This window comes from Homo sapiens, chromosome 18 (assembly GCF_000001405.40).
Source record: "Homo sapiens chromosome 18, GRCh38.p14 Primary Assembly".
NCBI classification, from domain to species: Eukaryota; Metazoa; Chordata; class Mammalia; order Primates; family Hominidae; genus Homo; species Homo sapiens.
The window spans coordinates 66,483,110-66,627,288 of record NC_000018.10 but is presented as its reverse complement, the minus strand read 5'-3'; the positions used below and the strand labels follow the sequence as shown (position 1 = coordinate 66,627,288).

Below are 144,179 nucleotides of genomic sequence, written 5' to 3'. Positions count from 1 at the left end.
AGACCCTAGTATTGAGCATAATACAAAACAGGTAGACTTTCAACCCTTCCCCAACCCAAACTTCCCCCTCTAGAAGTCCACAGTGTCTGTTGTTCCCATGTTTGTTTTCAAGTGTTTAGCTCCCACTTACATGTGAGAACACACAGTATTTGGTTTTCTGTTCCTACATTAATTTTCTTAGAATTATGTCCTCTAGTTTCATTGACATTGTTGCAAAGTACATTTTATTCTTTTTATGACTGTGTAATATTCCACAGTGTATGTGTACATTTTCTTTATCAAATCCGCCACTTACAGGCACCTAGGCTGATTCCCCGCCTCTGCTATTGTGAATAAAGTGGTGATGAATATACACAAGTGCATGTGTCTTCTTGGAAAACTGATCTAAATTTCTTTGGGTATATACCCAGTAACATGATTGCTGTTAATTCCTTTGTGAAATCTCCAAACAGCTTTCCACAGTGGCTGAACTAATTTACTTTCCTATCAACCATGTGTAAACATTCCCTTTTCTCTGCAGCCTCACTAACATCATCAGGCTGCAAATTTCTCAAACTTGTATGCTCTGCTTCCTCTTCAATACTTTGACACTTAGAAATTTCTTCTGCCAGATACCCTAAATTATCACTCTCAAGTTGAAAGTTCCACAGACCTCTAGGGCAGGGGCAAAATGCTGCCAGTCTCTTACATTGCGAGAGTGACCTTTACTCCAGTTCCTAATAAGTTCCTTATATCCTTCTGAGACCACCTCAGCCTGTACTTCATTCTCCAAATCACTATCAGCATTTTGGTCAAAGCCATTCAACAAATTTCTAGGAAATTCCAAACTTTCCCACATCTTCCTGTTTTTTGAGCCCTCCGAACTGTTCCAACCTCTGCCTGTTATGCAATTCCAGAGTTACATTCACATTTTCAGGTATCCTTAGAGCAGCACCCTACTCTACTGGTACCAATTTATTGTATTAATCCATTCTCATGTTGCTTTATGAACATATCCAAGACTGGGTAATTTATAAAGGAAAGAGGTTTAATTGATTCCCAGTACCACAGGGCTGGGGAGGCCTCAGGAAACTTACAATCATGGCAGAACAGGAAGCAAACATGTCCTTCTTTATATAATGGCAGGAATGAGTAGTGCCCAGCTAAAGGGGGGAAAACCCATTATAAAACCATCAGATCTTAGGAGAACTCACTCACTATCATGAGAACAGCAGCATGGGGGTAACTGCCACCATGATTCAATTACCTCCTGCTGAGTCCCTCCCATGACACACGGGGATTATGGGAACTGAAATTCAAGATGAGATTTGGTTGTGCACACAGCCAAACTGTATCACTAATAGATTCTGGATATTAGACCTTTGTCAAATGCATAGTTTGTAAATATTTTATCCAATAGTATTTTTGATATCTTTTACATTTGATACTATTTACAATAGTATACCATTTTTGATATCTTTTACATTCCTCAATGGCAACTATACCCTCTTTTATATATAATATGTCCTCTACATGTGCTTTTGTTTGTTTGTTTGTTTGTTTGTTTGAGACGGATTCTCACTCTGTCTCCAGGCTAGAGTGCAGTGGCGTGATCTCAGCTCACTACAACCTGATTCCCTGGTTCAAATGATTATCCTGCCTCAACCTCCCAAGTAGCTGGGACTACAGGCGCGTGCCACCAGGCCCAGCTAACTTTTTGTATTTTTAGTAGAGATGGTGTTTCACTGTGTTAACCAGGATGGTCTCTATCTCCTGACCTGATGATCCACCCACCTCGGCCTCCCAAAGTGCTGGGATTACAGGAGTGAGCCACCGTGCCCAGCCTACATGTGCTTTTTATAATAACAAATCTGTATGGGACCATTTCACAGCATGATTACATTAGCTACTACATTTGCTTTTTGCAGAAACCTTAACAAATAAACAAGGATTATTATTCTATTTTAGGAAATCTGAATACCAAGTTTCAGAAAGTTTAAATAATTTACCTGGAATAAAAGCTACCAAGTGAGAAGGCAAGTACTATATTCATATTTACGCTTTCTGCTGCATTCTGTTTTTTGAAGTAAGCCTAAAATAATATTGGGTTATGAATGTGTTTGTACTTTACGTAACATTTCGTGAGCTACGTCTATACAATCTTATTTTTTCACTTATAATTGTACATTGTTTTGATTTATATCACCTTGATCCCTTACTTATTGTGGCTGTTTACCTAATTGCCATATATATTGCCTATGTCCTTGACAGAGAATTACAGTTTTGTTCAGGTATCTAATAGTCTTATGGTTCCTGAAGGCTAGAATTCTCTGTGGAACCATCGTGAATATTTTCTAATCTTTTCCAGCTGTGCTGATCATTGTCTTTTTCTAGCTCTAGTTGTGTAAAGGACCCTAAAATGTAAGTTGTCCATGAAGATGCAAGCAGTGTCTATTTTATAGTTTCCATTCTCAAAAAGATAATAAGGATGAGTCATATTCTTTTCGTTAACTTGTTTTGTGAGAAAAGGATAACTGAAACTCTCACAGAGATTCTGTGATGTTGATGGGACTAAGTAAAATACTGAGGATGGCAGAGCAGAAAATGGAAAGGATGGAGGGCTAAATCACACCAGTGTACTGAAGAGCCCTAACTTTAGATATCTTGACACATGCGATAATAAACTTTGTTCTAGTGTAAGTCTTCTCTGGGGTGGTTATCTATTGCCTATTGCCAAAAAATCCCTAACTGATATATTTGTGAACACAATACAAGAATATAACACATTGGATGTTGTTCAAAATAAGATTGTGTAACTATGGCCTAATTTATGCTTGTTTTTCTTTTTACAATCCCTAAAAATATTAAGTAATTATTTGTTGACCAAAGTGCATTGAAAATTATTTTTAGGTAACATATGTATGCTTTTAAATTTAGATTTTATATTTGAAAAAAGACTTGAATTATTATTTTACCTTAACCAAATTGGTTGTCAATCTTCACTCTATTGTGAGTTTTTTTTGCAGTGTTTTACAGAGTCTATTTCTGTCGACATGTCTGCTATAGTCTGAGATTATCACATACCACATAGGATGGTTTTCTTACAAAGAAGAAAAACATACTACAAGTACATTAGAATTTTTAAAAAATCTAAGAAAATAACAATTAAATTTTTGTCTTGGACACCTTTTATTTATTGGTAAATAATATTTCATATGTAATTTATAGTTCCTTCCTCTTTAGAGAAAGAGGAAAAGGCTAAGAACCGCTTTTCAGAGGGCAGGAAAAAATAGCAGAACTCTTGTTAATCTTGCAGGGTTGGGTGAGGACCTCACTAGAAGACTTGAAGGGCTCAAAACATTGTCCATTTCTTAGGCCTTTTTCCAAATTCAGAAGCTTTTCAGGATGAGAAGCTTCAAAGCTAAAGCATGTTTTTTCATAGTTTTGCTGCTATAATGAATCAAACATTAGCATCCAGAAATGAACAATGGGAAGTGCCTAAGTGGACAATTCAGCAGCTCAATCTTTAATGATTAGTCATTACTCTAACTACCTAGCAGTAAAAAAAAAAAAAAAAAAAAAAAGCATGAAACCTAAAGATAATAGCATCCCAATTACCTACATTTTCTTAATATAAATGTACAGTTTATAGCCAATAGTTACTTATAATGTTAAAAAATGTATAGGATTGAAAAATACAGACAAAACAAACAGATCTATAGGAGCTAGATATTGGTGTTAGAAGACAAATGGAATGTACGGTCCATAAACAGTGCACTCAACTGATTTACAACAAAAGTAACTTCGCAGTTTTTGGAAGAATTGTGGCATTTTCAATGAAAGTTGCTAGGTCAATTAGCTATTTATATGAGAGAAAAATTAATGTTACCTTCTTACACATAGTACATAATTGTCAAAAACAAATTCCAGAAGGATTCAAATTTAAAAAAAAATAAAGATAGCTTCTAGCAATCATGTATATGTATACACACATGTATACTTGTACACGTGCACATTCCCATTTGTTAACTCTTGGTAGGATGAGATTCTGAATGAGGTACAGGAAGCAATAACCATATAAATAAGTAAATAAACAAATAATACATATACATTGGACTAACTACATTAAATTTTTTAACGTCCTTAGAAGCCATCACAAAAGATTTTAAAAGCAAGGCAAAAAGGCTGTGAGAAGATTCTTGCAATACATTTATTCAACAATAGTGATAATATCTAGAATACTTAGAGAACTCCAAAACAAAAATAAAACGGAAAAAATCAATAAAAAATGTGCGGAATCTTTATTAAGCAAATTTGTATGATATACCAATTCATACAATGAACAATTCATACAATAAGCATATGAAAGGTTGCTCATTTACATTAGCTAGGTCAAAAAATCTAAATCACAATGACAATAAGATACTAGTATCCATACACAAAAAGACTAAAATAAAATTATAGAGGATGCTACATTTTGGTGAGAATGTAGAACAATTTAAACTATGAAACACTGAAATTTGGAATATATTTTTAGGACTGCTTCTAAAATTGTTTGGCAGTTTTTACCAAGTTAAAAATACACCTACCTTGTAAAAAATCCACTTCTACATATATACCAAGAAAACGGAATGATTATATCCATGAAAAGTGTATATTGGAATCCAAGCAGAGAGTTCTGAAGCTCTTGTCATAGTTACTGATTTATTTTTTACATAGATGTGGGAAGGTTGAAACATAGGTTCACTTTTGAAACAAGGTAGGCTTTGTTGGTAAGAAATTAAATTAAGGCTGGCAGCTCCGTGAAAGCAAGAAGATCAACAAGAGATTAGCTAGTTGATTGGTAATAAGCAGATAAAGTCACAGCTAAGAAAATTCCTCTTAGGGTTAAGAAAACCTCAAAGCCTGGCCATCCCAGATAATCCTGCACAGTGACTGGAATTTAGTGGAGTACGACTATAGAACAATTCATTTCCAAGAGCTTAGTGGAAAGCAATAGCACAGTCAGCAGACAATTAGCAGAGCTTAAGAGCTGGGTGTATTATCAAAAGAGGCAGACAGGTTAATAGAGGGAAGTTACGCTTATTTTTTTTTTGTCTTTTTTTTTTTTTGTTTTTTGTTTTTTTCCTTTTTCTGGAGAACGGGGTCTCGCTATATTGCCCAGGCAGGTCTCGAACTCCTGGGCTCAAGCTATCCTCCCGCCTCTTAGCCTCCCTGAGAGCTGGGATTACAGGCGTGAGCCACCGCGCCCGGCCCAGACAGGTTAATAGAGAGTTCAAGGAAATACACAGCCAGGAGGAGTTGTGCTATGAGTGACATCAGACTCTTCCTGTTGTAGGGAAATAACTTTCACTAAATAGTCCAACCTAGTAACTAAGTAAACAAGAAAAAGAGAGAGAGAGAGAGAGAGCGTGGAAGATTGGTGTGAAGAGTTGCTACCAAATATTATCTAGATGGTCCAGTTTTTAACACAAAATCAAGGAACATGCATAAAAATAAGGAAGTGTGAAAAGTACCTGGGAAGGGAAGACAGGCAAAACAGGTGACAGAAACTGACAGTGAGAGGGACTGCATGGTAGAATTAGCAGACACACAAAGATTTCAAGACAGCCATTAAAAATATATTCAAAGAAGTAATGACAATGAATCTTAAAAAGTAAAGGAAGGTACAATGACAATGTCTCACCAAATAGTGAATATCATTAAAGAGAGAGCAATTGTTTGTTTAAAAAAGAACCAAATGGAAACTCTGGACTTAAGATCTACAAAAATTGAATAAAGTATTTATTAGCGTTCCTCAAGAGTAGATGTGGGCTGTAAGAAATAAGAATCCATAAACTTAAAAAGAGAAGAATCAAGATTATGCAATCTCAAAAACAGAGAGAAAAAATAAATAAAAAGAAATGGACAGAGCCTCAGAGAAATGTGGTGCTCCCACAACGCAAAACAACGTATGTAAATGGGAGTATCAAAGGAAGAGGAGACAATAATTTGGCTGAAAAATACTTGAAGCAATAAAGACTGAAAAATCCCCAATTGGAAAAAATAAATAACATGGATATATACCAACAAGAAACTCTTAAGAATTCCACTAGCAAAGAAATTCACCCATGGCACACTATAGTAAAAACACTGAAAGTTAATAAAGCCAAAATCTTGAAAGCACAAAACAGCCATGACTCACCAATGACAAAGGAACCCCGATAAGAATAGCATGTGCTTTCTTACCAAAAATAATAGAGATAAGAGGTAGTGAGATATTCAAAGTATGGACAGAAAAAATAAAATTAAAAAGCAGCCAAGCAAGAATATTATATCCAGTAATACTATTAAAAAAAATCATGAAATACTGACCTCCAATAATTGAGACAAAATTGAAAAAAATTAACAGATAATTGACAAAAGTTCAGAGAATCTGTTACATTGTATAAGGAAGTCTAAAGAAACTTTTTAGTCTGAAAACAAGTGATCGCATACAATAATTTGAATCCACATGAAAACAATAATTATGAGTAAAATTAATCGTATTATTATTAAAATATTACTAATATATGTCACATCACCTTCAATTTCTTCTAGTGGTTCATCAGGCTTTCAGGGTACAAAATCTATATAAAAAATCAACTGTATATGTATATACTAACAAGAAACAATTAAAAAGTAAAATTAAGACATCGTTTTCCATAGAATGCCATAAAAATAAAAATTATTTATATTTTAACACATAAAATTTATACTCTAAAAGCTATACATATATGTTAAAAATTAAAGCAGGCCTAAATAAATCTAAAGATATTTTATGTTCATGATTTGGAAGACATACCATTTTTAAGACGACAATACTCGGCACATTGATTTATAGAAACGGTAAAATCCCTATTAAAATATCAGATGGCTTCTTTGCCTAAATTGAGAAAATGATTTTAAATTCAAAAGAAAATTTAATAGGCCCAAACAATCTTAAAAAATGAAGAATAAATTTGGAGGCATTACATTTCTGGAATTCAAACTTTACAAAAATGGAGACAGAGTAGTACTGACATAATGACATATTGAAATCAATGGGATAGAATAGAGGATCCATTAAAAAATCCCTCAAATTTACATTCAATTAATTTTCTAAAAGGCAACAAAAACAATTCAATGGGGTAAGAATAGGTTTTTCAACAAATGATGCTGAACAAATGGATTAACTTTTGCTAAAGAATGAAGTTGGGTCTCAATCTCAAAAGTTCCACAAAACTTAATTCAAATGGATCTTATATCTAAACATATGAACTAAAAGCATAAAACTGTAAAATATTATATTATAGTAAATGTTTGCCACCTGGAGTTAGACAAATCCTTTTTAAGAATGATAATAAAAGCACAAAAGCAAAAAAAAAAAAAAGAAACATTGGATAATATCATCAAAATTAATGTTTTACCTGCAAATGACATTATGAAGAAAGTGGAAATTAAAACCTAGGGTAAAATATTTTCAAGTGATATATCTCATTGGGGACTTAAATCTAAAATATATGAAGAATTCTTGATAAGAAAAAGAAAATTTATCTAATTAAATACAGCAATTAAGTATCTGAATAGACATGTATCTAGAAGGCAAACAAATTGCCAATAAGAATATGAAAAGATGCTCAACATCATTAGTTCTTAGAGTAAAGCAAGTTGAAATGACAATGAGATGCCACCACATGTCCACTAGGATGGCTATAATAAAAAGATGAATAATAATGTTTTGCAAAGGTTATGGAGAAATTGAAACACTCAAGCGCTGCTGTCAAGAATAAAAAATGATACAACCATTAAATTTTGAAAATCTTCTGGCAAGTCCTTAAAAGTTTAAAACACAGATTTTTCATATGACCCATCAGCTGTACTCCTAGGTATAGCGTATGGCTAGTCAGCTATACCAACATCCTTTGTTGAACAGGAAGTGCTTTTCCCTTTGCTCATTTTTGTCAACTTTGTGTTAGATCAGATGGCTGTAGTGTGTGACTTTATTTCTGGGTTCTCCATTCTGCTCCATTGGTCTATTTGTCTGTTTTTGTACCAGTGCCATGTTTTGATTATGTAGCCTTATAGTACAGTGTGAAGTCAGGTGATACGATGACTCTGGCTTTTTTTTTTTTTTTTTTTATTACTTAGGCTATTCAGGTTCTTTTGGGATTCATATTAAACTTACAATAGTGTTTTTTTCTAATTCTCTAAAAAAATTGAAAGTTTAATAGGAATAGCATTTAATCAATAGATTGTTTCGGGAAGTATAGCCACTTTAATGATATTGATTCTTCAAATCAGTGAGCACTAAATGGTTTTATTTTCATTTTGTTTACATCATCTCTAATTTATTTTGGCAGTGTTTTATAATTGCCCTTGTACAGATCTTTTACCTCCTTGGTTAGATGTATTCCTAGGTATTTAATTATTTTGTGGCTACTGTAAATGGGATTGCATTTATAATTTGGCTCTCAGCTTGAATGTTATTGGTGTGTAAAAATACTACTGATTTTTATACATTGATTTTGTATCCTTAAACTTTATTTAAGTCATTATCAGTTCCAGGAGCCTTTTGGTAGAATCTTTAGGGCTTTCTAGGTATAGAATTTTACTGTTAGAGAAGACAGATAGTTTTACTTCTTCTTTGCCTATTAGTATAACTTTTAATTCTTTCTCTGGCCTGATTGCTCCTGCAAGGACTTCCAGTACTATGTAGAATAGGAGCAGTGAGAATGGGTATTGTTGTCTTGTTCAAGTTCTCAAGGGCAATGCTTCCAGCTTTGTCCACTCAGTATGATGTTTGATATGGGTTGTTCATAGATGGCTTACATTATTTTGTGTTAAATGTATTTTCATTTGATGCCTGGTGTGTTGAGGGTTTTAATCATGCTGGATTTTATCAAAGACTGGAGGGAAGCTGGATTTCATCAAAGACATTTTCCACATCTATTGAGATAATCGTGTGTTTTTTGTTTTTAATTGTTTATGTGCTGAATCACATGTAGTGATTTGCATGTGTTGACCTGTCCTTGCATCCCAGGAATGAAGCCTACTCGATCCTGCGGAATTAACTTTTTTGATGTGCTATCAAATTTGCTTTACTGGTATTTTGTTGAGAATTTTTGTCTCTAGATTCATCAGAGATACTAACCTGCAGTTTTATTTTTTGGTGGGGGGTTTTTGCTGAGTTTTAGTATTATGGTCATGCTGATTTTATAGAATTAGGGAGGGGTCAATACTCCTCAGTTTTTTGAAGTAGTTTCAGTAGAATTGATACCCACTCTTCTTTGTACATCTGGTAGATTGTGTATCTTGTACATTGGCTGTGAATTCGCCTGGTCTGGGTCTTTTCTTGGTTAGTGGTTTACTGCTTCCATTTCATAATTTGATATTTGTCTAGTCAGTTTTATTTTTCTTCCTGATTTAATATTGGAAGGCTATGTATTTCCAAAATTTGTCCACTTCCTCTTGATTTTCTAGCTTGTGTGCATAGAGGTGTAAATAATCATATCTGTGGACCTTTTGTATTTCTGTGTGATCAGTTGTGATGCCACCTCTGTCATTTCTGATCTTGCATATTTGGATCTTTTTTCTTTTTCTTCATTAATCTAGCTAACGGTCTGTTGATCTTGCTTATTCCTTCTAAAAAACCACCTTTTGGTTGCATTGGTTTTTTGTATGGATTTTTGTGTCTCAATTTAATTCTGTTCCACTCCAATTTTATTTATTTATTTGTTCTACTATCTTTGATTTTTTTTTCATTTTGTAAATTATTTTTTCTTTATTTTTGTCAGGCTGGGTTAGTTTTAAAAACTGGTCTTCAAGCTCTGAAATTCTTTGTTTTGCTTGGTCCAGTCTATTTAGAGATATCTCATATTTTAAAATTCCATAAGTTAATTTTTCACCTCCAGAAGCTCTGACTGATTTTTTATGATGCTTTTCTCTTCCTTTATTTCCTGGATTTCTTTAGAAGTTTCTTTGTATTCATCTTCAACATTGTCTTAGATCTCATAGAGCTTCCTTGCAATTCACACTTTGAATTCTTTATCTGTCACTTCAGAGTTTCCATTTGGTTTATAAACCATTTCTGGTGAGCTAGTGTGATCCTTTGGTGGTGTCACTACATTCAAATTTTTCATGGTTGCAGAATTCTTTCACTGCTTTTCTTCCTTCTGAAGATACTAGCATTTCTAATTTTTGTAATTATTTTCTGTGTGGGTAGGATTTTTTCGTTTCCTTTTCTTTCTATATAATATTATTTGGTGCTTTTTTTTTTTTTTTTTCCTTTTTCTCTTTCTCTAGTGGGTGTGACTGAAGATAATGTTGGGTAGGGTCTTTTGGCTTTGCTTTTGCCCTATGCACTTCTGTTGGGAGGTTTTATATAGGGCTGTGCGGTTCCACCTGAAAGCCAGTAGGTGGCACTTATATGTAAGAGCCGGCTGCTGCCAATGTGGCAGGGTATATACTTGATCCTTGTTTACAAGGTGAAGGTCTCTGTTGCCTCTGTCAGTGGGGTGATCAGTGCAGTGCACAGTGGTCTGAGTTCCCTGCTCAGCTCCCAGGTTGTGGGGCACAAGGTGGGCAGGACTGGACTGGACAGGCCCACCTACAGGTGCCCTGAGGTCATGCACTAGCATCAGCACTGAGAGAGAATCCAGTGGGTGACCACCAAGCACCCAAGGTGTGCCTAGATGTGGAGCTGGGAAAACTCCTTGGCCCCAAGTCCACTGCACCGGCAGGTGGGGGACAGCCTAAACTCCTAATCTAGGAGATTGGGTGTTCTCGGTGTCTGGAGATACGCCTGGGCATGAAGCACAAAGGGCTCCACTGCACCACAGTCTCTGTAGAGCATGGGCGGGGCAGCTCATGCTGGTAATCCAGAGGAAAGGGTGTTCTGGCTGCCTCGAGATGTACTTGGGCGTGGATTGGAAAGGGTATGGCTGTACCGTTATCTCTGTGCAGTAAGTGTTGGGCAGCTCAGGCTACCAATCTGGGCAAACAGGTGCTCTGAACACATGGAGATCTGCCTGGGTGCGGAGTGAAGAGGGCCTCACTTCACCACAATGTCTGAGATCTGCCTAGGTGTCAAGCAGAGAAGGCCCCTCTGCACCACAATCTCTGCACAGGGTGGGGTGGCCCAGGCTGTTGGTTGAGGCGAGTGGGTGCTCCAAATGCCTGGAGATCTGCCTAGGTGTGGAGTGGAGCGGGTGCCCTTGCTCCAGGATCTTTTTATCAGCTGGACAATGTCATGGGGCTGTTTACCTGCATCCTACTCCTGGGAATCTGGGTTGTCCTTCACGGTACCAGTGGATTCCCATTCATTAATACTTCTCAAATTAAAGCTAAATAATTCATCTTTATAAACTATTTTGCTATTTCCAAGTGGCTGAGGCATGCTAAAAGCCTCTAGTCTACCACTTTGGGGTAAAAAAGGTAATTTATTTTAATTACATTAGTGAGTTAATAAGTTGGCTCCAATACTGGAATTGCTATAGTGCTATAATGCATTAGGAAATTTTCTTCTCTTTTAAATGGTAATTTTCTAGGGTCAAGAAAAATAATTATAATAATGCTAAAAACATAATGAAAATATAAATAATGTTGAGTATTGTATTTGATTGGTAGTTAAATGTTTTTTATCAAATGACAATTAGATAATGCATTTTGGTCAAATTAATTTTAGGGGATTTAAATTATATGTAACTAATAATTAAGACAATATATTCATTTAAGTTTTAAGGCCATTTGGTAGGTAATTTATACATGGTTGTGTGTGATATCTATATATGTCACATTTGCTCTTCTCCCTTAAGTATTATTTCAATTTAAAAACAGCCACAAGAATCAGTTTTTAAATTTTCATTCATTGAGAAGATGCTTACATTTTGTACTCAAAATAACTGCTGACATGTTTTTAAACAGGATGTTTCAATAAGCAGTAAACAAGCCAGCTGGCTCTGACAACCTTCTGTAAAGCTTTGGTATGATACTGCTGAAAAGATAAGTGTTTTGGATATAGAGAAACAGAGTGTTCAGATTTAGGGCCCTGGGAAAAGTTATTTAACTTCACTGAATTTCACTTTCCACATTTATAAAATAAGAAGAAGAAATGAATACCTTCCTGGGTATTGGTAGTTGTTTAAATGAGATAGAATATGCAAAACTTTATAAAATATTGTCTATTACTTAGGTTTTAACACATTCAACTCATAATTTAATAGAGAGAAAAGTGAGTGACACAATTTGAGGCCAAAGTCAAACTCTTAATTCCATCAGCTATGGCTAAGCATAGGTTTTACACATCCCAATCATGGCTGCTGAGAGCTAATATCTGTTGATGAAAAGAATAGTGATCAGGTCCTCCCAAAAAATTATTCATGGCAAGACAGAAAAATAGGAAAATATAAAGGAAGTCTAACTTCTCTTTACGTGGTAACCCTTCTACATCTTCTTACATCTAAGGAATTTGAGTTCAATGTATTTCTATTAATGCATTTTGCTAGCTTCATAAGACCATTGACATTTATAAAATAGCTTGCTAGAAAACGTATGTTTTCTACATGAACCAATTTCAAGACAGTTCTTTATTTCTCTCTCATAATTTTTTCTTTATATAAAATGAGAAAATCACATTTTATTATATGAAAATTAATTTTTTTGAGGTATGATCTACTCCAAAACACTATTACGTTGTTAGGATTTATCCAGATACAAGGATAATATGAAAATGGTTTTAAGTGAAACCAATCTTTATAATGCCTGTGTGGGTCAGCTCAACACTGGGAGTTGTTACCCTTGAATTTTTTTTTTTTTTTTTTGAGACGCAGTCTTACTCTGTTGCCTAGGCTGGAGTGCAGTAGCGTGATCTTGGCTCACTGCAACCTCCACCTCCTGGGTTCAAGCAATTCTCTGCCTCTGCCTCCCAGATAGCTGGGATTACAGGTGCCCGCCACCACGCCCAGCTAATTTTTGTATTTTTAGTAGAGACGGAGTTTCACCATCTTGGCCAGGCTTGTCTTGAACTCCTGACCTCAGGTGATCCACTCGCCTTGGCCTCCCAAAGTGCTGGGATTGCAGGTGTGAGCCACCACGACTGGCCAAATTTTCACTTTAATATTGTCTGCAAAATATATAGATTTATAGTTTTTGGTTATCAATTTTAATACCCTCTCTTACAGATATGCAAATAACTTTATCCTATTTTGTATTTGTAAGATAGAAATATATGCATTCAAAAAAACAGATTTGTACTGTATGGCAGCTCTAAGCTAGCTTTCTGATGACTAGCAAGTCATATAGCACCAAACTACCTTAGAAAGCCCAGCTGAATGTAGCAATGCCCAAGATAGATTTAAGGACTATGAATTCCTGCCTTTCTTTATGTCCATGAGGTAATAAAATATTAAGGGAAACTTAAATAATTTCTCATATATAGTAGACAAGACAATGAAAGGAAAAGTACAGTGATTGAAGGGCTTATTTACTTGCCTTCTTATTATTAGTAAAACATCAGTAAATTTTAATATGCTAAATTATTTTTAAAATTCTTCATTTATCACAGAGAATAAACTAATTGGAAGTAAGTGGCATTATAGTTTTAAAAATGTATTTTAAAATTGATTTGTTTTGCTTCCTTTTAATTTTTGTTGTTTGCTCTGGGTTACCCAGATCCTGGAACAAGTCCAAAGTTTGTACTCTTAGGGCCAGTTCACTTAAAGAAGTCCTTCTAAAACATTAAACACCAGGCCAGGCACAGTGGCTTATGCCTGTAATCCAAGCACTCTGTGAGGCCGAGGCAGGTGGATCACCTGAAGTCGGGAGTTCAAGACCAGCCTGACCAACATGGAGAAACTCCATCGCTACTAAAAATACAAAACTAGCTCGGTGTGGTGGCGCATGCCTGTAACCCCAGCTACTTGGGAGGTTGAGGCAGGAGAATCGCTTGAACCTGTGAGGCGAAGGTTGTGGTGAGCAGAGATGGTGCCATTGCACTCGAGCCTGGGCAGCAAGAGTGAAACACACACAGACACACACAGACACACACAGACACACACACACAAACCACCAGTAATATTTTATCATTAAAAATAATCACCACATAAGCCACTGAAAGTTGGAGTTATTTTATCAAATACCATTATGTAGTTGTTATTAAGGTAGCCCTCCATGACTGTGCCTATAGAATGACCTCAGTCTTTTTATTTGCATTTTAGGCTGCCACACTATGGACAAAACATAAATGCATATATTACATTTCCTTATTGATAGGTATTTTAATTGTGACTAGATCATCTATATTAATAAAATGCTGTAATAAATGTGTTTTTACATATGGGTTTATAATAGATTTTATTTCTACAGGAAAGTTTAGTGAAATTTTTACTGTCAAATTGTCTTCCACAACTTTTTTATCACCAGTATGATGGAAGTGTATATCTACTCCCTTGGCAACAAAAAATATTGTCAATCTTTGTAATTTTTAGAAGACACTTGAAATAAAATTACTAGTTATTGTTTTTAATTCAGATTACTATAATTTGTATTGAAGGTGTATTAATATGTTTATTGGAGATCATTGTTCAATTTTGCTACTATTTTCTTCTGATTTTCTTATTTGGGTGTAATTATAGATGACAGATGTAATTTCGGCTGGTCTGTGTATTATGTTTTTTTTTTTTTTCAGACATGGCTTTTAAATTAATGGTTTCTATTTATTTTGCCATTTTAAATTTCTATATAGTAAAAAATGTAACATTGCTTGTCTTATTTTTATTATTTTCCTTTAAGTTCTGGGATACATGTACAGGACATTGCAGGTTTGTTTCATAAGTATACATGTTCCGTGGTGGTTTGCTGCACCCATCAACTTGTCATCCAGGTTTTAAGCCCCGCATGCAGGGATAGCATTAGGACAAATAAAAAACATTGCTTATCTTTACAGTACCTGTCATCTGTGCCAGTCCTAGATATCATATCTCATATCCAGTATTTTAAAAATGCGGACTCATATTTTCTTCACACTTTTATTTATTTTCATTTAATGTTATCTGCCTGAATTTTCTCTGCTATTATATAAAGCAGAAATTTAAATGCATTTTTCTCCATATAGAGTTCTACCATAATTTTTTCAAACATCATTTATTAAATGACCAAACTATGGTATAATAAGAAATTTGATCTTCCCTCCAGTTTTCTGACACAGAGTTTCTTAAGCACTTGTAATTCCCTGACTAATAAAGACGAAAACTTCTTTTGTTATACTATTTGGTCTCAGTCCTGACTTCCTTACAAAAGATCTTCTAGGATGCATGAAGGAGGGCTGAAGATTGAGTCCAATTACCAATGGTCAGTGATTTTATCAATCAAGCTTACATAGTGGAAACTTCATAAAACCCCTGTAAATGATGGGGTTCAGAGAGCTTCCAGGTGATTGCATCCATGTGCTGGGATGGGGGTACCCTAAAACTCCAAGGGAACAGAAATTTCTGTGCTCAAGACCCTTCCATAGTTCATTATATGTACCTGTTCCTCTGGCTGTTCATCTGTATTCATTAATAAACCAGTAATAGTAAATAAAGTGTTTCCCTGAGTTGTTTGAGCCATGATAGCAAATTATTGAACATGAAGAGTGGGTTGTGGTAATCTGTGATTTGCAGCTAAGCTGGTCATATGTATGTGACGCCCAGGACTGGTGATTTACAGTTTTAAGTGGGGACAGTCGTGTGGGACTGAGCCCTTTACTTGTGAGTCTGAAGCTAACTCCATGTAGACAGTGTCAGAATTAAATGGAATTTTTGGACCCTCATTTGGTATCCTCAGTTGGAAAAAAATTAGTTGTTGCTGTGAAAAAATCTGGTGTAAGAAATTGTGTGTATAGAAAATGTTTCTTCCTATTACTAACCATTCCCTAGTTATTTGAAACACCAATTTTGTCATGTCTCATATCTCATACATGCATAAATCTGTTTCCGGCCTCCTTATTCTTTGTGTTGCTCCCTCTTCTCTATTGTTATTGCATTAATGCAGTGATATTTGACAGTTTAGTTACTCCTCTTATCTCTTTTCAATTAATAATAACAGATTTTTCTTATGTGTCTTGCTTTAGATAACAAAAACAAATGATGAAATGCTTGGGAACTTCAGCTACCTCAATGAAGTTGGTTACAAATACATAATCTCAAATTTGCTTATCAAGCTCTAGATCCCAAAGTTATCACCAAACTAAATTTAGGTATACAACCTGGACATGATAAATGTCCCTAGGATGGGGCTAATAGGGTAGAGTGGTTCGTTCAAATTAAATTTCTCAACACTGAGTTTTAGCAGAGTTCAATCTGCCTTTAAGACAATTTCATGGTGCTATAAAATTTGCCGAAATGGTACAGATGTGAACTATCTTTTGTATTAGTAAAATGGTGAAATGTAACAAAAGGAGAAACCAAGTAATATGTAAAAATATATTGAACTTTTCTCTGGGGGGAAGCGTATATTAGCTATTTTTATTAGGTATGAGTATTATATTAACCAATTTATTCATTCATTTTTGTCAAAAATTGTATAACTATGGCATACAGCATGTTTTGATATATGTAAGCATTGTGAGATGACTAAGTCAAGCTAATCAACATGCTTACTTCACATACCTATTATTTTTTTGTGGTGAGAATGTAAAAATTGTAATAATATATACAATATATTATTTTTAACTATAGTCACCATAACATGTAATATATATCTTGGGGATAGTCCACCTTTGTAACTGAATTTAAAAAAAAAAATTGACCAACATCTCCCAAATTGCCCCACCTCAAACCTCTGATAGCCATCATTCTATGCTGCCTCTGAGTTTGATGTTTTTAGATTCCATATTTTTAGATTCCTCATTATATCCTGTGATATAATGATATTTTAGGGTATTTTTTATTCTGTGCATGGCATATTTCACTTAACATAGTATACCCCAGGCTCATTCATGTTGTTGCAAACATGTTGTCCATGTTGACAGGATTTTGTTTGTTTTAAATATTATCCCATTATGTATATATAGCACATGTTCTTTATCCTTTCATCCATTGATGGACACTTAGGTTTTTTTCTATATCTTAATTACTGTGAATAATTTTGCAATGAGCATGGGAGTGAAGCTGTCTCCTCCACATACTGATTTGTTGTTTATTTGGCTATTTACACAGTACTAGGTTTGCTGAATATATGGTATTTCTATTTTTAGTTATTTGAGGAACTTCCATAATGCAATCTATAATGACTGAATTAATTTACATTCACACCAAAAGTGTGCAAAGTTCCCTTTCTCCACATCCTCACCAACACTTGTTATCTTTTGTATTTTTTCATGGTCAATCTAAACTAACCCAATCTAAGTCTGAGGTAATATTTCACTGAGCTTTTAACTTGCATCTTCCAGATGATTGGTAATATTGAGCATTTTTTTTTTCATATGTCTGTTGACCAACACCATGTTCATAGATGAGAAGAGTTAATATTGTTAAAATATTCATATTACCCAAAGTAATTTACAGATTCAATGCATTCTGTATTAGAATTTCAAATATGTTTTTCAGATAAATTGAAAGAACCCCCAAATTTGGAAGGAACCAAAAAAGACCCCGAATAATTAAATCAATCTTGAGAAAAAAGAGAAAAACTGGAGGCATCATCCTACCTGATCTCAAAGTCTACTATAAAGCTACAGTAATCAAAACAGCATGGTATTAGCATAAACACAGACTCATAGACTGATGGAGCATAATAGAGAGCCCGGAAATTAGTCCACACATTTACAGTTAATTGAATTTCAACAAAGATTTCAAAAACACATAATGGGTAAGATAGTCTTTTCAATGAATGATGATGAGAAAACTAAATATCCACATGCAGAAAAATTAAGACACTATACAAAATCAACTCAAAATTAATTAGAGACTTAAACGTAGACCTGAAACTCTAAAACTAGAAGAAAAGCTCAATAAGATTGGTGAGATATATATATGTATATATACACATATATATGTGGGAGCATGGTGTGTAATATATGCATATATATATATATATATATATACATGCACATATACATACAGTTTTACAATAATGTGGAGTAAAAATAGTTTAAAACACTATGCTTATTTAATATATTAATATTGCATTATTCTCTACTTTTGATTTAAATCTATTATTTTAATTTAAATATATTATTTTAATATATTATTTAAATCTATTGTTTTGATTTAAATTACTATTTTATTGGAAATATGATTTTCATCTTTCTACCAACTACTACTGTCTTTATTATTACCATTAAGCATAGTAACAATAGCAGTTATTATTTAGTAGTAATAAAAATACAGGAGTTGTTATCTGTCAAGAACAATGCAAAGTAACTCCCTTACATTATTACAATAACCCTGTGATTTCTCGTCTCAATAAAAATTTAATTAAATAAAAATTTACTTTATGTAATACATTGGGCTAGGGATTATAATGATAGAAACACAAGACGCTGGTCAACCATGTGTAGTCAAATAAGTGGTTGGTCAGAGTCTTGTCTTTGTATCATTATGACTTGTAGAACAATACATTGCATAAACATAATAGGTGATGATAGACTATAGATAGATACATAGATAGATTAGAGAGATGATAGATGACAGATAACTTCACATCTTTTATAATATTACAATTCTAAATGATGCCAGAGAGAATGTTTATAATGCTGATGTGCATGATCTATAAATTTAAGAAGTAACCAAAATTTTATAAAAACATGGAAACTCTTCCAGAAATTAAATGTTCATATTAATATTGTCCTGGTGAAAGAAAAAGTAAAAGTTAATCTACCGTTTCAAAGAGGTTGGTGCCTAGGTGAGATGTTTCTAATAAATTCTGGTAATATAAACAGAAAACAAGGCTGACATACCTCTACACGTTTATGTCTGAATTTAAGTATTTTGGGTTGTTTGTTTGCATATTGACAATTACTAAATTATTCTTGTAATGAGCCTTTTTTGTTATTTATACATTTATTCATTGTTAATTACTATAATGGATTTCTTCCGTCATGGAGATTATGTTGCGGCTTGGCAAATATACATACATATATATATTTCTTAAATATACTGCTCCAGAGAAAAGTCTTCTTACAAAAGAAAATAAAAACAAAACAACTTTGGGAGGCCGAGGCGGGCAGATCACGAGGTCAGGAGATCGAGACCATCCTGGCTAACACGGTGAAACCCCGCCTCTACTAAAAATACAAAAAATTAGCCGGGCATGGTGGCAGGTGCCTGTACTCCCAGCTATTAGGGAGGCTGAGGCAGGAGAATGGCTTGAACCCAAGAGGCGGAGCTTGCAGTGAGCCGAGATCGCCCCACTGCACTCCAGCCAGGGTGACCGAGCAAGACTCCGTCTCAAAAAACAAACAAACAAATAAATAAATGAATTAATTAATTAATTAAATATAAAAAGAAAAAGAAAAAAGAATGAATACAAAAATAAGAAAATAAGGACATATATATGACAATAAAATTTTTTATTATATTAGACAAGTGGCTACTGTAACTAGAATTTAAAAGATAAATCTTCAAACCATACAAATTGTTGCCATATTCAAGACAATATTTCTTTACTCTGAGCAAAATTTGTGTAATTTTGATACAAAGTATTTTAGCATGGTTAGAAGTATATAGATTAGTGAATATTTTGTTTATTGTTTGTTCTATCATTGTGCATTTTTTTATTTCCCCATATTTATCATTGTGATATATATTCAATGTTAAAAACAGAATGGAAAACACAGCAAATTGGACTGTTGGAAAAGAATGCCATTTAATGGCAATCCATGGAGAAAATTATTATTTTTATTTTCAGCATTTTAAAAGCTATTTTACATGAATATCTGAAGTGAACACTGGACGTCTAGTTGGTTATCAACTAGATTCAACCACTCCACTCTAATTTGGGGAAATGAATCTGTTTTTCTATCAACTAACTCTTTCTCTCAGGTTCAGGAATGACAATTACTTTAAGCTTTTCTTGTTGCCATTCTTTGTTCATGCATGGACAAGTGATCATTTTGATGAATAAGACGAAAGTGACAGTGTTTTTGAGGGCCTTGAGGAAAAGTTGGAGAACCAAACAGAGCCCAAGAACCTAGATAACTGATTGCAGTAGGAAGCCACTGGATCAACTAACCCTTAACCCTACTTTATTTCTCTATGTATACATTGAATTTCTTCATTATTCTATTCATTTTTGGATTTGATTTTGTTTGATTTTGCTATCTGCTTGCTAGTCAATAGATTTCTCATTGATATAGTGATAGCATACAGTAAATATCTGTTTTAAATGTTCTTGTATTAACATATTATAAGCTTTTCCCAAAACAACTTAAATATATTTTTAAGAACTAAAATGCTTCCAGACCATGTGAGAAGGATGTGGTCCTTAGATTATGCTATCCTGACAACACCTGATTGGACAAGGCCTAAATTTCTAATTGAAGGCACATGTATAGCCTATGATATAAAGTAGGTAGACTTAAACTTTCTGGTTAAATGTCTATTTTCAAGGGACAGATCAGAGCTTGCATAATGTTTGACTTTCCATTTCTGCCTGTTCAGTTAAATTCAAACTTCATTAGCCAGTCTTGTCTGCGGTTAGTCATTAGATATATATTTCTTAATTATCTGGTTTAAAAAATTGGTGGCTCTGAATTATAATACTTGAATTCAAATTTTTATTTAGAGTAACTCAATACAATCCTGGCTTCTGCAACTTCAAGCTCTGTTCCTTAGCCTGCTGGCAGGTGATAACTGTGAAATTCCCCCAGACTGCATGTGAAAATAGACCAGAATGTCACTGTGCAGCTATAAAACATCACTTGTGTTTCGGGAATTGTCCATCCTGCCACATGTTTACTGCTGTGGGGACCTCAGATAACTCTGAGTATGATAACTCTGACTTACATATGGATAGTAGTGTATTTAATTTTGAGCTTCTGTTCTTACACAGTCATGTTCCATTTACTATGTATTACCCCCCCATATATGAAAAATTAGTCAGATATATTTCTCTTGTTATAAAGAAAATGACGTAGAAGTAATCATTAAGCTGGGCCGGGTACGGTGGCTCAAGCCTGTAATCCCAGCACTTTGGGAGGCCAAGGCGGGCGGATCACGAGTCAGGAGATCGAGACCATCCTGGCTAACATGGTGAAACCCCGTCTCTACTAAAAATACAAAAAAATTAGCAGGGCGTGGTGGCGGGCGCCTGTAGTCCCAGCTACTCGGGAGGCTGAGGCAGGAGAATGGCGTGAACCCGGGAGGTGGAGCTTGCAGTGAGCCGAGATTGCGCCACTGCACTCCAGCCTGGGCGACAGAGAGAGATTCCATCTCAAAAAAAAAAAAAAAAAAAAAGAAGTAATCACTAAGCTTATCTGATGACCAGTCCCCTAAGTACTTCCAAGTCTTCATTCTTGGTTGTGGCATAGCGGATGAATCTTGCTGGATCCTTGGCTATCGGCTGTTCATCTTATATCCTCTTCCAGAAAGGGCATGCATTTCTTAAGCAATTTACAGCAACTAGTTCCTGTACGTGTTTGATAATAGATTATCTATTTAATAAAATCAGTTTGCTGTTAATGATATTCTACATAAAACATGTAGTTTCACACTGTACCTTCTTTAGAAAATTTAATCCTGTCTCACTGTGGTTTCTATAGTTGCCATTGCTCTTTATTGGTACTGTAATAATCAGGGCAGCAAATTGTGACCCACCTTTGCTCCCTTAGGCTCTAAAATAAGCCTTTGGGACATCATGTTTACAGGTACACTGAGGCTCTAAACTGTGGTTTCAATCCTAAGTGCAACTGGATATTTTATAAACATCAAGATATAAATTGGCATCTCATAAAATGTTAGATTCTTACAGAAATCCTAGACTAGGTCATAGACAGAACAGTGAATTATGTAAATAAATATTTTAAACAGGTATCTCCACCTTTTTTGATACTGTAAAAAATATGAAGGGGGAAATGTATAAGAATACTTCAGAGGTTCTTTGTAAAATTTATTTTTTCCCTATTTACTAACATCTTGAAACACTTAGAAGTGTTTTTTTCTAGCTGAATGCTTTTTTCTACCTGAAAAAATAAAATATTTCCACATTATACTGTTCCTGCTATCCACAGATCTATTCTCCCAGGTTCATCTCTTCAAGATTTGTTCATAAATTATTGATTCCTCCTAATATTCACAACCTCATAGGATGTGCATTTGTGCGTGTGTGTGCATATGTATGTGTGTGCACATGTATGTGTATGCATGTGTGCACATGTGCATGTGTGTATATGTGTGTGCTTGAGTGTCCTACTTTACTGCCCATATAGCTTTTGCCATTTCTTTCCTCAAAAGCTAAGAGGATAGTGACCAAAATATCTATCAGAATTAACAGGATGCTTGAATAATCCTGCCCCACATAGACTTTCTTATTATATAGGTATAATTTAAGAAACTTTTAATATTTTAATGTTTCTCTAGTTTGGTTCAAAAATGGTTTTTAAGTAAATAACAGCTTGAGTAAACAGCATAGAAAATACATATGTATTTTATGTTAAATAATAATAGCTTATATCAAAATCTAATTATAACCATGAATAAAATAAAAGATTTTACATAATAATAAACCAAGGAAAAGAAAAGGACTTATTAAAGTTTAGACATTTCTCTCTCATTATGTCTTTACTTGATTTCTGAGGAGAAATGACCGAATTAAGAAACAGCCATGAGGCATAGACACACAGTGGAAAATCATTTCTCTTTTCAGTAAGTTTTGGGTCTGCTTTAAATTGATCATTTGTTTCATCAGCTAATCCCCAAACAGAGGGCACGTCCGCTCTACTTGCAAAATTCTTGTATGTAAGTTGAATTCTCCCTTTATCAACTCAGGCCAATAAGTACTTTATTTTGTTTTTGCTTGTTGTTAGGGGAAAAAAAAAAAAAACAAAGATAATCAGCTCATACTACTTGCGTAGCTGTCTGCATTTTAATTCCAGACTATGAACGAGCGTCAGAGTGCCCTTATGATATTTTGCACAAAAGGCTCAGTGTTTATGACTCTACTCAGAGAACCCAAAATAGCATTGAGTAAGCAGTGACATACTGACAGTGTTGTGGTACTAAAAGCACAAGCGTCTGTAACTCTGGGCAATGGGGCACATCGAGAGTTTGCTGAGAAGACTGTGAAGCAAAAAGAAGAAAGTTTTTCCTACTCTTCCTTATGTGTCCAACACGAAGTTTGCTGTTCAGTTTTCACAGAACTTCTAGAAGTTGAAGTTACAAAGGTAAGACTGTGATAATCAGGCATATTATAAACTACATGCATCATCTTTAATGAGTCAATAGGTCAAAAAGTACATGACAAAATGTTGCTAGGAAAATATTCTAAAAATATTAAGGAAAATATTTACATAGGAAATAAGGAAAATATTCTAAAAATTTTAAAACCATGATGTGTACTTGTACTGAACTTTCTCAAAACACGTATTTGTGAGAACAGTTCTCCATCTCTGTAATACAGATTGTTGGTGTTGGGGGGAAGTTACACCTATGTTAGGATATTTAAAACTTCTCAAGTTTCTTAGAATAAATGAATCAACCTTTCTTTGCATGTCTTTCTTTGCACTTTTTTCTTTGTTCAGGGTTTTATTTTTTATTTATCATGTATTTACCATGTATATCAGGTAATATGAACAATAGAGTTGTCATCATTAAGTATATGAGAAAAAATATATACAGAATAAATATGAAAAATTTTAAGTATATTATAATTCCAAAAAAATTAAAATATTAGCATTGCTATGAATAAAAACACATATATGCCTAAAATTGTACAGGCATATTAATTTACCTATATGTATTATAACATTTATACATAACACAAAAGGTAATTTCTCAAATATGAAAGTATAAATTAAGAAAAGTATAAATTAGGAAAATGCATACTGTAAAAGACATTTTATATTGTTTCAATTCTAATTTGGTACATGCAATTTTAATTGAATAACTAATTATAATAAAATATTTCAAAATAAGTTTACCAAAGGGATTTAATAAATCTATTAAATATAAAAACATAAAATATTTAGCAACAAAAAATACCTAAATAGAGTGGCAAAGGTTTTCTTTAGATTATGTCAATTTATATTTTAGCTCTATTAATTCATTTGTTGAATTAATATATCTGTAAGAAAGACATTATTTAGATAAAATATTTGAAAATTTAGTAATATATATTTATGTTTTAGATGTAGTTACAATATTAAGTAAAATTATATGCATTAATATATTCTTTTTTCAAATTCTTAATATTGTAATTATCAGCAGTATGCCTACTTACTATAATTTTTGATTTCAAAGAATTTAAATTTCAATGTAATGTGAACATTTATATTGACCAAATAAAATAACTAACAATTTATTTTTAAAAGGAATAAGCATTTCATTATTGTCTGCAATTATTCAAAATTTTTAAACAATCAATTTATGTCATTTAGAAACCACCAGATCTCCTTTCCTTTACATATGTTTTCCACTTTACCAAGCCTTTATAACAGTGAACGAAATGCTCATATCATTATATAAATATCTGATTTTTACAGTCTTACACATTAGTAAATTCTTTACTTAGGCTCCAGTGAAATATTTATAATTTTAGGCACACACAGACACATCTGCATATATCGAAAAGCATATGTCTTCTACTTATATTTTTTGTTTTGTTTTGTTTTTCACTTAGGAATGTTTGTAAGGTACATTTCCTCAAGAAACATAAAAAAATTTTTGATTAAATTATCATAAATTGAAGATGCTTTAAAATGATGTGCACAGATGCCTCCTATGCATTATTAAGAAACCAGATCCATCTTTCAGGAATTTCTCCTAATACAGCTACATATAATCTGATACATATCATCTATAACTAAATATCAACTGATCATTTTTGCCACTCATGATCTTAGCATGTACTCTTAAATATATGTTATGTTTAAAACATTACATAGCAGTATTCAGCATGTTAGTGAGTAGTAATGCATTAGGAATAAATGTGTTAAACTGTTTAAAAGGAGATATTGATCTTTCTATATACCTTCTTTACATGAGAATTTATTGCTCCTAACCAAGTGTTTGAGAACCATGCTGGTGAATAAGAAAAATTTGTTGTCACGACGATTTCCTTTAACATCGATGATCTTCTATCACCTGTATCTTTGCTTTGGTGAAACAGATTGAAGTTGAAACACAACTAAGTATGGAACGTAATAATAATCCCACAGGAATCCTTTCTATCAATGGTGAAGACAGCCCCTGATTGACAAAATGAGTGTCTTTGCAAAAGTGACTAGAAAGATGTTTGCCACTTTAAAATCAAATCAAAACAAAACAAGATAAACTGTACCCTTACAGCGTTTTTTTTTACCCACTCTCACCACCTTTCAATTGAGAGAACACAGCTAAATGCTCTAAAGCCTGTCAAAATGTGTAACAGATCAATTTCCTTTTCAAATGATGCCTGCCCTCTTGAATATGCTGATATGATTCGTTAAGAGAATGCTTGTCTGAATTTAAAACATACTCTAGAATACATACCTTTGTCAAAATGTGTCACATTAATTACTCAATAATTATATTCAGAATCATCCAAGTATGTCTTAAGATTAAAGCAAAACATCATTTTTAAAAATCCTGCCTTGGCACAACACGTGAAATTTGAAATGTTATTTTAGGACAGTGGTTTCTCAACATACCAGAGCAGTAGATCCAGTTTAGCTGTTTTTTAATTCTAAGAAGTTTCATGATAAATGAAATTTGCAAATTTGCAAGATACTGTATTAAAGTGGGGATAATTTTGGCACATCAGTCATGTCTTAAAATAACCTAGGCAGTTTTATCTGTGTGCAAAATTTAGAAATGTCATTCCTGTGGAAATGAGCAAATCATAAATACATCACAGAAAAGAAGTCGCTATTTTTTTGACTTTAAGTTGTTTTATAGTTAAATTGTGTCAGAGAGTTTGCCATCTATTTTATTCCTAAAAAGGCCTGGTGGAGAATATATGACTTTCCTTGATGTAGAGATAATACTACTAAACATAAAGATAAACATAAAATGTAACTAGAATAATAATAAAGGCAAAGAGAAAAGGTATAGATGCATCTCTGAATTTTCAAGAGAGTAGTGTCATTTGTCACTAAGCAAATACTTCTTGACAGTGCTTGAAATTGCTCTTGAACTGGTAAAGCAAAATGTAACTCTTCCCCCATAGTATTTGATGAGAAATAAATGGGCTATAATGTCACTCGTCAGGTGGATATAATTCCCCTTCTTCTAAATAACACTTTTCTTTGGGAGACTATGTAAGACATTGGTTTATTTTTGATTATTTTCTCTCTTTTATCGAATGCTTATAGAATAACCCAACCCTGTAGGCATATGAGGATTTGACTCCAAATTTATTGGTTAATAATAAATAAGCGTATTGATGTTTTCACACACATATGTGTACCTGGCTACACATTTCTCTATTAACAGATAATTTTGAATGCATGTGTATACTCCTTTGATAATTTCAAGACCATGTGAATTATTTATAAAACTTTCATGTCATTTTATACAATATGGATTTAATAAAACCACTTACATGAAATTTAATTTAAAGTATTTTTAAAGATACAAAGCGATGTTGTCATTTTGTGTACGTGTGTGTGTATTGCATTTTTAAACCAGTGTTTAAAACATACAATTCTTAACTCACAAATATGATTTTTATGAGATTATAATCATGTCATTGAGATTTTTTTGTGCATAAAAAAGGAAAAAGCAATAGACTTTTAAGAGAGTGAGTTAAATATTAAAAATCTCAGCAAGACATTACTTAACTGACCCTTAAATATTATGAAACAAAACATTAGAACTTTAGGGTTGCCAGATTTTTAAAAAATAAAGTAAGGAATTATTTTATATAAAACATCATCCCTTTCAACAGCATATTCTAGCTGTCTGTATACTTATTGACAATTTGGTGCAGGTTCAGAGTCCACATAATTTAAAATTTTAGGAATAAAGTCACATTTATTTATTCAATAATCCCAGTCACGCATTTAGATTATACTAAATGCTGTTACATTTAAGTACTAAAAGAAAGTATGTTTATTCTATCTGGCACAAATTTCAAAGGATTTACATACTTAAGATATCCTATCTATCTTTATTTTTAAATCCAGCTTGTAACATGAATTAACTATATTCACGACTGTTTCATAAACGTTCATGACTGTTTTCCTTCCTTAAGTTGATACATATTTTTAACCCATTACATACAACCCTTGGACGTATACTTTACTGTCTTCTGTGTTTAAAAAACTCAAAACACTTCTGTTTTGTTTTATACCATACACATTTTTGTTTATAATTAAGGTGATATTCTTGAATTTCTCATTTTGGGAATTAAAAAGTAGAAATTTATTTATCCTATATTCATGCCATTAATGTTAAAACAATTTATTAATCTGTTTATAGGATGTTTTCAATATTTATTTTTTATTGAAAATTGACAATTTATAATTGAATAAATTTATGAGACATAAACTGATGTTAGAATTCATGAAAACAATGTGGAATGATTAAATCAGGCTAGTTAATATATCCATCACCTCAAATATTTAACATTTTTTGTGGTGAGAACATTTAAACTTTGCTCTCTTAGGAATTTTGAAATGTAGAATACTCTACTATTAACTGTATTCGCCACACTGTCTAATAGAACCCCTTCTGAAACGTGAAACATACTCCTCCTGTCTGAGATTTGACCTTCATTTCCTCATCTGCCCCACCCCACCAGCCTCTGTAAATACCAGTCTACTTTATGCCTCTATGAGTTCCATTGTTTTAGATTCCACATAAAGATGACAAAATGTGATATTTCTCTTTCCGTGCTGGCTGAATATTACTTAGTCATTCTTCATACACAGCTCATAGCAGACAATTAAAAAAAATCCCCAAAATATGCAATAATAGCATTAAACATTGTGCTAACCTAGTCCATCTGGCACCACGTTTTATGTTGACAATACCTTTTCATGATTAAATACTCTGAATAAACTCAACAAAATAAAGTTTTACAAATATGAATTTAAGTTAATATGCAGAAAATATAAAAAATAAATATAAAACAAGTGATACAATTTTTTACATTATATCCTTTATGAAAGAGGCTAAACATTCAATTTTATATTATACAATTTGAAACTAAAATAATTCTTATCTTGAGATTGAATTCCAAAATATTTTGTATCAAAATAATAATATATTCTTATTTACCTTTTATAGCATGTCTTTGAAGTGTACTTTCCATTTTAGTATTCTATATTTTATTATAGCTTCAATTAAATTTTTACTTTCTAACTCTGAGTTTCAGGGGGTACATGTGCTAGCTTGTTACATGTGTAAATTGCATGTTGCTGCGGTTTAGTGTACAAATTATATCATCACCCAGGTAGTGATAATACTACCTGACAGATAGTTTTTTGATTCTCGCCCTCTCCTCACCCCACCCTGAAGTAGGTTAGGCCCCAGTGTCTATTACTGTGCTGTCCATGTGTACTCAATGTTAAGTTTTCCACTTATAAGTGAGAACATGCAGTATTTGATTTTCTGTTCTTGCATTAGTTTGCTTGAGATAATGGCCTCCAGTTCCATCCTATTGGGGCAAAGGACATGATCTCATTTTTATGGCTGTATAGTATTCCATTGTGTAAATGTGTCAGATTTCCTTATTATGTCCATTGTTGATGAGCATCCAGGTTGATTCCATGTCTTTCCTATTGTGAAAAGTGCTGTGATGAACATATTTGTGCATATATCTTTATGGTAGAACTATATATTCCTTCAAATATATAGTTAATAATCCACTACTAGGATTGCTGAGTTGAATGGTAGTGATATAATCCACTACTAGGGTTGCCGAGTTGAGTGGTAGTTCTAAGATCTTTGAGATATCTCCAAACTGCTTTTCATAGTGGCTGAACTAATTTACATTCACATCAGCAGTGTGTAAGAATTCCCTTTTCTATGCAAATTTGCCAGCATCTGTTATATTCTGACATAGTAATAGCCATTCTGACTGGCGTGAGATGGTATATCATTGTGACCTTGATTTGCATTTCTCTAATGATTAGTGATATTTGGAATATTTTTTTTTATACTGTAAGTTCTAGGGTACATGTGCACCACGTGCAGATTTGTTACATATGTATACATGTGCCATGTTGGTGTGCTGCACCCATTAACTCGTCATTTACATTAGGTATATCTCCTAATGCTATCCTTCCCCCTTCCTCCCACCCCATGACAGGCCCAGGTGTGTGATGTTCCCCTTCTTGTGTCCAGGTGTTCTCATTTTTTAATAGGCTTGTTGGCTGTGTGCATGTCTTCTTTTGAGAAGCCTCTGTTCATATCTTTTGCCCATGTTTAAATGGGGTTGTTTGTTTTTTGCTTGCTGATTTGTTTAAGTACCTTATAGATTCTGGATTTGTCGGATGAATAGTTTGCAAATATTTTCTCTGATTCTGTGTGTTGTCTGTTTGCTCCGTTGATACTTTCTTTTGCTGTGCAGAAGCTCTTTAGTTTGATTAGGTCCCACATGTCAATTTTAATTTTTGTTCCAATCACTTTTGGAGTCTGTTATGGAATCTTTGCCAGGGCCTATGTCCAGAATAGTATTTCCTAGGTTTTCTCCTAGGGTGTTTATAGTTGTAGGATTTACATTTAAGTATTTAATCTGTACTGATTTTTTTATATGGTGGAAGGAAGGGGTCCAGTTTAAATCTTCTGAATATGCCTAGCCAGTTATCCCAGCACCACTTATTTAAAAGGAGTCCTTTCCCCATTGCTTATTATGGATGGCTTCATCGAAGATCAGATGGTTGTGGATATGCAGCCTCTAGGTTCTCTAACCAGTTCTGTTGGTCTATGAGTCTGTTTTTGTACCAGTACCATACTGTTTTAATTACTGTAGCCTTGTAGTACACTTTTAAGTCAGGTAGTGTGGTTCTTCCAGCTTTTTTTTTTTTTTTTTAACTTAAGATTGCTTTGGCTCTTTGGGCTCTTTTGTGGTTTCCTGTGAACATTAGTATGATTTTTTTTTTTTTTTTTTTTTGAGATGGAGTCTCGCTCTGTCGCCCAGGCTGGAGTGCAGTGGCGGGATCTCGGCTCACTGCAAGCTCCGCCTCCCGGGTTAACGCCATTCTCCTGCCTCAGCCTCCCAAGTAGCTGGGACTACAGGCGCCCGCCACTACGCCCGGCTAATTTTTTGTATTTTTAGTAGAGACGGGGTTTCACCGTTTTAGCCGGGATGGTCTCGATCTCCTGACCTCGTGATCCGCCCGCCTCGGCCTCCCAAAGTGCTGGGACTACAGGCGTGAGCCACCGCGCCCGGCCTAGTATGATTTTTTTTAATTTTGTGATGAATGTCTTTGGTAGTTTGATAAAAATAGCATTGAAACTGTAAATTCCTTGAGGATTATGGTCATTTTAACAATATTGATTAATCCTATCCATGAGCATGGAATGTTTTTTCATTTATTTGTGTCCTCTTTGATTTTCAGTAACTTTTGTAACTCTCATTATAGAGAAATTACACCTCCCTGACTAGCTGTGTTCCTAGGTATTTTATTCTATTTGTGGCTATTTGAGTGGGATTGTGGTCTTGATTTGGCTCTCAGCATGGACGTTCTCAGTATATAGAAATGTTACTGATTTTTGTACCTTGATATTGTATCCCAAAACTTTGTTGAAATTTTAATGAGATCTAGGAACCTCTGGGCAGACTTTTCTAGGTATAGAATCATATTATCTGTGAAGAGAGATATTTTGACATTATCTCTTCCTATATGTTTGCCTTTTAATTCTGTATCTTGACTTATTTCTCTGGTTAGGACTTCCACAGCTATATTAAATAGGAGTGGTGAGAGTCAGCATCCTTGTCTTGTTCCAGTTCTCAAGGGAAATGTTTCCAGCGCTTGCCCATTCAGTATCATGTTTGCTGTGAATTTGTCATAGATGGCTCTTATTATATTTCAGGTATGTCCCTTTTATGCCTTTTTTTCAGGGTTTTTAATATGAAGAGATATTAAATGTTATCAGAAGCTTTTCTGTGTGTATGGACATGATCATGTGATTTTTGTTTCTAGTTCTGCTTATGTTATGAATCACATTTATTTATTTACATATGTTAAACTAATCTTGCATCCCAGGAAACAAGGTAATCTTATCATGATGGATTGAATTTGATATGTTGCTGTATTTGGTTTGTTAGTATTTTGTTGAGGACTTTTGAATCTATGTTCACCAGGATATTGGCCTGAAGTTTTCTTCTGCTATTGAGTCTCTGACAGATTTTGGTATTAGAATGATGCCGGCCTTATAGAACGAGTTAGAAAGGAGTCCATCCTCCTCAAATTTTTGAAATAGTTTCAGTAAAATTGATACCCCGTCTTCTTTATAGTATCTGGTATAATTTGGCTGTGAATTCGTCTAGTCCAAGGCTTTTCCTTTTGGGTAGGTTTTTTATTACTGATTCAATTTTGGAACTCACTATTAATCTCTTTCAGTTTCTTCCTGATTCAGTCTTGGGTGGTTGTATGTTTCCAGGAATTTATCAATGTCTTCTAGGTTTTCTACTATGTGTGCATAGAGTCTCTCAGGTTTTTTTTTTTTTTTTTTTTTTCTGTGGGGCCGGTGGTAATGTCCCCTTGGACATTTCCAGTTGTGTTTATTTGGATCCTTTTTTTTTTCTTTATTAGTCTTCTAGTACTATACTAATCTTATTTATTCTTTCAAAGAACAACTTTGGTTTTGTTGATGTTATGTGTGTTTTTCATGTCTCCATTTCTTTCAGCTCAGCTAGCTATTTTTTATGTTAACTCTGGGTTGGTTTGCTCTTGTTTTTGTATTTCCTCTAGGTGTGATGTTACGTTATTAAGTAAAGATCTTTCTAACTTTTTGATATGGACATTTAAGACTAATAAACTTTCCTCTTAACACTGCTTTAGCAGTGTTCCAGAGATTCTGGTATGTTGTGTCTATATTTTCATTAGTTTCAAAGAACTTCTTCCTTTCTGCCTTAATTTCATTGTTGACCTGAAGGTCGTTCAGGAGCAATTTGTTTAATTTCCATGTAACTGTATGGTTTGAGTGATTTTCTTTTTTTTTTAATTTAATTTTATTTATTATTATTATACTTTAAGTTTTAGGGTACATGTGCACAATATGCAGGTTAGTTACATATGTATACATGTGCCATGCTGGTGCGCTGCACCCACTAACTCGTTATCTAGCATTAGGTATATCTCCCAATGCTATCCCTCCCCCCTCCCCCCACCCCACAACAGTCCCCAGAGTGTGATGTTCCCCTTCCTGTGTCCATGTGTTCTCATTGTTCAATTCCCACCTATGAGTGAGAATATGCAGTGTTTGGTTTTTTGTTCTTGCGATAGTTTACTGAGAATGATGATTTCCAATTTCATCCATGTCCCTACAAAGGACATGAACTCATAATTTTTTATGGCTGCATAGTATTCCATGGTGTATATGTGCCACATTTTCTTAATCCAGTGTATCATTGTTGGACATTTGGGTTATTTATTTTTATTGTTATTGCACTGTGTTCCAAGACTGTGATTCGTATGACTTTGGGCTTTTTGAACATGTTGAGAATTGCTTTATGGCCAAGTGTGTGGTTGATTTTAGAGCATGTGCCATACGTACATAAGAAGAATGTATATTCTACCGTTGTTTGATGGACTGCTCTGTAGTTGTCTGTTAGTTCCATTTGGTAAAGTGTCAAGTTTAGGTTCTGAATATCTTTATTAGTTTTCTAACTCATTAGTGTGTCTGATACTGTCATTGGGGTGTTAAAGTCTCCCAATTATGATTGTGTGGTTATCTAAGTTTCTTCGTAGGTCTTCAATACCTTGGTTTCTAAATCTTGGTTCTCCAGTGTTGGGTGCATATATATTTAGTATAATTAAGTCTTCTTGTTGAATTGAACCCTTTATCATTATGTAATGCCGATTTTTGTCGTTTTTGATAGTTGTCTGTTTTGTCTGAAAGAAGAATAGTAGCTCCTGCTCTTTCTTGTTTTCTGTTTGCTTCATAGATCTTTCTCCATTCCTCTACTTTGAGCCTGTGGGTGTCATTGTACATGAAACAGATATTTTTAATTCAGCACACAGTTGGGTCTTTAAAAAGTGGGGCATTTAGCCCATTTTCATTCAGCACATTATCTATCTTCTAAAAAATCCTCATTAACTCCAAACCTCTCATTGCTATCATCCCAACTCTCTGTTTTCCCTCTCTCAGCAACTTCTTTGAAAGACTACTTTGAATTGTGGAACTTCATTCTTAACCTCCAGTTACCCTTCAATTCATTATTTCTGTTTCCTGAGATTCACTCCTAAAACTTCTCTTCAGCTATACAGCAAATTATTAATTTTTCTTAATTGAAGGCCGATATAAAAGATCAGAATTGGAAACTTATGGTGTACATTAGTGGAAGAAATAACCAGAATTATTCTTTATGTTGTGGTCTCTTTCAGTGACAAATTAGAAAATATATATATTTTTGTGTTCATCTGTTAACACTAGTTTATTTTTTAATACAATGTGATGTAGAACTCTACTTTCTTGATACCCTGAGGTTTTTTCGACTACTAAGTTTTTCTACTATGCAAGTCTCCAAATATCTTTGCCATAATCCTATCCAACATCTTTAAACACTTAAGAGAACTTATATGTCAAAAAGTACATGGCTTATCTCAGCAATTAGGTTTTAAGTTTAGACACAATAAATAATACATTGATAAATTTTTTTGTATAAGAACATTTTAGATATCAATTTATTTCTTTAAGATAGAGTCACAGATGTGAGATTGAAAATAAAATGACTTTCAGTATTTAACACTCCAGAAACATTATTGGTTACTTTCAAAAATACAATTCCTATTTATTTTGCTGTTATTATAAACAATTTATAACAAGAATTTATGAACTAAGGCCAATAAGTATATGGAAAAATTTTCAACATCACTAATCATCAGGGAAATGCAAATCAAAATCACAATGAGATATTATTTCACCCCAGTTAGAATGTCCATTATCAAAAAGTCTAAAAAAAAATACTGTTGTGAATGTGGAGAAAATGGAACTCCTTCATTGTTGCTGAGAAGGTAAAATAGTACAGCCATTATGTAAAACAGTATGAAGGTTTCTCCAAAAACTAAAAATAGAACTAGATAGAAGTAATATATGATTCAGCAATCTCACTACTGGGTATTTATTGAAATGAAAGAACATCAGTATATTGAAAATATATCTGCATTCCAATGTGTATTGCAATATATGTATTGCAATTCACAATAGCCAATATATGGAAGAAAACTAAGTGTCCATCAAGAAATAAAAGAATAAATAAAATGTGGTGTATATACACAATGAAATACTATTCAGCCATAGAAAAGAATGAAATTCTATCATTCACAGCAACATGGATGAACCTGGACTGCATTACTTTAAGTGAAATAGGTCAGGCACAGAAAGATAAACACTGCAAGTTCTAACTGTTATTTGAAAGCTAGAATAAAATTAAGCTAACAGAAATAGAGTGAAGAATTATGATTATTAGAGAAAGGAAAGAATGGAAGAAGAGGAAATGGGGAAAGATTGTTTAATAGATATAAAGTTATGGCTAGAGAGGAGGAACAAATTCGTCTTTTCTATAGCACTGTACAGTGAATATGGTTAACAATAATTTAATTTATACTTTTTAAAAAGCTAGGAGAGGATTCAGAATGTTCCTAACACATACACACAAAGATAAATGTTTGAGGTGATTGTTGTCCTAATTACCCTGATTTTATCATCACACATTGAATACATGTATCAAAATATCACTCTGTATCCCATAAATATGTACAATTATTTGTTCATATTTGAATATGTACAAAATAAAGATTTTAAAATTATTATGAATTAAGAACTTGGAGGTAATAGGAGGTAAATGAATTTACTTGAGGGATTTAAGACATAGAATTAATCATAGTTCATCTCTAGTCAGGCTTCATGCTCAAATGTATGTATATGGGAGGTTAGCTGAAGGAAACATTAGAGAAGAACCTTTTATTCAAGTGTGAGCTTTCAACAGGATGCTGATTTCATTAAGGGAAAGAAGGAACATAACGATTAGGTGGAAGAGTGAATAGAAAGTAAGAATTTCAGTATGCACTTTGAAATGCCTCGTGGAAAGTAGTTCTGTAGGTCTGGAGATTAGAAAAGAGATAAATATGGATTGCTTAGACTGTTTTGTGATGCAGTAGGCAGATACTCACTGAAGCCACATAATCTGAAGATATTATGTCCAGAATGTGCAAAAAATGTCTTCAAAATAGAACCCCAAGATTTAATTTTCCTCAAATACCAATATGACTTTTCAGGAATGTTTTTTCCATTAAAGTAAATAGGAAAGTAGGTAAATAGAATTCCACTTGTAAGTTGCTAGATTATCAATGATTTTCAAAATCTATATTCGGACGTGACAGTGACAATATAAGGTAAGAATTTTAACCTTCTGCTAAATTAAAATTCTATCTAAACTCTCTTAGTTTTTATAAGTATTTATGATAGATTTGTACTGTTGTCTACTGCCAACTCTGAAAATTTTACATAATAGAAACTGTGCACACTAATCTTCGGTGTATACACCTAAAATCATTTGTAAATGATCATAGCAAATATTTCCCGTTTTCAATCGTTCTGACTTGGAAGGAGCCCTCTCCTGCATGGCTTAAATAGCATTTATATTGAGAGCTGCTCCTTTGATGATTCTTGTAGCAATGGGTGATTACCAGTGATTATCTTATGCACTCCAGGAACTGATTAATAAGCATTTATTTAAAGAAGTCAGACATTATAAGTATTTAAATAAATCTCATGTTTATATGACATGAGGACCTTTATTAAACACTTGATATATTCTAACTACAGTTTCTGTTATTTTTAATGGGATTTATCCAGAAGATCTAGAGGTTACATTTATTAAATCGTCTTGCAGCTGAAGATACTCAATCTGAGATTGTTTAAGAATCTTGACTAGTGTCATGAAACTATGGTATCATGGAGGTACAAATCATTACATTTTATGCAGATTCTACTTACGGGTCAACATTGACTTAATGTTACAAAATGAGAACTTAAAAAGTAATACATAAAAAAAATCACTGCTGATTATCCTCTTGAGGAAGAAAGGGAAAATGATAGACCCCAAACAGGCTTAGGTGGAAGATACAGACCCGCAAAATCCAACATGATTATGCCATGCTCCTTCATCTTACAAGGAAGTCTGCAAGGAAGTGTTTATATAACACAGCAGGCTCACCATGCTTTTAAATGAACTATGGAAAAATATGAGAAATTTCATTTATATTTATGCTTTACTTCATTCTTTTGCATTTCAATTTTGAGTTCATTTTAGGAAATACTTTACATAGTGATAACATTTGTGTTTGTGAATCATTAGTATATAAATACATATACAAATATTGGGGTTCACCAGCAGTATTTCTTTCTGATAGGAGAATAAATTATGAAAAGTTTGAAAAACACTGTTCTATAAATAAGTGTTAACCAACTTCTACATGCATTTTCTTTTTTTTTTTTTAAAGATATACGTATTCCAGAAAATGGCTTCTGCAAAGACATTGGTTAAAGGTACCAGCTCTAAAGAAAGCAAAATTCTTTGTCTTAATTCCAATCCCACCAATTGCTTTATGGCTAAGACAAGTTACTTAACTTCAATATGCTCAGTATCTGCATTTATAAAATAGCAACATAATAGAACATATACTATAGAATTATTGTAAGACAAGTCAATTAAGGAATGCCATTATCTTTGCATAGTAATCATCACAGAGTAAACACTCAGTATGGTTGACAAGATGATGATGGTGATGATATTTCCTGAAAATATTTACCGTAAAGTCATCTTTGAGGCTTGTTAAAAAAAATACCCAGCTCATGAATCAGTAGCTGTGGAGTGGGATTATCTGTTTTGTCAAGCTTTTGAAATGATTCTGTGTTTCTGTAGAAACAATTTCCCTGAAATTGAGGGATCAAACTAACCCTTATTTGTCTACATATTTATTTAAAGATTGAGGTATTCTCCACATTCACAATAAAATTTTAAACTAAATATAATGAGGTCTAACAAAATAATAATAGTTTTGTCATATTTGTTCATTTGTTAAAGTCATAATTACTGCTATTGTCAAATAAAGTGCTTTTGCAGGCCTGGATCAAATGATTTTTATATTTCACTCAGTTCATGTGAATCAGATTTATGTGGTTCTGTGATATAATTATATTAATTTTTAGATTTTGTACTGATTCTACACAACACAAACATATATATACATAAAGAAAGGCAAATTAACAAAGTGCATGACTTTAGTTTTCTTTTTCCATTCACGAAGGATTGTGTTTTATAAAATCATGTTTATATTATATCTTTTCCATAACAAAATAGTACTTTCTATACCATTTGGCAGTGGTGCTTACTAAGTATTATTTTTGATAGTAGAGTAAATTTATAGATATTACAGTTATAGAGAGATGTGCTGAAAGGACAACTGATAATTGGAGAAAGGAACATTTGGATGATATGTTTGTCTAGGTATTATGTAGCTACTATCACAACATCAGCAAAAACTGTCAAATTGAATACAATGGTTTATTTACTATACTAAGCAGTGGCTAAAAAGAGTTTCAACAAGTGCAAAGTGAAACTATATCTTCTTAATGAAAGCATAAGAACAAAGAAATAAATACTGTTAGAAATTCTTGGGAAAATGAAATACACTGTTGGTTCGAAGAAAAATATGTAATCCTTCATGTTGCCTTTACAGATATATATATATATGTGTGTATATATATATATGTATATATATTCAAATATGTATATTCATTCAATTTGTCAAATATAATTTACGTGATAAACATGGTTAACTAACATAATGTTTGATCATTATTCTGAACAATGTTTTAGGAAAAAATAGTCTTTGCATAATTTTATGACTATGGAATTTCCCACTCTACATGTATGGTAATTGGTGGTTTTGTTAAACCATCATGATTTATTTGAAGGTTCATGAAATTTTCAGTCTACCTTATTCATCAACCTTTAAAGATTTTTATTTTTACTTTTTAAATTTTTTCTTGTGTTGTTATTATTGTTGGAAGTAGGAAGCATTATTTGTTTATTCTCTGCTTTCTAAAAAGCTGTTAATTCATTAATCATCAAAAGAAGCCTGGGATGTATGATTCCCTAATCAGTAGTTTAGTGGTGTATCTGCATATATTCCACTTCAGTCTTCAAACTGTAACTTTAAGTGAAACACTGTGTAATAAAACCAATTTTATCAGAGGCTAATTGAGATAAAGGAGAGTTTAGTCCCTATGACATATTTCTGGTAACAAAAACTTCACTAAACTTATAAATAAGGACCAAAACATTTCTAATATTAAACACTGAAATAAATCTGAGCTGTATCTATATATATATAGATATAGATATAGATATATATGATTAGTAAAAATGAGTAAGATCATTATTTACCCAATTTTGGGCGAATCAGTGAGTGACTGGCAGTTGTGGTGATGGGTTAAATCAAGAAATGAATGTTGGCAAAACAAAGATTGTCAGGATCACCTCTGGCCACTATGAAGTTCAAACACAAGAATTAACAAATAACAGCTGGCTCGCTGAACTCTTTCCTACCCAGCATAGTTTATTGTCCTGCATTTGTATGATGATCATGTACTTTACAAATCTTCATTTTACAATAATTTGTATTCGTTTATTTTCCAACCTGGTTATTCCAGTTCAGGGCCATGGGTGACAGGAGCCTATCCCAGAAACCCAGGGAGATTGGTGGGAACCAACCCTAGACAGGGTGCCATCCCATTGCAGGATCACCCTCACATGGTCACACTCACTCAGACTGGGGCCTTGTAGATGAACAACCAGCGTGATGTGCACAGCTTTGGGAAGTGGGAAGTGACTGGAGGATCCAGATAATCCCATGCAGACATGGGGGGAATGTGCAGACTCAACACAGATAGTGGCTCTGGCAGTGAATCAACTTTTTTCTCATCAATATTACACTGAAATGAAATTCAACAAAATGACATTTTTTGAGGAGTTGTTGTACAAGCTCACCTTGATCTTTCTTCTCTTTTGAAATGAATATAATATTTACTGTACCATTGAATTATGAGACAAATTACTAAGAGAACAGATGAGTACCATTATGGCATTAGAGACACAGTTGATTTTGTTAGTCGGGGAGCTAGGCTATTACAGTAACCAATTAACCTTCCATTTCTCAGCAACCTCCTACCACAAACATCAGGTGGAAGTTAGTGGGGGAAGTGTATCCAAGTTTCACAGTCACTCAGTGACGCAGGCTTGGTAGAGGCTCCACCATCCTTCAACTACTGATTGCCAAACTAGGAAGCAATAAAGACGAGACAATTATTCATAGGCCTTTCAGTGTTTCAGTTCGAAAATGGTGTACATCACTTTTACTCATATCTTGTTAGTAAAACCAGTCATGTAACCTTGTGCAATTGCAAGAGACATATTGGTAAACAATTATATGTCTACCACAGTAACCAAAACATTTTAGTTCTTCTTTTTTTTATTTGTTTTATATACCAGTCATAGCCATTTCATCCGATTAGTCATTCAGAATTTAGGGACAGTTTATGAGGTCTTAAAAATCTGAACCTAAGCTTTTCTTAGAGTGATGGAGTGGAAGGAAGAATATCATGATAGCAATCGCAGTTCCTTCTGAGTCTGGAGTAACCAGCACCAGTTAGCATTGTCACTTGTGATTTTTGAAGGTATCTTAACCTCTGCGTTTCCCAACTCTCATTTGACACTCCTAACACAGGCAATTTCTTTTGACATCCAGTTGGTCATTAAGTTTTGTCAATTCTGCCTCCATGTTATTATTGATTCTCTTACTTATATTGTCCTTTGCTGAAGAGCAGGATTAGTCAGAGTGCTGGGATGAAATATCACCTTCAAGAAGGCAATAGAAGGTCATGGATCTAGGGTGTTTGATGGAGAAACAGAACAATTATTTCAATGTCCTGGTAATGCAGGTGCTTCTAAGCACTGATTAGAAGATCCAAATAATTTCTTTTAAGACTAAAATCATATTGTAACTAACTAATAAAATTAAAATGTTAATATAAGATAAAAATAGATTAAATAAAAGGATAGGCATGGAAGTGGGAATAAAGACAATAGGTAATACGCATTCCAAAAGATATTCCAGCCACAACAATTCAAGAAGGGGATTTATTTTTTCTTAACATTGTTCTAATATTAATTTTCTTGCTTCTGTGTTTAACTACACAGACAAGATTTAAATAAATTCACAAAAATACAGAGTACCTTTTTGAAATGAGCATTGAGACAATGTTAGTATCATTTTTTAAAATAGACTTCACCACATAGTGTAAAATCTGCCACTAACTCTCCATGTTAACTCCTCTATATGGTACTACAGAGGTGCTTTTGGAATGAAAGGGGACTGTTTATAGACACTTTGTGGCTTCCTTCTTTTTTTTTTCCTTTTTATAAAGAATCTCTCAAATTAGAAGAAAGATAGGTAATATTCTCTAACTACTTCCCCATTTTAATATTACCACTCCAGTCCCCCAGAGCCATGTGTTCCTATTTGTTTCACACGAAGGCTTTATAGTATTTGCTTGCTTCATGTGTTCACTTCCCAAGAGGAGAGGTAAGATGTGTTTTTTAAATTGATGAAGAGAAACTCTTATTCTTATTTTTTAGTAGCATTTTCAAAACCTTTAAGTTTTTCTGTTTTTCTTTGTTTTGGGAAAGGTTTGGAACTCTCTGATCACCACAAATTCTAAGTCTATGATATATCATTTTGGCCACGCCTACTCAATATTTTTCTAAAAATGGAGACATTATATTAATTGCCATCTGTTTTTCTCTATGAGAAGCTGGGCTTAGTTGAGCTCAATATTTCAGCTTTCCATGAGCTTTCCGGAATACATTATATTTTTACAAGTTTTCACAGATGGAATAATTAGCTTTATGTAACCAAGAAGAGGTCATAGAAAAGACAATTTCTAATTAGATTCAGTTTCAAACTGCATAAGTGCATAGATTATAATATTTTTCATCCCTTAAGTCGTAATTAGTCTTCTTTGAAAATATAATTGTTCTGAGTCACACTGGGCTCATTTTCAGCTTATATATGTCCATGCAATATCATGTATTGCTTCAAGCATGATAATATGTATCTGTCATAGTCACTTAACCATGCTTAGAAAAAAAATAATGACATTCAAATAATTTGAAAATACATGTGGAACATATACATCAGGGAAAATATATACTAAAGTATTTTTGCAATAGTCATTTACAAAGCTTTTTATGTGTGTATATTTTTAGCAGAAATGAAAATAGCTGAATATTTCGACCTTGAGAAATGCAGAAATCACTAGATGCTTATTATTCACCTGTCAATAGCTATTTTCATGTAGCTCACTAAAAACATTTAACTCTTAATACGTGCCGGACAGTATTTTGGATGCAGCAACTCATTTCATCAAGAACACAGACCTTGAGAGGCATAATAATTATCCTCAATTTTCACATGAGACAACTGAGACAACCAGAGGTCGAGCTATTCGTCCAAGGTGATGGAACTAGCAAGTGTTGGTGTTGAGTTAGTTATTCAGCCATCCTTGCTCCACATGTGCTACTCTTATCTCCAGCAAACTGTCTTTAGAACATTCCATCTCAAACTATTTGGGAAAATAACCCGAAAGTCAGTAGAGAGTGACTCTCTTGGTCTTTACTATGGTGCAAAATAACATTTATTTATATAAAATCAATTTATATTATATATATCCAGGACTTCTTCCCTGCATTTGTCTACAACTTTTTTCCTTCAATTAAAGAAATTATATTGTATGTGTTCCGTTTCTTTATTTCACTTGACAATTATGGCACCAAATTATGTGGCTGCTGAGTAACAACATGTTGACATAAATTTTTTAATGTTTGTATTCAACGGTTGGTCGTTTGTTCAACTGTGAGACCAATTTTATGTACCTCCTCCCAGTGAATGGATTTTGGCTATTGAGAGTGTTTACAGTGCTTTTTAATTGTACATGAAAACTAAAAATAAAGACAGGTTTATGTGAGTTTATCTTCTGAAATAATCAAAGGAATAGTAGAATACCTGTTTAGATATTAGAAGTAAAACAGTGTTTTATTTTTCTGTAGTATATCTTGTCATAAGAACATTAAGAGAAAAAACACATTTTAGAAAAACATGAAAATATTGTACAGGTTTGACTGCAAACACACAGGAAAGTAATAAGAAATAGCCTGTGTTCATGTGATGGTTAAGTTAAAATCAGACTGCATAATATTTCATGGTATATGTGTACCACATTTCTTATCCAGTCTGTCACTAAAGAGCAGTGAGGTTGGTTCCATGTCTTTGCTATTGTGAATAGTGCTGCAATGAGCATTCGTGTACCTTTATGGTATGTATATTCATGTGTGCATGAGTGAAAATGCATGTGTCATTATGATAGAATTATTTGTATTCATTTGTGTATATACCCAGTAGTGGGACTGCTGGGTTGAATGGTAGTCCTGTTTTCAGCTCTTTGAGAAATTGCCTTACTGCTTTCCACAATGATGACATAAATGAACTAATGTAAATACTAATTTATACTCTCACCGACAGTGTAAGTGTATCTTTTTCCCTTCAACCTTACCAGCATCTGTTATTTTTGAGTTTTTCATAATAGCCATTCAGAGTGGTGTAAGATGGTATCTCGTACTTTTGATTTTCATTCCTCTAATAAGTGAGACTGAGCTTTTTGTCATGTGCTTGTTGGCCAAGTGTATGTCTTCTTTAGAAAAGTGTCTGTTCATGTATTTGCCTACTTTTTAATGAGGTTGTTTTGTCTTGTAAATTTTTGTTAAGTTCTTGATAGATGCTGGATATCAGACCTTTGTCAGATGCATAGATTGCAAATATTTTCTCTCATTCTGTAGTTTTCCTGTTTAGTCTGTTAATAGTTTATTTTGCTGTGCAGGGATTCTTAAGAGCAGTTAGATTCCACTTGTCAATTTTTCCTTTTGTTGTGATCGCTTTTGGTGTCTTTGTCATAAAATCTTTGCCTGTTGCTATGCCCAGAATGGTATTGCCTAGATTGTCTTCCAGGGTTTTTATAGTTTTGGGTTTCATGTTTAAGTCTTTAATCCATTTTGAATTGATTTTTGTATGTGGTGTAAGGAAAGGGTCCAGTTTCAATCTTTTGTATATGGCTAGCCAGTTACCCAACACCATTTATGGAATAGAGAGTCTTCTCCCCATTGCTTGTTTTTGTCAAAGATTAGATGATTGTAGGTGTGCAGTCTTACTTCTAGGCTCTGTATTCTGTTTCCTTGGTCTACGTGATTTGTGAGAACATAGATGTAGCTGGAGGCCATTATCCTTAGCAAACTCACTCAGGAACAGGCAACCAAATATCACATGTCTTCACTTATAAGTGGGAGCTAAATGGTGAAAACTCATTAACATAAATAAGGGAACTACAGACACTGGGCCCTACCTGAGGGCAGAGGGTGGGAGGTGGGATAAGAACAGAACAAAACAACTATTGGGTACTAGGCGTAGTACCTGAGTAATGAAATAATCTGTACAACAAACTCCTGTGACATGAGTTTTCCTATATAACAAACGTGCAAATGTACCTCCAAACACAAAATAAAAGTTAAAAAAAGAAAATCATGTTTTTATTCCTATTTTTCTCACACGAACCCTATAAATTTCAGATGCCCTTCATTTCATTCTATTCCTGTCACTATGTTTTTTAAACAAAGAATATAATTATCAATGCTTATATGTCTGATGTTTATTTTTGTATAACACTGAGAGCACCAAAGGCTCATAAAAAAGTACAATAATTTTAAAAAATCAGACTGCAAAGATGGTAAAGACATAATTAAGATCTATACTGATAAAGGTGTTTTAGGCAAATCTTCAATACAGGAGCATACAAAAATTTACCCTTGACAAATAAGGGCAAATCATGGTCTGATAGTTTGTGGAGGGGAATAAAAAGTGAAATACTGTATCTAAGAATATGAAATTTCACCAGCATTTATTTAACCAATTGGAATCTATCTCTTTTCATTTTAGAACTTTTGCACACTCAGTCTTAATGTTGTCAGTGCTTACCACTTCACATATGCTGCTCATTAATCCACAGTCCTCTACCACTGCTCCTGAATAAAGTTCATGATATCCAGCCCAAAAATGAAATGGCACTTGTTGCTGTATATCTTAGGATTTCACATCAATAGTGAATGTGGAAGGCTGTGTAATGTCAAAGAGGGCATCAGAGGCTCCAGTATAGCTATTCTGACTCACACTGCTGTAGCTGTCCCAGAGGGCTTTTTTTTTTTTTTTTTTTTTTTGGTGACAGTAAGTATGCAAATTATATGCTTAATGAGAGTTCATAAATAAAACAGAAAATGATCTTTCACATTTTAGTGCTGTGCAATGAATGTTTAGAGAAAGAGTTGACACATGGGTTATTAAAATTTTTGGCCCCAAAATATTGCTTCCTTTTCACTTATGTATGCAAACTGTATCCACTCACATTTCTTTATATTTCATACTAGTGGTTCTGAGAAAGCCATTTCAAAGTCTTTTTATGCATGGTGTCATTCTGTGAAGCTGCCAAGTTTCCCTTGATTTTTTAAGAGATCACAAACAGGATTAAGTTTCTAAATTTATCCCATCCACATTTCCCAGCTTCAACTTATGTCTTCCCCCACACAGCCATCAAATCCATCATTCTGACTTATTTTTTTTACTTGACCTCAAGAATCTTTAGAACAAGGGGAAAAATTATATACTAAGAAGAGATAATAGAAAACATATATTTTGTCATTTGAAGAATGGTCCAAACGTTAAAATGTAATTTATAGATCTTTATTCAATGTAAACAAAGTGAACCATTAGATATAGATGTCACAGTGTTAGATATTTATGCATTTTTTTCTTCCATTCAATAAAGTACAGTGTATAGAATACACTTGATGTCTTTAAGATCAGTAGTTATGAATACATTTGTTTACAGGACAGGTCACTTAAAATTACTGAATATAAGTCCTAGCATATGGGATGTAATTAACACATTAAATAAAATATTGTATTAGGGTTCTTTAGAGGTGCAATGCTAATATGATATATGCATATATGAAAGGGAGTTTATTAGGAGAATTAACTCACACGGATACAAGGTGAAGTCCCAGATAGGCCCTCTGCAAGCTGAGGAGGTAGGAAGCCAGTAGTCGCTCAATCCGAGTCCCAAAGTCTCAAAAGCGGGGAGGCCAACAGTGCAGCCTTCAGTGGCCAAAAGCCTGAGAGGCCCCCAGCAAACCACTTTGAGTCCAAAGGCCGAAGAACCTAAAGTCTGATATCCAAGGACAGGAAGCATCCAGCACAGGAGGAAGATGAAAGCCAGAAGACTCAGCAAGCCAGTTTCTCCCACCTTCTTCCACCTGCTTTGTTCTAGCCATGCTGGCAGCTGTGACTGGATGGTGCCCAACCACAACCAGGGTGACTCTTCTCCCAGTTCACTGACTCTAATGTTAATCTCCTCTGGCAAAACCCTCACAGACACACCAAGAAAAAATACTTAACCAGCTATCTAGGGATTCTTCAATCCAATCAAGTTGACACCTAATATTAATCATCACAAACATACTCGCAATTTTACTTGGCCATAATATGTTGTTTCTTCTTATAATAATGCTATTTAAATATGATTATAATTAGTTTAGTATCTAATATTGTGCTAATATAAGTGCACTTTTATTTTGAAATATATTTACAACTTTGAAAATAAATATGGATTAACATTCCCAGGTATTAGCAATAAGAGAAAATATAAAAACACACTAACATAAGACATAGTATTAGCATTTCTTCATACTGAAATGTTAGGTAGATTTTTTAGCATATTCATCTGATTGGAAAATATAAACAAGATTGGAAATGCAGGGCAAAATGCCACTGCTGGTTTATCCAGGGCCCATTTCAGGCGAGAGCATTTTTTCTTATTTGCCTGGTTTCAGCCCAGAGTGTTTCTCAGTCTAGCAATGCTGACAGCTGCCACCAGTCTTCAATCAGAAGTGGAGCATTATGTGAAATGTTTTTCACTTCTGCTGAAATGTATGACCATTATAGAAAGTTTGGAATATAGAGGAGTATAAACAAAGCCACAGTATTTCATTATTGAGATATACCTACTGCTACCATTCATTTTTCTTGAATGTTTTATCTAAGAGTGTTCAAATTAAAGGGCTTTTTCCTTAGAATTATAAATGATGATTTTTAACTTTAAATTGAATTGAGAAATATTTCAATCATATATTTAATAGGGAAAAATAGCACTTGGTAGAAAAATGACCCAGATGTCATGAGTGTTGTTGTTTGTCATATTTACTTTAAACTGTTTTCGAGGAAGGAGAATCTTGCAGAAACTTCTAAGTTTCAACTTTTAGACAAATTTCACTTATTTCAATCATTGTAATTACCATGACAAATTTTGTCAGTTTTCTCTGCCTAGACTTACTAACTTAACTAATTGCTTTATGCCAAGAGTATTATGGGACATTGCCTTGTAATTGTGAAACACTTATATAATTATTATCATATGGTATCCTAATTTAAACATTCTTTTTTCAATTAATCCAATTTATACTTGCTTCCCAGTGGAAAAATTTGAATATTTCTCTAGGTATAAAATAGTAAAATACAACTGCTACTTTATATACACATTGTAAAATTTATTGCTTTTGGCCAAATTATTCTCCAAAATAGTGTCCAAATTTTCCATTTTATGAGTGTTGTATAGTTCTGCTTTCTATACATTGTCATCAATAGCTGGTATTACAGTAATTACTTGTATTTGTTTAACATATTGATTTAAAAGTACGAATTGCTGTATATTTTTGTTGTTGATTTAATACGTATATTTTAAGCATAAGTGAATAATAAAAGAACAACTATCCAAATACTCGTGACCCGAACTCAACAATTATTATCAATTTACCACAATGGTTTTGCCTATCTTCCATTTTTTTGAGATATTTTAAAGAAAATATACTTTTTCTCAAGACACCCTGTCATTTCTAATACCAATATGCTTCAAGTATACACGACTAAAAATAGGGCGTGTTTTTATATAACAAGAAAGAAACATTCAATGACCAAAAAAACTGGCAATACTTTCTCATTATCATCTATTGCTCATCTCTACATTAGTATGTATTATACCTTATACAGACTAAATTTTTTATAAATCCATAAAAATGCAAATATAAAAACAGTTTTGTAAAGTCATGACCCAAACAATGCCCACATTTTACACTAGTTCTAGTATATCTTAAATCTTTCTTAATCTAGAGCAATATCTTTCCTATACTCCTGCTTTTTTTGACATGTCAAATAAACTAGATCAATTTTGTGGTAGATCAATGCTTTTTTAAAATTTATTGTATATTCAGACCTTGTGGTGAGTGTGATAAAATGCAGACTCAAAGTCGGTATCTGTGAAGAAGCTCAAGATTTCGCATCTGTAGTAAGATGCTGCTATTCCACAGATTACACTGTGGGTAGCAAATCTGTAGAAAGACACAATTTGGGTTTGTTTGATTGTTTCCTTTTACTTTGTTTACTTTGTTTCCTGTTTAATTTGTTCTTTTATTACAGGTTAATTTCCCATAACTTGAAAATTAGCTTTCAACTTTTTTTGGTAAAATACTTTATAGGCAATGTTCTTTATAAAGGTCATATCATAACACATCAGAAACATCTATTATCTGTTGTTCCACGGTTAGTTGTCTAATTTGTTTTTCTAGGTTTTGACAAGTCAAGATTTTTAACAACATTAATGAAGTATAATTGGCACAATAATCTGCATATACTCAAGTTGAATTGAATTTTTGACATATTTCTACTTCTAAGACTTTCATCACAATACAGATAATGAGCACAATCATCACTGCCCTCAAAAGTCTCCTCATGTCCCTTCATCATCCTTCCCTCCTGATCTTCCTCCCACCCCCATTTTCCCACAGTTCTTAGTCTGATTTCAGTCACTATGATTGTTTTAAATTTTCTAAAATTAGATGCAAAAGGAAACACACAACCTGAATTTGTTGGCAGGCTTGTTTTACTCATTATTATTTTGGATATTACTGTATCAGTAGTTCATTTCTTTTCACTACTGAGTATCATTACATTGCATAGACATATTACACTTTCTTAGTACATTGACTTGTTGATAGACATTTGACTTTTCCCAGTTTCTTTCTGTTACAAATAAACCTGCTCTGATATTCATGTAAGCATCTTCATATGGAAATATAATTTTATTTTGTCTTAGGTAGATATCTAGATAGATATCCTTGATATCTAGCTAATATCTAGAATGGCTGGATCATATGGTAGGTATATGTTTAACTTTTTAACAAATTGCAGAACTGTTTTCTAAATAGTCATGCGATTTTACATTCACACTAGCAGTGTATGAGAGGTACAGTTGCTCTATGTTCTCTTCAGTACTTGATAAGGTCAGTCTTTTAATTATATTCGTTCTAGTAAGAGTTTACTGGTATCTCATTGTAGTTTTAATTTGCATTTACCCGTTGAAACTGAAGGTGTTGATTATCATTTTTTAACTTATTTTACATGTCAACTCTTTGTGATATGTCTCTTTAAATATTTTGCGTATTTAAAAAAATTGTGATGAATCTCTGTTTCCAAGTTTTGAAAGTCCTTGTACACTCTGAATACAAGATATATAATTAACAAATATTCGCTCAGTCTGTGACTTGTTTCCTCATGTAATTATCATCTGAGGTAGACCACATAATGGCTCGCAGAGATATCAAGGTCTTCACACCTAAAACCAAAGACTGTGATCTCTGTAGATAAACATGAGATTCAGTTAATGGTCTTTAGGTAGGAAGATTATCCTGTATTATCCAAGTGGACTTTAAAGGAAATTATAAGTGTCGTTATAAAGGGAGAAGAGGTAAATTTAACACAACAAAGAGAAGCCAATGTGAAGATAGAGTAGAGAGAAATTTGAAGATGCTCTGCTGCTGGCCTAGAGGTGGAATATGAACCAAGGCATGCAAGGAATAGAATACACTTTGAGAAGCTGGAAAATGTAAGGAAATAGACTCTCCTCTAGAGACTTGGGTGGAAGCATGACCTTTCTGGCACCCTGGTTTCAGTCCAGTGAAATTCATTTTAAACATCTCACCTATAGAACTGTAAGACAATAAATGTGTATCATTTTAAGACACTGAGTTGTGGGAATTCTTTACAGTAGCAATGGGATCTGATACAGAGATTATCTCCATTTTGATATGGTCCAATTTAACAGTTTTTAACAAGTGCACTTTGATATTGTTGTAAGAAATCTTTGCCAAAGAAATTACAAGTATTTCATCTAAATTTGTATTCACTTTTTGTGACCTCATGCACGGTAAAGTATGGATGAAAGTATCTTTTTCTCAAGTGAATACTCAGGTGTTTTAGCACAAAGACTGTTATTTCTCCATTGATTCACCTTTTGAACTTTTTCAAAAATCAATTGATCACATAAATGTAGGTGTATTTGTACACTTTGTGGTTTGTTCTACTAAATTATTTGTTGATCCAATACTTTACCATAATGATTACTGTAGCATTATGTGTTAAAGTCAGATGGCATAGTCTTCCAAATTTCCTCTTCTTTTAAAATGTTCTTTGAGTTATTCTAAGCCCCATGCTTTTGCATATATAATTATAGAATGAGCATGTAAGTTTTATAAAAATACCTGTTTGGAATTTTATTTTGTATTTTAATTTTAATTTAATTGTATTTTTAAAATTGCATTTATACAACACTTTGGAGGGAATTGACATTTTTAACCATTTTGAGTTTTCTGATCCAGTATCATCATAAATATCTCCAATCATATTGATTTTTCTTGATTCCTCTTAGCAGTATTTTATAGTGTGCAATAGAGAGGTATTGCACATTTTTGTTAGATTTATGTCCCAATCTTTGAATTATTTATATTATTATAAAATGTACTGTTGTATAAATTTTAAATTTTGCTTATGCGTTGCTAGTAAATAGAAATATAATTGATTTTAATATTGACCGTGTATCCTCCAACCCTGCTAAAGTTACCTATAGATTTTACCAGTATTTTTATAGATTTCATAAGATTTTCTATATGTGTATTTATGCCCTGTGTAAATAAACATATTTTTATCTTTTTAATCTAGATGCTTCTCATTTCTTATTTCATTGGATAGAATTTTCAGTATAATGTTGAATAGAAATGAATCAATTTGAATTATAGATTTGTGTGTTTCTTCTTGTAATACAATAAGGTTTTATTTCATCTTGTATTTCATTTATTTTGAGGCATTGTTATTAAGTGTATAAACATTTAGAAAAGTTGTGCCCTGTTAATGAATTGACATAATTCTTATGAAATGATATTGTTTTATATTATGAAATGACATTGTTTATCATTTATAATTATGAAATGATATGTTTATCACTTATAATTATGAAATTTATAATTATGAAATGATATTATTTATCACTGCTAATATTCTTTGTCCCAAAATCTACATTATCTAATATTATGGCCATTGTAGCTTTCTTTTGACTAGAGTTGAGCAAGATATATGTTTTTCATTCTTTAAATTCTTACCTACTGTACCTTTATATTTTAAATCATTTTAAAGACATATAGTTGAGTCTTTTTAAAAATCTAATAATCCTCATCTCATACTTTGATTTTTTTATCCCATTAATATTTAGAGTGATTATTATTATGGTTAATATTAAACATACTGCTTTGCTACTTGTATGTTTTTTTCACCTGTCCTTTGCTCACTTTTTTCTTTTATTTTTTCTTTAGATTGAGTATTCTTTAGGCTTCAGTTTTATCTATTTTGTAGCCTGTAGTAAACTCTGTTATTTTATTTTAGTAGTTGCTTTAGGTTTATTATATGCGCATGTACCATTATTATAATCTATTTTAAGTTATATCATACCACTTTATATATGGTTTATGGAGCTTAAAATAGCATATTCCTAATCTTTATGCTGTTAATTTCATACATTTTACTTCTGTAAATGATGTATGCTCCACAATACTTTGTTATTATTTTTGCTTTAACAGCCAATTCTCCTTTAATGATATTATAATTTAAAGAAGGTCTTTCTATTTACTGATATACCTTCCATTTCTGGTGATTCTATTTTTGCATAGATCCAGATTTCCTTCTAGTATTATTTTATTTCTTCTTGAAGGACTCATTTAATCATGTATCGTATTGTAGTTCCCCTTGTGTGCTGATGCTGTACACCAGAAAGAGTCTTCATCCCACTTTCCTTTATTGAAGATTAGGAATACGGCTTTGGTGTAACAACTGTGATTTGTTCAGGCCTGGTGATAGGCAGCTATAAAGACTTGACCTGGCAGTACAGTAGTCACTGCGAAAACATTCCCTTGTCACACCAGATTTGATGCACAACCAGTGCATTGCATTCTCTGAAGGGAGTTGCAGTCAAGGACACAGTCCCTTCTGTTAGGTCATGCTCTTCTCATATTTGCATTACTAGCCCCAGTGTTAAAGTGTAAAGAGGGCTTTATCTGTGGCCTTGGGCAGAGGTCTTTCTCCAGCATTTCTGATGAGGTCTCCTTATTGAGTAAAGTGGGTGAAACCTTGAAGACAGTTTCCCACTCTGACAATGTACTTAGTACTTTTTCACTCTTAACACTCCCCTTGCACTCCCCCGACCCCAGAGTCCATAAAAAATGACTTAGTTTTTTGTAGCACTACCATTATAATGAAATGATCCACAGGTCTGTGCTTATCCTCTGAATTAGAGTGCTGTTCCATGGAGGAAATGAAAAAAGGAGATGCAACAATTTCTTTTGTTTTAGCCTCTTGCTTATACTATTGCACTAAGTGTCTAAAGGCTTACCTCTTAATTTTTTTACATGTTCTTTGGATTAGCTGTTCCAATACCTGACAGCTCAGTTTCTTCTCTTTCAATTCAGCTGATCTCTTTACAAAAATCATTGTGATTGGTTGAGAAATTCTCAGTTGGATTAATTTCTTTTCATTTTCAATACTTTAAAAATGTTTCTGCAGTGTCATTTGGCATGCATTGTTTGAGATGAGACATCTGCTAACAACTTTATCTTTGTTATTCTATATATAACATATCGTTGTCTACCTTTCAGATTTTCTCATTATTAATGGTTTTGAGTAATTTAATCATGATGCTCCTTGGTATAATATTTTTTAACACCTGTGCTTAAGTTTTGTTAAACATTTTGGATGTATGAGTTTCTAAATTTCATTGGTTCTAGAAACTGCAGTTATACATAAATGAGAATGTTTGAAATTGTCTCACAACTCAATGATAGTTTGTTCATTTTTAATTTTTTAACTTGTTTCTCATTATGTTTTTTCAGAAGATTTATATTTGTCTTCAGTTTAACTGTTTTTTTTTCTCAGTGTGAATAATATGCCATTAATCATATGCAGTGTATTTCATCACAGACATTGTAGTATTATTCTCTAAAAGTTTAATCTTTATTTTATTTTTTCAATTTTTCTGCTTAACACGTTCAACATTTCTTCTGGTCTCTTGAACATATATTTTGTGTCCTAGTCTACTAAAGATGTCATGCAATAGGATTGGCTATGAATATTTTTGATGAATATTTTATATTACTTCTAATCAAGCCCCTAAACATTTATAAAAAATATGGAGGATAAAGAAACATACTGAATCACACAACAGTGATACAATTAGCAACATTCAGACTATGTGAAACTCTGTAGGACAAATAACCTTGACTCTTCAGCATATAAACGGAAAGAAAAATTGGAGGAAACCTGTAGACCAAATGAGAATTGAGAAATGTACCAAAAAACTGCATTGTGTGGACATATTTAAATCTTAATTCAAAGATAAAGATTTTTAATTTGAACACTGTATGAATATTTTATTATATTAAAATTTTTTCTTAATTTTAAGCTTTGATGTTTAAAAGTGTGTATACACACTTACATAACATGTATACTTGTGTGTGTGTGTGTGTGTGTGTGTGTGTGGCTTCAGTGGTTAAAATGATATGAATTTGAAATTGGTTTTAATATTAAAAAGTGAGCACGTGTAGAAATGACACAATATTGACCATGTGTTGGTAATTACTGAAACAGGGTAATGATATCCAGGTGTTCATTACACTATTTTATTTATCTTTATATGTATCAAAATACCATAATATAAAGTTCCCAAAAATTATATTCACTGAAACACAGCCAGCTAACTTCATATCAGTGTTGGTAATAATTTGCCAAACTTATAAAAAAAATCTTTTTCATGAATAATATTGTACCAGTTCCAAATATTTTTATTCATCAGCTACCAAAAATATATATTTTAGCAATTTCTAAAGAGCAGATTTATCTGAATTTCAAATACGTAACATAAAGATAAATTTCACCTCAGTTGAATTTCTCTATGACCTTCATTAAGTAAACTTTTAACAAGGAATACATCTGCTTAAAGGGAGTATACCGGGACCACAGAATCCCTGTGTACTTTCTTAATTAGGTGTTTTTTAACAACTCCTCTTAACACGAGCCAAAGACCTAAAAAATCTCTAAGGAGTCATTCAAAAATACATGCAGAAGATTCAAAACACAATCATGTAGAAAAAGTCCTAACATGAACTCTGGCTTTTCTGTTGATTATATGACATTAAACTCCATTGTGAATCTTACAAAATTATTTTTCTTCATAAAATAAATCAAATTTGGCTGGATGTAGATGTTGGAAATGCAAAACTATTAAGTTACATATAAGGATTAGAGGTACCCATCATGAAGAGAGAGCCTTGGGTCAATGGAAAGTTTTAAATGTAAAACTCAATAGCCAGAGTCTTTTGTTTTAATATTTAAATACTAGAAGATACATTTCATATCATTCTTACATATTACAAACATTCACCCATTCTTACCCAGGAACAATCATTTTGTATTTATTGTCCTAAGAGGATTTTGTTTTTGTTAAGCTGATAAACACTTCTTCCCCATATCTTTGAAATTAAAAAAGAGTAAATATCTTATGCAAGCTTTCTATTCAGTGTTTTATAGTATCAGTGTAACTGATTATTGAATTCACCAGTTTTAAGCTGAATTGTCATTTTGTCTATTTAATTACTACATAAAATACCATAATTTGGGAAATTGGATGAGGAAGCTTATCTCTATCAAATATAAAAAGGAAAAATAAGACTTTTTTCCTCCTGGATTGACTGTTGCTTTAATGAGATAGTTTGTATTTTACTGAGAAAGAATGGAGAAAGTAAGCAAGTCAAATTAAAAGGAAGTCTATCTCAATGTCAGCTGTCAATCCAGGAGACTCCCAGAGCAATCTTTCAACTTTCAGGCAGATTTATGACTGCAGTTTAAAACTAGCAGTGCCTGAGTGGAAATTTATAATTATTCTAATCAAATTATTGCTGAGCTACAAATCATAATTAGCCAGCTTAATTGGAAGATAAATTAAATGTTTATTTTTATTCCACTTTTGTCAGATGCAGAAGTTGTAACCTGTCTTTAGTAATTATGTGAGAAAATGTTATTTTAAAATGTCAAATTTTGTTTTGTTTCTGACGCTTTAGGTATATAGAAGGTACACAGAATCAGAAAAGATTATAAAAGAAAGCAAGATTTTTGTTAGTGACGTCCTGTTTCCTCTGAAGAGTAATAGTTGGAATCAAAAGAGTCAACGCAATGAACTGTTATTTACTGCTGCGTTTTATGTTGGGAATTCCTCTCCTATGGCCTTGTCTTGGAGCAACAGAAAACTCTCAAACAAAGAAAGTCAAGCAGCCAGTGCGATCTCATTTGAGAGTGAAGCGTGGCTGGGTGTGGAACCAATTTTTTGTACCAGAGGAAATGAATACGACTAGTCATCACATCGGCCAGGTACTTATTTATTTAAAATGTTACAGTAAATAGCACAACAATGTAAATAAATATGTTGGAGAAGTTTGGAGATTTGATGAGTTCCACATTTTTACAGTGAAGCCATTGAAAAGCTTCAAACAGCAGCATCAATAATTGTTTCAGATTTGCAAGCACCTAAAACATCCACTAAAATCTTGAAGAGGGATAGCTCTGGTTTTTAAATTTCACTTCAGTATCCCGTATGAAAATGCAGCCCTCATTTTCAACATCTGGAAACTTTATTGCGTTATTTTTGGTAATGAATCTAAGCAGTCACAGTGAGACAAATATCATTTACCAACAGTATTTAGCCCGATTTTCTGTTACGCTAAGTAGCTGTTGATTTACCCCTCGTTCATTTTTAATGAAGCAGGTTAATACCATATTCTCCTACAGTTAAGTAGCTTCAGGAGCCTACACACTTAAATTGATTAGTAAAGTTAAAGTAAAAGGAATAATTATGTTCACTTTCTTAAAAGAATATATTTTAAGAACAATTCCTTAATGAGACAAAGCATCTCCTATTTATGTTTTTGGCTTGTATTTTATTATTTGGTTTTCTTTAAACAAAGGTGATTACAATATCATGTCCTTTTCCATAAGGCTTTTTCTCTAGATAAATGAACTGAAATAAGTTTAACCGCTAATTAACTGGCACTAAAATTTAATTGGGCCCAAAGGGTGAAGCACTCAAAATTTATTAACTCTCATTTTCTAGCCCTTTCAGGAGAGCTGCAGTGTTAGCATGGTATCTGGATTCCATAGAACTTCACCTGTGTTATCAGCCAAATGTATATGAGTACATTCAACCAAAGCCTTAGATTAGGATTTTAGGCAAGTATTTCCAAACGTGCAGGGAGGAGGGTGTATTGTGAACACACACACACACGCATACACACACACACACATTACAAGAAATATTTCTCAACCCCTTTTATTTTCGACTCAGACTACAGGTAAATAATACGCACAGTTGGCACTAAGAAGGTCCACAGTTAGGTGCCGACTCAGTAACTGAGTCTCTAGCTACCTTTACAGTGGACTGCACAGAACACCATATACTCTCCCATCACTGAATGGGGTGACAGGCTAAAATCAGCTATTGGCTTTTAGTAAATAAGGTGTTATAGGGAAGTGCATCAGTGTAATTGGAACACAGGCCACCTCTGGGGCTGTCACATTTTCTAGTTTGTTTGTTTCTACTCCCCACATGAATCTCTGTTTACCTCCTTTCTCACAGTGATTGGTTTTGCCTATTTTTTCATTTCAGAGACATATTTATGAAACTACTCTGAAAAATGTTTTTCTGCTACACAAACTCATCAGGCTTAAAAAACAAGTGAATCACTGATTTCAAAAAGAACAATAATGAATGTTTAGGTGCTTGTCAAAAGAGTTAGTAAATATACAATTTAGCTGCTGCGTTCAAGATAACTCTCTTTGATCCATTTGTTTGAAAAATGATTAAGATTGGGAAGTACAATTAAGTGAAAATTTGAAGTGATATTTGTTTAGCAAATTGATAGTAGCAGCCTAATTAGGAAAATATTTTTTGAATAAAAATATAGAAAATTGTATAATACTACAGGCCATTTGATTGAAATGTGTTTAACATATGCATTTTATGACATTAAAAGGCTGGTGTTCAAGTAAGCTTTTTCGTTTTTGTTTCTGTCTTCCCTTAAATCTGGGTCTTAAAAATGTCAAGCTTACTTGTCTTTGAAAATTACACTGCACATATACTTGCAATATATTTACTTATTACTAAACTTAATTTATCTTCATTATAATATCAAATAAATTATCAAATCATATTGAAATGATATAATTTAAAAATATGAACCATACATTGCTCACTTGATATATTGATTTGATTGTATAATTTGTTCCTCAATTTCTTACATCATCGCATGAAGAATTTCTTTTAGGAATAATTAAGAACTATCAAAAGAAGTATTACCAGAAAGACAATCTGGATGTTATTTTTCATTACATAGCATTGATATTCGGCATGTTATTAAAATGCAAAATTAGTTACTAGTACCTTCAGATTTTCTCCACAACCGCAAAGAAAGTGTATTAATTTATCCAGTATAAGAAATTATAACTTAAGCCATCAGAAAAATCATGAATTTGTTTACAACTGATTTCATGATTATCTTTGTAAATTTTCAGAGGAACTCTTACTGTGAATAAGAGCATTTTCATAAATGGTGAATCAAGAAAATGTGGATTCACAATGATTAGGGAACCATGACATTCTTCTCTTACATACAAATAATTCTGATATGAAAAGCTATGTGATCATTTTAACTATATCAGAATTAGACGGGTTTTTTTACAGATAAATTAAAAATTCTAAATAATACCTCAACAGTATGAATGATGAACTAATTTACTTTGCTTTTTGAAAATATGAAAATGAGTGCACAGGCTGAAAGTGTGTATTTGAGAATTAGGTAGAATATATTGAGAAGAAAGTTTTATACTTTATGGCTAAAACCCAAGGGCTAAAGAAGATGTAACTGAGTTGTTGTCAGTGGACAGTCTGAAATTTGACAGCCTCATAGAAGATTTGATAGCCTCGTGGTGTAAATTCTATATCTACACAAAGACCATATGACTCTGAAAAAAGTTTGTAAAACAAAATCTCACTTTTCTTCTCTATAGAAAAATTGATCATATCAATAATATGTATTTCATAATATTGATATGAGAATTACTTGAGAACACTAATATAAAGCAATTTATAGATTTTATGACATGTAATAAATACCTAATGAACAGTCAAGATTATCATTATCTTTATGAACCCTAATTTTCATCCTAATATTTTCTTGTTTCCATGTATATTCATGCAAGAGATAGAACATCAGTGTTTAAATGTCACTAAATTGTCTTTCTATCTATCTCAAGGACCCAATCTAGTATAAATATTTGAGAGTATAGTTTTAGTGACTGAGAATTTAATTATAAATAAAAACTGAACCAACTATGTTGTGCATAACTTACAAAAGAAGCTTTATTATCCAATTATTTTTGTTTCTGTTTAGAATAATGAAATGTGTATAGTTCTTTACACTAAATATTCACTCTTCCTTCTCCCTGGTGATAGATTTTAATCTTGATATTAATATTTTGCCTCATTTAATGTAATGTGGAAATAATATAAAATCATTAACTTGGGGAATAATTAACATACATAAAAAGAAAATCTTGATTTTGATTTGTCCATTTCAGATGTTTGGAAACTAAATGATCCCTCTTTCCATTTGCAGCTAAGATCTGATTTAGACAATGGAAACAATTCTTTCCAGTACAAGCTTTTGGGAGCTGGAGCTGGAAGTACTTTTATCATTGATGAAAGAACAGGTGACATATATGCCATACAGAAGCTTGATAGAGAGGAGCGATCCCTCTACATCTTAAGAGCCCAGGTAATAGACATCGCTACTGGAAGGGCTGTGGAACCTGAGTCTGAGTTTGTCATCAAAGTTTCGGATATCAATGACAATGAACCAAAATTCCTAGATGAACCTTATGAGGCCATTGTACCAGAGATGTCTCCAGAAGGTATTGCATATTAATTTACATCAAAGATATATTAACAATGAAGCAGGTTTAAAATTTGAAGGATATGTTTTGGAAGTAGATGATTTAAGGGTCTATACTAGAACTTCCTTCTACAAATATGTTTAAGTAAAATATTTGAAAAATTAGACTATGCATCAAAATTTTGAGAAAAGGGTACTACATATTAATGTTATTAAAATATCTCAGCCTTCACAGGAATAAAAGAAGTTTAGATATGTTTATTTGAGCAATTCGTAAGTTTTTAGACCTTGTTCATTTACTAGGTTCTTAAGTACAAGAATTTCTTTTTCAAAACAAAATATATTTTTGTATCTCATAAAAGCAAATAAGATAATCCTGCAAGATATGCATAAAAATAGGAAAAGTGAATTTATTAGACTCTATTGTATACATCAAAATCATGAAGAAAAAACCACTAAGACAAAACTAAGTGGTTGAACACCTGTGTGTGGCTGTGTTTATTCAAAGATACTTTTCAAAACCCAGTGTTGTTGTTGTTAATATTTTAAATATAATGCATTTAGGAGAGAATGGTTTCCATAAGATATAAGAATTGACTGTCTTGGAAATTAGAAATGTCTTTCCAGTAAAGGGGAAATTGTGATTATGCACAACTTCTCTCAGTTATTCACTCAAAAAATTTTTGTAGCACAATATACTGGAAAGTTTAATTCAAAAATTTACTTAACAGTGACAAATAAATGTGACTTGATAATGGCCATTTTAAATTACGGTAACATGCTTATAACTACTTTACCTCATTACTTGATTCATTAGCCAATGATTCCAAAAATACATATTTCATCATATAATTTTCTGATTCTTGATTTTTAACATTCCAGGTAGGAATTTAAAGATGTATTTCTACATTGTTTGGAACATAGGTCTTTAAATACAGCAGAAACAAATTTGCCTGTGTAATATATATCAAGACAAATTATTATGAGATGTAAATAGCACTTTAAATTACTCTATTTTGGTAGGTAGGCAAAGAAACAGTTCACCTTCCTCATCCCTCCCTCTCCTCCTCCCCCTTCTCCACCTTCTACTCCTTTCCCTTACTGCCCTCCCCTCTGTCTCCTTATTCCCTCTCTTCCTCCTTCCTCCCTCTGCTTCTTGCTTTTCTTCCTCTGCCACTGCTTCTTCTTCTTCTTGCATATATTATGATGTAACATGCTAGGAATCTTCCTTTGAAACTATAGATAAAATTGTAAAGGAGATAAAGGAGTTACCTGCTAATATGAAACACATTTTAGTTATATACAAATAAGAAATAGTTATTTTAATTAAAGGAGGTAATATATGATCATGTATAGTATAAAAGTGTTATGTATGGGTGAGGTATGATGATTATTAATTGTCTGGAGGAAACGGGACATTTTAGGAGGTGATATTTGAGGTGAATTATACAAAGAGGCCATCCATACCACATTCTAGGAAAAAAGAATCCATAGCAGAGTGCTCAGGGCTGTATACATCAATATGGAAGTCATCAACATATAACACGTATGTCAGGCATGGCAATGAATGAGATCCCTTTGGCAGAGAACGTAGCTGGAGAAGAGAAAAGCATCCAGGCTGACTTGACTGTTAAGCAAAAAGCAGTCGGCTGGCAAATTAGAATGAGTGGGATTGGCAAGCGTTGTAGGAAGAAGGGAAAAATATGAGAAAAGATGTTCCAAAAGAAGAAATCCCTCAACCGTGTGTAATGCTGCTGTGAGGCTAAGATTAAGACAGAGTGGTGACTTTTGATTTGGTAAGTTGAAGACCCCTGGTTTTTTGATAAGTACAACAGTTTAATTTGTGCTATTACAGCACACTGAAGACTATTGTATGGCATAAAAGGAAGAATAAGAGGAAGTAATAATGATTTAAGCCAAGTCTAAAAGGTGTTACGCCACAGGGAGAAAATGAAATGTGAGATGCTAGGTAGAAAAAGATGAAGGTCAAGAGGACTTTTTGCTTGTTTATGACTATTCAATTGTTTTTTAAGAAAGGAAATTGAACAGCACTGTTATATACTATGGGGAATGATTCCAGAGAATAATATTATTTGAAGCAAAGTAAAAGGACATAACTTCTAAAACACTGTTCTTGAAAAAAAAAAAAAAAAAGAAAGGGTCATGGAATCCATTGTACTTATAGAAGGGACAGATTATATGTTAACATATTTGTTCATAACCAATCAGTTAATAAACGTTTCTATTTTGTCAGTGAAGCATAATGCGAAGGCAGTAATTGAGAGAGCATGGGTAAAATTTTAGAGAAGAGGAGGTACAATACTGCCATTTTACAGAGTTGGGTAGTGAACCCATGAGAGAATTATTGGTATCATGGTATCAGTGCAGCCCCACTGTAGATGTTCAGAGAGATTGCAAAAGATGGTTTGGTCTGTGCAATATCTAGCAAGCACAAATCTCTTTGTGCATTGCAATTTGAGATAGAGGTACAAATTATCTTTTCAATTTGTGTAATCAATACATACTGTGTGAGTGCCAGTTAGGGTCCAGGCTTTGTATGAAATCATGCAAGAACTAATGAGCACTTTGTGTAACCTTTCCATGAGAGGGAGAGGCCAGCTGAGTGATGGTCAGTTGCTATTAGAAGTGTTATATAATATGGAAATAGGGGAATATTTCTATTGCTTTGCCAAACTTCTAGCAACGGTTTCCTTCTGAAGCATTCCTGCATTTGTGTTGACTGTGAAGTAAATAAATCAATTAATAAAATTATATGTGATTTATCTTTTTTCCTCAATCTCAGTATTAAATTAATGAATACTGCGGGTTTTATTACCTAAATATAACTTCAATTCTTCATTATCTTTCTATATCCACGGCCATTTAAGTTTTTGAATATTGACCTTACTTCCAAATTTCCTAGCCAGCTACTTTATTCTTCAAAAACAACTATTGCAAACATTTTGCTGTTTCTTTTTCTTACATATATTTCTGTTGTATTGAAGTGAACTGCCTATTATTATATTTGAATCTGCACTTGAACTCAGAATTTGGTTTGAATTACTGAAGGGAATCCATATTTCATTATGTCATGAGATAAAATCAAGAAAATTATTAACTTGTTGCTTATTAAACACACATTTCTTTACAAGTAATGATGGGCTTTTACTGACTGCATTTATGTTTGAAATGAAATTAACTTCAAACTAGAACTTTCAAGTAGAGTTGAGATAAAACATTATGCTTTCCCAATTGTCACTTTGGATTTGCAAAGTTACTATTTTTCTGCCATCCAAAAATATAAGATTTATTAGACCACAAGTCATAGAGTGACTGAGATTTGGAAGGATTGAATAAATAAATGAGTGAGTACATGGGTGGACAAAAAAATGCTAAATAAGTGATTAGAATAGTTTAGGATATAAATAGAAGATTTCGGGAGATGTGAAATTCATGGAAATCATTCTGAAATTGTATCTGAATAGCCAGCCTATCAAATATGTAATCTTCCATTTCAGTAATATTTGCTAGTTTTACCTAAAACCTTATAATGTCAAAAAAAAAAAAAAGAAGGGGCATTTAAAATACGTGTAGTATACTACTTAATAAGCAATTAAACCAAAGCAGAGTCGGGTAACTTATCTTCTGCAAATCAGCACAAAATCCTGCTAAAAGTGAAACATGCTTTAGCCAGTCACATTACGTGGAAAACAACCATAATAAATAGATATTGATATTGTACACATTATGAATGATCATTAGTGTTAATAGACTTTGTTTATATGTCTGTGTATGTGCAAATGCAAAAGGAAAATTTAAAATCTGACTTCCTTAAAATTTAGTTTCACATATTTCTGCCTAATAAAAGCAAGGAGAATATATTGTCTAGTAAAAAGACTATCCACTCTCTTTGGAGCTTTTCCAAATAAATATCCTCCACCAAATTTTTCATATCTGTAGTCACTGAGGGCATCATTTTTAATATTATCAAGTGTCCAACATTCCTTCCACTTGCAATAACCATTTCCTTTTATTTTCAAAACCAGATGCTTTTGAAAATGAATGGGGATAACTAGTGAGTAAGACTCTGTTTACCTTACTATTTAAGGAAGCTTATTTTGGCATTTCAGATTTTAAATTCAAATATAATATGTTATAATGATCTCTGTAATTATTATGCAATATTTTAAGTTGCATTTTTTGGAAAAGCATATAGAAAATTTAATATTCTTCATCAACAATATGGTACAATATGTCATAAAGGAGAGCTTTTATAGAAATATTAAATTCACCTTAAGCTTTGTATGGAAAATCTATACAAATTTAATTTCAGTTAATACTCAGGAAAATAAAAAATCATGAATTTTCAAAATTTATCACATTTGTGAATTAGATTCTATAAATCTCTTGCCTTTGGGAACATGAGTTGAACATGACTGAGACTGGGATGAATTTCTCTTCTTATTCTTCTAAATATAATATTGTTTGATTTATTAAACACAGTCTAATTTGTTTTACTTAAATTCCATTATCTCAGATTATAAAAAGTAGAGGTGTCAAAAATGCAGCACAAAAATAATAAAAATGACCTAGTTTTTAGGTGACTATGGACAGAAAAATAAAAAATTTGAAGAACACTTTGCCCAGTTAAGATGACAAGTGAGAAAATATTATCTGTTTCCTGAGTTTCACTTCGAGACTTTAGGTTGTAGAGTAATTGCAGCTCAAGTATAAATGCAGCAAGAATGGGTCAGTCAGTACTGGTAGAAAAATAATTATCCTTGTACTAATAAAATAAGTTCCCAATGTGAAGGAGTGAGCAGATATACCTATACAACTCTTATGTCATGTATTTGATCATTTGATCACCTCATTCATCTTAATCCTGTTTTATTGTTGCAGAAATTACATATGCAGAGTGTGGATCACTATAATATTATTTGATCTGTATAACATTGAAGTTGACAATTATACAACCCAACATCTCAATAAATTTGTTTCAGATTAATCAAAGTATACTTGTACTAAAACTGGATGTAAAAATAGCTTTTCCATTAAATTTATATCTACATTGTAAGAAAAGAACAGTTAATCTCCTTACTATTGAATTCAAAATGAATAAAATATAACATTCTAAAGTAAATGTCATTTTGAAATCTACAGCTGGAATCTTGGCATTCAAACACTATAGCATACTGTGGCACCTGTACTTTAGTATTCCATAATAAATGTAAGCTTTAATTATAAAATGCCCTCGCCACAGGTTGCTAATTTCTCTATTGCTTACATAATATCTAAATTAGTCTGCATAGGAAAATTTTTCACTTTTTATGATTTTTTGTTTATATGCTTCCCATAATCACCAGTGGATAAAGCATTCTATGTGACACAGGAAAGAACATCATTTAATAAAGTTGTAAGCCATGTTAAACATCTGCATGAGAATAGTTTCATCCTCTGCATAACTCCTGGTTAATAATAAAATTTACATAACTCAACAGAGACAGAGTTACACTACCTTTACCTCAGGTTTTACTCAGTGATGGCAGAATACATCTGATGTTTGGATAAATTATTATTGATGCTTTCATTAATGCTCTCAATCTTTAAAATTTCTATGTAGTTTTATACAGGTTAGCACCTTTAAACATTACAAGAATGCTTCATTTCACACACACAACAAATATATTATCTTCTGTTAAGATACTATTATCACACTAAAATTTTCTGTCATAAAAATGAAAAATATATCAGTAAATGCAATTTCCAGAGATGACCAAACTAACGTTTTCCTTTCAAGCACGTGGTACAAGTGTACATCCTGTGTCACCTATGTCAGGGGTTCCCAACAACCAGGCCACAGACTGGTGCTTGTCTGTGGCCTCTTAGGAACCGGGCTGCACAGCAGGAGGTGAGCAGCAGGCAAAAGAGCTAAGCCTCATTTGTATTTACAGCCGCTCCTCATGGTTTGCATTACCACCTGAGCTCCGCCTCCTGTCAGATCAGTGGCGGGATTAGATTTTCATAGGATTGCAAACCCTATTGTGAACTGCACATGTGAGGAATCTAGGTTGCATGTTCCTTATGAAAATCTAATGCTTAATAATCTGTCACTGTCTCCCATCACTGCCAGGTGGGACTATCTAGTTGCAGGAAACCAAGCTCAGGGCTCCCACTGATTCCTCATTATGGTGAGTTGTGTAGTTATTTTATTATATATTACAATGTAGTAATAGTAGAAATAAAGTGCACAATAACTGTAATGCGCTTTAATCATCCCCAGACCATCCCCATGCCCACTCCCCACCCTGACCATGGAAAAATTGTCTTCCACGAAACTGGTCCCTGGTGCCAAAGAAGTTAAGGACCACTGACCTATGTTACAATAAGTTTCTGCAAAGAATGTGATTGATAAAATAAGCAAAGTCAAATATTGTGTTGAACTTATTTTTATAAAGACCTTTTGCTATGAAAAGTTGCCAAGATTTGGAAACTAGCTAGAAAGACATAATTAATATTTTAAATTTGCAATTATGAAAAGTCTCTCCAGAGTAATGCAAACAATGTCAACTGTCCACACAATAATGGAACCCAAGATTACATTAGTAATTATATTTGTATGTTTATTATCAGAATAAGTGAACTGATAAGCTACTCTAATTAAAGTATGATTCTAAGAGAATTTTTTTTTCTAAGCACACTTTTGTTCACTTAGAATGGATACAAACTACAAGTCATTTTGATTCTTTGCATTTCCAAATACCACTGGCACCTCTGATCCAGCCACAGTGACCCCACTCAGGTATGCATGCTGAACTTTGGACCCTTCGGTCCCCCAAAAAGCATTTTTTCACTCTCTGTTTACATTCCTTGCTAATTTGATTTCAAGGATCTCATTAATTTAAACTTTTCAGAGTTCCCATCATTTGGTAGTTACCCAATTCTGCTTACTGGATGGTGTATTGCAGGGAATAATAGGACTTAAGGCTGTGGCAATTCAATATACACAACTCGTGCTACGTTATTTTCATTTTGTGTGCTATCCTGGTGGCCACTTTATATTGTCACTGTTGTTTTAAGGTAGATTGAGTGACCAGATCTTCAGTTTTACCCAGGACAGTTCTGCTTTACTTCTATGTTTCTGTCATCATGTCCTAGAAGCATTTGTCCCAGATTTTCTGTTTTACAAAATGACTATTATTAAGTCATTAAAATAAGCCAGAGTGAATTTTTCAAACATTTACTTTGTACTTGTAGCTTCTTCCATGGAGTGTGAGAAACAGTCTGTCAGACAAATGAGCAATAAATAGACTTCTCTTAAGATATAGTTAAATCTGAAAGAGGACAAGGGATAACCCAAAGGCACTGTATGATAAAATAGTTAAACTAAGAAACTCATTAAATGATGTAAATACTTATGAAGAATATTCTTCTGGTGCTATATTTAATGTTAAAATCTTCTCTAAAAAAGATTTTATTAATGTTCATATATATTATTTGTCTTTTGTTAGAAATACCTATTTCCAGTATAAAATGTAGAATTTAATTTTTGATCCACCAATGGAGTAAGACCCACTTTGCAAGTATTAATGCTATCATAATAAAATGTTCATCAAATGAATGAAGAGAGACTAAAGAGGTTAGGTATATATGACCTGTACCATGCTTCATGTTCTTATCAGATAATGCACCCTAAATATGCTACCCTTCTTCAGTAGAGTAAGAACAACCAATCCAGGCTGGGAAGAGTAATAAAAAATATGTTTAACAAATTGAAAAAGAGATTTGGGCTTTGAGAAAAATATCAAATTCCCCAGGACTAAATATATGTTTTCCATAAATATTATATACATATATTTGCCCTGATTCTGAAATTTTTGCTTTTCCCCCTCTATTTTTCTTTTTTTCTGAAAGTTTTATTGTTCTAATATTTATATTCTTATTTTTCTTATTATTTACCTTTCACATTTGGATCTACAGTCTGTTTTAAGCTGATATTTGTGAAAGGTGTAAAGCAGGTGCCAAATTTTATATCACAAAATTGGTGTTAGATAGATGGACAGATAAATGGAGATATCAAGCTGACCTTGCAGAATTTACTGAAAAGTTTCCCTGATGTTCAGCTCTGCCACCTTCTGGTGAAGGGGTTCTCTAAATTTGTGTAATCTTATCTCTGATTCTCTAGTTGGCTCTACCAGCTATTCATTGCTCCAGGGCAAATATTATTGTCTGAACTACTGTAGTTTTGTCCTAGGCGTTTGCTCGTTATTAGTGCAACTACTGTAGGTATTCTTCTTCAATAAAATTGCCTTGCGGAAGTTGCAGTGTTCAGAGACCACGCCATTGCACTCCAACCTGGGCGACAGAGTGAGACTTCCTCTCAAAAAAACAAAAACAAAACAAAAGAAACAAACAAACAAAAAATGCCTGGACCATACTTGGTCCTTGTTTTTCCATACAAATTTTACTTATTTTTTAATTGTCTTTCCAAGTTAACCATTTATACAGTCCACTAGGATTTTGATTGAGCTAGCTTTTAAGCTGTGTATTTTTTTATTTTTAAGTAGTCATCTAATTCCTAAATCCAGTATTTTCATCTATTTACTTATATCATTAATTTATCTTTAGTTGTTTTGCAGAGGTTACAGTTTTTGTTTAGATATTCCTGAATATTTTATTTCTTTTCATATATATTATATATTTAACTAAAATAGGTTTCATGAATATATATATGCCAGAGTATATACATATATATATTCATATATTAAAAAATGCACTTTTATATAACATTTGTGTCCCTGTTGACTTGCTAAATTTATGAATTTAATGTTTTTCTGTAACTATATGCATATTTTGAGTTTCTAGCAGAAAATATTATTAACTTTAATTATTTAGTTTTATTTATTCTTTTCCAATATTTATTTATCTACCTGTCTATAAATGCGTTATAACTGCATGGTATTGCCTCATTGCATTGTCTAGGAAGTTCAGTACAATGCCGAAAAAAATAATAGTGACAGAAAAACATTTTTTTCTTTTTATTATTGCAGAGGAAAAGTTTTAACTCTTCACAATTAAATATAATTACTGTCAAGGCTTAAAAGCATTCATTATCAGATTCAGAAAGTTTCCTTTTATTCTTAATTTTTAAAAAGTTTTTATTGCAAATGTAAGTTGATTTTTAGATGTACTTTGTTTTTTTTATTTTTCTCCTTTATATAAAAAAATTGAAATATATTTTCCATGGAAATACAATTTTAAAAGTTTCAAGAGGTTACAGATATGGCCTGTGTAAACAATGGTCCTTATGTAGAATAGTAGCCATAATATTTTAGAACACAACAGCAATTCATAGTGATGAGTGGGTTGTTTTTAGGAAATGGGATGACCGGGGATGGGAGCCGCATTTCTCATAAACCTCTTCGGAGTGATTCTGACAGTAAACAATAATCAGGACATGAACGGAAGTAATTACATAAGCCTAGAAATCCTCCAGTACTTGAAAAGAGCATTGTGGTGGTATTCACTATGACTCAAACATGACACAGTTCTGATATTACAGACAAATGCTGAAATACTTACATATGTTCTTATAAAAAATTATGTAGGAATTAAACATTCGTTGTCTAAACCAACAAGTGTTAGTTAACCTATATTTAACTAGGAAAGGGGCACTATAAGACAATTGATCATTTCCACTGAAAGACACTTTATTGGTTTCATAGTAATATTTTCAATTTTATGTGGACGATAAAACTAATTCCTAACTACAGGTGAATGTACAAATTGATTTGCTTACAAATAACAAGTCTTTATAAAAATATAAATATTTACAATTGTGTTAAATATTTTTGTATTGCTGTCTGCTTTTATATTTAATTATTATTGTGATCTCTTTATGTTACTTGACTATTTCTTGAGGATTTCTGCCGAATACAAGTTACTCATTAGGAAAACATACAGGCTTAATTCTCTTTAAAAACATAGAAACAATCCAAGAGGATTTAAAATTGCTTAAACTGTGTTTTATAAATCATGGTGTCAATAATAACTGAAAGAGGGAAAAGAAAGTAGAAAACAACTAAATAAAATAAACAAAGATAATTAGGGTCCTGTAAAAATCGAGCATTGCTAAGATTCATCTAAATTTTACAGCCAACATTTCCAAGGCATGAATAAAAATTAAGAGAAAAACTACAAGCACTAAATATTTGGAAATACTGCTGCATATTTTTGCCCTCTTAAATATATATATTATATATATATATATATGAGATAAAGATATATGATTAGATACAGATACATGTCTGTCGCCCAGGCTGGAGTGCAATGGCGCTATGTCTGAACACTGCAACCTCTGCAAGGCAATTTTATTGAAGAAAAATACCTACAGGAGTTGCACTAATAAGGAGCAAACGCCTAGGACAAAACTACAGTAGTTCAGACAAGAATATTTGCCCTGGAGCAATGAATAGCTAGTGGAGCCAACTAGAGAATCAGAGATAAGATTATACAAATATAGGGAACCCCTTCATGAGAAGGTGGCAGAGCTGAACATCAGGGAACCTTTTCAGTAAATGTAAAACACACATTTACTGAAAATATATGTGTGTATATATACATGTATATATACACATATGTAAATACACCATACTTAGATCTACCTGTATACATATATGCCTATATATACACATAAACATCTTCTCACACACAAAAAATGTAAGGAGTGAATCACTTAATACTCATTGATAGTCCTTACCAAAAAGTAAGCATTTCTAAAACATTGTTGAATTACACCAATTCTATAGCCTTGGTTCTTTTAAAATGCCACAAGTGTCATAAGAAAGAATAACAAATATTTCCCCAGAAATTAAAATCCCCATCAAATTCATGTGTGAGTGGTATTCTGAATATTTATAATATCACAGATTTTTTCCACTAAAATTTCTAAGAATTTGACCTTTTAGATTTTCTACACACTCAGGGAAATTATTTTGTGTAATCTATTAACAGAATACATTAGATTCTCCACTTAGTAGACAACAGGAGAAAAACACTGAAGAAGTAACTTTTGGTTACAAGTAAATGAAGCATCAGTAAAAAATGTTCACCTGCTCTGGCATGTCACTACCTCTTTGCTTTCTATGGGTGTGATCAAGAGGAGACCTGAGAGAACAGGTGTACAGTAGGTTACTGAGCAGGCACAATAATCCAGGTGTGTGTAAGGAGTACACACTGGTATCAGATACAAAGGGAAATCAAGAGAAATGAGAGTTGTTTCCATGTCTTTGCTATTGTGAATAAGTCTGCAGTGAACATGGGAATGCAGATATCTTTACTAGTGGTGTATTTCATTTTCTTTAAATAAATACCCAGTAGTGGGATTGCTGGGTCATATAGTAGTTTTATAGTTAATTTCTTTAGGAACCTCCATATTGTTTTCCATAATGGCTACATGAATCTACATTCCCACCTACAGTGCACGTGTTCCCTTTTCTCTATACTCTCACCAACACTTGCCTTCTCTTGTCTTTTTAATAATAGACATCCTAACAAGTGTGAAGTGATATTTCATAGTAGTTTTTATTTGCATTTTCATGATGATTAGTGATGTTGAGAACCCATTCATATAACCATTGGCCATTTATTTGTGTGTGTCTTCGTTGGAGAAATATCTATTCAGGTTCTTTGCCAATTATTTAATCTGATTATTTGGCTTTTTGCTATTGAGTTGTATGAGTTCTCTTAAATAAATCCCTTATCAGATAGAGGAATAAAGAAAGAAACTGTGTCATATATTTACAGTGGAATATTATTAAGTCTCATCAAAGAAGAAAATCTTACCATTTGCCACAACATGGATGAGCCTGGGGGACATTATGCTAAGTGAAATAAGCCAGACACAGAATAAAAATATTGCATGATCTTATTTATATGTGGAATCTAAAAAAAGTTCAATATAGAAAGATAGAGAATAAAATAATGTGTCGGGGATATGAAGAGGGAGGAAATGGAGGTATGTAAGTCAAAGAATACAAAGTATCAGATAAGTAAGATAAACAAATCTAGAGATCTAATGTACAACATGAGGACTATAGTTAATAATATTGTATTATATTTGAGATTTGTGATGAGTGAGTAGATTTTACTTGCTCTTTCCATGCACACACAAAAATGGGTAACTTTGTGAGATGATAGATATAATTTGCTTTACTATAGTAATCATGTTACTATCTATATGCATAACATGTTGCATACCTTAAATATATATAATAAAATTTATTTTATAGAAAAAGCATGCTAAAAAAACTGGACTGGAAAAAAGAACCTAACTGTATGACATATTTCTATCATCAAAGTGTGAGGTCACCTTTTGTGAGTCATTGCATTTTCTGGACTTCTTGGTTCTCATTTGTATAGTACTAGCTTAGGGGCTCTAAAGACTGATATTACTAAAATTTATTTCAGTCAACTCTGAAAATGGTATGATTTTGATGATTGTATCTGAAGCCAAAGATAGGAAATATAATTCTAGAAACCAGGGATGGGAACCCCTTATGGAAAGAAATGATAGAGAATTATAATGAGGAAATGTGGGATAAGTAAGTGGATCGGTGCATAGAAGGATAGTTAAAGGAACAAGTCTTGCGCAATATGGATCAATGAAAGTGATGGTCCCTGTTAACTATTTTGTTGGAAAAACTTTCACAAATTACTAAATAAATTCACTTTAAAACATCTGAAACTAGTAAGTGTCTACACATTGAGTGGTTATTCAATAAGTTTTGGAAAAGAGAGGCAAAAAGTTTTCCTGATTCATTTTGAATCAGGTAAAAGTATTACCCATAAAATTATGTGAATAAGAAGAAATTCTACTTCAATAGAATATGCTGTATGATATTAAAACAAATGTTAAATAGCATTATAAAAATATTAAGACAAAAGAGCAAAGAATATGTACTATTTAGGGCCACAGCAAAAGTTTCATGTTAGTGAAGTATAGAATGGATTCCTATTAGAGTGTATCAGTTTATAAAATTGGGCTACGATGAGAAAATTCATGATGCTAGTTGTAAACAAAACCACAGAAGCTATTTGATTTTGTGTCATTCGTGTTGCTATTCTTATTGACACAGTAAACAGTGTTTCAACAAATACATATTTCAAATAAGATCCATAACATTCAATTCCATGTTTACAGAAAGATACTTTGAAAACTCAATATTTTTGAATAAATATTTTAAAAATCTGAGCACTAATTTTAAATGTATACATAATTATTCCATATGATTTTATTTCTTGTTACTGAATTTTAATGAGAATGCTTATGTTATCAATATCTGCAAGATTTTACTTTGCTTTTTAAAAAATTCATCAAAGGAAGTAGGTATATTAGAGAAGAGAATTAAAGGAGCTGAATAATTATGCCCATCCTTATCCTCAACTGGATACTCTTTCAAGCTCAATTCAATAATCTTTGTAAATATTTATCAACCTTCTCCACTTTGTTTAAGGTACAGGCTACACTATAATTTTTGGTGAAAAGCATTTCCAAGTTCCTTTTAATTTCTCCACTAATAATACACCTTGGAAAAGTTTATGATTTATAAATTATACATTACAATGAATTGTTTAATAGCTACATCTTATTAGGCCATCAATCTACATGTTTAAAATTCCATATTGCATACAGGAATTAGGAATATTTTGTATTAAAAGTTATATTCTTTTGCCTGAAAAAAATAAAAAACAACAAAAAAATACATTACTTTTACAATTAAGAACAAGGAGGTGAATTGAGCTTTCATTTTGTAACAACATCTTGCTTGGTAAAGAAAGACCGCTTCACAGAACTGAATTCATCCTGAATAAAACCACAATCTTAATTTCCTGTATTATGTTCTCTTTAGGAACATTAGTTATCCAGGTGACAGCAAGTGATGCTGACGATCCCTCAAGTGGTAATAATGCTCGTCTCCTCTACAGCTTACTTCAAGGCCAGCCATATTTTTCTGTTGAACCAACAACAGGTATTTGTGAATGAAACAAGCAAAGTTTAACATGATTCTAAAGAAGGCAATTGTCAGCAAAAATTATCTGCTTAGAAACATGTTTTACAGTAGTCCTGATATGTCAATAAGCAAAAAGATTGCAATTCCTAAGCATTTAATTACTTTTAGTCTTTTAGCTGATACTTCTAGGAGACTGGATTTTTCATGTCCATAGCACAAATTACTTATGTATGTGGTTTAAATCATATGTAAAGATTCTTTTAAATGAATTAGAAAAAGAGACCAGCAACCCAATTTAAAAATATAGGGAAAAAACATTTATAAGCAATTGACAAAGAACAATATACAGAAAGCCAGTAAGCATATTAAAAATGCTCAGCCTCATTAGTCATCAGGGAATACAAACTAAAACCACAATGAAATACAGCTGCATAACCCTGCAGAATGACTGAGATTAAGTCTGAGTATAAGGCTAAGCGTACACATTGATATGAGACATTCACCTAAAAATAATTCTGTATTTTACAGATTTCTGATTTACATGAATACAATATTTGATTCTTTTTGTAATATTGCTCTACCAATCTGCATTAATCAATTGAATATAAAATAAGTAGAACACAGTTTTCTCTTTTCTTTAAACAATCATATGACCCTAATTCATTAAACAAAAATTAATTTTTGTGTTTTAAACAAAGATTAGGCCCATGTAATTTTTTTTCCTTTAGAAGATTATAGTCTCCACTGAAAAAATATATATATATAACTAATCACCCAAGAACGTGAGAAGTGCCAAAGAAGTAAAATTCTATGGTTTTTAATACAAGGAAAATACTATTTCCAGCTTATATCAAAACCCTTAAAGAATTAAAGTATTGTGTTGGATCTTTAAACATTTCTTATTTATTCATTCAGCAAATATTGAATGTCTCAGCCTTTTTCAATTAGGGTTTCTTGAGAGAGTCAGATTCTAAAAAATATTATTTGAGTACCTATGTTCTTAATTCTCTCAGGAATGTACATGGCCTTTATTTTTTCAAATGTATGGAAGAAAAATTATTTTATTATATGCAATGAATGCCTCAAAACATTAGACTTTAATTCCCTCACACATTCAGGTCTAGAAAGGCTGAATATGTACCAAATGTTATACAACTTGCTAGATTTATAAAGGTACAAATTGCAAAATTTAAAACAATACATAATAGTAACAAAAACAAGATATAATAATGGACTCTTCTTTCTTGGAACTTACAGATAGATATTAAACATGAATAGTAATACACACATACATTCCACTGTAGGTACTTATGAAGTAAAACCAAAAAGTTTCAGTGGGAGAAAACAAGTCAGGTTGACTTTATGTTGTGTGGTCAAGGCAGAATACACGGAAATCAGAAAGTTTAGCTGAGTCTGTAGACAAGGAAGGGAGAGTGGAAGATGATTTCAGGGCATGGGAAAAATTAGGGAAATTCCTGAGGTGGGAAAGAGTTGAAACTCTTAGAATAACTGAACACCAGTGTGGAGAAATGCAGAAGAGAGAAGAAAGGGAGGTGTCTAGAGTACAAACCCATGCTGGGTCATACCAGGCCTTCGTGACCATGTTTTCTTTCCACCCCCAGCCCCTACCCTGCACACTGACTTTTTAACTATACTGAGCAGGTTAGCTAAACTATTACTTGCATTGCTGGAGAAGCGTTGGTATGGACAACGACAAACATGGATTAAATTACTGAAAGCATAAGTTCTGAAGTGCATAAGATCCAGAAATACATATCCTTTATTCAGTCAAAAGGCTGAGAGGAAAAGTTGAAAGCAAAGTAGGCACAGTTAATGGGGAACAAAGACTCCTAGGTCCCTCTCCCCTGAGTCACATACAGGGAGACGCTAGCAGCACTTGTGCAACATATTGAATGCTTTCCATTGGATTCAAATAATTGATTACATGTGTGAAACACTTTAGTCCGCAACTAAAATCCCCTCATGTTATGGTCTAATTTATCTTTTAAAAGTTCATATAACAATTCTTTAAAAAATTATATTATATTAAATTTAGTCCAATAAATCAAAAATACTACCATTTCAACAAATAATACAAAACTATGGAGATAGTTCACATTTTTTGTTCTCAGTCTTTGAAATCAGGTGTGCATTTTATACTCATATGTCATTTTTTTCACAAGTTTATTGTATTCTTTAATTTACTTTTATTTTAGGTTCAGGGCGTAAATGTGCAAGTTTATTACATGGGTAAATTCTGTGATGCTGAGGTTTGGGGTACTAATGATCCCGTCACACACAGGTAGTGAGCATGCTACCCAATCAGAAGTTTTTCAACTATCTCCCCCACTCCCTCCTTCCCCTCTCTAGTAGTCCTGAGTGTCTATTGTTTCCATCTTTATGTTCATTAATATCACAATTTTTAATGAATATTTTGCCCTTGATATATTTGGGTATTGGGTATTATTTATTTTTTGTGACTGTTTATGTGTTCCCCAAATCTTTAGAAATGTTGAGTCCTCTCTTATGAACCTGTCTTAAGATTTTCTTAGGTTCTTTTCAGTGATAGTTAATAAATGTATATTAAATAATTTTATAGAATTTAAGCATTTATTGCAATATTTATCATTAATTATCTTGAGTTTGAATATATTATATATGTGTATACACACACACATAAAATAACTGGGTCAACAACCAGGTCTTCTTCAGATCTCATAATTCTAAGTAGACTTCAAAATAATAAGGGCATGACATTTATTTCATAAATTTGGTATTATAATTTACAAATCTATCAATAATATACTAACTTCAGAGTTTCGGGGACAAAGTTAACTGTAGCAAGCCGATATTATGTTAGAAGAGATAGCAGAAAATAGGTTAAAGTAAAAACAAGACATTCTTTTTTTTCTACCTGTGGATTATCTTAACATAGTATTTTATTAAGGGCCTACCAGTGTTCCTAATATTGTGATGATCACTCTAGACTCTAGGCAGTGTTGATGTTTAATTTATTTTTTATTATTTTTCTCTAGTGAAGTCTCTGTCACATTGCAGTGGTTCAACATATAGCAAAATAATGTATACTGCAATGGTTAAGAAATTAACTAGAACTTTGTCATGATTAATAATGAAATAATTGGAATTTTATTATATTTTTAAAGGAGTCATAAGAATATCTTCTAAAATGGATAGAGAACTGCAAGATGAGTATTGGGTAATCATTCAAGCCAAGGACATGATTGGTCAGCCAGGAGCGTTGTCTGGAACAACAAGTGTATTAATTAAACTTTCAGATGTTAATGACAATAAGCCTATATTTAAAGAAAGTAAGTAAAAAGGATTCTACATCTTCATTACATTATAAATATGAGTGTGTTAAATATAAGTAGATTATATAGTTTTCATTCTAAAAGCACTACATTAACACTAAAATTATATAAAATAAATTTGTCAATTGTTCTGGTATGATTATTTTAATTCATGTTAAATGTTAAATACAAATGAAAGAATAATGTGTTAGTTTCTATTCTTGCTGTAATAAATTGCCACTAACTTCATGGCTTAAAACAAATGTATTATGGGTCTCATTGGGTTATGATCAAAGGATTCAGGGAGGCATTTCTTGCTGTAGGATCCTAGTTCATTTAAGGGTTAGCAGAATTCAGTTTACATGTATATAGAGTTAAGGTCTCTGTTTTATTGATGGCTGTAAGCTGGGAGACATCCTTAATTCCTGAAGGCCTCTTTATGGCTCTTGATTTAGCCCACACATCCCAGAAGCAGCAAGGAGTGTCACATACTTCACACACTGACAACCCTCTAACCCACACATTTGCCTCTTCCACTTTTAAGCACTCATGTAATTAGACCGAACCCAGTTGGATAAAGCAGGATAATGTTCCCATCTCAAGGTCAGCTAATTAGCAACCTGAATTCCATCTGCAAACTTAATTCTCTTTTGCCACTTTCGGTGACATATTTATGCGTTCAGGGGAATTTGGACACAGATATCTTTGTGGGGTCCTTCTTCTGCAAACCATAGATAATCATTTAAAAATGACTTTTTGTATTTCTTTTTACTTTATAAGCCAGAATAGGCCACACCTGCTCTAATAATTTAAGCAATTACTGCAAGCTAAACATAAACACATGGTATGCTTCGTAAAATTTTCTTATGCAATTATTGGAGGAATTTCTTTTCTAGGAAATTTATTTTTCAGGTTATACTGTTTTAGCTACAGGAATACATTTATAAGCACTTCCAGAAAGCATAAGTAATTATCATGCTAGGAAGAAAATTTAATTAGCATGGAACAAAGAAAAGAGCCAATAAAAATATATACCATAGCATGATTTCTTAGTTATTGATTGTTTATAGACAGAAACAAAACTATCTTTTGATTACTTTTTTTTCCTCATCCTTTTCTGTTCCTTGCCCCATTCCTCAAAGTCAAGTGAAATCATGTCATTTTTAATGGCCCAAGTGAAATGCTACTTTCACTGACTTCCTTCCAGTAGTTGAGTCCATGAATAAGCACAGGAAGTTGGCATCATACAAATTTGCTTTTAAACCCTGAATTTTCCATTCATTAGTTGTACAGACTTGAGAATATCTGTTAATGTGTGTGCGCACACACAAATGCCCACACCTAAATGATACAGACAACTACTCAGTGTAGCCAACATATGCAAGGTTATCAGATCTTTTGATTTTTCAATAAATATCACAAATCTCATTTTTTAATTTCTGCTCTATCTCACAATTTTAAATTTTGTCATATTAAAAAATTACCACTGTTATATGGGTTGAGAAAACAGTTCCTCTGTGGATGGACTATAGGCAAAGGGGTCAGAGTCTGCACCTTCGTCTCTCTCTGTGTAGTGTCACATATGATGTATATGATACATATGTTGTCTTCTGTCCACAACATTAATATGGCCTCTGAAGGCAAGAGGAGAACACCAAGTTAAATATGAAATACCCAGAACTTTATAAAATAATTGGCATATAATATGTGGGAAATAGTGTCTGGATTTATTAAATAAATTTGGTCTAAATTTATGCAGATGATTATTAAATAGCAAGTAGAAGACTCTGGAAGACAGGAAAATTCCCAAGGAACTTGCTGCGATAAAATATCCTGAAGCTTCTACTACCTTTCTCAGTTTCCCTCTGATTTTTCCTGACTTTAATATTAAAATATTTTGAATAAATTAGAATATTTAAAATATCTTTTAAAATTATCTTTATTACTCAAGTCTGAATATGAGATGATGGTATTCCTCTTAATACTTTCACTCATATACGAGTGTGGGTGAATCTGATTCTGGCCTCCTTACTCTTGTCCACATGGTTTTCCCTTGTGGGAATCCCATTACCCTCCTCTCAATGTAAATACTCAATACCTATACCCTCTGTTGTGGGCAACACTTCCTACCCTCCCAATTAAAGGCATCTCTCAAACATCCCTCTCCCTTGTGTGAACAGCGTCCTCTGCTGGTTCATATCTATCACATCGAAACATGTTTATTATTGTTTTTTCTCACATCCTAAAACAAGACAAAACAAAAACACTTTCTTGCCTTCACTTCCATACTTAGCTAAAGATGCTTTGTATTCTTCCTTTCTCTTTAGAGAAGATTTATTTAAAATATTGTTCATACTTATTGTTTCCAATTAACGACCTCAAAATCTCAGAACTTACTCCGTTTGAGTTACATCCACACTACTTGACCAAACTGATCTGATCATTTCTATCAATAACCTAAGTGGAATGCAGTGTCAATTCTCAGTTCTGATAACACTTGATTTCTTGGAAGAATTTTATGTAATTGATCAACTTCTCCTTGAAAACCTTAATGCTCCATTCTCATTAGCTTTTTCTTCTGTCTTACTAGTCTCTGTTTTTTCCTTCCTTGCCTTTTCTTTGTATACTTTAAACTTCGGAACATTTGTGAGTCAGGCCTTTGATCTCGTCTTTCTTCCCTTTTATACTCATTCCTTTATGATCTTATCCAGACACGTGGCTTTACATAACCACCTCTGGGCTGAGAACCTCATATTAAATATACATCTCCAGACTGAACTTCTCCCTTGAGCTTCGCAAAAGTAAATCTGTCTACTCATCAACTTCATATATTATATATTTTTAAAAAAATATATATATATATATAAAGGGGTTCAGAGGAGGGGGCAGCTGGAATCAGGAGCTCAGTTAAGTGTATATTAGGTTTTAAATGTGCATTGTATATATTATATATGTGTATTACATATAAATGCATATTATATATAATATATAATATTTTATATAATATATAACAAATATATAATATATTTATATATAATATACATTCAATATATATCATATATAATATATATAATACACATATATAGTATATAATGCACATATATTACATATATAATACACATATATATTACACATTTAAAACCTAGGCCGGGCGCGGTGGCTCACGCCTGTAATCCCAGCACTTTGGGAGGCCGAGGCGGGCGGATCACGAGGTCAGGAGATCGAGACCATCCCGGCTAAAACGGTGAAACCCCGTCTCTACTAAAAATACAAAAAATTAGCCGGGCGTAGTGGCGGGCGCCTGTAGTCCCAGCTACTTGGGAGGCTGAGGCAGGAGAATGGCGTGAACCCGGGAGGCGGAGCTTGCAGTGAGCCGAGATCCCGCCACTGCACTCCAGCCTGGGCGACAGAGCGAGACTCCGTCTCAAAAAAAAAAAAAAAAAAAAAAAACCTAACACACACTTAACTGAACTCCTGATTCCAGCTGCCCCTCCTCTGAACCTCTTTTTCCAACAGATTTTCCCATCTCATGTACCCACACATCCAGGTTTCATGTTCTTCAAGCCAAAACCTTGCTTATTCGATATAAACACCACTGTTTGAAGAATTAGAAGAATTAGTGATCCCACTCAGATTATGGTAGCCATACCCAGGTCAACCATAATTTTTCCCCCAGCCTGAATTGATAGCCTCCACAATTCTGATAGCTCCTGGCTTTCAATATTCTTGGAGCAAATGCACATACACAAAACACACACATATACATACGCACACACACATACACACACACGCATACCCTCTTCCTTCCTTGCATAAAGATTTGAAGCTACTTTTTCTACTTTTCTTTTTCTCAGAGTTAAAATTTAATTCCCTGCAGATGCTGTTGTCTCTGCCTTAGAAAATATCCGAAATATGAACACTTCTCACCAACTCCATCCCTAGCACTTTGGCACATGGCACCATCTTATTTCGTCTCTATTAGTGCAATAGGCTCTCATCTAGTCTCTTTGCTTACACCATTGTTCTCCTTTAGTTTATTTTCAACACAGCTTTATAATCTTGTTAAAATGCACGTCTGATCATATCACTTGAAGGTCTTCCCATCTCCCTCACAGACGTCAAAATCCTTAGGTTTAGTATCACCTAAATAGTCCTAATGGTCTGAAGTAATCTGCCATTGTCCAGTCCTGTCTCATTACCTCTTGAAATCTTAGTGTTTCTATCTGCCTGTTTGCTTACTAAGAAACCAACACCAGGCAATTATCCTCTCTTTTCCCAGAACACTCCAGGCTCGCTGGCTTTTCCTCTTCTTGAAATTATATTTCCCCAGATACTCATTTTCTTTCTTCAATTCTTATCCAAAAGTCACATCTACAGTGAATACTTTACACCTTATCTTTAATTTTAAGCCATTCCACCAGAATACTACCTTCTTATATACCAGTATCTTATTTACTGTCTGTTTTATCATCAAGAATATGAGCTGATGGTGGCAGCTTTTATGTATATTGTCACCTGTTCTATCTCCAGCCTCTAGGACAGGACCTTGTAAAAATTATGTTCAATAAAATAATTTTTGAAAGTATGGAAAATTATGTAGACAAAATATTGACTGAAGAAAATATTTCAGTTCTTTTTCATTTTGAAGACCAATAGTTTAATATCAACTCAATAACATTTAAGTCTTAAACATCTGCTTTCACGTTCATGGCAATGTAATTGTTTTCTACAGATTAATGTCAGTGATTTTTAATCTTCCAATAACATAAACAATTCTTTTAATTTTTCTATAATGTAAAAAGCACTACTATATAGTCAGTCTTCAACTTCTGCTCTAAAAATGTAGTAAAATATTAGCTCTTAAAAATTAACACTTATTCCACTTAAAAAGTAAGGTCTCAAATGCAATCTTTGAAGTGACTGCCTCCTCCATGCTTCTAAAGGAACTAGGAATCCCTTTAAAGAAGAATTTTATTATATGTGCTTCTTTTTAGAATTCTAAGGAGTTCCATTCTTTAAAATATTGCATGTTTGCTGATGCCGCTTGACATGAGTAATGTCATATATTAACATGGATGAAAATGCAATTGCAAATAATAATTTAAAAATAGTATAGTTCTATATCAGTTTTACACAAGTTACTCCTGAAAAATAAAAAAAAAAGTGCCCAGCAATTTGTAGTTATATTTATGTATTTTAAATACATCTGCAATTATTTCTTAGGACCAAATCAATTAGGTCATCTTTGACTACAAAATGTTTTTTATATTACATTCACTTACCAACTCCTTTCGATCTATATTTCCTTGCATTTCCAGGATGGCTGATGTAATGCAGGCTCAGACCCTCAAAATCAAACTATCGTTCTTGGAACTCTACTATTTGCATGCAGACTCTCCCACCTTTATTCCACATGTATATTTATTCAGTAACTTCAGGTATCAGGAATGTTAGAGTAAAATTGAAAGTTATTTCTGTCAAATTTAATTTAGTATGGTTGAAGGTTACAATAAAAAATAAAACATGAATATTGAGGAGACATGCATGTAAATAGAGATAATATTGGTGATAGACTTTCCTAAGATATATTTGAGAGATGATGATAGATGCTCAAATAGGAGATTAGAAAATATTTATATTTCAAAAAGAAAGGGAAAGAGACTATATATGGGGGCAGAGAGAGGAAGGAAGGAAAGAAGGAAGGAAGGAAGGAAAGAAAGAAAGGAAAAAGAGAAAGAAAAAAGAGAACAAATAAAGAAAGATTAAGAACAAGTAACTGGGAAAGGTAGATACGGGATTCCCTACAGATCAAAAATAAAGAATGCTACAATTGCGACCCGGCACGGTGGCTCACATCTGAAATCCCAGCACTTTGGGAGGCCGAGGCAGGTGGATCATGAGGTCAGGAGATCGAGACCATCCTAGCTAAAACGGTGAAACCCTATCTCTACTAAAAATACAAAAAATTAGCCGGGCGTGGTGGTGGGCGCTTGTAGACCCAGCTACTCAGTAGGCTGAGGCAGGAGAATGGCATGAACCCAGGAGGCAGAGATTGCAGTGAACCGAGATCACACCACTGCACTCCAGCCTGGGCGACAGAATGAGACTCCGTCTCGAAAAAACAAACAAACAAACAAACAAAAAACTATAATTGCAAGTTGTCTATATTAAGTATTTATCCAAAATACCTCCAATTTTGTTTTTAAAGGTTTATACCGCTTGACTGTCTCTGAATCTGCACCCACTGGGACTTCTATAGGAACAATCATGGCATATGATAATGACATAGGAGAGAATGCAGAAATGGATTACAGCATTGAAGAGGATGATTCGCAAACATTTGACATTATTACTAATCATGAAACTCAAGAAGGAATAGTTATATTAAAAAAGGTAGACATGTTAAAATTATTTGCCTTGCAGAATAGCGCAAAATTAAAACATAACATATTTTGTGTAGCTGGTTAGTTTTTAACTCATTAAATAATTGAAATGAGAACCAGTAATTTATGTTTTATGGAGACAAGGATTTTAGAGATGAGAGAGTTATTACAGAGTGTTTTGAATTATATGCAGAACATTTTTTTAATTCTAATAATAAAACTTTTTGGAAAATATCTTAAATACTAGGAAATTAATTCTCAGTTTCATTAGATGTTTATGCTTTCAAAAGTATAACTTTATCTCCAAATTAAAATAGGTAAGTGACAATACACCCAGATTTGTTATGCCTGATTAACAATTATATCAGAGAGATCCATGTACATAAAAAGAAAAATCTAACTGAAAGGCCACTGAGACTTAATTTAACAGGTAAAACCTTTTTTCTAAATAGTATCTTGGGTTACTAAAGCCATTTCTTTTGTGTATACTGTGTTTCTTTGCAGAAAGTGGATTTTGAGCACCAGAACCACTACGGTATTAGAGCAAAAGTTAAAAACCATCATGTTCCTGAGCAGCTCATGAAGTACCACACTGAGGCTTCCACCACTTTCATTAAGATCCAGGTGGAAGATGTTGATGAGCCTCCTCTTTTCCTCCTTCCATATTATGTATTTGAAGTTTTTGAAGAAACCCCACAGGGATCATTTGTAGGCGTGGTGTCTGCCACAGACCCAGACAATAGGAAATCTCCTATCAGGTATGTCTGTAAGGTCAGTTTTGCATTAATAAATAAGTAAATATAAAATAGATTAAAAATAAAATTGCATGCAATCTTTTTTTTAATTGAGAGGGAGTCTCACTCTGTCTTCTAGGCTCGAGTACAGTGGCGCAATCTCAGCTCATTGCCACCTCTGCTTCCCAGGTTCAAGCGAGTCTTCTGCCTCAGCCTCCCTAGTAGCTGGGACTATAGGCATGCGCCACCACGCCCAGCTAATTTTTGTATTTTTAGTAGAGACGGGGTTTCATCACATTGTCCAGGCTGGTCTCGAACTCCTGACCTCGTGATCCACCGGCCTCGGCCTCCCAAAATGCTGGCATTACAGGCTTGAGCCACCGCCCCTAGCCTGCGTGCAAATTTAAACAAGGTTATATCTGTATCTATATTTCTGTATGTCTTAATTAATTTGTAACAATTTAAGCAAAATAGGGAACCTCAGTGTCGGTTAAGATGCAGTAAAATTGGTGATTTCAAACACGTGCAAGAAGGAGGCAATTACCAATTAAAATTCAGTGCATTATATTCCCTCTTAATTGGGGAAAGGAGATAAGAGGAAAACAATCGTTTTTTAAAAAGCCCCAATTAGAGCTGAAACAAAGCTGATCAAAATGTGGCTTATTTAAGGCAGCGCGCGGTGGCTCACGCCTGTAATCCCAGCACTTTGGGAGGCCGAGGCGGGCGGATCACGAGGTCAGGAGATCGAGACCATCCTGGCTAACATGTGAAACCCCGTCTCTACTAAAAATACAAAACAAAATTAGCCAGGCGTGGCGGCGGGCACCTGTAGTCCCAGCTACTCAGGAGGCTGAGGCAGGAGAATGGCGTGAACCCAGGAGGCAGAGCTTGCAGTGAGCCAAGATTGCACCACTGCACTCCGGCCTGGGTGACAAAGCGAGACTCCGTCTCAACGACAACAAAAAAGTGGCTTATTTAAATACTATTTACTTGAAATGATATTCAAAAATTGAGAAAGCTTTTATAGCAGTGGTCCTCAACCTTTCTGCCACCAGGAACCAGTTCGGTGGAAGACAATTTTTCCAAGGTCGGGGGGGTGAAGGGGAATGGTTTCAGAATAAAACTGTTCTGCCTCAGTTTATCTGGCATTGGATTCTCATAAGGAGGTCTCAACCTAGATACTTCACATGCACAGTTCACAACAGGATTCATGCTCCTATGACAATCTAATGCTGCCGTGGATATGAGAAGAGGCGGAGCTCAGACAGTAAGGCTGGCTCGCCTGCCCTCACCTACAGGCCATGGACAGGTTCATGGCCTGCTGTTCATGGCCTTGGGGGTTGGGAACCTGTGTTTTACAGGATACCACTTAAAGGAGTTCAAAGGGTTAGAAATCTATTCTTGTATTACAATTAAACAGATATTTGCCATCTATTAAAATAGTCTGTTATTTTCAGTTACTATGTTATAATTTATTTTGCTTTTGTTTTATATTTTGTTTATTTGTTTGTTTCAGTAGTTGAGGTATAGTCTGGTTGGGCATAAAAAACCAAAGCTTGTTACGTAATGATTTCTCCAACACCTTTCCTTACTCACCTATTTTCCAGAAACCTTCATATATTAATTAAAATGCTAGCTGCTCCTTGGCTCTGTGAAGGTCTTGCAGTAGCTCAATGAAAAAGCTCAATTTAATTTTTGATACCAAGAAATGTTCCCACTTTTCCATTATAGTTCCAGTTCATAAAATGTTGCCTTCTGATACGCATATGTAGTTCTTAATTAGTCATAGACATTTTAGTGATTGTATAAGTGCATATCAATTTTTTACTTTAAAAAATGTATCTGTATACCTATTCATTGTTCTTCAGGGAACACTAAATAATATGGAATGTTAAAAAATGCTTTGATGATTAAGATATTCATATGTTATCATTTATAGTAATAAAGTATTGAAAACTGTTAATTTTAGGAGTACAAGTGAGTAAATTATAATTCATGATGCTTGTGATGCATAGGTAATACCACTGCATACATTTTAAAGCACAATAATACACAATGAAGAATTGCATGCTTACTACATGTGAAAATGCTACATATATATGAAGAAAAACCTAAGGTACAACCAAATATTAAGAGGTTTTGTATTTTATAGTATCACCATTGGTGTCTACTTACTTCAATCTGAAAATATTTTAGCTAATGACTTCCACCTTTATACTGGCAATTATTACTTTTTAAAATAACTTGTATCCATCAAAAAACACGTTTTAATGATTTGACAGATGTTCTTTCATTTAAAAGTGTCTTTTAAATAATATTGCTTTTCATACATATGTTAGGATCACTGAGGATACAGCAGTTTTTGTTGTTGATATTGTTGATTTTTTTCATATGATATAGCTTGATTTAACAAACATTCAAAATACATCATAAAAACAAAATCAGTTGCTTATGAAAATACCCACTTCAGCACATTTCAGGAGGCTTCTTTTTGGTTTTCTTTATTTATCTCTTTTTTCTTTGTAAGCAAAAGATCCCCAAAATATTTGAACATAAAATGCAAAATGATTTCAATTTGAGTTTTAATTTGATAATATCTCTTCTTTAATACTCACTGCATGGTAAGAGCTATGAAAACCAGAAAAAATATTAGGATATTGTATTTTAGCCTTAGGGATGTCTCATTGTTGTGGGAGAAACACTAACACATATTAAACATAGTAAATTAGCCCCAATTCATTCAACTCATATTAGTTTTTCCTACTAAGTAAGAATCACCTGCTGTTTCTGTAAAGCATGGAAATTCCCAAACTCAGTTTCATCACGTCTTGGGTGGGGTAAATAAACTGGTGTAACGAAATACTCTTGCTTTAGTTGAGGTCATAAAAGCTTGAGGAGCAAGATCTACCTTTATATGAATTATAATAACAAACTACATGTCAATTTTTAAAAAATGGGGCACAGAAATAATGGAAAAATTTAATATTTAGACTTGAAAGTGAGATGATAGAATTGTTTTAAGGAGCCTTGTATGGTAAAAATTAGAGGAGCCCAAACAATCTGTAATAAAATTACTACCATAAAATTATTAAGAACTTCATAAGAAATTATTCTTAAAATTTTTATTTTATCACTAAGACTATGTATTATTTCAGAAGTCTAAATGTTTACGTCCCTCAAAATTCATATTTGAAATCTGAAATGCCAGTGAAATGGTATTACAAGGTGGGTCCCATTTTGAAATCCTAAATCTCAATGAAATGGTATTAGGTGGGTACGAGAAGGTGGGTCTTATAAGGCATCAAGTGACACAGGTGGAGCCCTAATGAATGGGATTAGTGCCCTTAAAGTGGAACCCAGATAGCTCTCTCAAGCCTCTCTCTGGCTGTAAGGACACAGAAGTCAACAGTCTGCAACTGAAAGAGTGCTCTTGTCAGAAGCCAATCATGCTGGCATCATAATCTCATACTTCCAGCCTCTAGAAATGTGACAAATAAATATCAGTTGTTTATAAGCTGCCCAGTCTATGGTAATTTTTAATAGCTGTCTGTGATGACTAAGACAATTGCCTTATTCTTTTGGACTTCAGATATAGGGATTACTCTTTTGGTATCAATGGGTATGATTTACTTTTTGGACGTTATTGAAGTTTCCTTTCAAATTAAGTCTAAAGTCAAACTTTGAAATATTTTGTAAGTATGAGAAAGATGGTGTATTATTTCCTGTTAGAAAAAAAAGAGCAAATAAAAAGCAAAGCAAGCAGGACAAAAAGGAAATAAAAAGATTAGATCACAAGCAGTGAAACTGAAAGCAACGGAGTAATATAATGAAGCCAGTAGCAGATTCTTTCAAAATATTGCTAAAGTTTATTAATCTCTATCGAGAAAGGCCAAGGGGCAAACAGAGAGAGAGAGAGAGAGAAGACAAAAATTATTATTACCAAAGTGAAAAAGGGAGCACACATATTGATCCCACAGACATTAAAAAGATTATAGGGACTACTTTGAACAATGCTATGCCTATACATTTAGAGGAAGTTCTTGAGAGAATCCAAAGATATTAAAAGATAAATAACCTTAGCATACACACACACACACGTATACATTTACAAACAACCATATATGTACAACCTCATAAATATGTATACATACACATGCATACACACAAGCATATATATACCACCAAAAAGTCAGTTAAATAGCTTCATAAAAAAAGAGCAGTTCCAGTAAAAATTGATGCCACTGATATATCCTACCATACGTAACAAGCAAAGAAAACTACAGATCAATATCCCTCATAAACAAATATGAAAATTCTTTACAATAATAGTAATTTGAGCTATTTGTGAAAAGGAAAGTATATCCTTATCAACTGGAGTGCACCCAGGAATGCAAGGATGTGTCTATATATTAAAATAGTTTCATATAAACCACCATATTGAGAGATTAAAAAAGAAAAGCCATATAACATCTCAATAGACAAAGAAAAAACATTTGACAATATTCAAAATTAACTTATTATAAAAACTATCAGCACAATCAGCACAATATGAATAGAAGATTCTTAAACAGATACAGAGTATCTACAAAAGAATGCAGCTAATATTATACTTAATTATGGAATATTATGTGCTTTTTTCCTAAGATTGGAAACAAGGTAGGAATGTACTCTTTCACTAGTCCAAATCTATAATATTGGAAGTCCTGGCCATGCAGTAAGTGAGAAAAAGAAATAAAAACATACAAGCTGGAGAGAAATAATATAGTTTTCTTTATTTGCAGATGACTTGATTATTGCCTAGATAATTCCAGGAAATTCACAAAAATGCCCAGTAATATGTGAGTTTATCAAGGCAGAAAGATACAAGATTATTATAAATTAAACTTATATTGACCGCAACACCCAGCAATCCCTCTTCCAAGCATTTACCCAGGAATAAAGGAAACTTTGTGTTTTGGGTTGAGTTGTGTCCTAAAGAGACATGTTGAGTCCTAACATCCAGTACACCCGAATGTGGCCTTGTTAAGAAATAGAGTAATTGTGGAGGTAACTAGTTAAGATAAGGTCATACCTGAGCAGGTATGTTTTTAATCCAAAATGGCTGGTGTCCTTATAAGAAGACAGACACTGGGAGAGGACTGCCATGTGACAACCGAAGCAGAGATCAGAGCGATGCGTCTACAAGTGGAAGACTAGCAAGGACTGCCGGAAATCACTGGAAGCTAGAAACAGGAAGGAAGGATTCACCCCTACAGGCTTCAAAGGAAGCATGACCCTGTTGATACTTTGATTTTAATAAATCTAATAGAGTTAATTTATCGTTTTCAGCCACCCAGTTTGTGGTGTTTTGTTGCAGCAGGCCTAGAAAGTGTATTTATTTTGACATGAAAACCTGTATGCAAGCATTTATGGCAGCTTTATACATGATCTCCAATAACTGGAATTGACTCAAATATCCTTCAATAGGTGAGTGGATTAAAAAAAATGAACAAACAAAAATAAACCCTGTGGTACCTAAACTAAAAAGATATGACAAAGGAAAGGAGGGTGATAAAATTGTTCTGTGTCATTATGTGAAGGCGGACACATGACTATTCTTTTGTCCAAGTTCAGAGAATTCTCCAAGATATAGATGAAAATACTAATTAGTGTAAACTCTGGAAAAAAATCAAATAGGACTTTGGAGATATCCCCAAAATTGAAGGCAAACTATTGCAAATGTACTTTATTATATTATAGACAAATAACATAATCAAAAGGAGAGGAATTAGGAAAATACAACCTAAGTAATTTTGGAAGAGAGTATTTCAATTCTAAATCTAGAGAAAAAAATAGCTGTTCAGAAGAAATGTACTCTACATAGTGAATATATTTTTTACATGGATACTATTTAGGGATTGCAGTGTTACTCTACATGTATATTGGGATTGAACACATAAGTAAATATGCTGTAGATAGTAAGACTAAGATGCATTATTGTCAAAAGAAATGATTACAAATAAAAAATGAGAAAAGTTACATGAAGGTGTCACACTGGATTGAAATCTGAGGTATGATGCACGAATGCCTTCTTAATATATATACAGACAGAAGGAATTACATGGAAATAAATATAGATGTGTTTGTACGCATGGGTATACATACATATATTTCCTGCTGATGTCTGCTCAAAGGACCTAAAAACAATGAAACTCAAGAAGCAATGGGAACTCTTAATACCTAGATCTTGCTTTCTAATACTACTCTCCAATCAAAGATGCTGCAACTCATCTGATAACTGGAATCCAGAGCTGTTGTAAGGAAACGACAAGATCATCCTGGAGCATCTTGTGGTTCCAGAAAGAAAGTATTAAAAAATGTTAACATTATTCCTCTATGGATACTGAAAATTAGTGGATAAATGTTTGAGAAACCAGAACATTTTAAAATAGTTTCCTGAGATCCTTATGAATTACAGAAGAAAAAAATAGCAATTTTACCCCAGAGAAATGGGGTCGTCATCACCTATTCGAGTTCTCAATGTTAATATCACCATTCATGAGATATGATGAACATCATGTTCCCCTGATATGATAGCCTAAGAAAGTATATCATGTCTGTGTTATTCCTGCCAAAAATATGTAACCTTAGTCTAATCATGAGAAAGCATCAGACAAACCCAAATTGAGAGACGCTCTTTAAAATAATTGACCAATACTCTTCAATAGCATCAAGGTCTTGAGAGACAAGAACATTGAGGAATCGTGGAGGAGACTAAGGACGCAGGAAAATGAAAGGCCGTATTGGATTCTACATTGGATTGTAAAAGAAGAATATGAGTGGAAAAAAAACAGTGAAATCCAACTATAGTTTGTAGTTTGATTAATTAAATTATAGCGATTAATTTATTAAACAGATTAAAGTTTATATAAGATTTTAACATTAGAAAAAGCTGAGTGAAGAGCATGTAGAAATGCTGTGTGCTGTTTTTGCAACATTTCTGTAAGTCCAAAATTATTGTAAAATGTTTTTAATTGGATTAGTGGGAAAATTCCAAATTTTAAATTTTGCTGAGGTCATGATGGTACATATCTAAATAAGTCAGCTGTTTACATATTTATGAATTTTCTGATGTTTGTCTCCCTAGTTTAAAAATGGGAAAAATATATATATGTATTTTACATATATGTAAAATTTAACTAAAACTTACCTCAAAGCCAAACAAATTTTGTCCAGTGAAGGTGGAGTGGGGGAAAAGAAAACTTACATAACGAGAATTTGTGGTTCTAAAAGGGGTTAAGAAAAATGATACATATTACACATCACTGCTTATATCACATCCTAGAGGGGCTACATATATTTTTACTTCTGTTTTAATTAATTAATGGGAACTGAACCAATTTATTGTTTATGTGGCTCTTCTTCCTAAATTCTAACAGATGTGAATTAAACTACTAAAGACTATAACATCCTGTCAAACTTTAAATGGGCTTTATGTGCAATGACATTTTACAGAAATAGGATTAGATGTTTAATTCAAAATAACAACTGTTAAAACACTGTATAATTTTTCCAACAATTCTATTAGGTGTGAAAGGCAACCACTTGGGGATATTTAGGGAAAATACTTATAAATATTTTAAATGGAGTACAGTTAAAACTGAACTCCCCTAAAGCTTAATTCCTCGTGATTTCTATTGAGTCCTTATCTGAATACCTAGCTACAAAGTAGCATAATGTTTTTGGAAATACTTGAACTCAAAATTAAAATATTCTCATCTTTGCCATATAATTATGGTAAACTTCCTTGATATCTCATCAAAGTCTTCAGGAATATACATGCAATGAGAAGCCATTATTGAACCCTAGTTATTATTGCTCTTTAATTTTTATTATTAATTGTTTCCACATAGATGAGACATGCTGAGTATTTCGAAGTCTTCTTTCATTGTGGAGGTGGAGATCATTTTTCAGTTTTTTTTTTCCCTTGGGAGAAATTTGTAACTTGGCTTTCTTCCATGCACAATCTAAAAGCACATTAGAACTACTGTATTTTACTTTTGTTTTATATGTGTGTATATATATAAAACATATATATTATATGTAAAAATATATAATATAAAATAAATACATGTGATGTAATATATCACATACATATATACATACATATATTGTATGTAATATATAATAAAACATATGTATCATATATTACATATATATGCATAAAACATATATGTATTATGTATTACATATTTTCTATATGTAATATAGAATAAAGCATATATGTATTAAATATTACAAATATGTTATATATGTAATAAAATATGTCATGTGTTATAAAATGTAAAATATATATCATATATAATGTATTATATATATGTTTATATATATATATATATAAATATTTTGGATTCCTGATTCCAGATTCCAGATTTCAGAAGTCTTTCAGGTTTCCCAAAAGAATTAAAATTCTATCTACTATATAGACTTTACTTTTTATCAAATTTACTTTTTAAACAAACAAAAACATTTGTTAAATATCAAGCCAAGTAGTTGTAGTAAAATGAACAGATTCGCAAGCAACACCTGTGACATAGGAAAGAGATCAATACTCGTCTAGGCTGAAGATATATTTTAATTTATTTGATAGGAAAAAAAGATTCACAATCATTAATTTTAGATTTAGCATCCATCAATTTAAATCTAAAGTCATGTTACGTCTTTTTTTCTATCTCCACTGAGTTGAATCTTAAATACAGGAATATACTGTTTTAAAAGTTGTTCGGTATTATATATTGGCTATGTAGAGCATGCATTGAATAAGATGTCTTATTGCTTAAAGAGTATTATCTAACACTGTTATGCAGATAGAATAAAAATATTAAGGTATACTTTCCTTTTGGTTCAGGTATTCTATTACTAGGAGCAAAGTGTTCAATATCAATGATAATGGTACAATCACTACAAGTAACTCACTGGATCGTGAAATCAGTGCTTGGTACAACCTAAGTATTACAGCCACAGAAAAATGTAAGTACTCATTTGAAATCCAATACAGTTGTTTGCCATATTTTGTAAATAATTACAAATTTCTATACATGGGGACAAGGCTACTTTAAAATGTTGTTGGAATTATTTAAATGACATTCAATGTAAATGTGTGTACTTGCGTATTTTATTAGTTTTTATTTATATGCTTACCACTAAATACCTTCTAAACTATTTTCTAATTATAACAGTAAATAATTTTCCATACAAGAATAAATTGAGGAAACAACAAAATACAAATGAAATTCACCTGAAATTCTGCTTGTTTATTTAGGTGGATGATTTCGTTTTCGGGTTGTAAATTTTTCTGATTTACCACTTGGATATTGTCCTTAAAATCATGAATCCATTATTCATACAATTATATTTATTAAAGCTTAAAGAAATAAATATAACACAATATAAAATATCGAAGTCATTTCCATTACTTAGTCAATAGATTTAGAATTGTAAAGTATTAAAATTACAAATATAAAATATTCTCAGATGCATCTTTTCTTATAGCTGATTTTACATAGAATTTTAATAATCCTGTTTCCTTTCTTCACTCTTTGTTGAGGCAGGGAGCAGATATCTCTCTTTTCCTTACTTTATCAGGCAGATGGCAGGTGATATGGTGGAGTGGAAGGCATCTCCGCATATTATTTGCGATACAATGAACAGTTCTATGGAAACACTGTAGGAGAGCTTGAATCTGGGTTTTCAAGGTTCCATTTAACTAAACCATAAAAGGAGGCAAATGTTACAATGGAATAAATGCCCGCTGTAACAGAGGAAATGTCAAGGCTTCTCGTGTCAGAAAATGCAAAGATGTTTATTTTAAATGCAGCTTTTATTCATTGTGTATTTCTGAGAACAATTTTTTTTTTTCATTTTAAGGAAAAACTTGTTGGAACAAGCTTTTATAACACTGGATAACAAATTTTCATTTTTTTTCTTTCTCTAACATTTTAAAAAATTCTACATCATTAAGCCCATTTTAGATCTATTTGGGGAAAATATGTGTAACTGCCATTTTTTTACTACTGTGAAATCAATATTGAACCAAAAATAATTAGGCTTGACCATTTAAGCTTCAATAGCAATATAAACAAACCACCTACTGGTGGAAAACAGGGCATTACATAAAACTGTTTTAAAAATCATCTAGCTGCATTTGCTAACTACCTTGAAAAGCTTTCACCATAGCAATTATACTGATTATAGGAAAGAGATGTTCCATTTAAAAATTTTTTTTTTCCAGCAAATGAAGTTCGTTGTGCTTAGTCTCTTTTCTGGAAAGCTTCCCAAATTAAGCACAATGCTATTTATCAGTATGCTAGCTAAGTGAATAAAACTACTATTTTAAGGTGAAGCTGTGAAGTTTTATATACATTTTGTGCAGTAATACCAAAGGTTTAATTTAACTTAATTTCAAGCAAAGTTTAGGAACACAAAGATAAAAACATTATGAATTTCTTATTAATTTTCTGTCAGTTTATTCACAACTGAATTACATTATACAATTTAATTATTTAAGCAAAAAGATATTCTGTGATGATGTATGCGCTGAAACCATAACAAATACGAACCTAAATTTTCTGGTTAATTTCTTCTTGAAATCTTTAGAAATACCTTTTCATTTTTAAATGTTCCATTAATTTATTTTCATCCTAAATGTCACACAATGGAGAAAAGTCTCAAAATGATAAATACTAATAGTTGCTGTATTTCTTAAAGGCCATGGATGTGTGTGTGTGTGTGTGTGTGTGTGTAATAAATCCTAGAAATTTTAATTTTTAGTTAATTGAAAATTACAATTTCTATCTTAATTGTAACTGTTATTGTTGGGAAAATTCAATTTTAAGCAAAATCTCATCCCAGCCCAGAAAACCTCCCCTCAAAGGTAGAACAGAGAGAAAAATTTTATTACTGGAAAGCATTAAAACACAATGTGATCTGCATCATAGGAAATCTAAGAGATTGCCAAAATGGAAAGAAATCTCACCTTTTTATGTGGTCAAGCAGGTGCAATCCAATATATACATGTTCTCAAGTTAAATATTATCTAGATATTCAAGTATGAGGACTTAGCACTATTTGTCACATAGAATTCATTCTATATTCACTGGGTAGTTGGAGTGACCGCCTGTATTTGCTAAGTGGTTTTATCCAAAGGACAACTTAACTTTTCATGTCTTTATGACAAGAGGTAGTTCTACAACTTAGAACAAGATCGTTGCTAAAATGAGTCTCCTATCCTTCCCCACATCTAGGATATAGGGATGCTGTATTCCTTGAAGATTACATTTCAAAGAGATGGTCACCATTACTTGATAAATACAATCCTGGATCCTAAAGCTTCCAAGAAACTTGTTGAACTTTTGAAAGATTTCCATACGCTTCAAAGGGACAAAGAAAAAACTTACATACAAAGCTTTTTTTTTCCCTCTCTCTCTCTCTTTCTCTGTGTGTGTGTGTGTGTGTGTGTGTGTGTGTATGAATGCTCTGAGAAAAGGAAGGAAAGAAAAAATATTTTCCCTTGCTTTCAACAAGTACAAGGCCTCTAATTTTTAATTTGTTTTGTTCTTTCAAATTATCATTGCAAATAGTACATATATTTTAAATAAAAACACTAAAACAAACTAAAGAATCCCACTCCTATACCCTTTAATTGTATGCACCTTTCCTATAGCTTTCTTTTTTTTTTATGAAAAAGAGAGGCCCTGTATGATGACTTAAGCCTGTAATTCCAGCACTTTAGGAGGCCAAGGTGGGTGGATAACCTGGGGTCAGGAGTTTGTGATCACCGTTGCCAACATGGCAAAAGCCTGTCTCTACTAAAAATACGAAAATTAGCCAGTCCTGGTGGCATGTGCCTGTAGTTTCAGCTACTAGGGAGGCTGAGGCAGGAGAATCGCTTGAGCCTAGGAGGTGGAGGTTGCAGTGAGCTGGGATCCTGCCACTGCACTACAGCCTGAGAGAGAGAAAGATTAAAAACAATAAACCTACACAATATAATAGCTGCAACTTACTTTTTTCAGTTCACAAAATACATGTCTGGTTAGTAGATGCAACAAAACAATAATATTTAACATTCATTGTTCAGTTATGTACTAAGTACTCTTAATTGCCTTATGTATATTAACCAATTTGTGTAATTGCTTCATGTAATTTATGCAATTGCTTTATGTATATGTTTAATCTTAACAACAACCCTATAAGGCAGGTACTACTATCACACCCATTTTTCAGAATGCCAACTGAGGCATTCTGGTTAAGTATTTTTCTCAAATTGAGAAACAAGATTCAAACTCAAGTCATCCAGTTTTAGAGCTCACAATAAAAATGTGTTACATTGACTCTTTTATCTGAGTCAGGGTTTCACTCTGTAGCCCAGGCTGGAGTGCAGTAGCCCGATCACAGCTCACTGCTGCCACAACCTCCTGCTCAAGCGATTCTCCCACCTCAGCCTCCCAAGTAGCTGAGACTACAATGTACACTACTACACTCAGCTAATTTTTTTGGATTTTTAGTAGAGATGAGGTCTCACTATATTGCTCAGGCTGCTCTCAAACTCCTGAGTTCAAGTTATCCTCCTGCCTTGGCCTTCCAAAGCGCTGGGATTTAGAGGTGTGAGTTACCATGCTTGGCCAGACTCACAAATTTTTAATAAATCCACATAATATCATAGTTCAGTTGTAATTTATTCTCCCCAATTCTTTTTTGTTGTACATTTGAGTCGTTTATATAATTTGGATGTAATGCAAATAACTCTGGAATGTATTTAATCGGATCATTTACTCAAATACTGATACCTTAGACTGTAGCTTAAGTTTAACAGATTGGGTCACAGATATGTGTAGTTTAAATTTCATTATCCATTGCTAGAGTCGGTTTACATTGTTATTTTTCAGCACTCAGCTATCACTGGGTGCTGTTCTATCGCATATGACAAAAATGGCATGGGCTAAACCATCATTCTTCTTACCTGTGGTGAGAGGCTGTGTGAACATTATGATAACGCGGCGTGTCTCCACTACAGGCCATTTGGCTCCACACTTCTGCCCCCAATTTCAACCAGGGCACATTGACAATGTCTGAATACAGTTTGGATTGACACACTGGGATGGGAGGGATGCTGCAGACATTCGGGGAATAGAAGTCAGGGATGCCACTAAGCATCCTACAATGCACAGGAGAATCTCCCAAAACTAAGAATTATCCAGTATAAAATATTAATAGTGACAGCAGTGAGAAAGTCTGCTATAAGATAAATCGAATTTTCTCTCCTGTGAATTCCTACTTCATACTTTTTTCTGAAATGTCTTTTTTATATCAATTTGAAAGATTTAAATGTTTTAACCACAATTTTCTCTCATTATGTTTTTTGGATTTCTTGGCTCACTTAGAAAATCTTCTCAATTCAATGTTTATATAAAAACTTTATTTAGATTTTATTATAACTATTTTACTTTAAAATATATTTAGATTCTAATTATTTGTTTTTAAAAGCTACGCCCTAAATTTCAGTGGTTCACAGAATTTTTTTTGTTATAGCACTGCAGCTATAACCTTACACAAGTAATTTAACTGTAATTTTTGAAACTAAATGGTTTATCAATTTTTTATCCGTAAAATTGGGGGGATAATAATCCATATATTGATCAAAATTAAATGAGTTAATACAAAACTTTAAATGGTTCCTGGACTCTTGCAAGCTCTCCGTATACCCTTATTTTACTTTATCTTTTTACTGCTTTTTCTCATCACTTATTACAGCCCATGGCAAATACAATGCACTCAATAAATATTGCTTGGTTTGAATATATTGAGCATGGAATTTTTTTCTAGGATCTATTGTTGATAAGTAGGTGAATCATATAGATATCCTGTCCTCAGATTGCTTTTTTCAAGTAAAATAAAAATACACCACGTAGCCTCTAATGTAATTTTAATGATGTCTCTTCTAAAGACATATTAAAATATGTTAGATTTTTATTATATATATTCAAATTGCAGACAATATAGAACAGATCTCTTCGATCCCACTGTATGTGCAAGTTCTTAACATCAATGATCATGCTCCTGAGTTCTCTCAATACTATGAGACTTATGTTTGTGAAAATGCAGGCTCTGGTCAGGTAAGGACTCATTATAAATTACAAAGTCTAAACAATATATCATTGTTTCATAATATGAAATTTCTTCATATATTATACAATATTGTTATATAATAGATATCAACATCTTTAATATTCATATATTATAATTTATATAATTATTGTAATTCTATATTATATTATATTCAATATATATACAAATTATATATATAAAATAAGCTTTATAATATGTAATAATTTTTGTTATGCATTCATCTTATTTTAAAACATCAAAAAATTTATTCTATTTATATTAATTACATGCTTTTATGTTGTGAGCTTTGTATAATAATATTTTATTTTAATTTTTAAAAGCATGCAAATTTCAAGTTTTCTACTTTCAAATTCCTAAAATGTTTTTAAAAATTTGCTAACGATAGTGATTCAGTAGTTTACTTTTATAGTATATTTATTATTCAGTAGTTCATTTATACTTTGCCAATACAATTAAAAAAATTAATTCTATAGGTTAGTCACATTTAAGTTTTTTTTTTTTTATTCATCATGCAGGTAAAGGTAAAATGAGACATAAACATAAACATATGGAGGGAAAATACACCAGAATGTTTTTTCGTAGCGTTTAATTGCTATACCAGGTATAGCAACACAAATAAAACTGAGTTTTGTACAAATTATTAGATATGTAAACACTTATGAGAACATACTCATTTTGAAATACATTATCATTACTTCACAATTTATTTCACACACTTTCTTATCTGCTGCTCACTTTTTTATTTGTAAAATGTGAAACTTAAGTTAGAATGTTATTTGTGTACTTCTAAGCTCTGGTACATAATAAACTAATATAATTATCAGGTTTCTTAGAGCACACAGAAGACTATTAAATACCATAAGCTGTTTTTCTTTAAAAAATGTCCACTAATGTTCAAAAATTTTACAGTCTAGAGTTCATGATACTAAACAGTTATACAGATACTATCAACTCAATTATTCTAAGTAGCTTTGAATTTATCAACAAAGCTAGTCAGGGACCATTTGGATTTTACAAAAGCAGAAATTATATTTCTCTTTCAATAAATGTTAGTAACCAAAGTTATATTTGATCAATTAGCTACTATGCTGAGGAATACTCATATCTTAAGAAATAGGTACATCTTAACTGTTACTGATTATTAAACTGCAACATAGTGAAAATTGTCAATATTTCTTGAAATGACTGAATTTCATTAAGCTATGTGTATTTTTGAATGTGATTTCACTGGAAATAATGATCAAATCTTGCCTATAAATATTTTCCAAAATGTTTTTGAAAACAGTAATAGAATTGTTATAAATATACAAATGACTTTAAAAATTTAAAGCACTCATTTCTAATGGGTTAGAACCCAAGGATTTGGGAAAGTAAAAGGTGGATATAAAAATTTCAGAGGCTCTCTATTGTGTTGCACTTTCCCTAGAACCAAAATTGAACTATTTTAGAAATGTATGGGCGTACAGTATAGGGTAGAAGAGATCACAAAAACAGAATGAACGTGAACTTGGACCCATGGCTCCTGCAGAAATTCAGCTTAGACATTTTTCTTCAAACGTGGTACTATAAGTAGATTATATATTTAGAAATTGGACATAGCTAATGTTCTCAAGAATTTCAAACACATCTGATTACTTAGACACATTGACAAATATAACAAGCAACTTTTAAATAATAACATGTAAATCTAATAAATGATACTTTAAATGTGGCACACCAGTTTTCTTAAAATACAAATAATTTTTGAAATGATGAATTTTATAATTTTCTAATAAATATATATCAAATTTACATATTAGATGTAACATATTTCTAGAATTATTATAAATAAAATTATGGTTTATATTTATTATAATTATATTTCATATTTCTAGTACCAGTATAGTAAATTATTTCATTCATTTCATGTACATATGAAGTGTACATATGAATGTATTTAGATTATCCATTTATTAGCCTGTTTTAAGCCTAAAAAAAATAGGTTTAATTTACTGCATCTTCTATACACCTATTTCTGTAAATGTCCCATGTGGTAAGTATGTTAATTGGACAAAGTTCTGTTTTTTATATATATATATAGATGGAGCTTTGCTCTCGTTGCCCAGGCTGGAGTGAAGTGGCGTGATCTTGGCTCACTGCAACCTCCCTGTCTCGGGTTCAAGCGATTGATTCTCCTGTCTTAGCCTCCCGAGTAGTGGAGATGACAGGCGCACGCCACCACACCCGGCTAAATTTTTTTGTATTTTTAGTAGAGATGGGTTTTTGCCATGTTGGGCAGGCTGCTCTCAAACTCCTGACCTCGTGATCTGCCTGCCTCGGACTCTCAAAGTGCTAAGATTGCAGGCGTAAGCGACCACACTTGGCCGTTTCTGTTTAATATTTTCGTATTTTCCTCAATATATTACTAGATTTATGACAGCAGAGATTCTTGATTTTATTCCATAGTTATATATGTATGCACATATAGTGATTATAATATGAAAAGTATTCAATTCATATGCTTTCAGAAAAATATATTTCACATGCAACCTGGAAAAACAATTTTGTATGTTTTGTAAATATGAAAAAATAAGCAAAAATGACAATACTAACCACATGGATATAGTTCAAAATAGAATTACTAAGTAGTATTTGTTAGTTATACTAAAAAACTTAATATATATGTATACCTGAGTGCACCAATATATAATAGATATTTAAAAAAATTTATTTGTAATTCATTCAATATTTAAGCTTGCCATACACATATATATACATACATACACACACACACACACACACACATATATATATATACATATTTATATATTCAGTAATAAAACTAATTCTTGGAAACTATCCCTGATTTTGAAATTATCTTTATAACACTTATTCAAATATTACTGGACATGTATAGTCAATGAAAATAGAAATGAAACTAAAAGATGGTGTGCCAGTCCTCTTTTATATATTTTTCAAAGTTGATGTAATACTTTGAGCAACACAATTTTAAAAAAAAAGAATGATGAAATAGTGAAGATTTATTTCATTATTGTCATTCTTCACACAAACTTTCAATACACAATCTTTCAAATTACATGTCTTTTAAATATATATGTGAAAAAAACTTATGCACAATGATGAAATAATTCTTTGGATGATGATGTATCATGAAAATGTCCAAGACAAGTATCTTGATAATATTCAAGGCATTTAAAACCACCATGTTACTAAGTTCCATAATGTATCCTAGATTTATAAAAGTGTCTACATACCCACATAGTCATTGAAGATATAATTTTTAAATTTGAAATAAGTTAATATTTGTTTATTCTTTGAAGTACCTCTATAACAACCACAAAAATGAAATACCATTATCTACAAACAGGTAGAACTGATCCAAAGGAAACTCAAATGCTAATGTTTATTGCAATGTACTGTAAAAGTATTCTCAGTCTTAAACTCTACTGAGGAGAGAAATATCTATTGGGTGCAATGGCATAGAGTTTTCTTGTGCCCTGCTTAAAGTATAAATGTAAAGCTTTATGGAAAAAGCTATGAAATAAAATACTTTTTATAAATGTACATATATGTATACTATGCTTAAAAAGTTTAGTTAACTTAGGGAACTTTCTCAACATCATATAATGTAGCAATAGGTAAGCCAGAATTAAAATTTATGTCTGTCTCCAAGAATGATAGTGATTTTTACCCCATATTCCATGCTAATCATAAAGACTAGCTCTCTTTAGATTATGCACACAACTAAAAATATGAAAAACAAGTTTTTCTGTTTCTCTATTCAGAAAGAATGCTATTTATGATTTTAAGGGCAAAAATAAAAGGAAGGTCAATTTGACTGATTCCAAACTCCTTCCTGGGATATGCACTCTTCAAACTCAAAATAAGGGACATTGGTCAGCCCTATTTTACAATTTCCCTTAAGGAGAGTGTCACACATCATGAAATAATTATTTTGGGACGTGCAGATGTCGCTGTCAAATTCTGGAAGTCTGTCTCAGTCCTATAAGCATCTGAAAGAATGATATATGGCTACCTATCATGTTCCTCCATTTAAATCCAAGGAGAAGCCAACAATTTCCTCCCACCCTGCTGTATACATGATAGTTTACAAATTGAAATCAGTGGACACATGGTTTGAGGGCTGTCAATGTATATAACATTATAGTAGATACTTTCTCATATATTAAGATGCCTTGTTTTAATAATCCAGGAATTATGGCTATCACAAGCACAAGACTGTTGTGTTTCCTCCAGTGTTGATCATAGAGTCAGACTGACTTGGGTTGAGATTTCTGATTTGAAATTCACTGGGTAGGTTTTTGTTAATACAATTAAAACCAAACACCTAACATTAATATATGCCTCCCAAAGTGCCACTAAAAACTTTTTAAAGTGCTGTTAATCTCTTCCTCCTTCCTAGAAGTGAAATATTAATGTATGAACACTAAAACCAATGAAGCAATCTCTAAAAAAAAATGCTTTCAAAGGTAATAAGGCATAGCTCATGTAACTGAAATGGTGTGCATATGAACCGTAATTATTTTAATGCAATATCTCTGTATAAGTAGTTTTTAAAAATTATTACAAAGGGTAGTAAAAGTTATTTGATTAGGTTCACCATAATCTTAACAATAATATTAAGTGGTGCTGATAAGGAAACTCTGAAGAGCATTCTATTTAGAAGTAAACAGAGAAAATGTTTAAACATAAGGAACAGTTAATCACCAAAATAAGGAAATGTCTACACCATTAGGACACAAATTGTTAAATATGCGTGTCAGATAAATTAAATAATGTAAATTCTGGATTAAGCCAAGAGAAAATCCAGAACCAGTATATACTTTCTTAGGTTTCAAGCAGGGAACTTGGTGGCACAAACGAAATGGAAAAACACTTTGACAGCTCTCCACCTTAGAATGAGAAAATGATAGTAAAGAGAAAGGTGGCACCTTCTTTGATATAATCTCAGCCTGAGATCCCTGAAAGGGAATTGCTAAAAATAAAATTGGGGCAGAATAAAACATGAAGGACACACAATTTAGAGACTGTTGGTAAGAAATAAAAAGCTTCATTATACCAGAAACTAAAAGAAGAGTATGTGCATAGGGTGATAGACTCAGCATGGATTTGTTTCTATTAAGAAACCCAAAACAAAGTTCACTGTTTCCACTTCCCTAGAGTACTCTTTATTTTTATTTTTAAAAATATTTTTAATTAACAAATACAGATAGTACATATTTATGGTGCATGATGATGTTTATATATATATATATATATATATATATACACACAAACATACACGCATATATTGTGAAATGGCTAAATCAAGTTAATTAACATATGCATTACCTACATACTTGTTTTTTGTGGAGAGAACACTTAAAATCTACTCTCAGAAATTTTGAAGTATACAATATGTTGTTATTAACCATAGTCAATTGTTATTAACTATGTACAATCGAACTCTTAAACTTATTTTTCTTGTCTAACTGAAACTTTGTGTTCTTTGTCCACACTACTCTTTAAAAAGGACCAGGCTTCTTCAAAGTTCCAAAGCAGCAGCGCAATAATTGTTTTAAAAAATATTTACAGGTGTCCATGCATGTGTGCACACACACACGCACAAGTTAGGAAAAAAATAAAAATAAAGAAAAAAATAAGCTATCTACATCACAAAAGGAATTATAAAAAGGACAAAGAATGTTTAGAAAAATAGATCCTCACACATTCATGTCAGTTTCTGTGTACTTTAGACAACATGTTAGTCTTTGATTGCTTACATGGTTTCTGGTACAGCAATATGTTCTGGGCTCTGCCACTGATCAATTTAATGCTTCGTGGCGCACATTCATGCCTCAATACCTGCTTAACAAGGTCCTGCGCTGTGCACAGGAATTACGCCCCCCAACCCCCCCGCCCCCACCCCCGGAGAGCTTTTCTCCTTTACGGTGAGTGCAAGGTTGAGCCTTGTCAGTAGAGGGCTGTGGATGAACATTGCAGGAGAAGACTTCTCTTCCTAGATCCAGTACGTGGCATGTTTGCTTTTCCCTTTGTCATACTGCATGGTCAGCTCTCTGGACGTGTGGGGATTTGTGTGGTGCTTTTCCCCAGACGCACATACAGACCCTAATGTACCAAATGTACAGGCACTTGGCAACCAGCAACTGCCGCCTGGGCTCATGACAACCGCCTTGAGACCCACTCCCCCCCCACCCCCACCGAGTGTAAACACTGTGCTCCAGACCTGGCAACGCAGTGAGGTGAGCGCCAAGTCCTGCATATTTATCCTCCAGCCCACTGGTACCCTGGAGGGTTGTTTCTTCTTTCCTGAAGAATGTGGGTTAGAATGTGAACCCAGGCAACCTGTGAACATCTTCCATAGGGTATGCTGCAGCTGCACCTCCTCCAAGGAGGGCTGAAGCTGGTCCCAGGGAGAAGGCTTTCCGCCCACGCTTGGCTGTCCTCTGATATTTTCTCAGAGCGTCAGGATACCCTTTAGAGTTCTCCTTACATCTTTATGATTGCTCTGATATTATAGCTTAGAATTCTATTAGAATTCCTCGTTTCAAATGATCATGTGGTTTTGTCCCTCTGTTGGAACCAGGCTGATACCGAGCCAGGCCTTTCACATTTCCTGTCCTAGATATGGAATCAGTCATTTCCCAAGATTCTGTGATCTGTTAGTGAGGAATTGCAGAAAATACAGATGGAATTGTCAGTAAATAAAATTGGAAAACCTGTCCAATTAATTCCTACGCTTTCTCTTTCATTTTTGATAATGATAAAGGCAGTATTAAAACTTCATCTCATTTTTTTGTGATTTTTATTTTTTTCAACTATTTTTAATTAGTATAAATATTTATAAATTAATGTTTTAGGAAAAGGTATCAATTTTTCAGAGGGTTTTTTAAATTGTAACTATTAAAAATAATTTATAGGTAAACATTATTTCTATCAAATTGCTACAGACAATCTTACATATAGTTCAACATTAGTTTCCAGATATCCCTATAGAAAGTTGTTAAATAATTTTTTTAAGGCCAAAATATTTTAAATGTCTAATAAATACATAAATCCTAGGAATAGCACAGAACTCTTTAAGCTTAAATGTGTTCGAATTAATATGAAACATATTAAAAAGTAACTATACCAAAAAGAAGAAAAAATATATATAATAAAACATATTATATTTAAAAGAAAAAGGATAAAAAGTCAAATTGTATAAAAAATGTTTGAAAGCTGTGTAAAACATTAATAATCGTTTCTATTACAAATAACTGGCCAGGCACAGTGGCTCACACCTGTTATCCCAACACTTTGGGAGGCCAAGGCAGGTGGATCACCTGAGGTCAGGGGTTCGAAACCAGCCTGGCCAACATGGCGCACCCCCGTCTCTACTAAAAATACGAAATTAGCCGGGCGTAGTGGCGAATGGGCGAATGCTTGTAAACCCAGCAGCTTGGGAGGCTGAGGCAGGAGAATCACTTGAACTTGGGAGGTGGAGGTTGCAGTGAGCCAACATCACGCCATTGCACTCCAGCCTGGGTAACAAGAGTGAAACTCTGTCTCAAAACAAAACTACGCCGGGCTGGGTGGCTCACACCTGTAAACCCAGCACTTTGGGAGGCTGAGGCGGGCGGATCAGGAGGTCAGGAGATTGAGACCATTCTGGCTAACACGGTGAACCCCAGTCTCTACTAAAAATACAAAAAAAAATTGCCGGGCATGGTGGCGGGCGCCTGTAGTACCAGCTATTCAGGAGGCTGAGGCAGGAGAATGGCGTGAACCCGGGAGGCGGAGCTTGCAGTGAGCCGAGATCGCGCCACTGCACTCCAGCCTGGGCGACAGAGAGAAACTCCGTCTCGAAACAACAACAACAACAACAACAACAACAACAACAACAACAACAACAGAACAAGTAACTACATAAACCCTGTAACTTTTTGGCAGACTAATACATTTTAATTAAAAATAAAGGCAGGCAGGGGGTGATGGCTGACACCTGTTATCCCAGCACTTTGGGAGGCCGAAGTAAGAGCAGCACTCAAGTCCAGGAGTTCAAGACCAGCCTTTCTGGACTGGACTTTCACACTGTGAAATTCCGTCTCTACATTTTTTTTTTTTAATTAGCTGGGCATGGTGATTAATGCCTGTAGAACCAGCTACCAAGGATGCTGAGGAGGGAGGATTACTTGAGCCCAGGAGTTCAAAGCTGCAATGATCTATGATTGCATCATTGCAGTCTAGCCTGGACAGAGTGAGGACATGTCTCAAAAACAAATAAACAAACAAACAAACAAACAAAATAAATAAATAAATAAATAAAGGCCAGAGATAAGTGAGAAGATAATTATTTGCAAAATCCTGAAGAAGTCATTCTGTCCTCAATATGCAAGAATATTTGCTGGTTGATAAGAAATGTTCTTTATAAAAGTTAGTACCTCGTGTTGATGTAGTAAATGACTTAATGTAAATACCGTGGGTGACTTTGCCAATGAAGAAATTTCCAAGCACTCTGTATCCATTACAGGTGACATATTTATCATTCTGAATGTTTTAACCAGGTAAGAGTACTGTTGAAGCTTTCCCAAATTATTTTCCACAATATGCATTCATAGAAATTAACATTTAAAAAATTTATCAGATCCAGAAACCACATTCTATTTATTACTAATATTAATAGGAAGTGAACATTTTTAGTAAACTGATTCATAGATTGGTTTGATGAATTACTTGTGTGTATAGAAATTTCAGCAAGTATGTAAAAATGTATATAAAATGAAATTATAAAGAAAATTTTATTTAAGAATAATAACCAAAGTAAAGGGTGTTTTGGGACACCATTTATCTAATAAAGCACCTTAAAACTAATAAAAAGAAAAGTGATCTTTCAAAGTACCTCCTAGATTAATAAAACAACCAGATTAATATCTTGAAGTAACACAATTTAAGGCAATAAGATTACATAACAATCAATAAATCATCCTACAGGAGCAACGTTTTCTTGTATTACCTTTATTTTAACATCAAGGTTATCAGACTATCAGACTTGAAGACTTGTATTGAAAAATAATTAAAGGAAAATTCTTTGAATTGTAAAACTTGTTTTTTAAAGTTTGTGATGTGATTATAAGGTTGTCCATGAAATTTGCTGGTTCACTTTTTTTATAATGCAAATCTATTAATAGGTAGAATGGGTAAAATATAAAATTTTAAAACAATATAAAATTCTCCAAATGTGTTTCAGTGAAGATATACAGATCTTAAAATTATGCTTTACAATATTTTCTTTGTTCTTTTCAGTTATACAATAACTCAAATTAACTCAAAAAAAGAAAAAATTATACAATATTTTCTTTACTCTTTTGAAAAAAATTCCTTATCTCCAAAAATAATTGGTAACTTTTTCATGATGGATTTATTTGTATATTTTAGAGATTGCTTAGATGTGCTACAGCATCAGAAAACTGAAAAAAAAAAAAAAAAACAGCTATTTTCTTCCAGCTAGTTATCATTCTTGGCCCCAGGATGGCCAGAGTTTAAAAAAGATAGGCGTTTAATAACTGAGGCTGCTCTATTTCTCTTTCGATTGGAACTGTCTATCACGTTTCTCACTTTTTTGTTTGTTTGTTTGTTTTTTGTTTGAGACAGAGTCTGGCTGTGTCACCCAGGCTGGAGTGCAGTAGTGCAATCTCGGCTCACTGCAACCTCTGCCTCCCGAGTTCAAGCGATTCTCCTGCCTCAGCCTCCCGAGTAGCTGGGACTACAGGTGCATGCCACCACACCCGGCTAATTTTTTATAGTTTTAGCAGAGATGGGGTTTCACCATGTTAGCCAGGATGGTCTCCATCTCCTGACCTCGTGATCCGCCTGCCTCGGCCTCCCAAAGTGCTGGGATTACAGGTGTGAGCCATCACACCTGGCCCTCATTTACTCTTAAGCAATACATAGCACACAGCTTTCCAATGATAGCTGAGTGCATCTTTTTGAATTTGATGGATTTGCCTCTTTTACCCTTTGAGAAAAATGAGCAGGATAGCAAAATAAGTGTTGTTCTTTTTATGTATTATTTAAATGTCTTTTGTTTTTTGTTTCTTTGTTAGGTTTTGTTTTGTCCCATGTTTTTGAAAGGCAAAGTGGTTCTTTAGAGAGGATTGCAATAAACATTTGTTTTCTAGTGTTAAGTTCCTGGAATTTCTGATTGGTATTCTTGATTATTGTCTAAAAATCACATGTATAGGAAACCATGAGATGTAATTCAAATATGTTTCCCCTTATGTGAGAATGAAACATCAAAAACAACAAGCTACAATAACAAAAAGATTACACAGTGCAATAGCTGAAGATCTCTATCACTCATCCACACTACCCCAATTAGATGATAATATCCTAACCATGCTGAATACTAATCTCCTCATTTCAAAAATAATAATACAGCTTCTCCTCTACAATCTCTATCTTCTAAGGATTTTGTAAAGATAAAAAACAAATAAGAAAGAAGGTAAAAGAGGACTGTGGTAAAAGTAGTTTTGTTAATATTAACAGTGACAATTAAGGGTCATGTCATACATTATAAGTTCTTAACATGGAGTTCATTGTCTTCTAAAGAGATTTGAATTAGCTACACGGTGTCTATGTACACTTGACATTGCACACAAACAACATTGTCAATGTCTGTTGGAGATGAGAGTGGAGCAGGTTAATAATGTCGTTCATCAGATGTTTAGGGGAGTCGAATTAACAAAGTAAAAAACAAAAGTTAAGAACTCCACTATAAATGTGTTATAGAGGTTGATTTTTTTGTTTTGTCATCATACGTGTGTGATATTAATAATGTACTACAGGTACATAAGATGTAACCATTGGTTTAGCTGAATGAAGTGTCTGAGAGACTGCATGCACAGGGTTTACATTTTCTTGTGAATCTATAATCATTTCAAAATGCAGGTTTTTAAAAAAAGTCATTAGACTGGAATGAAATAAAATGAAATAATGTAAGAAAAATAGAAAAGAGGATTAAAACAATTATGCTTAATAATACTGAGACTATGTCACAGAGAAGTTTCTAAGGAATATTTTCGGTCAAGAGATTTGTATCGTTGAGTTTCAAAGTTACAGTTAATTTTCATGTTATTTAAACTTTCCTAAAAATAATAAAAAGTTAACAATATACAATACTTTGAAATCTGTAAATATTTTACATATCAAGTCAAAGGAACTAAATAATACACATAAAAATTATATACACGAACTTTTCATTTGATGCTAAGAAACCCTCAGATAAAAGTAAACCTAGGTGGGACACAGTGGCTCACGTGTGTAATCCCAGCACTTTGGGAGGCCTAGGCGAGAGGATCACCTGAGGTCAGAAGTTCGAGACCAGCCTGGCCAACATGGTGAAACACCATCTCTACTGAAACTACAAAAATTAGCTGGGCACGGTGGTGGGCACCTGTAATCCCAGCTACTCAGGAGGCTGAGGCAGGAGAATCGCTTGAACCTGGGAGGAAGAGGTTGTAGTGAGCCGAGATCGCACCGTTGCACTCAAGCCTGAGTGACAAGAGTGAAACTCCATCTCAAAAATAAATAAATAAATAAGTAATGAATAAGAATAATAAACCTAAATCCTAGGTAATAAATATAAGACTTCAAAAGGCACACATAATACGTATAATAATGATAAAATATTATAGTCCTCAATCGATAATCAAAACTTTATGTAATATTGAAACTGATAGGGTAATATAATTTAAAACAGTAATAAGAAAACAATGCCTTCTCTTACACTATTATTTGTTGGAGTTCTAAAGCCAAATTTCATACAATATATAAAGTACATATAAAATAAAGTCACTGAAAAAAAGAAAAATTATTTGAAAATATGAGTATGTAATGCAGTGCTTCCAAATAAATGATAGAATTGTAAATTTTCCTGTAGCCACGTTTAAAAATATAAAAAACACCCAGATAATGTTAATTTTAGTAATGTTTATTTGATATAATATATCCAAAATATCATCTTCACATACTTTTAATTAAAATCATTAACAGAATATTAAATATTTTATACATATTTTTAATTTATGAAGATGATTCTTTTCTCATTTCCCACATGCTCAAACAGCCAGAGAAAATGGCAGGTAAAAGGATGTCTTATATCTATCTACTTTGGATGGATAATAAATTGATCATAGAAAATAAAAATGCCAGAGTAGTCACACTCTACTCTGGAGGAATCCAAACATTTACTCAAATACCTATGTGGGTAAACAAAATTTTTGGTTTTGTTCTTAATGTGTAAGTGGCCAGGGTGGGGAAGAGTAGGAGAGAATTTTCAGCAATTTGCAAATATTAATATAATAAATGAGCTGACATCAGGGTAATTTGCCTTTGCCATGTGGTGCAAATAGTTATCATTTTTCAAATCACTGAGTGCCATTATTTTGACTGATATTAAATGTCTTTTTTTTTGGAGGTAAAGTATAATATCGATAATTTTCAGATTCACTCATACCAATATTTTGTCTAAAGACATTTACCTTGTCTCCATGTAAAAATTTTCTTTTTCCTAAATTTCAGTGGTTGCATTTTGTGATCTATGATTCTCTTCCTTTCACTTTTGTGTCCAAAAGTTTCCTGAACTCATTATTTCTTCTTTTATCCACTTCTTCCTCTCGACTACAGTTCATATCCAAATAACTGTATCTCTGCCTGATTTTTCTGTTTTAAGCTATGTGTCTGACTAACCTGAGAAAACAACTCAGATGTCCCATGGTTACACCAAATTTGCTCCTAAGCCTTCCCTTTCTTCAGTATCCCTAGGAAAATTATTATGATATCAAGTTTTGCAAGAAAAAAAGACATATGGACATCATTTTTAATTAATTCTAGTCTTTATTCTCCATATCCAATCAATAATTTGGTTCTGTTGATCCCATCTCCTACATATGTCTTTAATGTATCAATTTCTCTCTATCATCATTCTTTCTACCCTAATAGGAACCTATATTCTCTTCTAGAGTGAACCTAACCTAAGGGACCTATCTTCTCTTCTAGAGTGAACCTGACCTAAGCAGGTCTGCAGAGGGATGTTCCTGTAAAATCAAACTTTCCTTCATCCAATCTCACAGCACATATGCAGCAATGTATCAGTTTTATAAATCAATTATATTTATTAGGTAAGACTGCAGTCATGCAGTTTCAGGAGAATCAGATTTTACTGGATGGAGAGTAGCGAGGAGAATATATAGCCCTCTTGAAAATGGTGAAAAAACATTACTTTGGTGACATCTTCTGGAGCTCAGCATACCCTTAGGCAAATTTTGGGACTCAGGAATTATATCTCTATTTGAAGCATACTGTACCATTCTCAATTTATGAACACTGCTCAGTAATTTCTGTATTGTTTCTCATTTAAAATAACACATTCCATAATTGTGATTGTTAGTGGGTTTTTTTGTATATCACATAAAGTGATTTTGATTACCAAGCAGTTGTTCAATAGGATCATGACAATAGCTTGCGGACTAGATTCTCTATTTCCAGACTTACACTAAGGATGTCCTCAGAAGGAGCATTCTAAAATGCAGTCCTTTGCCTGGAACCATGTGATCCCAAATAAAAGTAATGATCATGTCATTCCCAACTTAGAGCCTGGGAGTGTCCCTCAGTATAAAGTCAAAACTCTTTAATATGTCCACGATGTATCCCCTGCTCACTTCTGCTGTATGATCTTCTAATTTCAGCACAGATACAAGGTTCTCTGACCCCCCAATATTTAAGTATTAAGTACTTTAGGTGTTTATAACTTTTAAAATGTAATTTGGGTATTCTGTACTTCCTCAATACTTTTTAAGTTTGCAATTCTGCTTGATCTTCTTCACCACTAGAATGTGAACAGTGGTGACAGAGACTAACTTTATCCATGATTGTACCACCAGGGCATAGGATTGCTTGGAGTGCTGTAAGTACTAATGAAATACATTTTAAATGGATACATTTAAGATACTAATGAGATATTTTATAGTTTAATATTTTTCCATATACATGCTGATTTTATGTGAATTTTAAAAGTATATTTGGAATATTAACTTTAAAAGGAAAATTAGAAAATACGTATTGAGATAAAAATCTAGGAATGTGTATTTTTCAACTGAATATCAATTTCTACAAGTTAATGGCAAAAACAATTATAATATCTATGACATTTAAATAAATATAATGAAACTTTGTGAAAAATCCTTTTAGAAAACTTAGAGTATCCTCAGTTCTATCCAGGTCTAAAATATTATGCTATAATGACCTTTTGAACATTTTTCTTCTAATATTTTGCTAAACAAAGAAAGACAACAAGCATACTACAACCTAGACTTTCTTGTTGGTTCTACTTCTATTAGTGTATTATTTTGTACTCTGCCTGTTTGAACAGATGTTCAACACCTTTTTTGAGTTTTATAGATTTATTTTGTCAAAACAGGTGTAATTTAAAATCATTTACTCATTAGAGTAATATAAAAAGTGATGGTCTCATACATATGTTTGTATAATAATTTCTTGGCAATGGGAGACAATCTGCATCTTTAGCCTAATACAAGGTATACCTACCTAGAATAACTAAATAAGCAACTCAGATAAGATTTTTAAGAAAATCTTTCCAGATATTCATTTATTACAACTCCAACTTTTTGTTTAACATTTTTCTATTGAGAAGCATTTTTTTATTGTTTATTAAGTGCACTTCAAGGAATTGATGAGTTATATAAATTAATACTCAGTATTTGTATCTTGATTTAGAGTTCATGATTCAATCTATAGTTTATAATCCTATTCAACAATTTATTCATTGACTAATCCTGGAAGTAGGTTTCATTGTGACTTGCCATGAAGGTAAGGAAACAGACACAAATGTATTGCTTGCTCCAAATATTTGTGTACAAGAGTTGCATCTTAAATTAGCTGTCCATCAATTGCATGTTTAATAAGAACCATCTCTTTGGTTTGAAGAATGTGAGTATTGGGCTTATTTTTGGCTCAGGATAATTAATCTGGAATGATATCTTAGTAAACTGGCCCATGTGTGACTTTTTCTTAAAAAAAGACATAGTGCATAATGATTAATAGCAGGCAAATGATTATCTTTATTCTCCTGATTATCTTTAAAGTCAAATAGTGATTATAGTTTCATAAAATAACTAAATTGGAACTTATGAAACTTCCATTAGTAGGTCATCTTTAATCTACAAAATATTAATTTCATACATTTATACCTAATGTATGATATCTTTGCCTTCATTAATTTTCTTGATATTCTTTGCTTGGGATCACACTTTTTTCCTCAATTCATATTTTTATTTGAGTATTAGCTCATTGGCTGTACTCTTACCCTAGAAAATCTTCCCTTTCTCCCATATCAAAACACATTATTTTCTTCTATTTTTAACCATTATTTTTGGTCCTTATTCTACAAAATTATATTACTTATTTCTCTGTCACTAACTTTTATGAGACATATTTTTACTTGCTTTTGGAATTTCATGTCTTTTACGGTATCATTTTGTATGTAAATCTGGTAGGACAAGAACAAGTCTAGGATATGAACAATATGTCCTAGAGGGCTACACTTACTACTCATATTTCACATTGCCTATGACATCAGCTTACATTCTAATTCTGGCCCAGCCAATTTACTTACCTAAGACACTTAGCTTATATGAAGCTTAATATAAACATTTATAACATGGGAACAATAATAGGATTTATTCCAGAGACCATTGTGAAGATTATCTAAGATAATGTATAGAACAGATCCTGGCCCATAGGTAAGTTCTTATTAAATTGTAGTTACTTTTCAATTCTTGGGGCTTACACAATGTATTTCCATTGTAGCTTTCAATGCACTGTATATAGATGATTGAATGTACTGCATCAGAAATAAATTGGCCAACATTCTACGTAGAGAGCAAAAAGAATACTAAAAATCTGAGCTTTCAGAATTGGTCATAATTTGGAGTTATTTTCATTTTCTCTTTTCCCAATCTCTCAAGCCATGGCTGTTCTTGGTATATACTTTTACCTTTTAATTTATCTTTACTCCTTTCATAAATGTATAAGGTCAACGATAGTTCCCAGATAAAGAGATATAAGTAAATAGCAACCAATACAACATATAGAAGTTTTTCTTATAATTTTATTTTAAAATGAAAATGAAAACCTTTCCATTGGTATATTTAAAGGAAAAATAAATATCCTCCATCAAAACTTATTAGCATATTAATGTGGTCCCTTTATTAGTGGTATGTGTTTAAGTGTACCTGTTCAAGGTAACTTCAATAAAATTCATAATACTTGATATATGACTCATTTTATGTCTGTGTCTTCCTATTTTTATAAAGTAATTATGAAAGCCAGTAAAACATATCTTATTGGAAGCCCAACTTACAAAGCAAATATAAGTGGAGACATGATCATTTAAAAGGAGGCAGACTGTTGAAATCTTGCTCATTCAGTTTCCTGTACATATGCATAAGGTATTTTGATTTATTAAAAATCTTTTGACATACATACAGCATATCTCCAGTCTTCTTAAGTCTTCATTCCCAAAGGGAGACATTTGCAACATTTACTCAGATGCTCATGTTTAATACAGAACATCAGGTAGTAAAATAAAATATTCCTTATCTGAACACTGTAGCCACATATGCCAGCAAGATAAACATGAATTCTATACTTTGTTATCAATCTTATTTCAGCAAATGTGCATATAAAGATATCCATATGCCTATGACTAACAATATTCAGGACACCATGATATGCAAAAACTCAACAAGAGAATATTTTCATGAGGAACACATAATAGACATAGGAACACATAATAGTTTGTCGTGTGACAAACCCTCTGACAAGCCAAGACCTATAATCCTGAAAATGAACCCTGAAGGTTAAGTATTAGTATTTTTATTTTTCAAGGTTAAAAACTTCTAAATGGCAAAGCCAGGATTCAGAATATTGGGTTTCCAAGCCCCTGCCCTCTACCCAGCCTATACAAAATCCTGTAATATTCTAAAATGAAGGCTTTACCTTAACATAAATCAATATCCACATGTATAATTATAAGCATGGATTGAATAAAATGTGTTTTGTTAAATTACTTAATTAACACTAAATGAATATTATTTATTAGTAATGTGTAATGAGTTAAAAATAAATCAATGTGGAGAAGTAATATACAGATCGTATTGGTTTCCTAATGTTCTTTATGCCTGTGAAGATGTATCTATTTTTTTGAAGTATAATATAAATCTGGGCTTGTCATCTTGCATCTGAGGCTATTTTTGTTTGACATATTGTTAAAGGCACTTTAATTGTAGAAAATTCGAAACAATAACTTCTATAATCAATTTACTTTAATTTCCACAATTAATCACAATCTCACTATGTGATCTTGACAGCATATCTTTTTCGACAATAATGAACTACTTGACTGACAGATTCATGTCTTGAAAGAAGAAAATTAATTGAAAATGGATTTGTTCATGTCTGCAGTACTTCATTGTTTTATGATCTGAGATATAGAGATGAACTTATTTGATGTAAAACACTTTCCTATAATCATTATGGGTCAAAGGAAATCATGTACATTGCCCCTACATTTTAAATGCATTATTTCCTCAATCAATTGCAAATCTCATTACTTCAGCAAATAGTTTAGTAAGCCAGTAACTCTACCACAGTTTTGCTCTCAGTAAAAACAGGAAATAGACAACTTTAGCAAATCATAATGTCTGACATTCAGATAAAGAAAAAGTTAAGAAGGAAGAAAGAGTGAAATGTAGGCAGGGAGGATGTGAGTAATACAAAAGCAATGCTTTGGAGACTTTCAACAAACAGCTTTTGGAATCCACCTGATCCATCAACAAGAGTTTGTTTATTATGTAATATTACAACACTCTTTGAAAAAAGGAAGTGAACATATTTTTAACCTGAGAAAAAACATTTTAATATTCTCCACTGATTTGACAGTTATTTTCTGCAATGTCCCTATTGATTGTAATAAAGCAATGTGAATAAAAGCTAATAATAATAGCAGCAGTGATCTTCTTCCTGAATCCAAACAACAACAAAAATCTATCCCCCTTTTTTTTTAGGTAATTCAGACTATCAGTGCAGTGGATAGAGATGAATCCATAGAAGAGCACCATTTTTACTTTAATCTATCTGTAGAAGACACTAACAATTCAAGTTTTACAATCATAGATAATCAAGGTAATGTCATTCACTCATAATGAGTTTTGATACATTTTTGTGACTCATGTTAGACTTTAATGGAATTTATGGCATGGATTTTTATACTGTTCTTGCAACATAATAATGTTTGGAAATCAAGCAAAAGAGTAACAATTAAAATGGAAAACAAAACTCAATGTTAAGTTCTAAAAATATTGACTCCATTTCTCACCGCATTTCTTCAAAGTAGAAACACTTTTTAAAGTTATCAATGGCTGTAAGCTCTTGTAAAGTCTGAATGACCCTGCGAATATAATTGCAGTTCTGACACCACAGCTCCTTTCATGTTCTCATCTAACTCAGACTTCAATCTATGACTGAGGAAGAAAATGATATTTATTTTAGTTAGTCATATTAGCTTGATTGATTCAAAAATATTTAGGGTCATCAATTAGGAGCTTAGAATATGTGAAATTGGGTTAATATAGTTCTTATTCCTTCAAAACTAAATAATTTGTATCAATCTAAGGATTAAGTGTTCCAAAGAACTTTTTGTAGGGGCAGAATTTATTTTTCCTTTCTGTAGAGGTGGATTAACTTTATACAAAGCCACGCTGCTTCTTTTTCATGAGCTTCAGTAAGAGATACTTTTTGTCATAATAAGAACTTCTGTTTTAATTTTTTCATACCTCAAAGTTATGAAACACAGTTGATTTATTACTCAAGTATCTGTAACCAAATACTTGCAGTTCTCCTTACAGCTGAGGTTAAGCTTTGTTCAGAAGAGGCCTTTCATACGAGAGTAAATGCAACACCTTTCTGTCTGTTTTGCCCTCGTCAAATTCCCCCGGGGAGGAAACTCAAATATGTTTCAGACAAAAACCACAAATATCTCTTTCAAGCTCTTTGACAAATCTCCAGACTCCTTTCCACAAAATTTAGCCATGTAACAAACTCTTAGATTCAGGGGGTACATGTATTATTATTATTATTATTATTATTATTATTATTATTATTATTATTTGTTGCAGACTTCAACGTTATTTTATTTATTTATTTTTTATTATTATACTCTAAGTTAAAAATTATATTTTAAAATACATATATTAATATAAATGAATCTAAGCTGGAGTTTTTAAATGTATATATTTAAATACATTGATATTTGTATATATAGATTAATTTATATTAATATAAAATAAATTACTGAGGTGAAATAAATACATTGAAGCATACAAAATTGATTTGGTTTAATGCTTGTGGTCACAAGTAATTTAATAAAACGCATATTTAAAAAGTGTCAACTGTCTCTCAACTCTTAGATCTGCCTAGCGAATAAAATCACATGGGCTTTATAGACCTTAAGGGTTTCATAGTGAATTGTCTTTAAAAAGGTGATTTGGGAAATGTCCTACTTAAGCATGCATTTCAAAAGGCTTTTATTTTCCTTTTACTGCTATTGTCTTCTAAAATTTGGTGACTATAGAAAATATTTTGAGGGATGGTAAAAAAGAAGTAAAGGGAAAATACAGTTCTGAGGTACAAGAAATTACAATGACAAAAGTTATTCATAATATTTTGGGATTCACAGAAGAGTCATTGCATATTTGTTGAAGTGCTTATTGTTTGTTTTCATGAATTTTTTTGAATGGACTCTCTAGGTAAATGAATCAGTCTAAGTGTAATGATTTTCAGAATTTTAAATACAAAATAGATTAATAACAGCAATGTGATATGAAATATACTAATAGGATCTTGTCTACCAAGTGAAATTATTTTGTCTAATTAGAAAATATAGTATTTGAGATCATGTGCTTTGATATATATCTTTGAAAGTCTTGTATATTCCCTGGATTTGTACAAATAATGGGTCACAAGTATTAGAAAATAGACCGTGTCATATGTAATTAACACAAATAAAGCCAGCTCAATCAGCTTATATTTCATATTGGTAGTCCCTATAAATTATTGATATCTGATTAAAAAGCCATTTTCTGTGTTACACGTATGTTTTATATATGTGTCAAAGACATTTTGGAACCAATTTAATTAATTCAATAATAATATAAATACTTTAACTAAATAAGTAGTATCAACTCAATATTTAATAATATTAAATAGTAATTTTACTACATAATTTAAATAATTCATCTGATTACATAATTAGGGTTTAGGTAATGTCAAAACACTAATAATTTAGTGTGGATGTTTTAGTTGTCTTCTCGTCAGAAATTTCGTCTTCCTTTTATTTGAACTTACTTGATCATATCTCTATACTATTGTCCCTAGCACATGTGACTATTACATACAAATTTCTCTTACGTAGTTGAAAAAATTATGCACATGGATTTTTGTTTTAGATAACACAGCTGTCATTTTGACTAATAGAACTGGTTTTAACCTTCAAGAAGAACCTGTCTTCTACATCTCCATCTTAATTGCCGACAATGGAATCCCGTCACTTACAAGTACAAACACCCTTACCATCCATGTCTGTGACTGTGGTGACAGTGGGAGCACACAGACCTGCCAGTACCAGGAGCTTGTGCTTTCCATGGGATTCAAGACAGAAGTCATCATTGCTATTCTCATTTGCATTATGATCATATTTGGTAGGTAGAAGTCATCATTGCTATTCTCATTTGCATTATGATCATATTTGGTAGGTGGTGCTGAACTGAACATATACTCATTTATTTAAAATAACATGATAAATACATAGTTAATTCTATTATAGCATTATAATGTGGGTCTGTGTGTACGTTTATTGCTCCTCTGAATGTAGTATAATTCTTAAATCAAGTGGAGTAAATAAGTGGATAAAAACATGATCTTTGAATTGTATGAGTATGTATGTACACATCTGTTTATGCATGTTCTTGACACATATACAATGTAACAGTATAAAACATGTAAAAATTAGTGATAATAATGGCGAGCTTCTCTCGAGTGCTTATTATACTCCAGGAGACAATCTTCAGTGTTTTATATGCACTATGCAATCCAAACCTCACAATAACCTTATTAAGTAGTAACTAATATCACCTACATTTTCCAGATGAAGGAATAGAAACTCAAAAAGCTTTGTGCTTTATGAAGGGTCACACAGCTAGAAAATGATGTGCTAAGATTCCATGACCACAACACATTGTTATACAACACTGTACTGCAACTGACTAGAGCCCAAGGTGCATTTAAAAAAAAAAACAGCGCAGTAAAATCTACTCTCTTAGCAATTTTCGAGTATAAAATACCTTATTATTAACTATAGTTACCATGTGGTAAAATAGATCTCTTGAATTTATTCCTAATGTCTAACTGAAACTTTGTGTCTTTTGACCAATGTCTCTTCATTCTCTCACCTGCTATCCTGCTACTACCATTCTACTCTCTACTTATGTGAGTTACTTATTTACTTGTTTTAGATTTGTCAAAGTGAGATCATGCAGTGTTTGTCTTTCTGTGGCTGGCTTCTTTCATTTAGTATAATGTTATCTAGTTTTATCTATGTTGTGGCAAGTGACAGAACTTCTTTCTTATTTAAAGCTAAATAGCATTCGTTCTGTCTGTATACCACATTTTCCTTATCCATTAATTCACTGATGGAAACTTAGCTTCCATCAATTCCATATCTTGGCTATCATGAATAATGCTGTAATGAACATGGAAGTGTGGCTATCTCTTCAACATACCACTTTTATTTATAAGTATTTAAGGTGATGAATATATTAATTAAATTGATTTAATCATTCCACAATGTATACATATATCAGACATCACATTGCATACCATAAATGTATATGTTTTTGTCAATTAAAACTAAAAATAATCCAAAAGTCTTTTGTGAATAAAAAGGACAGTAAATGTTAGAAATGAGGAATGTATAAGAGAACGTCTTTTTTAAATCCAAGTACAGAAGAGAAAGAAATCCCAGTAAAAGAGCGCTATTAGTTTTTGTTTGCTTGTTTTTTTCTATTGCTATCACTGTTTTTATAAGCAGATAATTTATATTCATTTCACAAATGAGGCAGCTGAACACCAAAAGGTCTTAATCAGGCTTTCAGGACTATAAAATATTCATCTAGCATAACCTTTTCCTTTTTTTAATGCCAAAATATATAGTCTAAACTCTGCTCTTGCCTCCCTCAAAACTTCAAACCAAAAGCCAATGAAACTACATTGAAGAGTGAGAGCAAATGTATTAGTTTCTGAAATGTCAAACTGACCACTCAAACTGGCATGAGATATGTTTCAGGACCTGCCTTGTCTTCACTTAACTTATCTTTCTCAAGGTTTCAAAACCAATCCATTCCTCATTTACACCTACCATTACAATTGTTTAGGACCTAGCTTCAGTTTTTAAAATTATTTTTAATGATCTTTGATTATGAAGCTGAATTCATAGCTACATAGCTAGATCCAGAAGCAAAGATAAATAGTAAAAGCATAATTTTGGGGGACTAAAATACTGAGCTACCTATAGATACAGACTTAAACCAAGCCCTGAAAATCTACAAACAAACAAGGGGCAGCTTTGTAATTACAAATGTGAGTAAAATTTAGCAGGTGGGAGTTACGGGTCAACTATTACAATAGTGATTTCCTTTGAATGTTTTATAAATGTTTATCTCCAATTCAGATCAGAAAAGTATTTATTAGACTCCTTTCTATTTCAACCATATATATCATATGAGTTCTAAAGTGCAATACATGAATGCAAATATGGTGACCTTATTTAATTTAGATATTTTAAATGCAAGTTTTATATAAATACTATATAACCAACATATTTCTCTTTGTGATACTATTCATAACATTACTTCATGTGTGTTTCAAATCCTACATGTGAAATTCTGAACAGCTACATAAGATCCTAGGTTGGCTCTTGGTTATCCTTGATACCCACACGCAAAGACACACACACACACAGACACACACACACATTTTTATTTAAAATTAAAGCAAAAGTGTTCTGAATTTTTTCTGTTTCTACATGATGTTAAAATTATCTTATGTAATAAATAATAATTCTAGACAAATGTGTTATGATTCAAATGCATGATAGTTTGAAATTTCTGAAATTTATGTGGTGTCACAGAAAACAGGCTCTGAACCAACTTTCTACTTTTGTCTTTTTTTATTTTATTGTATTTATAATTGATACAAATTGGACATATTTATGGGGTACAGTGTGTTGTTTCAATACCTGTATATAGTGTATAATGCTCAAGTCAGCATAATTAGCATATTTGTGACTGAAAACATGTAGCCTTTCTTTGTGGTGATAACATTCCAATTTATCTCTTCTACCTATTTTGAAATAAATTATTAGCTACAATCACCCTACGGTATAATAGAACACCAGAACTTATTCCTCCTGTCCCACTGTAACTTTGCACCAATTGAATAACCTCTCTTCAGCCCCACTCCCCTGACTACTCTCCAAATCTTGGTACCTATCATTGTATTCTCTACTTCTATGAAATCAACTTTTTTAGATTCCATGTATAAGTGAGATCATGCAGTGCTTTTCTTTCTGTGCCTAGCTTATTTTACTTAACATGATGTCCAGCAGGTTCATCTATGTTGCTGTAAATGACTTCACTGTTGGTGACTGAACAGTATTCCATTGTATCTCTCAACTAGCTGTGTCTTTCTAGCAATGTCATTTAACATCTGTGTGCTTCAGTTTTCTCATCTATAATAGGATATAATAATATAATGACTTTCACAAGAATAAAATCAATCAATAAATATAAAGCTTTTAGAAGAATGCCTGATGTATGCTTCATAGTCAATACATATTAATTTAGAAAATAATTATGCCACAGAATTTTGCTTCAATAGGGAACATCAAACTGTTCTGTTGTTCTGAACTACTATTAATATGAAGCATTGGCTACTAAAGTTGACAAACGCATTCAGGTTGCAAAGTTTTATTCTACTTTATTCTATTTTAATATTTGAGAAGAAACAGATTTTGAATGTTAAATTGTTCATCATCTAATATATATAGTTCACTATATATATTATATTATATATATATTAATATATATATTAATAAATATAGTTCACTATATTTTTATGGTTTTCTTTGACTCTAAGTCATCAGCCAGAAAAATCGTGATACATTCTTTTGTAATTTTGCAAGTCCCTTTGGCAAATTTTCAATAACAAATGTATCTTTTTGTTTTATAATCATAAAGTTTAAGCACTCATCTTGAGCTTGAAATGAGAGCAAAGACTGTAATGTTTATAATACTCTTTATTGTTTATTGATATTCTGATGTGCTTTCTTCATCAGGGTTTATTTTTTTGACTTTGGGTTTAAAACAACGGAGAAAACAGATTCTATTTCCTGAGAAAAGTGAAGATTTCAGAGAGAATATATTCCAATATGATGATGAAGGGGGTGGAGAAGAAGATACAGAGGCCTTTGATATAGCAGAGCTGAGGAGTAGTACCATAATGCGGGAACGCAAGACTCGGAAAACCACAAGCGCTGAGATCAGGAGCCTATACAGGCAGTCTTTGCAAGTTGGCCCCGACAGTGCCATATTCAGGAAATTCATTCTGGAAAAGCTCGAAGAAGCTAATACTGATCCGTGTGCCCCTCCTTTTGATTCCCTCCAGACCTACGCTTTTGAGGGAACAGGGTCATTAGCTGGATCCCTGAGCTCCTTAGAATCAGCAGTCTCTGATCAGGATGAAAGCTATGATTACCTTAATGAGTTGGGACCTCGCTTTAAAAGATTAGCATGCATGTTTGGTTCTGCAGTGCAGTCAAATAATTAGGGCTTTTTACCATCAAAATTTTTAAAAGTGCTAATGTGTATTCGAACCCAATGGTAGTCTTAAAGAGTTTTGTGCCCTGGCTCTATGGCGGGGAAAGCCCTAGTCTATGGAGTTTTCTGATTTCCCTGGAGTAAATACTCCATGGTTATTTTAAGCTACCTACATGCTGTCATTGAACAGAGATGTGGGGAGAAATGTAAACAATCAGCTCACAGGCATCAATACAACCAGATTTGAAGTAAAATAATTTAGGAAGATATTAAAAGTAGATGAGAGGACACAAGATGTAGTCGATCCTTATGCGATTATATCATTATTTACTTAGGAAAGAGTAAAAATACCAAACGAGAAAATTTAAAGGAGCAAAAATTTGCAAGTCAAATAGAAATGTACAAATCGAGATAACATTTACATTTCTATCATATTGACATGAAAATTGAAAATGTATAGTCAGAGAAATTTTCATGAATTATTCCATGAAGTATTGTTTCCTTTATTTAAAAAAAAAAAAAAAAAAAAAGAATGCTAGGTAATCTTCGTAGAAAACTAGAAAGTATGATAAACAACAGTTGGAGGAATCCATGGAAAATAGACGAGAAAATGTAAATAAGGCTTTCTGGGGATCACAGAACTTTTGTATGAATAAAAGCCTTATAAAACCAGCTCTGGCATATGACTAAAATATTCCTCTACTATTTTTCAATGTCATCTAATGCAAACGCTCAACCTTTTTAAATGGTTAATGTGAGAAAGGCACTGAATTAAGATATCTTAGTGTTATTTTATTTACTCAATTTTCATCTTTCACACTGTAAGAATAAAATGTTTTTGTGGTTAAGTTCCTGATACTATATAGAGATAAACTTTAAAACTTTAACACCTAGGATAATGTGGGTGATTACATAAATGTTTAAAAACATTTACCTTATATGGAAAGCAGATTTCTGACTAAGATGCCATGATTCATTCTAGTTTGATATTTTAAAACTTTGCCAAGAGCACTCTTTAAAACTGATTTCAAATTTGAACAGATACTTGGTGTATACAAATTAATCAGAGTTATATAGTATAAATTTGTATTATTTTTGATATTACAACTTTGTATTAAAAAGGAAAATATATTTAGGTGTTTGTCATAGATTTTTTTTCATATGCAACTCAAAACACATTCTTATGTCAAAATACAATAGCAAAATACAAGTCAATATTTACTCATAATTAAATGCAAACTTTATGAAACTGGTGGAAAGTGTGGAAAAATTTAAGTAAATTTTTACCTCTACTAAAAATTATTTAGACAACTTAAAGGAATACTGGATTCAAACTTCAGTTACTATTCACTGTAAATATTATGATCAACTGAACTGACTTACCATTCATGGGATAAAACATGATACAATTCTCAGTATTTGCTTTTCTGTTAAGAGCTTGGAATATGACTGATGCTTCAGTGTCATTTTTTTATTATTGAATATAAAATTAGGTGCAATAGATACATTTATTGTAGCCTTAAGAAGGAAATCAATGCTAAGCTGTTGGGCATAAAACTTTACAGTAACATTAGATAACAAGATAATAAAACACTTTAATTTTAATCGACCTTTTAAGAATGATCTTTATTATTCTATCCAAATCAAGGTAGACTTCAAAATTTATGGTTTGAACAGGAAGAAAGTAGTGAATACAAAATTCTTAAAATTGGTTCATATGATCATTTTTTTATTAATAGCATGTGAGACTAAGCTGAACCAAACTGGCCATATATGTTAAATCAAATAATTTGAGTAATTTTGAAATATTGATGAAGTAGTTAAATGGTTATAATATATTTTATTGGTACTTTGAAATTTAAACATCTATATCACATAATAAAGAAAGTTTTTCATCAATCTGAAACAGGCACCATTAAATTGGTGACACAAATATTATCATTTCACAAAAGCTTGAGAAAACCAGATTTGAAGTGAAATAATTTAGGAAGATATTAAAAGTGGATGAGAGGACATAAGATGTAGTCAATCCTTAACGCAATGATACCATTATTAGGAAAGAGGAAAAATACCAAACAAGAGAAAATTTAAAGGAGCAAAAATTTGCAAGTCAAATAGAAATGCACAAATCGAGAGAACATTTACATTTCTATCACATTGACATGAAAATTGAAAATGTATAGTCAGAGAAATTTTCATGAATTATTCCATGAAGTGTTGTTTCCTTTATTTAAAAAGAATGCTAGGTAATCTTAGTAGAAAACTAAAAAGTATGATAAACAACAGATGGAAGAATTCATGGAAAATAGACGAGAAAAAGTAAATAAGGCTTTCTGGAGATGACGGAAATTTTGTATGAATAAAAGCCTTATAAACAATGAATACATTTGGATAAACAACTCATTAAAATGCACATTAATGGAATACCTGTACAAATAGTTTTAATACTTGTGTCCAGTGGCACTAAAGAGATATATTAAAATAGATTCTGGTTGAGTTGATTATAAGATTGTCAATCATAGGATACACAGGGAAAGCACAGACACGATTGCTCATCTCTTTGGTAGTCTAAAATATGTTCCTTTTAACCACATCAAAAGATACTATCTGATTCTAATACAGAAGGTGCAACTTCCTAGGAATTATACTTTGTATTATATTCAATAATTATTTTATGTTTTGCATCACATGGGTGTTGCAAGAACACAGCTCTTAAACTAAAAAGGCATTACATTAAGAATTTATTTTTGTAAATTTTAATAAACTCTAAATTAATGCAAAATATTTATGAAAATAGCACAGCTTCACATTAATACCCACAGTACTTAAATATCTCCCTTAGTTGACTCACAGCTTTGTATGTAAGCTTCAAATTTTTAATGGTAAAAATAAGAAAATTAGGACTAGCGAACTGCTAGTTGTTCCCTCAGTGCATGTGCTTGAGCCTAACAGATCTTTGTTTGAATTAGTTACTTTCAATTAAGCGAACATATAATATTTGTTAAACTGCTTAATCTTTCCAGATCTCACTTTGTAAAATGACGTCCAATCAACCTATTTCACATGGTTGTTATGAAGAATTAATAATAAGATATGTAAAACCAGCAGCACCAATAGTGCCTGACAAAATATAACTGCTCAATAAATAACAGTGAATTATTATAACAACAGCTAATGGTATTCTATTGGAACACATGGTCTGTTTCTTTTCCAATTCTGAGTGATCTCAACAGCCTCACGGCACATTGAAAATAAAAGTCAACTTCCTCACCTTCCCCATAGGCCATGGACTTTCCCATCTCTACCCACTTGTGCAGTTTCTCCTCTTTCCTCTCTCCTCCTCAGTTACTAAAGCAATCTTCCTTCAAACACTTCTATTTTCCATTACATCACTTCATTCAGGTTGGTGATCAGCTGCAACTTCCTCAGAAAGACCACTGCTGCTTCCAGTGACCCTGGCTTTGTCTTGCTTTGTATTAGATTACTCAGCTCCCTGGTATTATTGTTGTCTTTATCGCTTATTAGAATGTAACCCTTAATGGGCAAGAAATTGTCAGTCTTGTTCATTTATCATCGTATAAAAAATGTTTCTAGCACACAGAAAGTGACCAATAAATATTTCTGGAATTAATGTAGTAATGAATCCAATCTATTTTACTTAGTGACTTGTAGAAATTCTTTTGGTTTCCATTGACTATTTTTATAGAATATTAATATGGAATTAAAGTATTTTTCAAAATGGGTTAGTACTGAGTAGTTAGTGGATACGGTAAAGATTTTTCAGAATCTTTCTAAAAATTACATAACTTTGGCATTTATCTTGCTTGAACTCATTGATGTATCTGGAGGAAAGATAGTTGATGAAGTTATACTGTTCAATCAAAACAGGTTATTAAATGATGGCTGTAGAAAGTCTTATATGAAAACATTTTCACAAAGTGTAAGAAATATGAAATCATGTGCCATGCATAAGAATCCTACTTCACATTTTAAAATACAACTTGGTAACAGATGCATTACACAGCTCTCAGGGCTACAAAAAACCTACAAGGTGGCTTGAAGATTTTTTATAGTCTATGGTATTTGATAGTAAAAGAAAGACAGGGAGATTAAGTAGACAGATAAATGGAGGAAAGGAATATGTGACTTTTTACATATTCAGATCTGTCTGTCTATATGGAAATTGTGATTTCCTGAAAGAAGGACTAGCATCCAATTGCAAGTAGTTCCTTGAGACCTATTAGAAATTTGTGCTGCCCTTTTTTCCTAGAGAGCTCTGAAGATGACTGGCCGATCCACCTGAAATAGCAGGAACGGGAGAGGGTAGTAACTGGGAACTGCCATTCCTAGCTTTTGACAGGGTGAAGCTGAATGAGTTTTACATAGCTTAAGGGACTGCAGCTGTAGAAATTTTGCACAGATGGAGGTGAGAGGGAGCTTAAGACAGTCATCCAAAAATACATTACATAGGTCAAGGAACAATAGAGATCTCACGTCCTTGAGATGTGTCTCTGAATCGTCCATGCATGTGCCCCATGACAGAGGACCAGCCTTCAGATGCCTGTGGTCACAGAGGTCACTGGCTGTGAGGTCAGGATGGCACCAACATGTTTATTGTGCCCCCTTTTTCTCATATCTTCCTTCCTACCCAGACCTCAGAGGATCAGAAGCAGCAGAGGTCTGCTCCTCTGGGAGAGGATAGGAGTTAGATTTTATACTGGATGTGAGGTTAAGGTCTTCTAGTAAATAGCATAGATTTTAAAAGATATTTGAAAGTGACAAGAAGCTGTGGAAACTGTCTGATATTTGGCCAAGGTAAGCATCAGAAAAAATGTCCCAAACTGAATAAAAGAATTCATTTTCATGATAATTCCCACCAAATTACATAGTAATAGGCTGGAAACATAATAAATCAATTTGGCATTTCATATAGTTTAAATACTAATTTGAAATTCACTTTTTTAATATAAACCATAAGCTAACTATACAAAGAAAATATAATTTATAGTGTCCTTACAACATCTTAGAGCATATTAAAATAGTTTACACAGCTTTATTTCAAGCAGTTCCTTTGTATTTATTCATTTTAATATTTATAATATACGTTCTATTGACTTCCACAGTGCTAAGTGATTTATCTCAGCTACAAATAAGGCTGGGCAGGAAAACTACAATATTTTTATGATTATATAGAGGTTGAGATCAATACAATGTTTTATCTATAAAAGGGAGAAAAGTTGGTGGATAGTATTCACACGTGGTAATGTTAACATTTCCATAAGATTACCTAGTTGGTATGCTAGTGAAAATAAGTGGTCTATGAAGTTCACTTTAACTTTTTGTTGCTAACATACTTTGCAGTGTAACCTTGAGTAAGTTATTTAGTATTTTTTCTCTTGATACCTTCACCTGTACAACGGAGATATTAAGAATACGTAAGTCATAGGATTGTTGTGGGAACTAACTGAAATAATATTAAAGAATGTAGAATATTTCCAAACGTGCAGCAAACACTTGACATTTTTACCAGTTGTTATTATTGTCAAAATAGGAATCATTATATTATTAATTTTACCTTTAGGAAGGTTTATAGACCTATCCCTTTTACTGAAGTACGAGAATTAATATGGAGAAGAAGAGAGAAGAAAGGGAATGAAATCAGGGCAATAATTATCTTCCTGTTACTTACTGCCTCCTCACCCTGACCCTCCCAGGGTAATTTTCTAATACCAAAGGAAGAAATTAATTGCTCAACTTATACATTATGTATGAGGTGCTCCGATGAAAATTAATCATTCTATGGCATTTATTTTGGGAAAAAAATGCTGGAAAGTTAAGTAGTAACCAACCTTTTTGTGACAATGTTCCCTAGGTATAGATATTTCAGGAGAAATCCTGTTGAAAAAGAGGAGTTGGTTTATCTCATTTTGTAAGTAATAAAGAAAAATATATTCCCATATTATTTTAGAACTACATAGAAGAAACAAAATAAATATACTAATAGCACTAACAGATAGCTTCTCAAACATGTTGTTAATATCTAAGATCTGATGACCGTAGTTGTAATTTTATACGAAGAAATAAAAATTAAATTACAAGCAGATTGTCACCTCTGAAAATGCAAGATGAAAAGCTGCAGCCTTGACATCCCTATCTGCTTTCCCCTGTCCTCGTGCTTTTTAAAAATAAAAATTAAGGTCACATTCCCATATGTTCTCTGATGAGTATGTTTTTACCATCTAGCCTTCGCATATCTGAGCCAATCTTAGGTCTCAGACAAGTTGTAGGCAATTGTCCAGCTAAAACTGACACCTCAGTTTTCAGAAACATTTTTCTTATCCCAGATGACCTCTATGTTATTCTGGAAGCTTGCTTTGTAGAAATGATTATCTATTTTCAACTCTATATAAAACATACATGTTAACACTTGACATATTCAGTTTATATAGAGAGATTTCACCAATAATTTAAAAATATTTTAAGTTTTACTAATTGTAAAAATAAAAGGTTGATATACCATACAGTGTATATATTCATAGTATATTCATTATCAAACACTATTAAATTAAGTTGTCCCACTAATACTGTTTTCAACAGCAAAAATCTCTCTCTTTTTTATAACATATTATCTACAGCCAGGCTTGTTACTTTATGTACCTTTTTGCACAAAGACCAGAGAAGGAAATTTGTACAAAAGTGCATACTAGGAAAATGTGTGAACTGAGAAAATTCTAAGTTTTCCTCATGCTTGTGTTGTCAACCCAAATATCAAGTAAATAACAAGGAGCAAACTTTATTTGCTAGCAGCATCTATTACACTAGTAGCATCTACTGAGTCTCTCTAAGTTGAGTTCTATGTAATAAACCCCAAATAAAATCTTAAATTAATTATCTGTGTCCTGGCTGAAAAAGGAATGATGAGAAACACTTGGAGGTGGAGTCAGGGGCCAGGGCGAGAGGTCGGTGCTCAGGTGAGACTGGTTGCTGAGCTCAGCTCCCATTCACACCTTGCAAAGCTGTAGCTGCTTTTACGTGGTCCTCATGGAGTTGCGCTGCAGCTCGAAAGAAGAAAACATTCGTAATAGGAGGACGTTGGTTTTTTCAGTTTTTAATGAATATACCCAACAAATCTGTTCTAAATCTCTCTCTCTCATCTTATTCTAAGTGTTTTTAAGGTACTACTTCATTTAACGAGGTAGGTATCTTTATTACCCCCAAGATACTGATAAGGAAACCAACACACAGAGAGTCTTTGTATTGTGCCCGAGGTCGTACACCTAACGGTGGCAGAGTTGAAGCTTAAATCCAGGCCAACAAGTTCTAGATTCCAGGGTTTTGTCCATTTACAGCATACTGGCTGTGCTGCCCTTGACACAGGGAGATTATGGGGATTAAATTCAAGATGAGATTTTGGGTTGGGGACACAGCCAAACCATAACAATTGTCATAACTCAAAATTAACATGCTGAAAAGCATATCAACTACTCACTTTTGAAAGAGTGAGTATGGTTACAACCTATCAGACTGAGATGTTGATTTTCTTAAATTCATAGTTTTTAGAAAAGATTTGCATTTATACAAGCAATAAATCATGACCAGTTCTCAGAATCATTGAAAAAAATATTTTTTTCAGTATATCTTCTAAAGCAGTCCTTTTGAAGCCTAAATAAAACAGAGTTCCCCCAGAAGTAAGCTGGTCTTATTACTTCAGAAAACCTGTAATACACTATATATGCTATTATATAAGGAATATGTATATATATATATATATGAATAAACCATATTTATATTTTTATTTATAAAACTTAAATCCAGGAAAACAAGTTCTAGATTCCAGGCTTTTGTCCATTACAGAATAATGACTGTCCATTTGCACCACCTCATTCAGTTAGTAACATAGGGGCTTTTGTTACTTATGGTTGCCAAAGTTTTTTTCTATTACTTTAGATGTTAATACTGTATAAATATTATATATTCACATAGATGGATTAAGGAGGGGAATAGCGTTCTTTTTTCAAAAATAAATCCATCTGTCCATTTATGTCACTACTAAGTCTGAGTTTCTATTATTAGGTTACATGTCACATATTGTATTTATTATTATTATTATCATTATATTATTCATTATGGTGCCAATCAACCATAGAAATAACACACTCAGAATATCCAAAGGTACAGAAAAAAATTGTGTGTATATATATATATATATATATACAGAAAACATATATATACACAGATCATATATATATATATAAATCATATATATATACACAGAAAACATATATATATATATAACCCATTTTATTTTGGACCTTCAAACATACATTTTCAAATATGGCATTGATTTTAAGGTGGCTAACTTATGACAATACCAGTCAACTTAATTGGTGTTTTTCACTTGAGTCCATATTTTAAAATGTCTTGTGTTTCAATTTAGGGCCCAAGCAAATCTCTGAAATAATAAACATGTAAAGGGCAAAAACAAGAAAAAACACATCAGGAGTTGCATAACTAGACACATCTTCAAAGGACAAATATGGCTAAGTGGCTGCTTTCTAGTCTATGGTAGAAAGCAAGCAATGTAAAATCCTTTCTTGGTAATATTTTTGGAGAAAACATTACAGCATGGTGACAGTTATTAGCATTGTATCATTACTGTGATACTAAGTAATTAAAATGTCTTGTCCCTACTGCTGAAATGCAGCTTGACCATGGTCTGGCAAAGGCAGAGTAGACAAGTCATCCGCATGATCTCCCCCAGCAGGGGGTGCCTTCTACCTATTTTTGCTTAGGTGGCTGCATATGGGCCTTTATGTAGTTTGTGCCGAGACAAGCATTTAGTATTACCAGCTCAGATGAAGAGAATGTGATTTAATAGGTATACAGAAGTAGTATCGTTCCACACAGAATTTTATATCATATTAATTTAAATGCTAAATTTCTTATGGCTTTTATTTTTTATGTTATTTGTTTGCAATATTAGTCAAAAATAATTGATAGTTTTATTAAAATGTATAATGATAACTAGCACTGAGAGTCATTAGACTTTTATGAATGAATCATGTTAGCCTATTTAGTGAATATTCCAGATTGCAGAAGAGTGTCTGCCATTGTGAATCGTGTGCTACCTATTATGTGCTCTCTTGTCCTGATAAAACTGGTTGCACAAAGCCTGTGGAACCTTGGGGTTTGAACTCAAAGAGCATTATGGAGGCAGAGCTATTCATTCCATGCTGGCTCTTGTTTTGCCACGTGCTGCAATATTCCAAAAGCCAAATGCTGCTTTCTATGGCATGTACACTCATCCCTGAGGCAGATTGCAGTCCCAAATTTCCCTTCCTTAATCATTTCTACTTATTTTTATACTCTACGTAGCATTAAGTAAATCAGAGTATTCCCTTATGATTTCTAATTGCTTTTCTGCAAGGTGAAATGCTTAAATGTATTAAATATGTTGAACATGGCAACAGTCCCACTGAGAGACATAAGAATTTCAACATCATCATCACCTTTATAAAGCAATTCCATATGCTTCTCTTCTTCCAGGCAGTTCCTTAATTCAAGTAGAAATGTTCTGATATGTGGCTTTTACAATTAGCCTTTGCCTTAAGACATTGCCCCAGATTTGAGAAGATCAGAATAATAATGAATTTTTAGATAGCATACCTATAGTGTTTTGCATTAATAATAAAAGAATCAAGAGATATTGGCTTGGAATACTCAAAAAATAGGTAGATATTCTCTGGAGTACTATAGTGTATGGCTTTCTTAATATTTTCAAAAGTTAAGTCTCATATAGTTAAATGAGTATTAAACCACTTTGTAAGACAATATGTCTCCAAATTGTCCCTCAACTACTAAAAGTAATATGATAAAAATGCAAATTTTAGAAAATCTTTTGTTACTCAAGCTTCAAAATTCCTTTTTAATATCATGAAATAGCTATAAAATGTGGTATCGACCTGATTCCTATATGGTTTCATATTTTAGGATGATTTGGTTCTAATATAGGCAGTTGTGAGATAAACACACAAATACATGAATGCACAAGCACACAGACATTTTAAAAGATTCCTATATGGTTTCATATTTTAGGATGGTTCTTATGTGGTTTCATATTTTAGGATGACTTGGTTCTAATACAGGAAGTTGTGAGATAAACACAAATACATAATCACACAAACACACAGATAGACATTTTAACAGTATTTCCCATTTCCTCATCACAACTCTATGAGGTAAATAAAGAAAATTTCTGTACGTGCATATGTGTATACCGAATGGGAAGAAATCACACCATAAGATGGAGACTTCCCTCTGACAGATTCTCGTCCCAGCCTCTTTCTAATTTAAATAAGGCCAGCACTCATATTCAAGTTTCATTTATTCATCCGATTAGTGCATATTTATTAAGTATCCTTTATATGCCAAGCACTTCAGTAGATGCTGGGAAAACAAACAAAAAAACACAACACTTTTCATTACCAAAAAACTATATTCAAAAGATGGGAGTGCATCAAAATATTTTTCACAATTGGAATGCTTTTAGAGGTAAATACAAAGTGGGTTAGGAAAATCGAGGAGCGATCCTCCCAGTGGCTACTCAATCCCAGTGGGGGGGACCAGCGGAGCTGTGTGGTGGGAAAAAGCTTAATGAGGAGCTTAGGAGTTGGTCATTGACATGATCTTTGCAGACATGATACTGTGCCTCATGCATATTTACCTACTCCATGGTGGAATTTCTATGGATGTTAGAACCTTGTTCAGCTTGCAGGTAAATGAGAATTACCTCAAAGGTAGGTCAAACCTTCAGGTAGTGAATCTCATTTATTGGGCTATAAGTTGATGGCCAAGCAAATGCAAAAACTAATGGCAGGAAGCTTGGTTACATGATAGGGAGAGAGGACACTGTGCTATACCATTCTACGGGTGCCATTCACTTTGCAGGGAAGGTTGTATAGTATTTGACGTGAAACAACTCCAACCACAAATGTTTACCTCCCAGGAAAATTTTACTATGCTTAATTTTTAAAAACAATTTTAGATTTACAGAAAAATTGTTGATAGTACATAATTCCCATACCCACATACGATATACTCAGTTTCCCTAATGTTAATATTTTACAATAGTATAGTACATTTATTACAATTAATGAACCACTATTGATACTTTAGTATTAAAGTCCATACTTTATTCAGACTTCCTTAGATCTTAACTGTTTTTTTTATTTCTTTTTTTTTGGTTCAATTCATCTGTATCTAATGTCTTTTCGGTTCCAGGATACCTTGTTATTTTCAGTGTTTAAGTCTCATTGGGATCCACTTGGCTGTGACGGCTTCTCACGGTTTTATTTATTTATTTTATGACTTTGACAGTTTTGAATAGTACTAATAAAGCATTTTGTAGAAATATTGGGATTTCACTAATGGTTTTCTAAAGATTATGATAGGCTAATAGGTGTTTGAGAGGAAGAACACAGAGGTAAATTGCCATTTTCATCATATCACTTCAAAACTACATACTATCAACATGGTTTATCACTGCTAATATTGACCTTGTTTACCTGGCTAAGACAGAGGTTGTTATATTTCTCCACTCTCAAATTACTCTTTTTTCCCCTTTTTCATATATTAGTCTTTGAAAATAAGTAACTATGTGCAGCCCCCACTTAAGATGTGGGGGATTGTGCTTCCTCTCATTGAGATCAGAGTACCCACATATTTTTTCAGATTTCTTTTGCAAGGAATATTGATCTGTTTTCCTCATTCGATCATTTATTTATATCAGTATGAACTCATGAATATTTACTTTATATTTTGGGGTTATAATCTAGTAGTAGTTTTTTCTGTTGCTCAAATTGTTTCAGCTTTGGCCATTGAAAGTCCTGTGTCTCAATGGCATACCCTCATGATTGTGTATAAGATGTGTGTGTGTCAACATTAAGTGTACAGAATTAATATTGGTGTTTCTAATTATAGTTCACTAGGTCATGGATGATTCTAGCCTTCTACACTTGTTATCTTTAAGCTTCACTCCAACAGTGAGAAACCTGATTTCTAATATCTGCCATCCATCATATCAGGATTGTTAACCAGTACTCCTGTTGGACAAAACTTTATCACCTAGATAACAGGGCTTACAATTTTCTTTCACCTTTATTTTTACAAAATCCATTCATTTACAAAATTACTTAGGTCAGCAACTCTCCCCCTGAGTGATATTTTTCATTCATTTGTAACAAGTTACATTGTTTTGTCATATTTTTATTAACCTATATTAAATTTCATATTGTGGTATAAAATTCAACGATATTTGGCAAGTGCCTAGTGTCAGGTGTCCTCAACTACAGTATCATATTTAGTAGTTTTATTTTCCTGAAACATTCCCTGTGCTTTATCTATTCAACCTTCCTTCCCCTCCACCAAAAACTAGAAAGCCATTGATCATTTTACTTTTCTCTATACTTTTGTCTTTTCTAGAATGCCATATAATTTGAATCAGACAATATGTAGCTTTTGTAGTTGAGAAGGTTTGCCTGTGTCCCCACCCAAATTATGTGTCAAGGGCAGGGCCAGGTGGAGCTAATTGAATGGTGGGGGTGGTTTTCCCCATAGTGTTCTCATGATAGTGAATAAGTGTCATGAGACCTGATAGATTTGTAAATGGGAGTTCTCCTGCACAAGTTCTCTTGCCTGCTGCCATGTAAGACATGACTTTGCTCATCCATTGCCTTCTGCCATGATTGTGAGGCCTCACCAGCCATGTGAAACTGTGAGCCCACTGAACCTCTTTTTCTTTATACATTACCCGGTCTTGGGCAGCTTGAGAACAGATTAATATGGTAGTCTAGCTTCTTTAACTTAGCAATGTACATTTAAGTTGCCTCCATCTTTTCATGGCTTGAATGCTCATGTCTTTTATAGCTGAATACGAATTCACTACATGAATGTGCCACATTTTGTGGATCCATTCACCTATTGAAGGACATTTTGGTTTCTTCCCTTTTTGGTAATTATAAATAAAGCTGATATAAATATTTCTGTGTGAATTTTTGTGTGAACATACATTTTCAAATTAGTCAGATAAATACCTAGGAACATAATTGCTTGATCATACAGTAAAACTATATTTAGCTTACTAAGAAGATGCCAAATAGTCTTCCGAAGTGGATATACCATTTTGTTTCTTTTTTAACTTTTTTTTTAACCAGTCAAGGAAAACAGTGGGGGTGGAGAAGAAACTAAAAGGAGGTAGCATTTTGAATTCATATCAACAATGAATAAGAGTTACCCTCACTCTACATCTTCATAAGCAGTTGGTATTGAGAATTTTTGGATTTTAGCCATTCTAATAGGTGTGTAGTTGTATCTCATTATTATTTCAGTTTGTGTTTCGCAATAATGAATTACGACATTCTTGTCATATGCTTATTTGCCATCTGTATAGCTTCTTAGGTGAGATGTCTATTGAGAATGTTTCCTCATAATTTAATTGGGTTGTTTTTCATATTATGGAGTTTTAAGAGTTATTTGTATATTGGATAGAAAAACTTTATCAGATATAATTGTCAAATATTTTTTCCTGGCTTGTGGTTTTCTTTTAATTCTCTTAGCAGTGCTATTTACAGGGTGGAATATTTTATTCTAGTAAAAGATAACATTTATTTATTTATTTATTTATTTATTTATTTATTTTTACTTCATAGCTCATGCTTTTGGTGTCACATCTAGAAATCATTAAAAAAACAAAATATATAGATTTTTATATAATATTTTTTTCTCAAAATTTTATAGTTTTAGGCTTTATATTTGGGTGTATCATCCATTTTGTGGTAATTTTTGTGACTGGTGTAATGTCTGTCTGGGTTTATATTATTATTTTCTTGCTAGCATACACCAAATTGTTTCAACATCATTTGCTGAAAAGAATATTATTTCTTCATTTAATTCACTTTGATACTTACTCAAATATTAGTTGACGATATTTGTTTGGGTCTGCTTCTGGGCTGGCAATTCTGTTCCATTTTTCCATGACAGTACCATGATTTCTTGATAACTGTAGCTTTAAAACAAGACTGAAACTTGATAGTGGGAATCCTTCATAGCTTACTTTTCTTCAGTATGTGTGGGCTATTCTAAATATTTTGCTTTCCATAGAAAATTTAGAGTAGTTTGTCTATATCTACCAAGTAGTTTTCTTGGGTTTGTATTGAAATTGCATTGAATCTAAAGATCAAGTTGGAGAGAATTGACAAGGTTGTCTTCCATTCCATGAACAAAATTATCTGTCAAATTATTTACTTATTTAGATCTCCTTGGATTTATTTTATCAGAATTTTGTAGATTTCCATGGATTTTTGATTTTCTAAAGATTCTTATTATGGGTTTCAATTTTTTGGTTGCTAGTATAAATGTAAATGCATTTCAAGTTTGATTTCTGATTGTTTAGTATTGATATATAAGCAACCAATTGACTTTGGTATGTTAACCTTGTATCCTGAAGCCTTGCTATACTTTCTTATTTGTTTCAGGTTTTTGCTTGTTTGTTTTCAACTGTCTATGATTTTCTAAATACGCAATGATGTCATCAGCAAACAAAAAACAAATACATTATTTCTTCTTTCCCAATCTGTACACCTTTCATTTTACTTTCTTGTATAATCACAGCAGCTATGAATTCCAATATTATGTCGAATGGGAATGGTGAGAGGAAATACCTTTGCTTTTCCCCAGTTAGTGTAAAAAAGTCCAGTTTCTCAGCATTACCTGTGTTGTTAGCCATAAAGCTTTTATGATATTCTCCATCAAGCTGACAAATTTTTCCTCTGTTTTGCTAAGAGTTTTTATCATGAATAGGAGTTGGATTTTGTAAAGTACTTCTTCAGCAACAATTGCTATAATGGTTTTCCTGTTTTAACTTGTTCATGTTGTAGAAGACATTTATTGATTTTCTAAGGTTGAACTAGCCTACCATAGTTGGAAAAACTCCTGACTAGTAATGGAATATAATACCATTATACAGTCATCCCTGGACATCGATGGGGGATTGGTTTCAGGACTTCCCCATACCCAAATCCGTGCACACCCAAGTCCCACATCTGACTCTTTGTATATGTAAGTTTCTCATCCATTGAATATATATTTGTGATTTGCATTTGGTTGCAGATGTGGAATCCTCTGATATGAAAGGCCGACTATATTTATTGCAAAAACTGTGCATGTAAGTGGAATCATACAGTTCAAACTCGTGTTGTTTGGGTGTCAACTGCACCTTGTTTTGCTAATACAGTTGTCTCTCATTATCCATGAGGGATATATAAGTTCCTTATATAAAATGTTGCAGTATTTGCAAATAAGTAGAAATTCATTGATGAGAATAAGCATCAATAAGTAGCCCTGGGAAATTTTAAAAGCATTAATACCTGGTTATAAAATTTCATAAATCAATCATTGACATATGAATATAAACGAACAAAAAACTTAAAACCTCCTTATGTGGTAAATAAGGCATATGTAGGAAAATGATTCTACTTGGTTCACTTATGTTTCTGCATACTTTGTAACAGAAACATTGATTCTTTTCTGTTCTGAATTATCTTTTCAAAGATGTGTTATAGCACATTCTTGGAAGAGATTGTGTTTCAGTCAAGAGCAAAGGTTGAGTTTGTAGTCTTAGAAGGCACGATAGCATCTCCCATTGGCAGAAAAAATAGTCATGCTTACTGTCTAATATAAAAGATTCAAATTTCCTAAACTAAAACTAAGCTCTTAAATTCAGATTTCCTTTTCTGAAATGCAATCCCATGAATGTGTAGGTGTCATTTAGAGCATTATGTCACTGAGAAATTATGGTGGGGAACAGGCACAAATTCTGACACTGTTGTTACTACTCTTAAAATGGGTAAGGAAGGCTGTTGTTTCTGACCTTGGAATCTTGTGTCTTCTGCTAGTGTTTATAAGATTGTGACAGATTAATTTGTTGGCTGGCAAGAGAGTAGAATCACAGCATAATAAGGCAATGAAGAACCTTATAAAATCAATTAGTTTGTAAAATGTTAAACTATGTGATATATTTTAACTTGTGTAAAAATATTTAATACTATATTGATATGGTTTGGCTGTGTCCCCACATAAATCTCATCTTGAATTGTAGCTCCCAATTGTTGTGGGAGGGACCCAGTGGGAGGTAATTGACTCATGGGGGTAGGTCTTTCTTGTGCTGTTCTCGTAATAGTGAATAAGTCACATGAGATCTGATGGTTTTATAAAGGGGAGTTTTCCTGCACAAGCTCTATTCTGTTTTCTGCCACCATGTGAGACGTGTCTTTCACCTTCTGCCATGATTGTGTGGCCTCCTCAGCCACGTAGAATTGTGAGTCCAATAAACCTCTTTCTTTTGTAAATTGCCCAGCCTTGGGTATGTCTTTGTCAATAGTGTGAAACGGACTAACATATACACACATATATATGTACATACATGGGCTAGTACAACCTAGATTCGATTGAATTAACTAAGAAAACAACACAATTCTTAACTTTTTATTATTTTTTCATTAAAAATTGTTTTTTCTTTTCTTATTTTCTTAGAATTAATGAGTGGCTCAGAGAAGACTCCCAAATTTTTTTTATCATAATATACACTCTAAAATTTAAATCAGCACGGCCATCTTCCTAAGTGATATGTTTTCTCTAATACATTTAAATCTGATTTAAAAATCACCATTATAAGTATGGTTATATATACATTTATTTAAAATAATTACACTATTAATAATGAAGAGACAACACCACAAAACATGCATAATTCTTAGGATAATGTACACACTTTGGGCCTGACTTTTATAGGCTTCCATTACTGTTGTGTTGTAATTGGAAATTGTTTGTGGCCCTTGTGAATTCCAGGGCAGCAGTCAGCAAATCTTTTTTTAAAAAGAGTCAGATATTACATATTTAAGGCATGCTGTGTATGCGGTCTCTATGGAAACTATAAAACCCTGCTTTGTAGTATAACAGAACCAAAGATGATTCGTCAATTAATAGGCATGGTTATGGTCCAATAAATCCTTATTCATAAACTCAGATAGCTGGCCCACCAGCCATAGTTCTCTAACCCCTACGATATTGTTTGGAAATACAATACACCTACATATATAGTTTGGTGCTCTAGTCTTTTAAGTAATGATTTATTTTCAATGTCCTGAGAGTTAAACAATATGATACAGAATTTGCCTTGATTATGCTCTGGAGGGTGGGTTCTGGTACTGACTCTATCAGTTACAGGCAGGTAATTTAAATCCCCTACTTCAGATTTTTCATGTGCAAAATCAATTACAGGAAGATCTATCTGAAAGAAGAGGTTAGAAAGGAGAAAAACCAATTAGGTTTTCACAACCTGCTTATTCATATTTTAATATCTTTCTAGGAATTCATTAAAAACATCTGCTTAATAAACCTGGGATGATTTTGAAGATCAAATTAGAAAATGTACCTGAAAGTATACTATAAATGATGATACTTAATATGTAAACTTTTATTATTATAACTAGTAAGTGTATTATGTTCCTTATATCTAGCTAAGTGCTATCTGACCCTCTGATTAGGTATAGTCCCATAGCTCAATGGACAATCAATCAACAGATCAGTTGATCAACAATGCCATTTTTATCCTTGATTTTCTGGTATTTTCACTTCTTAAAGAAGATGCTTCTTTACTACTGGTTTTTCAGTCAGCTCTGCTTTAACTTAGCTTGGTTAAGAGAAGACTACATGACTTTGAAATAACCTAGATTTTTAGCATATAACTCCACATTTCACCCATAATTTCTCCCAGTGCAGCCATTTCTTTGAATGGACACTTTCAGTGGAGTGATTATCATATACAGTACTTCTCATAAGATACAGATCTTCTTTAAGTAGTGGCCATCCCTGTCATTTCTTTAAAGCAAAAGCCTGTAGATCATTTTTCTTATATAATTTAACAGTGAAGTGGGTTTAATGCTTTACTAAAGAATTATGGGAATTTTTCTAAAACATGAATTTGTCAGGATATAACTCTAGTGTCTTTATGGGCAATTTTATTTTGAAACATAGTCCAGTGTGAAATCAGTCTACTTGACTTTAAAATTAAACTAAGAAAGCATATTCTGAAATAATTTTAAAGCACTGTCTCTATCCACATGCCCTTTTTCTGAAACTAGTAAATGCATCAAGAGGTACATTTAGAAATGGGATTAAATGCAAGTCACTTCATTTTCAGAGTCCCATAGTGACACGTTGCAGGACACATGAAGATACAGTGGTTATTTGTCTTTTTTATCACTAGTTGGCTTAGATTTTTTATTCATCTCTGTTACTCCTTTCTGAATTGATCCTAATTGATCATGCCAAAAAGTTATCTCTTTAATAATCACAGAACATAATACAGAGCTGTGTGCTTAATAAGTGATCAATGAAATCATAAATTAGGCTCTTAGGATAGGTATAAATTATCCTTACTAAATTCACTTATCCAAAAAGAGGAATGGTTAAAACTGTGCTAAGAGAGACCATTGCTCTTTTTGGGTCATAGACACCTTCTATTTCAAGATAATAAGAATTAAATGAACTGCAGCAGCCTGAATGTTATCATGCATTTATGGTGCATGAATTTACACCAACATTATTTTTAGAGAGCCTATGTCAAACTTGGGAAAATGTGCCAAGCAGGTGAAAGTTTCTCTATGGCTTCTTATAAATTAACTAAAGATTTGGATTTTACAAGTGTAAAAAAAAAAAAACTTAGTAAACTGGCCCCCAAAAAATCACAAGATGAAGAGAATCTTTAAGAGTATACAATCTATTCTTTCAATTTCTCAGATTTATTACATTTGATAATATGATGACATCTTCTACAATTTAATTGAAGTCATGGAAAATTTGAAAACATAAAATTTCATATTAGTCTTATATCAAAGATCATTAGCATCACACCTTATCAACTGGAGAATTCAATTTAGGGACTTCCATAAACATGTAATACACTTTGTACAAACACTATCATAGAACCCATATTTCTCAGAGGTATCTACGAAAATATCCTGAGAAATACTGTGAAGGATTTTATTGTTCTTAAAATCCAGATGCGTTATTTCCTTACTCTATTTCCTAATCTAATATTTGCTAAACATAAATTACAGGGTACAGTAATGTATACATTTAAGTTTGCTTTTTATCACTCTTGGTAAGTCAAATGAGATAAAATTTAATTTAGGAAATTAAATGCATAAAATTATTAGAAGATTCCATTTTTAAAAGTCTAGGAGAAAGTTTACTACATAGTTTCCATTTGGTTATCAGGGATTAGAAAGTTACCAGATTTGCAGGAAAATCTCTACGATCACAGATGTCTATAGCACTTGACAGGAAATTTACGGAAAAAAATAATAAAGCCTCAAAGGCGTAGAATATTGCTTCCTTCGATGTCCATGGTCTGCTTACCGTTACTGGAATAATCAGTTTTGTTTTTTAATTTTTCACCTTCCAGAACTCACAGAACTTCCTCTTCTGGTAGAGTTAAAATTAAAATAATGAGAATGGAGGGGAAGTTCGGCCCATTTCTGCCATCAAGCTGTCAGCAAGAAAAATAGAAACTACTCTTTCCTGAAGATAGGTATTTACTATAGGAAATGATACACCAAAAAATCCTTTTGAATGCTGAAGAGGTCATGGTCAAAAAAAATATTGCTAGCTCTCAAATTCATTCTTTGATTTTTAAAAAATCATTAATTTGCAAAAATACAAGAAAACTTCTGACACTAATCTCAACTGCCTATGTCACCAAACAGGGAAATTTTCATGGAAATACTAAAGAGCTGCACAAATTAATATCTGCCAAAAACCATGCACATGCCTGAGGCTATTGAGGAAAATTAATGGGTTTTCTTCTCTTCTGCCTTCCAAATTGGCTTTATTTCTCTGCCTTTCAAACTTTTCACCAGCAAAACTTAACAAGAAACTTGCTGGAAATGCTTCCTGTCCCTAAGATGTCAGGAAGTGCTAAGAGATGATGGGCAAGATTGTTGGTTAAAATATATCATTTTCTCTGTTTGTTGTCACCCACATTCAATCCATTATCAAGTTCTGTTGAGTATACCTCTTAAACAGATATCAAATTTATTCAGTTGTCTCTATGTCTACCATTATTATCCAATTACAAGCCAACATTCTTACAAGGACTATTGCAATGACTCTTAACTGGTCTCTAAATACTTCTAATACTAGATTTGTCTCCTTCACATTTGTTCAGCTGCCAGAGTCATTCTTCTAAAGTGCTTATTGCAATATGTCATGCCACTACCTAAATTACTTTATGTCTTACTCTGCATTTAAATAATATCAAACTCCTCAGCATAGCGCCAGCAATAAAAAAAATTAACATTCATTAAGTAGTTACTATGTGCAAGAAATATACCATGCACTGTCTATTTGGTATCTCATTGAAGCATTAGAAATACCATGGGAGGTGGATATCTTTATTATGTCCATTTTGTCAATAATAAGTTGAAACAAAAAGTGATAAACAACTTATGGCCACTCAGCAAGTTAATATGAAAACTCGTGATGGTCTGTGCTGCATTCCTGAGCTAGCTACTTGTCATTCTTCCAAATTCATTCTCTTTTCTCTCACTCACAATGGTCCAGACCCAATCGATTACTTTCATTTTTTTGCACATACTGATGTCTATCTTGATATATTGCCTTGCACATATTATTTTTAATCTGTGAAATAGTTTCCTGCTATTATTTGTAGAACTTATTCTTCAAGTCCTGATTTAAATATCTCCCAAGATAAGACTTTTAAGACTATTCTATTTATAGATATTTTTTACGATTATTTTCTGTATATCTTTAGAAAACATGTCTACACTTGTCAAAATTGTAATTACATATTCTATTGTTAACTTATTTTCTGTTTCTTTAGATGCACTGTAAGTTGCAGAGTCTGTTTCTAAAACACTAGCAATTTTGTATCTTGACCAACGTTTTGTTCAATGTGGTCACTCAGTAAATATGAATGAATAAATGGAGATCTCAGCTGCTCAAGTTTGAAAATTATATACAATTTACAAAACCAACTATCAAGTCATTCTTAGCATTACACTAATGTTCTATGTTGGATGTCCCAATTTCTCCAACAGCTGCTCTTCTCAAGAAATGAAACAAATTTGTCTATTTTCTGACAGTTACTCAAATTTAAGCCACAAAAGTTTCTATTGACCTATTCATGAATGGTAGATTATGGAGCTCTTCCTGGTCCCAACCAGGTGAATTTAATAGTTCAAACATGGTGGGGACGACCAACTCTAGAATGGCCTATATGACAACTGCTAGAAAGATGTGACTATTTAACACTTGAAATAAGGCTAGTCTGGATTGAAAAGTTGTGTAAATATAATATACACACAGGATTTCAAAGACTTTATGTGAAAATAAAACAATACATAGTATCATATCAATAATTTTATACTGACGCATGTTGAAATGATAATATATGGTACATACTGAGTTAAGTAAAATATAGTACTGCATTAATTTTACTTGCTTATTTTAAAAAACATAGCTTATATATCTGAAATCTATGTCTTGTCATATAATTCTGTTAGCCAGTTCTGGAACAACTTGTTCCAAAGGTTGTCAGTTTTATTAAGTTCTTTCCTTGCATTTACTTTTCCTA

The 144,179-nt window shown here is 32.8% G+C and overlaps 1 protein-coding gene across 7 annotated transcripts; it reads left to right on the top strand.

The window, feature by feature from the left end:
* Positions 1–23,198: 23,198 nt before the first annotated feature.
* On the top strand, positions 23,199–126,206 carry CDH19 (cadherin 19). Of its 7 annotated transcripts, none has more exons than NR_073130.2 (12): positions 23,199–23,335; positions 54,973–55,279; positions 58,579–58,873; positions 72,765–72,884; positions 76,031–76,195; positions 82,386–82,570; positions 83,065–83,318; positions 92,182–92,303; positions 97,323–97,444; positions 115,604–115,721; positions 118,071–118,294; positions 121,987–126,206. NR_073130.2 is itself a non-coding variant. In NM_021153.4 (12 exons), exons 2-12 carry the CDS (start codon positions 55,085–55,087, stop codon positions 122,475–122,477), a joined length of 2,319 nt encoding a protein of 772 aa, NP_066976.1. In that variant the 5' UTR covers positions 23,199–23,335; positions 54,973–55,084; the 3' UTR covers positions 122,478–126,206. The 7 variants fall into 7 exon arrangements, 6 of the variants coding, with proteins under 6 accessions (NP_066976.1, NP_001257957.1, XP_011524234.1 ...); NM_021153.4 differs by having other exon boundaries at positions 118,043–118,294; XM_047437484.1 differs by lacking the exon at positions 23,199–23,335 and adding an exon at positions 30,925–31,130 and having other exon boundaries at positions 118,043–118,294.
* The last annotated feature ends 17,973 nt before the right edge of the window (positions 126,207–144,179 follow it).

What these genes read in the sequence shown, in the direction of transcription:
- CDH19 (NM_021153.4), top strand. Translation starts at nt 55,085, where the DNA reads ATGAACTGTTATTTACTGCTGCGTTTTATGTTGGGAATTCCTCTCCTA. An exon ending in TAAGCCTATATTTAAAGAAA is followed by an intron (nt 76,196 to 82,385) that starts GTAAGTAAAAAG and finishes TTGTTTTTAAAG; the next exon opens with GTTTATACCGCTTGACTGTC. An exon ending in AATAGGAAATCTCCTATCAG is followed by an intron (nt 83,319 to 92,181) that starts GTATGTCTGTAA and finishes CTTTTGGTTCAG; the next exon opens with GTATTCTATTACTAGGAGCA.